Source organism: Mesoplodon bidens (assembly GCF_964165515.1).
Source record: "Mesoplodon bidens genome assembly, chromosome: 19".
NCBI classification, from domain to species: Eukaryota; Metazoa; Chordata; class Mammalia; order Artiodactyla; family Ziphiidae; genus Mesoplodon; species Mesoplodon bidens.
In genome coordinates this window covers 5,114,248-5,232,027 of record NC_138179.1, presented here as the reverse complement: position 1 = coordinate 5,232,027, position 117,780 = coordinate 5,114,248, and the positions used below count along the sequence as shown (strand labels likewise).

Sequence of the window (117,780 nt, the reverse complement as noted above, 5' to 3'; positions counted from 1 at the left end):
ATGCAGTTTGTCTGTGGCTCAATAGAGGGGGTCGGGGAGCTGAGAGAGGCTCTCTTCTCAGCACAGGAACGTGTCTGGGGAAGTGTGCACGCACCAGGCCCCAGCCAGCCAAGAGGAGGAGGGGCGGGATGGGGGTGGTTGCCTCTAGCTGCTCCACCCTCACTTTGTGTCAGCAGGTAGAGAGCGTGATTGCAGTCCCAGGGGAGGCAGTCAGAGCTAGAACACCAGTTACAAACCACAGGGCTTCCTCCTCTAGGGAGCTGATCCAGAATTGTCTTTCTGGAAGGGAAGCACTCGAATCCTCCCGAACTTTCCAAATCTATCCATGATGCAGAGACATTGCCCTCTGGGATTTTCTGTGTTCCTGGTAGTGAATTGTTGCTGATGTATTTGCTACTTTGCTTCTTTTCTCTTTCAAGATTTGATCATTTTTATATGCTGTTCGGGGAGAAAAAGGACTTTTGTTAGAAAGGAGATTTCAGAAATGGTTTTGGATCCTCTAGAAGTGTTTTTAGAGTTCTTGGGGACAGTAGCTCTAACCTTGGAGTAAGTTTCTGCCTTTGACCTGCATGGATTATTTTTTCGGGCTGCGGAATTTCTCGGCACCTAGCTGCAGTGTGGGGCACTTGGTTTGGTTGCAGAGTAAGAAGGTGGAAGAATGAGCTGTACTCGGTTAAGCAGTTGAAACCTTTTTTTTGAGCAGGATCTTTAAAAGCATAATTGAATTTGTTTCACCCCGTGGATTCCAGTGGTCCTGACAGCACAACAGGTTTGCAGATTTCTTTCGAAATTCTTTTTTTTTTTCTCCCTCTGCCTCAGCAAAAGAAAAGAATCTATATCACAGGTTCATGTTCCATTGCTTGGCTTTTCAGCATTTATTCTGAAGACTTAATAAGATTTTTTAACTTGACCTCTGAACACAGTGGGCTTTGTGGTTGAAGTGCATTTGTATTTACTTAAGGGTGCACATTTTGAAATCTTAGAATAAGACGTTGTTTGTACAAAGACCCAAATTCTCAAGTGTGCCTAGAAATAGCACAGATCTACTCTCTTCAGGTTTATTTTTACGTTTTCAGGGTTTTCTACTTAGAGCCTGTAGACTAATCACCTCCTTACTCCCCCTTTTATTCCCCACCCCCTCAAGGAATTTGAAAACGTGTTAGGAATGGTCCTCTGTTTTACTTGTGAACCTAGAAAATTACAGATTATAAGATCTGGATAATAAAGTAGTTTCCAAAAGCATCTCATGGGAAATCAAAGTGCTTGGCATTCTCAAGCAGGAGCATAAAAGCTGGAATCCCTAAGAGAGAAGGGAAAACAAAGATAGAAATATGAATGTCAACTGGGAAAAATAATTGGAAAGCCAACCTTTTCAAACATTCTTCTAATTATGAAAGTTGGAAAAGCTTGTGATGCTCAGGTTCATCCTGTGACTATGTGAAGACATATAAATTAGCACCTAGTTTACAGGCCAATCTAGGTAGAAACTCTAAAAATCATAGTATATTTAAGTTCATGAAAAGCGTTGTAAGGTCAATGGGCCTGGAACTTTGGCTACAATGAAATACAGTTTAATGTTGAAACTTTTATGAATACATGTTGTAGCATCTTTGGACATCTCTCAAGGTGTGGTCTGAAATAGTGTTTCCTCTCCTTCCCCATTTTTTAAGAAAAAATTCTCCTGTGATCTTTAGTCTTTTACCGTTGACAAATTTTGTGGCTTTAAAGGACCATCTCTTCGTTTTCTGAGCTGGAGTTTTTCACTCTCACCTTTGATGCATGGCCTTAGTCATTTACTTTGCCTTGTTTTGTTCATTAACATTGGGTTTAGTGGCTCGAGAACTTGATGCATATGGAAGACCAGCACCAAGTGATCTGACATAATTAAAATTCAGGATGTGACATTCAACCTCAAGCAAAATTGAAAATTCCATAGAGAAGCGGCGATATCTTTACTAATCATAGTGAAGATGGGAGAAAATGACATACCTGAAGCAGAAGTAGGCTGAAAATACCTTCTTCCCTACCAGGTCAGGAATACCACCTGTTCTTGGGAATATACTTTAGAGAAAGGAAGGACCAAGACTACGACTCGGCTTTCTGAAACTGAAGCATAAGTTTCTTTTCCTCCGTTGGTCTGGATCTAGGAACCTGTGTTTGGTATTAGCTAGTGCAAGCAGTATGTATGGCCGAAGTGCATTGCTGCAGCTGGTAGCATGAGTGGTGGCCACCAGCTACAGCTGGCTGCCCTCTGGCCCTGGCTGCTGATGGCTACCCTGCAGGCAGGCTTTGGACGCACAGGACTGGTACTGGCAGCAGCAGCGGAGTCTGAAAGATCAGCTGAGCAGAAAGCTATTATCAGAGTGATCCCCTTGAAAATGGACCCCACAGGAAAACTGAATCTCACTTTGGAAGGTGTGTTTGCTGGTGTTGCTGAAATAACTCCAGCAGAAGGAAAATTAATGCAGGTAAGGATGACTTTATTATTTTTCACTTTCCATCTGTTTGGAATATGCCTTTCTTCTTTTGTCTGCCAAAACAAATTCCGTACAAGGGCTCTGCTGCTTAGCTTTCTGTGTTTCATCTTGTTAAGTATATTACCTTATTGGCCTTCTAAAGCAAATTCTTATTTTATACTCGAGAAGAAACATATAAATCCTGTATTTTATAAGATCATCTGCTTATTTTTAACTCTCGTACTACACTGCATTACATAATAAGTCCTTTCTTTGCAAGTGATATATTCTGGACACTATTTTTTTATAGATGAAATATATGGGCTTGTATTTAATTAACTCGAGGATTGTACTTTACATCATGTTTAGATTTGAAGTGAGCACTGAGGAGGTTGATTTTAATGGTCAGTAGCACCCTGAAACTCTAGAATGTCCTTGGAGCAGATTTGATCAGTGTGTCACTTTTAAAATTCAGTCAAGCTTGAATGCTACGGCTGGCCTTATACCACGTGTGGCACCCTATTGCTAAGCCCAAAATGGAGAGGACTGGATTACAAAATGGACACAAGGTATAAACTTGCCTCCTGATCACTTTGGTCTTGTCTACACATAATTTTATTATTTTCAAAATTTTTAAATTTAACACCTGTTTTTTATTACACACAAAGTTTTTCAGACACAGTTTCTTAGGCTTTCAGGTTGTGGATTTCGCCTATAACTCATTCATAGCCTACTCTTTATGCGTTTAGTGTATGAACTGACTGAGGCCATGGCACTTCATAGATGACTTGCTCATTCCCCCTGGTGAAGATAGAGGCTTGAGGGCTCTACGTCTTTCAGGTGGCATTCTAGTATCTTACTCTATGAAATTATGTTGCTTATTGACTAAAATTCATTTTATAAAAGGACATTTCCTGCTGTAGCTCTTAGTCACCGGTGAAAAATGTTAAATATCATTCATCTCAGCATCTAAGCTCAGATTTTTATTTTGTAACATGAACAGAACCAACATATTGTATGAATTTAAATTTTTGTCCACTGAGACGAAAAAGATGAGAAAATTTAACAAATCATAGAACTCTCTTTGCCAAACATGGATTTTTACATATATGACTTAGTGGCTCTTCATGATCACTTCTTAGGCAATATATATATATATATATTTTTTGTTGTTGTTTAATTTTTTTAATTAGTTTCTGCTTTATAACAAAGTGAATCAGTCATACATATACATCTGTTCCCACATCCCTTCCCTCATGCATCTCCCTCCCTCCCACCCTCCCCATCCCACCCCTCCAGGCGGTCACAAAGCACCGAGCTGATCTCCCTGTGCTCTGTGGCTGCTTCCCACTATCTATATATTAGGCAATATTTTGAAGTTGGGATAAGTGAAGTGGAAGAAGAATTGGGTGAAAAGGAAGGCGCTGCTATTTAGAAAAATAAACAGGCAAAAAGAATATATCTGGAAAAAATAGTGTAAGAATTTTCGGATCAGAGTCTGTTCACTTAATTTGAACTTTAGGATAGAATTAGGAATATTTAAAAGTTGAAACCATAAATCATTTTGAATACAACAGTTGGAAAGGAAACTTCCATCCTGACCTTGCCTAGTTAATACCTTGAGGCATGAGGTATGTGCTCCATTGTAATTTTTTGCCCTAAGTAATTTTACTATAGGACCATATTCTGGAGGCTCTGAGGTCTTTGGGAACTGTACTAAGCTTTGTGTCTTATTAATGTCCTGGGGCAGCATGTTCAATGGGTTAATTATATGCTGCATAAAATAGTGTCTTTTATTTTAAATGTTTTGTCTTCTATTATCATAAAGCTCCACATAAAGTTTCTGTGTATTCATAAAGGAAAAGGTATATAAGAGATACTAGCTGGCATTCTCTGCCATTTATTACCTTGTCAGTCTGTATCCTATCTTCTCTTATTTTGCCCTTTTTCTCACTCTGGTGAGTGTTGCTTAATCCTTTTTTTTTTTTTTTTTTTTAACCTATTAACTTTGAATCTATCAGTGTACTTTAAGTATTGATTCTTTACTTTGTGAAGAGAGAATTTCATTGTATCTATTATTTAGCAAGGCCTTTCCAGGCTTTCCAATACATAGTTTGCATCATTGGCAATTTTCAGTCTTTCTTCACTTTTTCTCTCCATACCAGCTTCTTCTAGGTCATTAATAAATTTGTACACTAGCCTAGTATTAATCTCTGGAGACTTTCAGTATTGGTCCTGGTTTATTTTCTATTAATCAATTTTTAATCTACAGTAATTACTAAATTTTCTTAATAACCTCTTATGAGAGACTCTATTTAAAAAAAAACTTTTGGATGATATGCCTCAGTTCATTTTTATCCACTATTTGATTAACTCTTTCAAAGAAGTCTAGCATGTCAGGGACACATGGTTTACACTTCTAGAATCCATGCTGTTTGTTCCTTATCAGATTACACTGCAACACAGGTTTACTCAACTGTGGTTAACCAAGCCTTCCACTCAACTGAAGTTCTGTTTAAATGTCCTAGAGCTGTGCTTTGCTGCACTTTAGCTTTCTTGATGGATATCTGTCCCCTGGTGTCACAGATCTAAATGCAATCTTCTCTGTTGGCTTTGCAGAATTTTGGATAATTCTGTGTATCCTTCTACCTATGAAATATTCTAGTTGCCTGTTAAGTTTGATTATCTTCAAAGATGCAGTCAGGTCTTTGTAAAATTGGGCATGCTATGCATTGGGAGATGAGAAGTTATGAGAACAGTGATTTTAAAAAATCATAATGACCTTGTTGTGGTTTCTGGAATTTCCAGAGAGTTTCAGAAAATCTGACATTTCTTTACATTTTGTTCAACTATTTCAGGGTATGTACTTTTTCATAAGGACCAAATTAACTGGACTTTCATCTGTATTACAATTTTAATTTTCCTTAGACAAAGAGAAACATCCCATGACAATGTGCCCCCAATTTGCTTAATAATAAAATAGGCCATAGAACTGTCTCTAAAATATTTTTGCTTGTCTCAGCTTCATCTGATGGCTGTATATACAAGACCAGGCCTTGGTGAATTTTTGTCCCGATTCTTATTCCTCACTCTTTGTACTTAGGTTTCTCTTTACCAACAGTTATATCCATTGTACAAGATATGTTCAGAGTCTTAAATTATGGTATTCTCTTTAAAGTACTAGAAGAAAGTCAAAATAGAAGAGGAAATGTTGCCTCGGCTATATTCCTTTCATTTCTCAAGTCTTCTCTTTTCCATTTCAAAACTCCCCATCTTAGCCCTGACCAAATTATATTGCTTTCCTTTCTGTTTTGCCCAAGAGCTGCTTCTCTGCACCACCATATCATTTCAAATCCCTGTGCGGCTTCGCCGCTGTCTGTAAAGTGTCTGCTTCTTAGGTTTCCCCTACATTTGCCAAAATCCTGTCTCTCCCTCTCCTCTGATTTCTTTCTGCTTTTTAAATCTTTGTTTCCCATTGAATTTTTATATTTAGAATAACCTTCCACCACTATTCTGCCTCAGTATTTCCCTAACTAGCCCTCAAAAATCCATGTCCAAAACATTTTTTTTGTAATTATGAGTAATGATGGATGTTAACTAAGCTTATTGTGGTGATCATTTCACTATATATATAGTATATATATATATATATATATATATCAAATCGTGTTATACACCTAAAACTAATACAGTGTTATATGTCAATTATATCTCAATAAGAAAAAAAAGAGAGCATGTGGGAGACACACACAAAAAAATCCATGACAAGGAAACTTTCAAGGGTCTCCTCATTACTTGGCAGTGACTGATAAAGAGGACTAAATGATAGTGATTTTACTATTATTCTTACTATTTTGACTGTTCATTTGACTAATTCTTCTTCTCCTGGTTTATACCATTGTAGAAGGAAAATGAGCTGGAGCTTATGCATTGTCTCATTGTCCAGTTTTCTGGTTTGTTTACCTCTTCTCAACATTTGTTTATATTATTTCTAAGTGATATTGTTGCTACCATTTTACCGCTGTAGAAATGATTACAGTCCTATTTTCTTTCTCAATTCTTGTTCTTTATTAATAAATATTACTTAGAGGGACAACTCAAATTAATCTTCCTTCTTCTCAAAGCAAAAGAGCAAGAGGATCTTTGTGTCGCGCAGGAGAGATCACCGATTCTTTAACTATCACACTCTTCCTGCTCAGCTGGTTGTCCTGGATTTTCTTAGACTCCAGGTTAAAGTTATGATCAAGATTAGAATGTGCTGCCCTGAGGCTTCAGACCTACAATGGGAGCTGTGGTAGTGCAGCATTTGGCCAGTAGCAGTGAACACCTCCTGGACAAATTCCCCCTTGCACAATGTCTCTGCTTGCCCCTTCGTTTTACCTATTAGTCAACACATAGTTATCCCATCTTTCCATTTTCACTTTATTTGTAGTCAGGGCCTGAAGTGAATTATTTGGGGAGGAAGAGAAAACTTTATAATTAAAGTGTTAGCCAAAGCCAGAGAGACAATGCTTTATAGCAAACTGTAGTTGACAAAGTGACTAAACTGTGACTAAAGGGACTTGACTTTTAGCTTTGACTCTGCCACTAAGTAGTTGGGTGATTTGGGACAAAATAGTTTTTTACCTTTTTCTAGGCTTTAGATTTCCCATCTGTAAAACTGACCTTGTGCTATGCACTTCACATGTATTAACTCATTGAATCCTTGTAATACCTTCATGAGAGAAATACAGTACCTTTTTTTTTTTGAGATTAAGGCAGATGTTTTTTAATTGAAGTATAGTTAATGTACAATATTATATAAGTTACAGGTATACAATATAGTGATTCACAATTCTTGAAGGTTATACTCCATTTATAGTTATTATAAAATATTGGCTATATTCCCCGTGTTGTACAATATGTCCTTGTAGCTTATTTTATAATACATAGCAGTTTGTACCTCTTAATCCCCTCCCCCTATTCTGCCCCTCCCCCCTTCCCTCTCCCCACTGGTAGCCACTAGTTTGTTCTCTATATCTGTGAGTCTGCTTCTTTTTTTTTTTTGTTATATTCACTAGTTGGTTGTATTTTTTAGATTCCACATATAAGTGATATCACACAGTAGAAATACAGTACTTTTACTTTTACATATTATAGGTAAAGAAACTGAGGCTCAGAGTGGGGCTCAAAGCTATTTGCTAAGGTCTAATAGTAGGGGGCATAGCTGGAACTTGAACCCCAGAGCTCATGTTTTTCTAACTCTAAAATTCTGTACAGGGACTTCCCTGGTGGTCCAGTGGTTAAGACTTCGCCTTCCAATGCAGTTGGTGTGGGTTCGATCCCTGGTCAGGGAGCTAAGATCCCACATGCCTCATGGCCAAAGAAAACAAAACATAAGACAGAAGCAATATTGTAATAAATTCAATAAAGACTTAAAAAAAATAAAATTCTGTACATCTACGAATGCCAAAGATGAACAAAACACCAGTGTAGGCTTTGTCTAAATGATGAATTTATTTCCAGAATAGAAAGGAATGAAACTGATGAGTACTATTCTCTGCAATTGATCCAAACTATATAATATCCTACTAACTTCTAATAATCTCTGTATTTCTTCTGTTTCTCTCATTTGTGTTTCCTTTGCACATTTACAAAGATATTTACAAATCAGAATGTTTATTTACTTAGTATTTCCCTTTGAGTGGAACAACTTTCATTACCTTTCTTTTCATTTTATAACAGTCTGTGGTAAGTTATCTTATACGGGAACCTGAAATAATAAACTTTGAAATAGTATGCATCTAACTGTCATAGTATGCATCTAACTGTTAGAGTTCCTTGGAAGCAGAGATTTCAAAGATTTTGTGATTTTGCTTTGAGGCCAGCCTTTAAAAGAAGTATAGATATTCAAGGTACAGTCAACTCTTGGTTACTTATGTTAATGGCGGTGCAGAAAATTCAGTTAATTTATAATTGGCTTTGGAAAGTAGTCAGAAGTCCTCCACCATCAGATGTAAATCCTCTGTGCACCCAAGCAATCTTAGGTGCTTGCCTTCTATGATCCCAGCTCAGAGCCTTCTTGATACGGCTTTTTTGTTAGAAGCATGGCACCCAGAAGAGAGAAGGAAGCTGCAGAATATTTTTAATGATAATTTTTCAAGTTAAGGAGGTATCTCATTTATATAAAAGTACCTATCAGACAAATTTGTGTATATAATAGTTCCATACTTCATGTGGAAATCCAGCAAAATTGTTGTAAGTTCAAATTCATTAACCTCTGTGGTTAATAGGAGGTAATGAATGAGCTGTGCCCTTGGTTATTGCCCCTATCAGGCTATTTAGTGTCCTTTGAGCTGATTCTAGGGGTATGCATTTCCTTGGTTTTTGTGGTAAACTGTGTGTGTGTGTGTGTGTGTGTGTGTGTGTGTGTGGTAATTTTCTTTATCTACAAATTAGCCATAGTTAGCTTTTTATACAGTTTTAAAGATATCCCTGGGGCTCAAGGTTTTGTTTTTGTTTTTAAAAAAAGGCTTTACATTTCATTCACTGGAAAGTGTTTATTGGAACTTTCGTGTGCTTTTTTCCCCTCCTTTTACTCCCTGCAAATTACTAAGTACAGTAGAGGGAAAAAGATGTTATAAATGAGCAATGTACGATTATAAATGTTCTGTCAGGAACCAGAATTGGTAGCAGGGTATTGTCAGAGAAGTGTGTGATGATGATGTTCCATCGAATTTAGGTAGCAATTTTCTTCCAAGAAGCTTAAAATGATTCACAAATACTTGCAAACCAAATACAGGTGATACTTACTCCATTTTATAGAAAAGGAAACTTAATGGGAGAGAGAAAGCAGGTGAATTATCTTAGAAGAAAGTTGCATAGAGATGGACCCAGTGTGCTTTGCAGGAGATAGACTAGTAATCCACTTTTTAAGTTATCCAAGGATGTGGATTTCTCAGGGAAATCCTCAAAAGCTAAAATATTGTCAATGGCTGAGATACCCTCTATATGGACCGATGTTGCTCAGTTTGACAATTCAGTTTAAAAGCTATTGGTGAAGCAGTTTGCCAACTTTATGTCTCAAAAAGCCTTCTGAGCTTACTCTCTGACCTGCATTAATTGTTCTTTTGAGAATTGTTAGAGAACAAACCAGGGTCTTTACCACTGTAAAGATGGTAAAGGACCTGTAAGGCCCTTCAGGATCTGGCCTGGCACCTGCACCTTTTACCTCCTCTCCCCTCACTCTCCTCCAGTCACCCTGACCTCCTTGTTGTCCTTCAGTTAAACCAAGACTATTACCACCTCAGGGCCTTGCCACTTACTATTCTCACTTATACCCTGGGTGTTTTCTTCTCTCAGTCTCAAATGTCAACCCAGTGTCAAATACACCTTCTCAGTGAGGCCTTCCTAGACCATCCAATTCCGAAGGACTCTTCCTACTCCCCCTAGGGCTCATATTCTCCTTCCCTGCTTTATTTTTCTTTATAAACTTACTGCCATGTGACATACTTTTGTAGTTGTCTGCCTCCCCTCAGTAGACTATGAGCTCTGTGAAAGCAGGGATTTTGTCTCTTTAGTTCAGAGCTTTTGGGGACTAGGGCTTTAGTATTACTTAGATAGTGCCTTTGACACAGTAGCTACTCAGTAAATATTTACAGAATGAATATGAGGAACATTATGGTGGTGCTGAGTGGCTGTGATAGGTTGGACATAACTCTAGGATGAAGCAGATTTATTTATATCTCATCACATTTTTTAAAGTATATTGTGAAGTCAATTATTTTGAGTGTTTTGGGTTTGATAGAGCATGCTGTATTCCTTTATTTCTCTGACTTACTGACAGCATAGTGTCTCCTTGATTGTCATTTTCAAATTGTAAATATGGCTATAATCAGTATGTTTGAGGAGCTCCTTTACCCAGCACTTATTTAGTTTAATAACTAGCCCAACCCCTACTTTTTAGAAAATTCTGAAGATGTAGACGTAGAGAATGGACTTGAGGACACAGGGATGGGGAAGGGTAAGCTGGGATGAAGTGAGAGAGTGGCACGGACATAGATACACTACCAAATGTAAAACAGATAGCTAGTGGGAAGCAGCCGCATAGCACAGGGAGATCAGCTCGGTGCTTTGTGACCACCTAGAGGGGTGGGATAGGGAGGGTGGGAGGGAGACGCAAGAGGGAGGGGATATGGGGATATATGTGTACACGTATAGCTGATTCGCTTTGTTATGTAGCAGAAGCTAACACACCATTGTAAAGCAATTATACTCCAATAAAGATGTTAAAAAACCAAACAAAGAAAATTCTGATTTTCCAAGACAAATGGATTGGAGTACTGATTTAAAATCTGTGATTATAAGATATTGGCATGTATCCAAAGGACCTCACCTTCGTAGTCCTTAGGCCTGTGATTCCCAATCCTAATTTTGAGACACCCTAACACAGTGGTTTTCAGTCTTTTTTTTTTCCATTCTTTTTTCTCCTAAACTGTTTGGTGGGGCGGGGGGGTCACTGGCCCCTTTGAGAATGTGCTGAACGTTATTGACCATATGTACTTAATGTACAATTTTGCATAAAATCTCAGTGAGTTGCGAGAATCTCTGAGACACATGTAGTAATCTAAGGACTCCAGATTAAGAGCTGTTATCCTAGAATAATCCCAGTTATTTCAAGAAATGAAACCAAATTCTCAAAACTAATTTACCCTCAGTTTACTTAATTTAAAAAGTATTTGTGTACATTACTAGAAGTCAAACAGACAACAATATTACAGTGCAATTATAAGAAGGTTAGCCTGACCTAAGATGACCTTAGATATAAAAATTGGTATCTGACAAAGATCTGCTTATATATAGTGTAGTAAAGGGATTGCGCTCTCCAAATATTAGGTGAAACTGCATCAACTCAAGAAATGCTTACAGCCCTTCATCATGGTGGTTTCACTGAAAGGCCCACAAGAATAAAAGATATTTTCCTAATTTGTTTTGACATAAGTAGAACAATTGTGGCTTTATGTGTTTATATGGTTACTGAAGTCAGAGAACAGAGGCTGTAAAATGAGCAAACTTTGGTTACTTTCCATCAGTTTGTCTTCTGTCCTTTAGACTCCATTGCTTTTCCTAAGGTGTAGGAGTCCTTGGGCCCTTCAATTTCTATTTGCTATAATGGAAAACTTCGAATCTCTTTTAGAAAGTTTATTGTTTCTTGCTTGTTTGGTTTTAAATAACAGATAAGCTACTTTACATACTCTTATTTTTATCTGGGTTTTAAACATTACAGTTCATTTTGTTTTGTTTGATACTTTTTAATATATTAGAGTTTGTGTTTAAATTGCATATTCAAAAACACCAGAATAATCAAAGTGATTTAAATTAGGGTTTTTAAAATTGTAAACACAACGTATCACATTTTTCCTGGGTAATAATTAGATTATTTAGATACCCTGATCCCTAAATCTAAAGCAGTGGTCCTTGTCCAAGATGGCAGCATAACTACCTACAAGACCCCTGTTCGTTTTTTAAACATTTAGAGTACTTCTGTTATGATGGAAATCAACCATATACTACTGTAATTTTAAATGGCTTATTCAGTTATCATGTACCTGTCAATTTCGTGCATGCTGTTGTATCAAAAGGGTGCTATTGTGCGTATATAAATATATGACGATTGAGAAACACTGTTGCTATTGTTATTTCTGTAGAATAATTTGGATGAGACTGAAGGCTTTATGTTTTATGCCTACTGATCTTGCTATTTCCTAAAAAATGATTACAGATTTCCATTCTTTTTTCACCTAAACTATTGTCTACAGTCTTATGAATTATCCACTCTTAAAAAGAAATCTTTTACATGGTTCAGGTTTCATGTTCTTTCACTTTTATATCTTCTACTTAGAACCATATTGGTTATCTGACTTTAAGAATCTTGTGGCCAAGTTCTTTTTAATTTTGTGAAGGACTTTATTGGCCTTTTACTGGAATTAGGTCCTCTTCAGTTTTCCACACCTGGGGTAAAATACAGTTTTGGGTGGGAGGGCAGAGGCACAGGCTATTCCGTTTGTAAAATATAATCATCAAGTTTCCAGCTGGGAAAAACACCTAATCCAATCATTTCATTTTACAGATGAAGAAGTAAACCCAGAGAGATTAGTGGTTTGCCAGTCAAAGAACTGCCAATCTACTACCATATCTTACTGGCCAGCATTTTTAGCAAACCTTATTTATTTTAAACTTTTTTGGGTCATTGCAGGAAGATTAAAAAGAAGATGTTGGCAGAGATTTTCCCCCTGAACATTCCATTAAGAAGATATGGAGTGCCGTAGGGTCTCTTTCCTCTTTGATCCCTAGTCAACTAGAAGGCATACTTTAAAACAAAGGAACAAACAAAAAAATACCTTGCTGCAATTTAGCATTACTTTATATGGTGCATATGCATAAAGTAATTTACGCCATAGACTCACTGCACCAGGTGGCCTTTTGTCCTGGATTGTCTCCTCAAAGCAACAGAGGCTCTTTATAAAGTCTGGGCCAGGAAACTTACCGAGACTGGGGGTGCACTGGAGTCTCTCCATGTCTTATACTGTGGGTCTCCTACTGTGTACCAAACGCTGTGGCAGATCCTGTGGGAATACAGAGAACAGCACCCTAGCCTAGTCCAACTGAGGAGATATACCTTCAACAGCGGAAATCAGTATGTGATGAATGCCAAGCAAGAAGTGCAGGCATAAATGCATTAGAGTGCCAGTTTTCATTTTCTCAGGAGTCATTCAAATGACTGTGGTGATTCTGTCTCAAGATCCCCTATGACTGAATAAAAAATAAACAAAAACCGTAAAATTTTAACCCAGGCAACTTCAAGGAGCTTAAATCTAGAGGACAACTACAACCCAAACAGTCATACCTTCTAGTTTTCACTTTTATCAGTTAAGTATAGGTTATAATATTGCCTGTAAAAATATTCCTGTATGTATAATACTCATCAGTAGCATTTTCTGTAGAAGTCCAAATAACTAAACACCATGGCTTTCTTTTCAAATTGCAAACTGACTTTCTAAAATATACGAGAAGTTTCTGTTAAGTTGTAGTAAAATTAAAACAGAAAATTTAGCTTTAAACAGAATTGAACACATTGGGAGTTCTGTTTGAATTGATAATCTAACTGGCTCGTTTTAATTCTTTGTAAACTGCATAAAGGAAGAAATAAACACTAAGTCTATGTAGAAGGTGAAAAGTATTTGAATATCATCTCTATTTAGAAAACTTATTTCAGTACCAAGATTTTTATTATTACTATTGACTTTAGTCATTATTATCTATTATTCCCATTCTCTTGGGTTGGTTATAGTATAATATGAGGGCTATAGAGACCAACTCAAGAAGAATATACCTGTCTGCTATGACAAAAACATTAGATTATTACCTGCTGTGAAGTTAGTAAACTGTATGGTGTACGTCATATATTTTTATTGTCATTGGACATTATTTGAAATTTAGTTTTCTCCCTTTGGATATATGAAAAGTCCATAGGTGCCTCATGACGATTTAAAAGGTAAAAGCAAGTCACTTAACCTTTCATCTGTTGGGGTAGGGTTGGTGGGGTAAGTAAATGATCTTTAAGTTCCTTTCCAGCTGTAGACATTTAGAGGTTATACTTATTTCAGAAATAGACTTATTATACGAAAGGGACATGTAACTTGCTTATTTATTTCTTTTCCTTGAGATAAAATTGATTTGGTAGGTGGTACAAAAAATCTGACCAAATTCCTTAAAGTCACACAACAAATTAGTAGGAAAACTAAGCACCAGACTCAGTTGCACTTCTAGTCCTTTGGTCCTATACTATCTTTACATTCGGTTAACACACACAAAAAGGACTTTTTCTCTGGAGTTTTATATTTTAAAATATGTGTAGTAAATTGAGGACCCTTATTCTAAATCCTTCATCAAGGCTGACCCAGTGACCAAACCACACTGACTTCAATCACGAACCTACATCTAAGTGAATCTGAACCTTTGGAAAGGCTTGAAGAAGCCAGAGGTAACCTAGAGCTGTAGTAGTAGAAGGAGGATAATGAATCTGATCCTAAAATAATTTGTAAAGTTGAATTATTAGAAATAAGTTGAATAGTTACATTAGAAATAAGATTTCAGAAAAGCTGATAGGTGTTCATGTGTGGAGTTGAGGGTTGGCGCTTCAGTAAGTAAGCATCTGGAGGCATCTGGGAGGAGTGGAAATGGGGCCATCTGATTAGTAACTGTGCCTTGTTATTAAACCGTGACTTTCTGCATTGTGTATCCCCAGAGTTGGAAAACTTCCGCTGGCAAAAAAAAGAGAAGGGCTGCCGTGCTGTTGCTGAGGGCCATACAGTAGACACAAAAGCGCCTTCTTAGAGGCCTGCAGCAGAGGCAGCTTGTACAGGCAGGCCCATTCCTCTCAAAGACTGGGAATCAGATTCTTTCCCCAGGGGGTTTCCAACTAGTTTGCACTTCAGAAAAATCTTTTCTTTCTCCTGCTGTTCACGCCCTGCAAAGAATTTTCTTCCAACCAAAGAAATTGTTTTATAATCAAAGATCCTTGTCCTTAGTTGTTGGACATCAAAGAAAGTTTGGAGGAGACTGGGGGATTATGTGAGTGCCTAGAATTTATTTTGAATGCAAACTTGCAACATTAGCAAGTCCCCCAAAGAATACACTCATTTCAGAGCTGGGAGAGAGCCTAATATAACTAAGTCTCTATTTTTCCTTGGTTGCATATACCCCAGTAAGATACAAATGAGTTGAGCAGCTCTATCTGGACTTAACTCCTGTTATGTTTGGTTCTTGAGGTTCTTACCAAGGGAAGAGGCGCCCGTCCTCCACCTACCCTTTTAAAACCTGATATTAGCGAACATCAAAATCTATTGAAACAAACGAAAAACCTCTTTTTTAACCTTCAGTACTTCAGCTCTTGGGAACTGGGGGCTTCTCCCAGGGCAGTTGATAATATACAACCAACGTTGGGAGTCACATTCCCTGCATCCCCTGCTGTCTCCGAGGTGCTGTTGGTGTCATTTTCTCCCACAAAGGAAACCCTCAGCACCCTGAGGGCCTGAACTCAGGTCTTGGCAGGTAAATGAAGGAGGCACTTACTTCTGGGTTTCAACTGTTTGGTTGAGTCAGGTGTAAACAGGCACAACCATGTTAAGTACCAGCCTCATAGTCTCATCTCTGGGCCCTGAATAGGAAGAATTTATCAGTTAGGGAGAATTAAGACTGTGACTTTAAAAAATTATTTTCTGGGTAAGAAGAATGATTCACTTGATATTTTGGTTCTTGCATTTCGGGACATTTATAGGGCCTTGTTCTCAGATTATGGCTCCTTCTTAAATATCCTTCTCTGAATCCATGAATTTTTTCAAGTTTTTCTGGAATCCATTTATACATTATCTAACTTTCCTTCCTAGGGCAGATTAACAACAACAAGAACAAGAATTAGGAAAAGTAAAGGGTGGATAGGGCAGATTTAGGCAGAGTTATGCCCTGGGCAAAGATCATTCTTGTTATTTTGATCTTCGCTCTGTGGTTATGAACAGAAAAAGAGTATGTGCTCTAGAAGACTTCCAATCTCCTTCTATCCCTTCATAGCAACCACAAAGGAGTGGTTGGAAATACAATTCCAGGAACACCAAAAATGCTCACAGTTTCAATAGTGGCAGCTACAGTGCCCCCGCAAGGATCCTCTGAGTACTCGTCCTCGTAGGCTTCTTGTGGTGTCCTTGCGGTTAGGAGCCTACATCGTCAATCACAAAGGCTTGTCCTGAAGACAAACCTGGTAAAAATGCCAGTTCTCTGTCCTTGCCGCCAGAAACAATCCTTTGTATTTTACTGTGTTCTGAACTAACACGCTATAGTTTTTTTTTAAGAGAAATACAGTCTCTTTGATGGACTCATCAACTGATGATGCTCACAAAACTTTAAGTGCACTTGTTCATAGTGCACTAGGAAAGTAAGTCAGGACTGTGTGGGGTAGGCAGGATTTGCCAAAGTTTTTCATTCCACCCAGTAGTACTAACTTGCCTGTGCTACTCCTATGCAAATATTAGGTTGTAATTTTCAGGTTTTTTAAACATTAAGAGTATATGGAGAAAATTCACTGAAATGTAGGCGTGTCTCTTTAACTTATATACGGGAATAAATAGGGACTTGAACTATAAGGGAAGAGCACAACCCGAAACTGACCTTTCATTCTAGTCACCTCCTTTCTCCTGAGTTGGTGTATGCTTGAACCAAATTAACGTTATTATAGAAAATGCCCTAGTTTTTCAAGCAATAACAATCTTCAAGGTATGGAACAGGATTTGGCATTTTGCTTCCATTTTTATTGTTTTGTTTTCTAAAGGGAATTTTGAATTGGAGCCTGTCTGGCAGGATTCCATACTTCTACCAAACCACCTGTCCTGGCAGAGACAATGGAATCCAAAGTCAAGTTCTTTATGACTGCACCTGCCTTGTAAGTGCTGCCAGAAGTTCTGATTTTCTCCTGTTGCCAACCTCTACCCTGAAACTATAGTCGTTGGCACCCGAACAGTGGGTGAATACAACCCAAATTGGGACTTGGATGTCCCAGTTCAGTACTAGTTCAGTACTAGTACTAGTTCTCCCATTGACTTTCTTTTTCTAATTTATAAATTTATTTATTTATTTATTTTTGGCTGCCTTGGGTCTTTTTTGCTGCACGCGGGCTTTCTCTAGTTGCGGTGAGCGGGGCCTGCTCTTCGTTGCGGTGCACGGACTTCTCATTGCAGTGGCTTCTCTTGTGGCAGAGCGCAGGCTCTAGGCACACGGGCTTCAGTAGTTGTGGCATGCAGGCTCAGTAGTTGTGGCTCGCGGGCCCTAGAGCACAGGCTCACGTAGCTGTGGCACACAGGCTTAGTTGCTCTACGACATGTGAGATCTTCCCAGACCAGGGCTTGAACCCATGTCCCCTGCATTGGCAGGCAGATTCTTAACCACTGTGCCACCAGGGAAACCCTCCCATTGACTTCAAAGGTAGTCTTTTGCATTGCATTCAATGATTATTTTACTGTTTATCAAATGGAGGAGATGAAACTTTCTGGTCCACTTGGTTTTCAAGATTTTTGTGAGACTCTATTAATGATGATGAATCATTTGGTATTTTATGATTTGGAAATTGTCCTGTGCAGTTATGCACCTAGTATGCATGAAGGAGAGTATGATCTACCTAAAGGAGATCAGGAGCATATCTCTGAAGTCAGAACACCAGGCAGCGTTTCCAGGAGTGAGAAACCACCATTGTTCCTCCTTCTTTTTCCTTTTCCCAGAAATGTAAGTTACCCTATGGGCTACCAGTTGAATTCTCTCTGATTAGGCAGCTGTTGTGGAAGCAATCTAACTTCCTTGATGAGGACTTTTCTCCTTTTGAATTATCAGAGTGTTTCTTGGGTTCCCTTAGGGTAGAGTTACTTCATTATCTTCTAACTTTATATATAGCTGGAGGCCTTCTGGCCTAAGCACATAATTTTTATCACCAGTCAGGTAATTGAAGATAATATGCCCACCAAATAGTGCCCTCTGTACAGTATCCACATATGATGATATGATAATAAGGCACAAAACGCATTCTAAAATGAGTGGCAACATCCTACAGTGAAAAGAGCTCTCAGTAGTCCTGTGTTTCAGTCTTAGCTCTGATCCTTCTTAGCTGTGTGACCTTAAGGAAAATTGCTTAACCTCTTTGAGTCTGTGTCCTCATGAGTCAAATGGGGATAATAGTAATAAATAGCCTGCCTACCTGAAATGAAATAATGTAGGAGAACTGTCTTTGAAAATTGCAAATGTAAGGTAGTATTGTTATGAATAGTAATTAGACTTGAGCTCTTTCTTTTTTTTTTAAGATTTTTTTTTTGATGTGGACCACTTTTAAAGTCTTTATTGAATTTGTTACAATATTGCTTCTGTTTTATGTTTTGGTTTTTCGGCCACGAGGCATGTGGGATCTTAGCTCCCCAACTAGGGATAAAACCCGCACCCCTGCATTGGAAGGCGAAGTCTTAACCACTGGACCGCCAGGGAAGTCCCTTAAGCTCTTTCTTATTTATTTATTTGTTTGTTTGTTTGTTTGTTTATGGCTGTTTTGGGTCTTCGTTGCTGCATACGGGCTTTCTCTAGTTACAGTGAGCGGGGGCTACTCTTCGTTTCAGTGCGCCGACTTCTCACTGCGGTGGCTTCTCTTGTTGCGGAGCATGGGCTCTAGGCGCACGGGCTCAGTAGTTGTGGCTCGCTGGCTCTAGAGCCTGGGCTCAGTAGTTGTGGCACACGGGCTTAGTGGCTCTGCGGCATGTGGAATCTTCCCAGACCAGGGCTCGAACCCGTGTCCCCTCCAGTGGCAGGCAGATTCTTAACCACTGTACCACCAGGGAAGTCCTAAGCTCGCTCTTTTTCACCTAATTACTGTAAGAAATATTATTAAGTTTGAGGGTTGTTGATTTAGGCTCAGTTAACCTGTTTGAATTCAATTTGGCATTATCCTAAAATAACTAAGCAAGACTATTTGTTTTTTTATGTAACTAAGAAGACAAAGCTTTAGATTAAAAATTTTGTGGGCCAAAAAGCTGATTAAATTAACCATAATGTAATAACAGGTAGCCTTGGTGACTTAGAGAATGACTAATGGTGTAGAGGTTCTAGGGTGGGAACTTAAGTTCTGTAACTGCCTTGTTTGTGCTGTGGTGAATCACTTGCCCTCCCTGGACCTTTGCACATTGGTAAGTGCATTACCCTCCTTCCATGGTCAATGAGGTAATAATCACCGACACAATGCAGAACAGCTACTTTCTAAGCTTTTACTTCTCAGAGTCAGAGGGATCCTAGAGCCATGTTACACATCACTTTTACATTTTCATTTTTTGAAATTTTGGAGTGTTTTTTTAATGGCTGCTACCCTGAAACAATTGCTCAGAATGCTGAAGCCTCAGCTGTCCAGCTTTGTAGCAACTTTCCAAGGGCTAGAAGGGAAGGAGTTCGGGATTATCAAGGAAACTAATTCACCCAGTGCATTATACTTGTATTGTGCTGGTCTCAACATGTTGTTCTTTGAAGCTCAGCAGATGAGGTTCTGTAGCCTGCTTGGAAATTATCCCACAAGTCCCCGAGACTCCCAGTTCCCCATCTGAGAAGTATTAGATCAAAATGAGAATAAATAGTTTCAGTCATAGCACCTATCAAATATTTGTGGCCTGGGAATCATTTTCAGGTAAAGATCATCACTGAGTCGTCTCAGGGACTAATATTATGCTGTATGGAAAATCTGTATTCCATACTGTAACTTTACCAATTTGAAGCCTCCCCCCAAAACAGGTAAATAATGGGATAAAGGTAATTATGGGTTTTCTCATCTTTTCTACTTACCTGTTCCCTGTTATGATTAAACACACATAGCTTATAACTCTTTTAGAAACAAACTCAATTACCATGATTATCCTTTCAACACTTGCATGGTATTATAATCCATTTCAATCACAGTGGGACACAGTGGGAGTCAGGAGGCAAGTGCGTATGGGGGAAGATGGAGAGAGGCGAGTGTTCTCCCTTCTGTTGGTTTTGGGAAACATCCTTCTTCTCTGAAGGTGCTTCTGGGGGAAAACTGTTTTCTTCTCAAGTCCTAATACAGATTAGTGAGAGATGTCTGCAAAACATTTGAAGCTCTTTGAAATAAAGACATGGATAAACTTTCAGTATCACTGTCATGATCATTAAAAAGGAAAGCCCAGCATGTGACGTTTTGGGTCCCTGCCAGCGGTCTTGTGTGATGTTCTTGGTTCCTTTTTTGACCTTTACCTCTTGATATCTTTATACATTTATTGAGGCTGTTGGACAAAGTCTTGAGATCCTAAGCAATGTGGTCTTAAGAATGAATGACTGCTAGCCTCCATTTTTTATGGGTGGAATGACTGAAAACGTGTTTAAAATGAACAGTTGAGGTTTCTATCTTTGGATACCTGTTGTTCAAGTTTGGCAATGTTGGTGGCAAACTTAATTTAGCATCTGACCATTTGATTTTTTTTTTCCAATTCTATTCCCTACCTTGGAACCAAAGTTTTAAAGGAAATTTTTCATTAAATAGAATAAATAACCAAATTAGCTAGGATTTTTTTCTGTACTGTGCTTATGAATTAGAGATAAATTGAAAGAATGAAGCAGATATAAAGGATCTAAGAAACAAATACTGTAAGAACTTCTGGAAATAATATAAGTACTTCCTAGGGACACGATAAGTTCCAGCTTCTTGTACGTCAGAATGTAAATTATTTCATGCTAAAAATGACCATAATGATATCCTTGTAGTGTTACAAGATACCAAAGATACTAAATAAAGGCTAAATTACGTTCAGTATAATGTATTTAAGTGATAGTGTGTACCAATACATTTTACTTATTTGCACCTTGGCCTGCAGGTTCTTAGTTCATCAACCAGGGATTGAACCCGGGCCCTGGCAGTGAAAGCACCGAGTCCTAACCACTGGACCACCAGGGAATTCCCAGTACCAATATATTTTAGAAAGGGTTTCAATAGTACAGATGGAATTTAAAAGGACTTCCTTCTGGTCTTTGGAAGTCTGAATAAATCACAAAGTTTTATTTTGTGCCTTCTATATTCAAGAACTTGTGCTAATCAGAATATTCTGTCCCCTGACTGGCAGTTCTATTTGAGAATTGAGTAGAATTATCACTCTTTTTTTTTTTTTTTTTAATGCTGCTGTTCTTTTTTTTTTTTTTTTTTTTTTTGAGTTTGCGGGATTACTGTGTTGTTTTGTAAAAAAAAAAAAAAGTGGGCACATTCTTCATAACTCTAGTTAATGAATTGTTTATTTGTTTTAGATTTTAAATGCTTATCCTACAGTCAAATTTGCTCATACACACATGTATTTTTCCCCTCTAGTCTTTCAGTTGAGTTTGTTTTCTTAAGTTCCTACCCCAATTTCAGCATCTCTACATAGGCACACAGATTTTTTTATTTCTCAGCTTAGATGTCACCACATAAATGTAAAGTAGGAAAAAAAATTTACATTTTCCATCAGAACCAAAGGAACTCAACAGAAATTGAAGATGAGGGTGGTATATATCATGTTAACCATGAATAGAAAATTATTTGACATTAACATCATGTTTAGCTTTATGCAAAAGCAACTACCCTGAAACTACTATGGTAATGTATATGTTTGTATGATATACACATAAACACTTATTTTCAGTCCTTTAGGGGAAACTACTTCCTTTAAGCAAACCTTGGCTCAGTCTCTGAAAACAGCTGCCTTTGGAGACCCTTAAGCCAAATTAATTATCTGGCCTTTGAAATTTTGCCTATTGAGAGGATGGTCACATGCAAAATGGATAACTTTAGGACAGTCCCCCTCTGTACTCTCTTCCCTGAAGCTTCCTCTTCCACTTATAATTTTAGTTAATATCACTTAGCAGAAAAAAATGACTATTTGTGATCTCTTCACAAACTGTCTTTCTGTTTCAGACTTGTCTCAGATTTAGCATGTTGGAGCTGAGTTCCTTCTCTTTTCTGTTCTGCTCACTCATCTCACCTCAGTTGTGTTGGCTGTCTCTCTCTTCTTAAGAATTTTAACCTACAGGATGGTCCTTCTGTTTTCTTTCCCCCTTTTTCATTTTGGGACCACCAAAAAAATCTGTGCCCACTGTCAGATAAAATGCCTCTTCTCACTATGAAAGGTTACCACTTTTGTGTCCTCCATATTACGCTGGTCTTATTCAGTTGGGATTTTGATGACCAGGCCTGTTCCCTTCTGTGTCATGTACTGCACCAGGTTCACTGTATGCGTTCAGTGAAAGCCATCAAATAGCCATCATTTTGTTGAACAAGTTGGTGTGTTGCTGCCAGTGTTCATCTGTGTTCTGCAGGCTGCGTTAACAGGCAGCTGCGTGCCAGGTTACATGCTGACAGCTGTGTCTTCCCATCAGAAAATGATCCTTGTTCCCTGCCTATCAAACGAAAGCTTAGTTTTTAGAGAGAATTACAAAATACAGAAAATGAAAGAGAAGAACTGAAATCACAGCATCTGCGGTTTTCTCTATCCTTAATGGTAAGGCAGCTTCCTAGAGGATTTAATTGTCATATGTTGATGAAATGTTTATAGTCATCCTTTTGCAGTTTGTTTAGAAAGTAGTTTCTAAGCAGCAGTTCCTGCATCATCTAGAAAACTTTTAGCTGGAGAAATCACATTTCTTTTCTTTCTCAAGCTGCAAAACCACTCATCTTTTTTTTTTTTTTTTTTTGAGTTTAACACTTGGTCTTTATGGTGAGAGACTAAGTTACATGATCTTCCTTGCAAAAGGATGTTTCTCAGATTTTTGTGTTCTATAGCTTTCTGATTTCATTGCCATTGTCGATTTACTTATCAGGGAACTGTGACTATCTGTAGGAGTTCAAGTGTACACTGTAAAAAACTATCCCTCAAAAGGAGGAATAATTCCTTCGCTATTGCTATGGTAGTAGGTTTGGATGCATCTTACCGTGGATCCCGACCTCTGAAATCGTTGGGTCATGTGTATGTTTAAAGCTAGGGAACTTACCATCCCGTCTTGCTTCACATTGACAGTACCCTTTCCATAATCTTTGGATCGGTAGGTCATGCCATGACAGACTATTTGGTTCCCTCAGAGCCATTACTTTATATTTTTCCCCAAAGGAATTTCAGTTCCTGTTTAATATTTGCTAGTTTTCCTAGGTGCTGAGGCAGAGAGGTAGCAGTGGTATCCTCACGAAGAAGGAAACCAGTGTTTCTTATCTATTTTCCATATATTGTCAGTCTGTCCAAACAAACCACTATATGGAAACCTGATAAGGAACGTGGTTTTCCTCTTGATATACTTGCCTACTCAGCACCATGCCCCACTTTGGAGAACCCTGTGGTAGAGTTTTAGCTCTCTAGATAAGGTGGGATATCTGTAAAATAGCTGAACCATTGAGCCTCCATAGATTTTCAAAACCCTGAAGGCGAGAGGAATTGGGAAGATGAAAGGGGGCCATTTCCTCGAAGAGTCCTAAAGTTCAAAGACGCAGCTCTGGGGTTCCATGGAGCCAGTGCATCTGGAGCAGCCCAGTTACTGGAGAGGTAACTGTTGCACTGTAGCCTTCCTGTTGTTATCCTCTAAGGTATTCGTCCAGGTGGCCCTTGACCTTCCACTGTGAATCATCTCCTCAAGTCCTTCTTTCCTTCTCTTGGCTGCTTTGAACTTCTTGTGTATTAATCTCCTTTACAAAGTAAGGGCTCTAAGCAGGAGATAGTAAACACTCTAGGTAGACTTTCACCCATGCTGTGTGAGAAGGACTGTTGAACTCTCGTGTTTCTGCATATTTCAAAACTGCAAAAGAACTCTAAGTTCTTGCTCACTTGATTTCTTCTGTTTCTCTAATAACTTTGTCAGTGATTTCTCTCCATCTGTATAATGTCCAGGGCATTATTTTTCTTCATTCTAGCTGATGTCAAGTCTTTGATAACCATCAATACAGAGAGGCTAGAGACATATTTTCTTCCCTCTTGAAGCTATTTTTCTAGAAGTGTTTGGGGCTAGATTCTAAGGGATTGTCTGGAGTTTCTTCATAAAATTCACCATCAATTGAGAGGATTTACTTTGGTAGTGTTACCTCTCAAGGTTACTACTGACTCATATTCTTTATACAATTTCAGTGCAACCAAGATTTCGATTTGTATTTTAAAAGTCAAAATGAACTCTAGTCTTTCCCTAGGAGAGAAGGGTGTCCCCAGTAGGTAGGAGCAACCCAACAATATCCAACTGTGTTTCTATTCAAGGCACAGTGCCAGTAAATGCACATGGGTTGTGGTCTTGTAGAAAATGTAAAACATTACAATGAATCTCAAAAATCAAATCAGTCAGTTTCCTGACCTACACTGTAATCAAAATAGTAATGTCAAGTTTATCTCCACCTCAAGGTAGGTAGTCTGAAGAATAGTCTTTGAACATGAAGGCCTGTCCTCCACTACACAGGGTGGGTCACCCGTTGCTCCATAATAGCAACATTGCCAGCAAGTTAGGACAGGAGAAGAAAACAGCCATAGCCAACAGAAGCAGCAGAGGAATTCAAGGAAACACAATGTAATAATGATTTCATATATATATATATATATATATGTATATATATATGTGTGTATAATATTGTTATAATATTATACATGGATAAAAGAGCACGAATTGCATCCACTGTCCCCAAATTTTCTTGTGAGACCATTTTGTGATAGGTTTTATGATGTCTGTTCCCTCAGTGTCAGACCAAGTAGGAAATAAAAAACCATATAACCCCTCCTTAGATTTTGAAGACAGGTATTCCTCTTTGAGAGAGTTGTAATAATGATAATAGTTTTGGAGTGAATGGGCAGCTATCATATATTGGCTTTAGACTTCTAGGTCTTAGTTGCCATTTATTCTACTTTCAAATGTATTCAGAGGCCAACAGGAACTTAATAAAGAAACAGGGACTTCCCTGGTGGCGCAGTGGTTAAGAATCCGCCTGCCAATGCAGGGGACATGGGTTCAGGCCCTGGTCCGGGAAGATCCCACGTGCTGCGGAGCAACTAAGCCCGTGTGCCACAACTACTGAGCCTGTGCCCTAGAGCCTGCAAACCACAACTACTGAGCCCACGTGCCACAACTACTGAAGCCCGTGCGCCTAGAGCCTGTGCTCCGCAACAAGAGAAGCCACCGCAATAAGAAGCCTACGCACCTCAACGAAGAGTAGCCCCTGCTCACCGCAACTAGAGAAAGCCCTCACGCAGCAATGAAGACCCAACACAGCCATAAATAAATTAATTAATTTAAAAAAAAAGAAAGAAATAGTCAAGGGGCTTCCCTGGTGGAGCAGTGGTTAAGAATCTGCCTGCCAATGCAGGAGACACAGGTTCGAGCCCTGGTCTGGGAAGATCCCATATGCCACAGAGCAACTAAGCCCGTGCACCACAACTACTGAGCCTGTGCTCTAGAGCCAGCGAGCCACAACTACTGAGCCCACGTGCCACAACCACGGAGGCCCATGTGCCTAGAGCCTGTGCTCCGCAACAAGAGAAGCCACCGCAATGAGAAGCCCACGCACCGCAACTAGAGAAAGCCCGCACACAGCAACGAAGACCCAACGCAGCCAAAAATAAATAAATTTATTTATGACCAAAAAAAAAAGAAGTAGTCAAAACTTCCACTCTCTTCCTTTGGAGTCCATAAGTTAACATATAATAAATAATAATTAGACTCGATGTTCCCTGGTTTGACTGCTCTTTAATATATGCTGACCCTAAAAAGCTTTTCTGGCGTTATTGGTTATCATAAGCTAGCTGGTTTCCCATTGTATATCATGATTAATACTCATATTGAAACTCATACGTACTTGTGTGAAAACATTTTGATAATGTTCAAACAGACGCCAGTCTCTTGGGAGTCACCCTAATAAAGAGGGTCACCCTTAGGTCCCCCTAAGTTTATTTACTATCATTTTTGAAGTCTCTCATTCTATCTGAGTCTCTAGGTGACGTTCTTTTTCAAGTTGTACATTGCTCTCAGAAAAAAACAATATACTGTCCTCCCTCCTCTGTGTGCTACCCCATAATAATAAATCCAGCCTTACAGATCTTCTGTCTCTGAGGCTTCTGTATCGTGTGGTAGTGCAGATTTCTGCTTCATCTCAAGGCCTTGTTTCCCTACACCATTATCCTCTAGCTGTCAGCTGTACATCTCCTAAACTGCTTAGAAAAGAATCTGTTTCTCCTGGCCCCAGAGCTGACCTTGACCCTTTCCCAGTCCTGAGCACTCCTGGAAACTCAGCCCCCTCAGCACCTAATTCATGTCTGATACTCTTAACTTTCTTGCTCTGGCCTCAGGAGAGAGAGCACATTCTGAACACTCCTGCTTTTGTGTCGGCATCTCTGTGAGGTGATTTGGAAGGACTCCAACCAGGCATGGAAGGGCTCTTTGATAATATCTGATGGGTGGGTAACAAATTCGGGCACCTAGCCAAGACACACATTGCCTGTAATCGTTAACTCAGTCTGTAAACAGTTCAAACGGCACTGAGAGGCCGTCAGTTATTAAATTAGAAGAAGCCTTTCATCTCTCTTGCTTAGCAGCCAGGCGTCCAGCACTGGCCCCCACTGGGGCCACTGGAGCCACGGTGCTCTGTGCACAGCCACCGAGGCCTAAGCCACACCAGGATGGACAGTGGAACCTGCTCCAATGACTGCCTTTCAAACTTTCAGCATTGGAGCAATAACTAAATCATTCATTTCCTTTTGTTCTGCACCTGGAAGATGCTGGAAGGAAAAAAAAAAAAAAGAGAAGAAAACCCAACAAACCTTGACCAGGAATAAATAGTGGGGAAGGAATTATATCACCTGGGATCGGGAATTTCATTTTTCAGCTCAATTTTCTTACCCACATTCATGTTTTGAAAGCTTTACAACCTAACCATTCACCTTTTTGTTGTCCCTTTACTCCAAATTGATTTTAAGATTGGTCCTCAGGGTACCTCAGGCCTCCAACTAGCTTTAAAGTTATTCAGTATTACTAGACCCTAAGTGCAAGACACAATGCTGAGCCCAAAGGAACGTAAAGATTACAAACATTCCTGCCCTCAAGGTACTTACTAATTGAGACTTTTAAGATAATACCAGGCATATACTAGAGATAAGTACCACCGTGAACATTTATAAGTGCCAAACATGGTGTACACTGAGTTTCTACTGGAGTTCACAGCAGTGTGGATGAGGCTGATCAGGGAAACTCTTTTCCAATTCTGTGAGAAAACTTTTTTCAGTGACTTTTAAAAAATTGACCTCTTTTCCTTCATGTTTCTCATCCATTGTCTTTTGGCTTTTTCATTGAATTGCTAATTTTGCTAGGCACATACTGAGTGTTGTAGGTGTTTGGTGAATGAAATCAGTAAGTCTCTTTTAGAATTACCAGAAGATGGTGCAGGAAAACCAAGCACAACTTATTCCAAGCATCTTAATTGCAGAGGACCCTTTATTGATGAATATATTTTAAGTTGTTCAGATTAGTTTGAAGGCTACTATTGCTGAAGTGGTTTGTTCCACATAGCACTGGAGCAAAATTTAGATTAGGCTGTAGTTTTAAATAAACAAGTGAAATAAAATCCTATACTCACCATAATCAAGGTGAGCATCAAAGCCCCAGGTTATGCCCCTTACACCAGAATCCTAAGTATAAAGCAGCTAGATTCTTTTCCTTACAAAGCAATATCTTAACACTTGCCCCACTTCCTTCAACTGAAGGAAAATGATAGAGCCGTAAGACATTCTTCCAGGAAAAAAAAGGGGTTTTGAGGGGTGGGGGGAGCTTATATAATTAACTTGACTGGGGTCCTCATGACTTGTTAGAAAGCTCTGATCTCACGCCTCTTATTTTCTTTGTTTCATTTTCCATTTTGCTCAGCTTTCTGGGTCACCTTTTCATCCCCTTTTCATATTTTGGATTTAGGGTTTGCCTCCGTCCTACCATCCAAGTTTTCTGTGCTGATTCTGAATGTAGCTTTGGAAGAGCATGGATAAAATAAAAAAGAAGGCATGGCTTGAGGATGTGCAGGCTTGAACTCCATCCTGTGTTCTGCTTCTGACTGACCAGTCTGCTGAGGATGAACTCCAGTAAATCCTTTCTTTTACCTAGGATGACAGTACTTTCCCATACTTCATAGAAAAAAGCAGCTCAATCTTAAAGAAAGAAATGAAATCCTTTATTTATTTATTTTGGCTGTGTTGGGTCTTCGTTTCTGTGCGAGGGCTTTCTCTAGTTGTGGTGAGCGGGGGCCACTCTTCGTCGCGGTGCGCGGGCCTCTCACTGTCACGGCCTCTCTTGTTGAGGAGCACAGGCTCCAGACGCGCAGGCTCAGTCGTTGTGGCTCACGGGCCTAGTTGCTCCGCGGCATGTGGGATCCTCCCAGACCAGGGCTCGAACCCGTGTCCCCTGCATTGGCAGGCAGATTCTCCACCACTGTGCCACCAGGGAAGCCCCAAGAAATCCTTTAGAAGAAGAGAGGCACTAGAGCAAACAAAATCAAGTTGTTTTTTTTACCAATTGCTCAGCATTGTTATTTGTTCATGGTAAACATAGTGGTTATTTGAAAGGATGTGTTAAATCACATTTATACAGCAGAATTGTAGAAGTGCAGAATTTATCAGGTGCTGATGATACAAGGCAGCTTTGAGGCATGCTACCTGATCCACTCAATTCAATGCCTTGGTTCATTGTGAGGTCGTTTACAGGTTTAATATGATGGAGAATAATAGAGGAAGCCCTGCTCTTCCACCTGAATACAGCCTGTCTTTTGGGAAATGATTGGTCTTAAATTCCGGCTCCCCACCCTCATTCCTTTCCTTGTACCTGTTAGTAAGGAAGCTGCCTACCATTATTCTGGTCCCTCTAGATCAGTGGTTCACAAATGTTAATGTGTATCAGAATCAGTTCTAGAAAGCTTCCTAAGACACAGATGGCTGGGCTCTCTCCCCAGAGTTTCTGATACAGTGTGACTGAGGTGAGCCCTGAATATTTGCATTTTTAACAAATTCCCAGGTGATGTTGATGTTGCTGGGTCTTTGGGACCACATTTTGAGATCCAGTGCTTGAGGTCACTGCCTACTTTATAACCATGATGACTTTAACAGGCACCGACCATCTTCACAGGGCCAGAGCATCCAACTTGTGTTGAAGTGACTGAGGCTTTACTGTCTGAAAGTAGACAGTTAGGTACAAGAGATTTTGTCCTACTTGCAGAGATTAAGTGGCCAGAAGGCTAGGTCATCTACCTACAGGCACCTGGCAAATGGCTTACCAACTCTTTTAAGCAACAGGTAGCCGGTAGCAGGTAGCCGGTAGCAGGTGGGAGCTCGCTTTTGGAAAACCTATTAGCTGGGCTACAGAACTAATAGTATGACATAAGGAGAATAAAACCAATGCTTCTGATTAGTTTCTGTGTCATCCTCAAAGAGAAGGTTCCAAGGTTGCCTTGCCTTTAGGAATTCTCATTTTTCTTCCTTCCACTTCCCTGAACTACAGAACCCCTTAGGTTGTACATTAGATCACTTTAGAAGCTAAGTGATTCGAGTTTCACTCTAGTGTAGCAGCCTGCACAGCACCTTCCCTTCTGGATTTGTTGTAGTGGGACCTGCTCAAGTGAACCAACAGCCACAAACTCTACTTTTAATAGGATTCATTTATGCAGCCATTTTAACCTTAAGTATTTTCATTCATTAAACTTAACATTTCATGTGTTACATCAATAGTACTATATCTGAAGATATAAACAGTGTTTGGCAAATCTGTAGCTCCAGCCCTGTCTTTTGACTCAAACTCCAATTCTTATTTCAAATTGCCTATAGGGTTTACATGTTCATCTCGAATTCGGCCTTCCCAAGACTGAATTAAACTTTCCCTGCTCAAAATTAACATCTTTTTCCTATATTCCTCTTTTGGTTGATGCAACATTTCCCCCCAGTTCTCCAGGTTTAGAAACTTTAACTCCTTCATCCCTATAGTTCAATCTGTCAGCGAGTGCTTTCAACACTTCCTTCATAATTTCTGTGATTCACCCCTTTGCCTTTTGCCTCTGTTACCACCAGAGTTCACGCTCTCATCATGCCAGTAATAGGTTACTGGAGCAGCTCTCGTATTGGTTTTCCTACCCCCCAGTTTTCCTTTCATTCCACTGTAGTTTTTACTCTGATACTATATTGTTCTGCTTAGAATACTGTTTTGATCATGAGCTCCCCTTGCTTCAGAGTTTAGGATGATTCCTTTTTCACAGATGGCCAAAAAGGTCTAACTCCTATCTTGTCATTCAGTGGCCTTCACAGGTACACCCTACCTCAGCTATCCAAACTATCTCTGCAGATCTGTTTTTTAGTCATGCAAGTCATGTACCTTGAAGACTTGAGAAAAACTGTTCAAGAACCCTACTTTTCCTCTCACTTGGACCCTTGTATTTTTCTCAAGGCTGTAGCTGGGAAGTTCCCCAAATCCATTTGACAGATGCCAATGGACCAGATCCTGCTTATTTTACTTACGTAGTTATTTTTCTCCTATTCGAAGGGCTGGCTTAAGATCTGTCTCCTCCACAAAGCCCACAGGACCTATTGGCTGTACCACACCATGTGACATTTGATAACAGATCATTTTGTACCACCATTTAGTTTGTGTATATGTGTGTTTTATCCCCCCAATAAAACTGTGACTCCTGGGAAGGACCTAACACAATTTTGGGGGGGAGATAGGTGTTTACAAATACGTGCCAACTAAGAGGCCATATTTCAGGCCCATTCTGAAGTGCCCATGGGGAAAATCTCCATGAGTCCCCATCTAGCCTCCTACTCGATAGTGACATCGCGTGACTCTCTGTATCTTGACAAGGAACATTGGGGAGCTATTGCTCTTCCCTGTTATAAAGGGTTTTGGGGGAAATTGTAGCAGTTGTTATATTTTAGGGAGAAAGATGGCTCCAGAAACAGGCTTGATAATGTCCAGGCTAAGAATAAACTTAGTGACAGACAGCAACTCCGCTAGTTAGGTATTTGGCTAGGAAGGGGGTTAAGCGTCTGAAGTGTTTTGGGTAGGTGTGGGCTTAGCAATTAGATATACTGCTACTTTCTGAGGTAAGCCTACCTAAAGGCAAAAGCGTGGCCCGATGACTGGGTGCCCGATGACCCCTGCAGTGTAAGAACTCATTTATAGGCATCTGCCCAGAGGTACCCACCTGAACAGACACTAAGAAGAAGCAAAGGAAAGTGCCCAGTACCTCAGTGTAGTCACTGTGTCAACAGCAATATCAGACAAGGTGGTTTTTTTATGGGGAGGCGGTGAGGGGAAGAGCTGATGCACCTGTGGTTAGTGATTCAGAAACTTGGTGCCACATTATATGGCACCATGAAGCCACCTTATGTTCCAGCCACCCCATAGTGGCTGATGTTTTAGAATTACCTATTTACTAACTGAGCCAAGAGGAAATGGACTGGATGAAAGCCAGAGTAAGGTATAGTTATCTCTTAGCTGAGCCACATTTGAAACCTATGAAGCCAAATGGCTCTTTGGGACTCCTTTCTAAACCAGTGGAACGATTGTCATTGTCAACCTAATAGTGTTTGCTTTTTATAGGTATCACACATTTTTGCTTGCCTCTTCCAAAGACAAATGTATGTTTTCATTTAAATGTATTCAAATGAGCCCCTATGGCTCACACAGTTTGCCAAATTATGATATCTCAAGCAGGAACAGGGTCCAGACAATTCCTGTTGGCTGAACTAGGACTGAACTTAATCCTAGACTGACTCAGCTTCTCTGTTAAAGTTGTTTGGAATTCTGATATCCCGCCAGAGATTGTTTCTAAAGAGTTCTCAGTGTGAAGTATGAATCACAAATGAATGGAGTCTCGGGAGACCAAAAGCTCAAGCTCAAGTAATAATTCAATACACATTTATTGATTGCCTGTTATGTTAGGGCACTGGGTTACGTGGGATATAAAGAAACCCCTTGACCTCAGTGTAGTAGATGAGAATATAAAGCAGAAGATGAAAAGTGCCTTACAATAAATACAAACAAGTTGATTGGGACATTTCAGTTGAAGAAGAGATTCTTCATGAAAGAGGTGGCATATAAACTTGTCCTAGAAAGATAAGTAGGATGTTTTAAAGTGACAGGATAGGAGTAAGAGGCATTCCAGGAGAATGTAAGAGAATAGTGAGTAATACAATTTGGTTGGACAAGTAGTATAGTACATTTAGGAGGGTAATGGAGATAAAGCTGAAAAGGGAGAGGGGAAGAGAAAGGAATTAGTACTTTTTGAGGGCCTACTATATGCAGGAATGGCTGGTACCTTAACTGCATTTATTTCATTTAATCTGTACGGTGATTTTCTTGGGTGGGTAGTGGTACCCTCATTTTTTTTACCCATAAGGAAACCAAGACTCAAGAGGTTAGGCCACCCTTCAAAGTCACACACGTCTTGTACCTGACGGTAGTTGAAATGTGAAGAAACCAAGTTGTCTGATTCTAAAGCCCTGATTTGATAGGCTGAGTTTGAGTTTAATTCAGAAGGCAGTGGAGAGTCATTATGGTATTTGAACAGGACAGTGATATGGTCAGTGCTATCTTTAGGAGATTGTTCTTGCAGAGATATACAGAGATTTAGAACAGTGAGAGAGTGGAGACCAGTTAGAAGCCTATTGTACTTGTTCAGACTCCAGAGACATAGGGAAGGTTGGTTTCCAAATAGGAGTTTAAGTGATTGGATATGGGGAGGAGGAATCATAATGACTCTGAGATGTTCAGGCTAGATCTCTAGGAAAATGATGTCCCCATTAACAAAAATGGGTAAGGTAAGAGGGCTTATTGGTTTAGGGTAGAGTAGAGGGCGAAGATGGTCTGTAGGTTTGCAATATTTGAGTTTGAGGTACCATAAGATGACAAAGAAATAATGTCCAATAGGCCTTTCGAAGTGCAGGAGAATTTGACTTTGGAGACAAATTTGGGAATTATCATCGAAGATATTGGGGTGATAAGAATACCAGAGAGAGATAATAGAAATCAGAGAATATGTCTCTATATTTAAATGAGAGGAAGAAGAGAAGAAAAAGAAAGAGGCAACAGATGAGGGACAGTCAGAGAAGTAGCATTATGTCATGAACCGCAGGTGAGGAGGGTGTCAAGAATGGGTATTCAACAAATCAGAAGGAATTAGGAATATTTGTCTTCCTTCAGCCTCAGTCCCTTTTCTTAGGAAACAACTGGCACCATTAAGTTCAGGTATGTCCTTTTTTTTTTTTTTTTTCCTCCCTGCTTTTAACTCTGTAATGGAGGAAATCAGGAAATCAAGAGAACTGTCTATTAAAAATGTGTTTGCTAGTCACATTTTTAATTTAAGCTAGTGAAAGCTCTCAATTTTTGTGCTAGCAAAATAAAGTAAAACATTTCAAGTCTTGCGCTGAATCATTGGAGGTTTAGTTCCCAAGGAGGCTCTTGTAATTTTGGTGCTTCTGTTCTTTGACTCTGTGATTCTTCCTGTGATCCATCCAGTCTCCTTTCATTATATTTAGTACATGAAATCCACACCCAGAATTCAGGATTCCTGGTTGCAAGCCCAATATGCATTGCGTTGTTTCTTCAACCTAATTTGTGATATGGGTGGTACTAATAAAGGAGAATAAAATAGCTAATGAAGGCTTATAAAGCACTTTGCTAATATAAACTGCAACATCAAAGCTGAATAATAGTCTTAATTTAGGGTGAAGGGTTCCACTAGCAGAGTAAAAATAAAAAGGACAAAGGGTAGTGTTGCCTTGTACCTTGATAACAGTGTACAAATCAAAAGTGCTGCTACCGATTGCTCATTGCCCTGTGAACTCTCAACCCAGGAATTTGGCTCCTCTCCCTAACTCTCTTAAGTACTTCCCTCACCCACTAAGTCTGATGATGGCACCTCCCTGAATCTCCTGACAAACGCAAACAGGAACTTCTGTTCAGCAGGACTAACTTGGTAACTGAGAAGATTCCTCTTCCAGTTATCAGCACTTTGATTATCTTTTGGTATCTCTTACCATCTGTGCTTAGCAAGAAAAAGAAAGGGGTTTGGGCAATTAGGAAGTAACAAAGAACTCATAGTTCACAAAGAATAAGTCAAGGGATGTTTGGAATATTTGAGCATACAGTCATATTTGGTGTGAGGTAGCCTCCCTACATTCTGCTCAGGGCAGGGTAGTCTGGCGAGCTGATCAGGCTGCCGGGAACCTGAAACAAAAGCAAGGGGATGATGTCAAATGGCCCCTCAACTGAAGTCTTTAAATTCTGGGCTTCAAACACATCAACTTTTTTTTTTTTTTTTTTTTTTTTTTTTTTGCGGTACGCGGGCCTCTCACTGCTGTGGCCTCTCCCGTTGCGGAGCACAGGCTCCGGACGCGCAGGCTCAGCGGCCATGGCCCACGGGCCCAGCCGCTCCGCGGCATGTGGGATCTTCCCGGACCGGGGCACGAACCCGTGTGCCCTGAATCGGCAGGCGGACTCTCAACCACTGTGCCACCAGGGAAGCCCCACATCAACTTCTTAGGGTATAAAGAATGGAGAAAAGAAATATAATTCATCGCTCATTCCACTAAAGGTAAGTTAAAAGAACGCACTCAGAAAAAGCATGGAATACTGTTGGGAGTAAATCAACTCTGAATTGTTCCGTGCAGATCACTGGTCCAAGTCCTCATAACATCTTGGTAGGGACTGAAGTTCACCTGAGACACTCAGCCAACACTATGGCCTAAAGCCAGTGTGGAGCAAGACTTTCTTTGAGTCAATTCTATAGGGATGATAAATAAATAAAATTGTTTTAATAGTATCTAAATGGCTCCTGCCCTGAAGGAGCTCCCCATCAGATCTAGGAGATAGACTAAGGACCCACATTGACAAGAGAGCACTTCCAAAGCGACACAGCAAGAGTAAGTTAGTCTACCTGTTCGTTCCATGTTCTCCTAGTATGTATGTGCTGTGCTCTGTGAATTTGCACTCCCCGTGTCTTGTTTCTCAGATGGTCTTAGGACTGTTTTACATGAGAGGGTGTATGCGTGACTGTAGATCTACTGTTAGATTCTAGTCTCTTGAGAGCAGGAGCTATTCCTCTTTTTTTTTTTTTTTTGGCAGGGAAATGTGTTAAGGATTACGCTCGACTTTGCGCATTGATACCGAGGAAAGACAATAAATAAGAGTATCTGGGGATGGGTTATTAAGTAGGAAGTTCCTCCTAAAATAAGTGAGTTTTGTTCAGGGTTGTGGAGAAGATTTAGGCATCATGTAAAAGGGAAGGAAGAGACCTCTCCCTTGCTAAGAGGTCAAAATACTATAAAGCTGACTTTACAACTTATAGGGAATATACAGGTTTCTGAAGAGAAAGCAGAAATCTGAAAATATTCATATCCTGATCAAATAACAAGGCAACCACCAAACTTATTTATCTCAGATCTGTTTATTAAAACAGATAATTCAACATGCATATTTTTCTTAACATCTACCATGTACTAAGGGATGAATAATACCTAGTCCCTGACTTGAAGGAGCTCAGGATCTACTTTACAGGAAGGAGGAAAGGACTAGTGTTTTGTTGAACATCTGTTAAGAACCAGGCGTTCTCCTGAAGGAAATGGGTAAGAGAGTGGGTCACAGTGGAACACTGCAACAACTAACTGTAAAAGGTAAGTGTCATTTAAGGCTTTTGAATATATCACTTTAGGAGACTATATGGGGGAAAGCGTTTAATTTGGGGGACTGAAGCCTGGTGAGAGGATTAGCCAAGGAGCCAGTTTGGGCTGGGCTGGGAGGTCAAGGGCAAAAAGGGGTGGGGAGCTGTAGGACTTAGATCTTGGAGTCTCTGGCTCACAGGGGAAAGGGAGGTGCCACTTTTCTCTCTGTAGAGCCAAGGAGATAGGGGAAAGGTTCATAGGAAGAGAAAGTAAAAGGAATATAGCAGCGAACCAAACTAGCTTCCCATCTTATACACTTCCTGTAAAAGATTTCTTAAGAGCAAAGACAGTGTTTTTCTGGTCTCATTCTCTTTAATGCCTAGAACTCTGCCATGGGAGGCCGCTTCGATGTCTTACTTTTTAGTTCCTAGGAGCTCAAGAGTTGCTGCTATTAGGAATTACTAAAGTATTCAGAGGATGGAAATAGCAATGGCACAAATGCCAAGATATCCGGGCACCATCCATAGAGACCCAGCGAAATGCTGAGCCCAAAATGGTAGTACCTCCTAGGTTCTCACAACACTAACTCTTACTTTTTCTTTTATCCCCTGCCTAGAAGGCTGCACCATGGGTGGGAATAAAAATCTACTCTCCTGTTGCATCCAGGCAGCTGCCAGCAGTCTGTTTGCCTTGTTCTTTGCTGGCAAATCATTAAACAGCGCCCCCAAAGCAGGCCTCTTCCCCAGGGCCACCCCATGGACAGGGGTTCAGACCTGTGGTCAAAGGGCTGTCAGCAGTCAGGCTGGAGCCCTTGGGCTGTCTCCAGCACAAGCCTCCCCTGACAGTTGCCTCTTCTGAACAGAAGCCTCCTTGGCCTGATCTCAAACCCCAGTGGCTTTTGAGGAGACACTCTGGGCATCTGTGTTGGCTGCGGCTTGAATCATTTTGTCCTCCTCCTCCTGATGTAATTTCTAAGTGCAGCTATCCCTGTATTTCCTCCGTTGTTTCTGTATTGAAGCACAGGCCCATGCTCCATATTTTTTTCCATTTTGCAATGTAAATGGAATAGTATGTTACTGCCCAGGAGCTGGGGATTGTGATTAGCCAAGCAAACTCTATAGCTTCACCCCATCCCCGCTCCCAATGTGACAGTTACAACCTGGGCATTGATTTGGTTGCACTGGCCCATTTGGATACAGTATCTGCCCTCCAAGGGCTTCTAAGCCAGTCGTGGAAGACAGCAGTATGGAGCAGAATTTGCAGGGCAACTTGAAATCCCTACAACCTCTGAGCAGGAGACTAGGCCAGAAAGACCTGGAATGTGTGTGTGAAACAACCAGGTTAATGTAGCCATTTCACACTCTTGCACTGAAATCACCAAACTTAGCAATGCTTGAGTAGCTCTGCTGATAGTCCTGATACACCTCTGGCATATTTAAATGAATAATCTGATTTCCTCAAGTTTCATTTCTCTGGTCTTTTTCACAAGGACTGTCTGGTTTTAGTCTTTGGCCTTTTCAGCATTAAAATCTGAACCTAAATAATTACTTAAAAACAAACAGTCCCTGCTTCCAGCAGGTTTCTAAATTCCTACCATCTCTGGCATGAGTTTGGCTAGAACAAGAATAACAAAATAAGAAAGCAAACTGTGTCAAGGCTGTTTGCAAACAGCACATTGGGTTAAATGTGAGAGTTCAGTGAACTCTCTCACTGTGGTAAGAGTGGAGGCCATGCCTGGGAAGGGCCCTGTCCAGAGCCTCCTTAGACCCTTGCCCTGGACGTGTGAGGGGCAGGTATTAGCCCTCTCGTTGCTGCCACCTGTGTGAAGACCTCAGCCTTTCTGCAGAGGCCTCTTTGAACGAGACCCGGCTAAATGGGAGGCCTCAGAAGTGGTGCCTCCAGTAGGACGGGGGTCAGGGCGGGCGTCAGAATCTCCCACAACAGTGGTCACTAACGGAGTGCAGAACTCAACTGACATTTCAGGACCTCTTGGTAGGATTCCTAGCAGTTTGAGGCAAGGTAAATGCCTCACCTGGCGGAGGGAAAGCGTCCAAACCACATGACTGGCGTGTCTTCTAAGGTCTTGATGTTTGTGGGCCTCGGAGCCTTGGCATTCTGTTCCACAGCCTTCCTTCCAAAGTGTGCTGACGTAACTAAAATGGTATTTGACGGGCTCCTCCCTCTCCTTTGCTCCTAACTTCATGAGTAGCTTCTTGGTGCCCCTGTAAGTAGAGGTCATTCTGGACTGAGTCAGGGCGAAACCTGTTTCTATATGGGAAGCTGGTGGACAAAAGATAGTTGGGTAGTTGTCATTTATCTCCTTCTCTCTCTCTCTGGTTACTGCCAAATAAGGTTTCTTCTCTGATATCACTTTATTTCAAAAACAGCTCAGATGGTTAGCTTTCTCTTCTTTCTCCACCCTTTCTTCTTCCTGCTTGTGGCTCTGCTTATGACCCTGTGACCCACCCTTACAAAGACGCCAGGCAGAGTGTGCGGTCAGGAAAGCCCCACCACGGCCCTATCATAGGGTAAAGAGGCCCCGGTTCCATCATGGAGCCTGGACACGATCTGAGACAAGCAGAGGTGAATTTTTAACTTGAAGAATGGAGGCTCTAATGTGGGGAGCAGACAGTGAGGGAGATGGCAGTCTAGTTGAATGTCCATTATCTGGGTCTGAGCTTCTGTGACCTCTAATTTTAGGACACACCTTTCTTGTCCTAGACAAACAGGGACTATTCACTGGGAAAGCACCTCTGAGCAGTGTCTGGGTCTGGCTGCCTTGCTGTGGCTAGAAGAGATGAGCTAAGCCCTAGGGGAGAGGAAGGAAGCTGAGGATGCTGGGCAGAGAGAGCCTAGGCCCAGAGGGAGAAGGAGCAGACAGACTTGGCTCCTGTCTTGTTGCTAAGGCTGATTCAAGTTTGAAAATTCTAGAAACGTAGGCCCTCCTGAAGCCTTCTGTTCAGGCATTGTCGTACTCGGCTGATGTTTGCTGCACCACACGGAATACTTCCCGACACGTAGACCTGGAGGTGGCGTGGTGGAGTAGTCAGGGAGCTGGGATTGAATTTAGAACTCAGCTTCCTTTGCGTGCCTCCGTATGTAACCGTGGGCCGTCTGTAAGGTGAGGCTCGCATTCCTCATCTGTGTAAAGCAAGCTTTAAAGGTCCCTTTACAGGTCTGGACCAAGCCCAGCTCTTAGCAGTTCACGTCTCTTTTATAAACTGTATGACAGTTGGGTGCAAGTTGAGTCTTATCCATTCTTTCACCAAATACTAAGGGCCTACAGCACGCACAGCCCCCTGACTGGACCCTTGGTGGGCTCAGCTCCTCCACTTGGACGGTGGCCCTGCCTCCTGTTGGAAGCTGGCGGGTCCTTTCAGTTCTTCTGTTAACAGCCCTCTTGCTCACCAGTGCCCCTGCCCCCAGGAAGCTTTTCCGGATCAAGTTAGAAATCCTGGAGGCCTCCGTCATCCATCCTCTCTCTTGCGAATCCCTTTCCATCAGGGTTATGCTTCTCTCATCCCACCAACAGTATTTTCTTTTGTACCTTAAAAAAATTACACAGTTAAGCAGGAATACATTTTCCTTGTAAAAGCATTTTAACAAAATCGATAAAGGGAAACTTCTCTTGACAACCCCCCAGCCTCCCAACTTAATTGATTAAGAAACTCAGCCATCCCAAAGAGGTAGAGATGCAGGCTAAGGTATGGATGGGAATGAGGTCTAGAAGCTTCCAAATCCTAAACAATTCCAAAGCCTAAACAATTGCCATTAGGATCTAACCTGTAGATGTGAGCATCGACCTCTTTAACTAAAGGGCAAGATGGCCAAACTGGACCTCGGAGACTGTTCTGGTACTGGGAGCCAGGAGCAGCGACTCCAGGCCTGTCTGCTTTTCCCAACCCCCCAGCTACAGGAGCTTGACCTTATGAAGCTGGTGTGTCCTGCTGCCTGAGATAAAAGTCAGGTAGTTCCAAGTTCAGGTAGTGGAGGTTGCACAGGAGAGGCGGATTATAAAATCTGAAAAGAGGAAATGGGCAGAAGGTGCCTTTGATGCCTGGCCAATGTTCCTGATTACAAAAGCAAAATTGTAGCAGGCAGTAAAGTTACCTGTCCAAGGCCTGGGTGAAGGTCTGTAAGTGGAATCAGAGAAGTGAGAGATTACTGCGGCAGAGCTGGGCTGGGAAACGGGAGACAGAAACAAATTGCTTGCAAATGCGCACACCCCAAGAGCAGGAGACGCCACGGATAAAAGAAGACCAGCGTTAAGTTCGGGGCTCAGTTGAGCCCTGGAATGCCCTTTGTGAGGAGGTAGTGAGATCACATGGCCTCCCTCATGGGAAGGAGGCAGGTTGAGAACTGGAAGAGCTTGTTCAGTGGGGTTTGGAGGGCTGAGCCCAGGAGGGAAGTGACCGTGGATAATGAGCTGTCCCAGACCGTGCCTTGTGGAACACTGGCATTCAGAGGCGCTGTGACGACTGCCAAGGGAGAAGTAGTCAGAAAGGGCTTTGTCCCTTCCAGGAATAAGGAGGGATTTTACCATTGCAGATGCAATAATAAAAAACGACTACCATTTTAATGAGTATCTACTGAGTGTCGGGCTCTGGGCTAGGCGCTTATGGCCATTTATATCCAGTCTTCATGACAGTCAGGAGGCACTTTTTTATCCCATTCTGAAGATGAGGTGTATGAGGCTCAGAAAAGCTAAGTAACCACCTGCCCCAGGTCACACAGGGCATTTGATCATTTGATGGAGTCAGAAAGTGTACGTAAGGTCTGTTTGGGGAGGGAAGGGAAAAATCCGAACAGACAAGTTTCAGGAGGAGGACAGGGACCTAGAGAACAGACACGAGAGCGTGAAATACAGCACACGCCATAAAGACCTGCGCCTTTACACAGGTGTGTAAAACGTGTGTGCAAAGCAGAGTTCTCAGCCAGAGTGGCCCGGACACGATGAGCAAGTCCTCCTAACCTGCTTCTCATAGCAGCATCGGGAACGCGGTGTCGCATCTCCTGGCCTTTTAGGAATATAATCCTTACGCTCACCAACTTTCCAGGAACGCTCCCCAGCCACACCCACCCCGCATCCTGCAAGCCCATTTCTCTTGGCCCTCTCCTAGGGTCACTGAGAGCACGGGTGGCCGATGTAGAAATCATGTTTGCATCTTTGTTATTAGGGCACCTTGCATCCCAAGGAGGCAGATGCATTCAGATCTGTTTTCTTCTCAGGAGCCCTCTTTCAAGCTGAGAACTCCCTGGAGGAGGGGGCAAAGATAACCCCTGTGTTGCATCCCAGGGAGACGAACACTGCCTTGCTAGGTAATGAACGGCACCCTGGTTCAATGGCCTTTTCTTGGCTGTTGCTTTTAATCTGAGAATACGTACTTGAGAAACTCTCATTGGAAAAGAAACCATACAGAAGTGTAGTGAGCATGATTTTCATGCCACAAATATGACTATACAAGAAATACCATGGTACTTTATTATTTTTTTTGATTGAATTAAACCTGACTTCAAGGTCCTATCCCACTAGGTCAATGGAAATTTGTTTTCATGGGAACTCCCCTCATAGAGCAGCCAAACTGAAATACCTAAGGGACATCTCTGATACTTGTTCACACTGGTCCCCACAAATATGCCCATTGTCCGAGCACAATCCAGGTAGGCACAGCATCTTTGCTAGGGTCCAGCCTCCTGGGGTCCATCCCTTTTGGGGCATGGGCTGTAGCTTCCGACAACTTGGCACATCTCCAGGCTCCTCCCCCCCACCCTCAAGATTCCAGGGATTCTGACCACCTGTGCCGCTCCCCACCCCCCACCCCCAAGCTGCCTCTCCTTTCTGCCTTCAGGACACTCACATTTCCTCAATGAGTTCAGTCTTTCATGGAAGTCAGGAAGATAGGTCTTTAGCAACATTTGCTTTTGGCCAATGCCCCTGAGGCAAGGAAATAGAAGGCGAGCCTCTCCAGACGGGAGGAGGGAAAAGACAGGAACAATGTATAAATAGCTGTCATTCTTTTTTAGTCTTCCACAGCAGCACAAAATGAAACTCAAGTTAATATCTCCACATATTAGCCTATGATCAAAGTACTCAAAGCAAAACACCAAAGTCTCTTCACCATTTCCTCTGTAATTCCTCTCCCAAAGCCACGGTTGTCAGGATTTGGTGTGCACTGTGCTGCCTTTATAGGTATTTGGTTGTAGACATTCAATATTTAATTTTAAAACCTATGTAGCAGGCACTGGAGGGGCAGTGGAGGTCTGTCAAGGCTGGGGGAGAGAGGGAGGGATGTACACAGACAACTGGAACACGCTGGGGTGAGTATAGGACTGGGGAAATACAGTGTACTAAGGGTGGCCCAGATGAGGGCCTCCAACCCACCCTGACAGAGCAGCAAGCACCAAAGTGTTTGGGGACATGAAACAAGGTCTTTCTGGAGCGTGGGTTGCTGGGGGAAGAGGTATTGACAGGGGCGGTAAGCCGTGAGGTGGGCCATGAAGGCACTGGAGCAGGCAGGGTCTTTTAAGCTGTGTTTAAAAGTGCAGACTTCACTCTAAGAGCTATGAGGAACCTTTTCAGTGCTTAGAGAGGAAGAGTGACACGCCCAAATTAGCATCTTTGACCACTCTGGCTTCAGTATAGGGAACTGGGGGCAGGGGGAGGCTGGGGAGTGAGTTGACCCTAGTTAAGCGGTTATTTCACTAAATTTGGATAGCAATGACGGTGGCCTGTGTCAGAGTAGCCGTGGTGGGAATGGCAGAGAGAGGACAAATAAGAGAAATGTTTAGGAGATAGAATTGTTAGAATTTGGTGATTGGTTGTTGGTGGTCGTGGTAGGGCGTGAAGGAGATCAGAGGAGAGGAAGGAGATAACATCTGACTTGGGTAATAGGTGGATGGTGGTTCCAGTCCCTCAAACAGGGAACACTGGAGGAACAGTTTTGAGGGATAAAATGATTAGTTCAATTTTGAACATGCTGAGTTTGAGATGTCTCATTTAAGGTTCTTCAGGCAGAAACATCCAGGCCCCTCCTGGGGTCTGGAACTCAAGAGAGGTCTGGGCTGCACATATGTAATTAACCAGCTCTACATGGAAACCAAAGCCATGGGATTGGCTGGGGTCACCCGGGGGACCATGGAAAGTGAAAAGAGAAGAGGGCCTAAGACATTCCTGGAGGGTACCACCAATATTTCGGGGACTTTTGTTTGGGCCTGTATGCTTTAGGAATGTATAATTAGGAAGACAGATTTTCTTGGTTATGAATTGGGGGAAGGTATGTTTTCAAAGTCAAATGGAGATTGTTCTTAATTTTTATTTTATCCTACATCTTTCCATTTCCTCTGATCCGCTCTCAGCTCTGTAATCCTGGGCATGTTACTTAACTGTTCAGTGCCTCAGTTTCCTCTTTTTTTTTTTTTTTTTTTTTGGCGGTACGCGGGCCTCTCACTGCTGCGGCCTCTCCCGTTGCGGAGCACAGGCTCCGGACGCGCAGGCTCAGCAGCCATGGCTCACGGGCCCAGCCGCTCCGCGGCATGTGGGATCTTCCCGGGCCGGGGCACGAACCCGTGTCCCCTGCATCGGCAGGCGGACTCTCAACCACTGCGCCACCAGGGAAGCCCTCCTCTTTTTTAAAATGGAGACAATTATAGGGTTGTTATGAGGATAAAAAGAGGTAATACACAAAAGCGCTTAGAACACCCACTGGCCCACCATATTTACCCTATAAACGTACACTCGCATCGTCATCATCAGCATTAGCATGGACAGTGGTGGGTTTGCCATGTGTTTCATTTGGAGTTGCATAACTCCAGAGGGTGGAGTCAGAGCTGGGTTCTAATCTTGTGTGGCCTTACTTTCTCTGAGCCTCAAGCTTCTTCCTCTTCTTTAAGTGGGGATGAGCACACCTACCTCATAATGAGATAACATCTACAGGCTCTGGCATGCCAAAGGCATTTACTAATGGTTCATTTCCTCCTCTTCCTCTTCCATAGTAGTTAGTTCAGGACCACGGAAGTCTGTTTTTCCCCCTCTGTCTCAGCATCCTACCACGTGGCACTACAGTACAGCACACGTTGGTTCCCCCCGCGAAGGCCTGGGGGCAGCGTGGTGGTTAAGTATTTGAAAATCCTTCTCTAAAGACTACTCTTCTCCAGAGTGACTCTCCCCTGTCTCCATTGACCCTCTGGTCAGTGAGAGGCACCTTGGAGTTATCTTGAGAAAGCTGGACCACGGGTAGGGTGTGGGAGCGAGCAAAGCCGTGGACTTCTGTGGCTGCTCCTGAAGGGAGGTCTCCCATCTTTTGTTCTGCTGGAGCAGCGGACTCCTGACTTCTCACCACACCGGCCTGTCCTCTGAAGTCACCAGGGAGGTCCTTCTCAAGCACAGATCCGTGGTCCCTGCTCTTGCCGACCTTTCATGCCGGACCTAACTGCCCCTCCCAACCCTCAGCACAGGCTGCTTCCTCTGCCAGGAACGTACCCTTCCCCCTGGTTGCGGGTCCACTGGGTGAGCACATACCTATTTAGTCCCCAAGGAAGCACAGAGGTCACTCTGCCCTCCTGCATGGGATTGTTGGTCCCCCTCCTCAGGCCCTCCCCGAGGCCCTTGAATGAACCTGCATCGTAACATCACAATGCACAGTGTTTGCACGCTTGTCTTCTGAGCTTCTTTAAAGGCAAGGAGCCCGTCGTATTCATTGTTGACTCCTTGTTGCATTGAACAGTGCCTGGCGCCAAGAGGGCCGTCAGTGTTGGTAGAATGAAGAAATGGATGGGCAGACGGACAGACTCATGGAGCTTGTTGAGGTGGGGGCTACAGCTTCACTAGAGCCCCCAACCTCACGCCCCAGCCCATTTCTGGGGGTTAGGGGGATATAGAACCTTTCTCCCACACTGAACCTCGATCACCACCAGACTAATAGTCCTTAATTTCTGGGAGCAAGAATGGACACCCCTCCCATCTCATCACCCCCTGCCCAAAGATTTTTATTCACAAGGATACAACTCAAAGTGAGGTAGTGCATATGTATTGAGAACCTACTATGTTCAAGGGACTGCAGTGATACAGTGAGAGGAAATAGGCTGAAAGTGCTTTCAAAAAGTGACTGTGCTTTTAGTTATTTTATTTTTTTGGCTGCGTTGGGTCTTCGTTGCTGTGCGCGGGCTTTCTCTAGTTGCAGAGAGCGGGGGCTACTCTTCGTTGTGGTGTGCGGGCTTCTCGTTGCGGTGCGTGGGCTTCTCATTGAGGTGGCTTCTTTTGTTGCAGGGCACGGGCTCTAGGTGCGGGCTTCAGTAGTTGTGGCACGTGGGCTTCGTTGTTCCACGGCACGTGGGATCTTCCCGGACCAGGGCTCGAACCCGTGTCCCCTGCATTGGCAGGCGGATTCTTAACCACTGCGCCACCAGGGAAGCCCTGACTGTGCTTTTAAGTCCATCACTGACATTATCATGTTCATAAACATCTTCATAACTTCAAAATTCTCTCTGGTTCCTCTGATGGTTCTTTCTGGAAGTCCTTTAGTCTAACAGCAGTAGCCAGGGAATCGTGGGCAGCTCCCTAGTAGGAAGTTCCCTTTCTTGCCAGAATACACTGGGTTTCCACCATGTGGGAACCCCTGGCCCATAGGATTATCCTTTGTCACAGTACTCTAGGAAAATTAGATTCAAGGGGGTATTAGGATCACCCTGAAGGAGAAGGGTGTGTATAGAAAGGCAGTCTCATCCCTTTGATGAGGGGCCCTTTGGTCTCTGTTAGCATGTCTAAGGCCCACTTCCCCTTAGTCGTTGCTCAGCACCAGCCGGGCTAGAGGCTCACGGTTTCGGACTGGACCTGCCACACCCTCAGAGCAGGTGGGCTGAGCAGGCCGCATCATTCCTGAGGACAGGACCAACTCCTAGGAATTGTGCTATTCAAGGCTTAACTCTTAGCCAAGCCTCATCCCAAAATAGTTCTTCTCCCTATCAGCACCCTGCTTAATCCCAGGATAAGCAAAGGGGGATGCTGAGAGGAGCAAGATGGCACCAAGTGAGAAGACCCAAGCCACAGGAGAGATGGGAATCTCCGTGGCCACAGCTGCCGAGGAGACAGGAGGTTCCAGCAGCACCCAGCATTGCCCTGGGGGAGCAAGGAGGGAAGGCAGGATTCTGAAGGCACTGATACAGGCTCGCAGCCTGGGATTTGGGGAGCAGAATTAGGAGGTGAGAGAGGCTGGGGCCAGGAGAAGAGCCCTTTGCAGCTGACCAGTTTGGAAAAGCAGGGCTTGAGGATTGTTGGAGCGGCTTTGCAGCAGGCTCTTCATTTACACACCCCTTGCTCCTATCTGCCCCCACCTCCATGTGTCCTTGGCCCTGGCGCCCCTGAAATGACAGCTGGTGGCTCCTAGCTCACCATGAGGCCATCTGATAAGAAGGCCCCCTCTTTCGTGGCACCAGGAGACCCGCCAGGTACCTGTGAGACCAGTGGGGACGTGCTTGGCTCTCCCAGCTGTGCCTTCTGCTCCCTAGAGCCCCCTAACCTGTCTCTCTCTCTCTCTGCAGTCCCACCCCCTGTACCTGTGCAACGCCAGTGACGACGACAATCTGGAGCCTGGATTCATCAGCATTGTCAAGCTGGAGAGCCCCCAGCGGGCCCCCCGCCCCTGCCTGTCACTGGCCAGCAAGGTAGATTCGCACTTGACCCCCGCACACCCTGAACCTCTGCGCGCCCAGCTCTGGACTGTGAGAGGTCCTGTGCTCTTTGTCTGCTTGTTTCCTGAGAGTGATGTGTTCAATTCAGGTTTTTATAACCCATGACTGGTCTGAGAGACGTGGAAATTCAGGCCACTGTCCTCTCCCCACCAACCATGTGCCAGCAGAACGTTTTGGCTGTCATCTAGAGCACGTGCCCCATGCTAGCTCTTTCCCCATCACCTGGAAATTCCTACACCCCTTCCCCTGCCTAGCATCAGAGCAAAGAGGGAGTCAGCTGGAGGGCTTTTCCATCTTTCAGAAATGTTCACTGAGCACTGTGCCAGAAGAGTGGAAACAGAAGCCATTCAAACACTCTTCCTCCGAGATTGCGAACCGGCAGCCCCACACTTCCTCGGGGCACCTTTGGCTGGAGCTGGCAGCAACTGCCGCCTTGCCACTGTCACGGGCTTTCTGGTTTGCCGTGCTCCCCACTGGCCTCCTACCTCCTCGAGCCTGGAAACACGTGCATTCGTGACCCCCGCTTTCACGTTAGTTACTATTTTCTTTGTGCTTATCACGTGCCAGGTGGGACATGGGATAGATACTTCTTATATATTAATTCTCATTTACTTTTCACAACAGTCAGGAAGACTAGACACTGTTATTCTCTATTTGACATATAAGACACATGAGGATCAGAAACCTTAAGTAACTGGCCAGGCTGACAGAGACAGGAAGGAGCAAAGGTGAGATGTGAATGGAGCCTCGTCCACGTCTCAAACCTGAGCTTTTAACCTCTGTGCTCTGTGACCTCCCATCCTGGCCTGAAAAACTGAACATACGTGAAAAGAGTCTCGTGGTGACCCAAGCCAGAGTGTAGTTAGATTGTGGGTGGCACGGTCAGGCAGACTTGGGGGAGGGGGTCCTGCTCCCAGGGGTGGTGAGAGAGGAGGGTGACAGTCCCGCCCTACGCGCCTGCTCCTTGAACTCTGGCCCAGGGGATTCGTGATCCTCCCGAGGGCTGTTTCCTGGGCCATGAGTCTCAAGGAAACAGCCTGGGTTCTTACGTGATTCCCCAGGGGGCAGGGACTCGGGCAGGACTCGGAATGTGGTGCCCACAGATAGGGGAAGATATTCTCCCAGCCTGGTGCTGATGCAGAAGGGGCCTTGGGGAGGTGGGAGATGGCGTCCAGGACACACCTGAGGAGCTGGAGGGTGTGGTGTCTCTGCAGGACTGTAAGTGTCCTACTGGCAGCAGCATTTTGTTAGGCTGAGGCTACCCTACCTCTGACTATTTCATTTCCATTGCTTGACAAAATATGGGCAAATGTCATTCATTTATTCATTTGGTAGATGAGTGCCCAGTGTTAGGTAGGTGAGTGTGAGTTAGAGAGAGGGGAGGGAGACAGACAGATGGAGGAGGACGAGTTCTGAGAGCTCTGCTGTGCCTCTGAAGCAGCGTGTGATTTCACATGCGTGTGGGCACTTGGCAACCCGCCGGGATGTGTCCACCTAGGAGGTTTTCTTCTCGCCCCTAGAGGACCACTCTGCTGTAGGAGAAATGAGCCATGTGAACAGACACTGGGTGACAAGGAACATGTGGTCAGTGCTCTTTGAGGTACTTAATTAACCTTGTTGGGCCTTTGTTTCCACTACCATAAAATGGGACTTTTATTTCCTACCCCAGTGATCATCGTGAGGATGGAAATAGTGTACGTCAAGTGCCAAATAGTCCCTGAGCTAAATGAAACACAAAATCAAAAACCCGTTAGGAGTTCGGAAGAAGCACCTTGGCTGCTGCCCTGTGACCTTTTTTCTTTCTGAGGTCACTGCCTGAGCTTCCCGTGCCCACCCCCCGCCCCCTGCCCCACACTCACCCTGCTTCCCCTCGCCCGTCTTCCCCCCGCCATCACTCTGCGGAACTGCTCTGGCCCCAAGCTCTCCCGCGGGTCAGGTCCAAGGCATCCCTCGGCTCTCTCATCCTTTGACCTGACCAAGTAGCTCCTACCTGGGATCCCCTGGCCCAAAGGAGGTCTGGGAAGGTAGTAATGTGGATCTTTGGGCCACTTCCAATATTTTAGACTTCCCACAGGCTTAACTAAACTCTTCATTTTTTTTGCTTTTGGTTGAATTCTATCAGTTCAATGTGTGAATACAAGTTATCTCATAGGAAAATGAACTGTGCATAATAAATGCAGGTAGTTTGGTAAAACATATTTAAATATAGGGCTTGTGGGAGGCATAGGGGAAAGGTGGGTCTTTGGTGAGGAAATTCGAAAACCACTGACCTCAGTCAGCTCTGCTCTGGCAAATCAATTAGTGTCAGTGGTGCTGTCCCCATCCCCGGAACTGGGGCTCTTGAGCCAGACAGCCCCAGGTCTGGAGCCTGGCTTCTCCACGGCCCCTCAGTGTGACGTGGACATTTTAGCTCAGCTCTCTGAGCCTCTGTTTCCCCATCTGTAAAAGGGGGACAATAGCAGGGCTCATATCTTATAGTAGTTATGAGCAGTTGAGGAGACACTACAGATGCCAAGCGCACAGCAGTCACTCAATAAATGCCTGCAGCTGTCACCGCTGTCCTTGTCATTGGCATCATCGTCCTGTGCTTCCATAGTTAACAAGGTTGGCCTTTTTCTGTCATGGTTCCCTCTTTTGATCTCTGACCCTCACTGTAGTTCTTCTGGACTCTCATTCTTGTCAGCATACCTACCACCTTCCTCCCCCTACCCAGTCACCCAGATTGGTTTCTGTTTCTTTATTAGCAACTCCACAGCCATCCTTGTGATTCCCCTTAGCACCTCATGCCTGGGCTGGAGCAGTGGCCTTTTATCTGGTGGAAGGAGCTGGCTCTGGAGGCAAAAAAGTTGGGTACAAGGCCTGCCTTTCTTACCACAGAGAACACTCCCTGCTAACCAGGTACTTGGAAGGCTGAAGTCCTGGGTGGGAATTCTGCCTCCACTGCTTATCAGCTGCGTGACCCTGGGCAAGTTGTTCAGCCTCTCTGAGCCTCTGTTTTTTCCTCAATTCAAAAGTGGAGCTGATGCCTGTCTTATGGAGTTGTTGTGAGGAGTAAGTGAAATCATGTACGCAAAGCACATGGCGATAGCTGATATGATAATAACTAATGCTTAAGAGTGGCTTAATGACAGATACAAAAAAATAAATAAATACTTAAGGAATACTTACTATGTGCCAGGCGCATATTATAAGGCTTTACATGGAGTAACTTATATAGTCCTCAGAACAACCCTGTGAAGTAGGTCCTGTTATTATCCCTAGTTTACGGAAAGGAAAACTGTGGCACAGAGCCGTTCAGTGACTTGCCCAAAGTCTCACAGCTAATGGCTGATGGCAGGTTTAGCTCTCAGACCTAAACAGTCGGGGCAGAGTGGGTCTCAGTAACGGTTATACCCCCTCTACTTCCTCCTCCCCTTGCTTTCGAGCCTAGGTGAATCCTACCTCTTGTATTGAATCTTTCCTAACTGGCTCAGCCCAGCTGGGCTACTAGGAGCAGAAATCCTTCCCTCCTGGCATGCTGCCAGGGTCTCTGGCCATGCTTTTCACACCAGGTTTCATGGAGGTGCCTTGGCAGGGGCTGGGGTTGGGGGGACGCCAAGGGTCCTTCTTACCCCTAATCCCACCCTCAACCTCAGCTCACTTTTATCTGTTTTGTATTGAAGATTTGTGTCAGTCTGTGTGTGTGTGTGTGTGTGTGTGTGTGTGTGTGTGTGTGTATTGTGGGGGTCACAATGGAGGGAAGGGCTCTCTGCAGTGAAAAAAGGGTTTGGAAACGACTGGTCTGTTTCATTCATTTGTACTCTAGAATGTTGTCATCAGCATTATAATCGTACGTATATGCTTTGTCTCCACAGCTAGATTATGAGTTTTTCTGGAGGGCTTGGCCTTCCCTGGCTTGGTGCCCTGAGCACAGTGGGTGCTCAGTCAGTCTTTGATGAGGAGGAGATACACAGTGACTGTCACTGTGTCTGGAGGGGAAAATCTAAGGTGCAAGGAAGTGCAGAGTGTGGAAGTGCAGAAGTCCTGGAACGTATTGGCTTCCACTGCTAAAGGCCGTGGGCAGCCTGCTCGCTGCTCTTAGAGGGCTGGCTGAATCTCTGCAGCTCCCAAAGAGGTCTCTGGGTTGTCTTTCTAAAGCCCATTCTTCCTGTCTGGAGGGCCTGCCCGTCCTCTCTGTCTTCCAGGTTCTGGTCTGGAAGAAGTGCTTCTCTCTCTCACTCCCTCCCTCCCTCTTGCTTGGGTGCAGGCGGACTGCAGGGCGGCATGGGTGGCCCCTGAGTGGGCTGCCATCTGGCCCCAAATCTTGCTTTTTGAGTCCTAGAACTCTGGACACAGGCACCCACTGTCTGAAAGGCCTGTTTGTTTCCCCTGTTGGCCAATCCTCTCTCTTTGATCACTTTTACAACTTTGCAATTATGGGCTGTAATCGGCTGGGGTGTTTGAACGTCAGGGTCATTACTTTCCACCGTTCCTACCCCAACCCTTCAAGAAGAGAGGGCTAGGGAAGTGAGAACATCTCCAGAGAAGGAAGTCTCTGCCCTTGCCTCCTGCTCTTCCAGGCTGGGCTGGGTTCAAGGTCTCATTCTGGGGATGGGAAACATGAGGCCCTAGTAGCACTGAGCATCCAGGAGTCTCAGTTCTGTGACTACTGGGGTGACCTCCCCACCCCTTGGTTAAGTCATGGACGGTGAGATTAGCAGAACGCGTCCTTCTCCTTTTCCCCTAGGGCTGCTCCCATGCCCTGGTTTGGGGGGCTCTGAAGACTGGACAACTTCTTTTTGCCTGGGGTCGCCTCGGTCGGGGAGACTTCCTGGGAATAAGCCGGCTGGAGGAGGATGAGGGCTGTGACCTCTCCATTTCTTCAGCGGTTCCATTCTCGAGTCCTGTGAATTTCCAGTCAATTAGCCTGGCGAGCCTGGGCCTGGGCTGGGCCTGGGCTGGGCCTGGGTGCTGGTAGAGGGCCTGGCCCAGCTCCTCAGGGAAGGAGGAAGGGAAGAGGGAAGGCACCCTCCTGGCCGAAAAGGCCCCACTTGAGTGTCTCCACCACCCTCCCGGGGCCCTCCTGCCTGCAGGCTGCCTGTTCTGAGGGGCCCTCTGGCCCCTGCGGCCGCCTGGGGTGTAGGGATCAGGGAGCAGGAGCCGAGCCGCTCCCCTGGCCTGCCTGGCAGGAGACCTGCCCCAACAGGCTCTCGCAGGGAAGGGAAGAGCAGAGATCAAAGCGCTCGGGGAGTATAAGCCCCGGCACAGGCTCCTCTTCCTGACTGCGCTACTTGCAGAAGGGTTAACTCCTTCAGCGCCTGCAGGAAGGCCCGAAAGGATCAGAGGCCCCAGGGGCCTGAGGGCCCAGCCTGATGCCTTCGCAAGGTGAGCCTTTGCTCTAGGGAGGAGCGCTGGAGAGCATCGGCGACAGTGAGGCCGGAGCAGGGTCTGTCCGTCGGCCCTTTGCCCTCGTGCCTCCACCGCCGCCTCAGCTCTCATCTCCCTGGTCTTACCCCACACCCAGAGCCCCTAGATTCCTGCTTTTTGTTCTCTTTCTGTCTCTGCTCTCTGCTTTGCCTGGTTGGCTAGATCCTCTCAGAGCCTTGGCGAGCACGCATGTGCACGTGCATGTGGCACGTGCGCACACTTGCGTCCTTGTGGGAACAGCCCCTCGGGTCCCTCCCAACCCGAGTCTCTCCTGCCACCCTCAGGGAGCGGGTGAAGGGTTAAGCACCAGACAGGGACTCCAGTACGTCCTTGAACTGGAGCCAGAGAAAGAGTTGCAGACTAGAGTGTGGCCGGGAGAGAGAGCTGTGAGATGGGCTGAGCCTGGGGCTGTCATAGATGCCTCGGGTGAGAGCAGTGTCCCAGGCTCCTGGAACTTGGCCTGAGGTGGGGGACGGGCTGCTCTGCAGGCTCCTCTTGTCAGGCAGGGCTGGACCCTGGAAAGCCCAGTTCTGTTCTGAAGGAGCTGTCCACTTCTCTGTACTGGGGACTGGTCACCCCCCCCGCCCAGGCCCTGGGGGGTGCTGGTCGCTCCCTGCCCTCGGTTCTCACGCTTCTTAGTGAAGGCGGACTGGAGGCACCCTGATGGCAGGGAGGGGCTGTGTCTTATTTGTCCTTAGGCCTAGAGCCTAGTCCACCTCCTGGCACCTACCAAATCCTGTCAGGGGTTTGTTCCACTACGAAAGGAAGGACTGAATGTTGTCCTGGAAGGCAGTGGACCTGGGTGAGCTTGGGGCGGGGCAGGGGATCCTAACCCCACCGACCCCTTGCATGTGTTATATGTGGGAGTGTACAGAGGTGTGGTGTGTGCAAAATCCTAGGAAGGGACGTGAGGGGGCGAGGCCGGGACGTGGACGGGCTGTGTGTCTGACCCCTGCGGGACCTCTGCTGTGTGTCTCTGCAGGCCCGGATGGCGGGGGAGCGGGGAGCCAGCGCCGTCCTCTTTGACATCACGGAGGATCGAGCTGCTGCTGAACAGGTACCCGGGACGTGGGGTGTTTGAGGAGGGGGCTGGACGGAGGAAGAGAAATGTGCCGGGGAAGAAGTCAGGGCACAGCCACCCTTGTGGGCACTTTCCCTCCTACAGCTGCAGCAGCCCCTGGGGCTGACGTGGCCAGTGGTGTTGATCTGGGGTAATGATGCCGAGAAGCTGATGGAGTTTGTGTACAAGAACCGAAAGGCCCACGTGAGGATTGAGCTGAAGGAGCCCCCGTTGTGGGTAAGCACGCCAGGTCTCCAGCCCCGGCCCCAGCACCTGCTGTCACCCGCACTTTTTCCTGCGGTGACTCTCACCAAAAGCCCTTAGAGTCCTGGAGCTGAAGAGACCTTGGAAACCCTCTAGCGCAACTCTGTCCACCAGCTGTGCACCTCTAGGCAAGTTTCTTCCCCTCTCTGAGCTTCATCTGCAGAATGAACACATTGGGTCAGCTGAGCTCTAAAGTTGTTTTTCAGCATCGTGGTTTCATGGCACAGAGTAGCAGAGCCAGAATGAAACCCTGGTCCCCAGGCCCCCTGACGCCTGGCTGGTATTTCTCCATCGACTGGGAAGCTCGGCCAGCTGCTCACTGGGTAGCTTCCACCTTGTAGAGGGGTCCCTGTCCCCCTTTTTCCCAAGCACATGGGTCTCGAGATAGTACCTCTCACAGCTGATGTTTGGAGGAGTGCCCGTGGGCAGAGAGGGACCACCTAAGCCCACCTGCAACCTCATCCCCTCTGCTGGACGACTCAAGGGGCCCTCCAGTTCTCTGTGTGCCTCCTGGGCTCCTGTGTTTCTCCCGGCTTGGCCCCACTCCTTCCAGAAGCGTGACCCTTTCCCTCTCTGCTCGCTCCCCCAGCCAGACTATGACGTGTGGATCCTCCTGACGGTGGTGGGCACCATCTTTGTGGTCATCCTGGCCTCGGTGCTGCGCATCCGGTGCCGCCCCCGTCACAGCAGACCGGTGAGGCGGGTGGGCTCCCTGGTGGAGGTGGGCGGGTGCACGTGTGGGGGAAGGTGGGGAGCGGGAAGGGCAAAGTGAGGAAGAAGGTGCCCTTACGCCCGTGGAACCGTTGACACCTAAATCCCCCGGCAACTGACTTTGCTGATTTCCAGCAGCCTCTCTCCACGAGAGTCCTCATTTGTTCATTCATTCAACAAGTAGAGTGAGCTCCTGTTCTGTGCCAGGCACTGTTCCAGGTATTGGGGATAGTGCAGTGAACAAAAAGACAAAGGATTCCTCCCCTCGGGGAACTTTCATTCTAGTGGAAAGAGACAGACAATAAATAGGTAAAATGAATGAGTAAATACATAAGTAAAATGTAAGTAAATAAATAAGTAAAATATACAATAAGTTAGACGGTGGTATGTGCCAGGGAGAAACATAAAATAGAAAAGGGGAGGGAATGGAAAGGGGACGGGGTTAATTTTTAAAAGCAAGGCCAGGGAAGGCCTCATTGAGAGGATGACATTACAGGTAAGACCCTCCACGGGTGAGGGGGTGATCTGTGCAGATACCTGGGGAGAAAGTGATTGAGGCGAGAAAGCAGGAAGTGCCAAGGCCTTGAGGCAGAAGTGTGCCCGTTATGTCTGAGGAACAGCAAGACGGTCCTGTGGCTGGAATCCAGTGAGTGAGAGGGCAGAGCAGGAGGCGGGGACGGAGAGTTCATGGGGGCCCCGTGGTATTGGACTGTTAAGGCCGTTGTCAGGATTTTTTTTTTCACTCATGGGAGGGTTTTGAGCGGAAGGAGAGCCATGATCTGACCTCACCTGATCTGTGGTGAGAAACCAGCTCAGAGGCTGTGACAGGAATCCAGGGGACAGTAGTGGTAGCTTGGATTAGGGAGGTAGCAGTGAAAGTGGTGAGGATTCGTTAGACCCTCCAGACGCTTTGAAGGCAAAGCTGACAGGTTTCTAATGGACCGATCATGGAGTGCAAGAGAAGGGTCAAGAATGGCAACAAGATTTCTGGCCTGAGCAATTAAAAGACTGGCATTGCCTTTATTGAGGTGGGGAAGGCTGTGGGAGGACAGGTGTGCGGTGGGGCGGTTCATGGGATTAGCAGTTCAGCATGGGGCCTGTCAACTTGGACGTGCCTGTTAGATATCCAAGTTGAGATGTCAAGCAGGCAGTTGGATAAAAAGTTGCTCTCATGGGTCATCGAGGGAAGGCAAATCAATAGTATGAGTGGGGAATGGGGTCAATAGTACGAGTGGGGAATGGGGTCAATAGTATGAGTGGGGAATGGGATCAATAGTATGAGTGGGGAATGGGGTCAATAGTATGAGTGGGGAATGGGATGGGAGGGCTTCGCCTGCTTGGCAGAGCCATGTATGAACTCCGAGGATACAAACGCCTCGGAGTGGTCAAGTGGTCACGGGCTCTAACTGGGTGGCTGGGAACCTAGTACAAGCTGGAGTCCAGGGCTGAGGGAAGAGGAGCCCTTGCCCCATTCTGGCCCCACCCCTCTTCCCAGGATCCCCTTCAGCAGCGAACAGCCTGGGCCATCAGCCAGCTGGCCACCAAGAGGTACCAGCCCGGCTGCAGGAGGGCCCGGGCCGAGTGGCCAGACTCAGGTAGCAGCTGCAGTTCAGCCCCTGTGTGCGCCATCTGCCTGGAGGAGTTCTCGGAGGGCCAGGTAAGGCAGGGCCGTGGTTCACCTCCACGACCAGGCTGGGGAGGGAGGCTGGAGCTTGTGGGGAGGAAGCACTTAAGGCTGGTGTGAGTGCTCGAGCTGCATCTCTGTCCTCTGTATCCTGCACAGACAGCCCTGAGGTTTGGTTATTTTCCTGGCTTTCCAGGGAAAGAGAACTACTGTTTGTTGAGTGTGTACCACGTGGCAGGCTCTGCAGTGGGTGCTTTAGAGGCATCGTCTCGTTTCAGCCTCGTGACAGTGAGGGGTGGGGGCAGATTAGTTTTTTAGCCTCATTTTACAGCAGAAAACTGTCTGTTAAGAAACTTGACCAAGGTCATGCAGCTAAGTGGCAAAAGCCAGGTCTACCTGATATCAAAGCCCGTACCGTTTCTGTCCTACCGTGAGGTCTTTGAAAGCAGATGGCGGCAGTACGCAGAGGCCAGAGGGAGTCGGGAATGCCCTGCTTCCTGGCCACGGCTGTAGCTACAGACAGCTCTGGTTCAGACCCCTTGTTTTCTCCAGGAGCTACGGGTCATTTCCTGCCTCCATGAGTTCCATCGCACCTGTGTGGACCCCTGGCTGCATCAGCATCGCACGTGCCCCCTCTGCATGTTCAACATCGTAGGTAGGAGGTGGGCCGAGGACTCCCCTGTGTGCAGGCAGATGGGTCTAGAAGGGGCTTCCCTCTGGGCAAGTGTTTTGCCTTGAAGCTGAGGAGAAGGCAGGACTGCCTCAGGTGCTCTTTAAGCTGTGCCCTGCTCGAAGGGGCCTCATCTGAGGGGGCAGCCATTCCATTGCAGGCGTCTTTATGACGTATTTTCATGACAATTTTGTTGATTTTAAATCTGACTGATTTGTTTGTTTATTTATTTATTTATTTTTGGCTGCGTTGGGTCTCTGTTGCTGTGCGCGGGCTTTTCTGTAGTTGTGGTGAGCGGGGGCTACTCTTCATTGCGGTGCGCGGGCTTCTCTTGTTGCAGAGCACAGGCTCTAGGTGCACGGGCTTCAGCAGTTGTGGCACGTGGGCTCAGTAGTTGTGGCTCCCGGGCTTAGTTGCTCCGCGGTATGTGGGATCTTCCCAGACCAGGGCTCAAACCCGTGTCCCCTGCATTGTCAGGCGGATTCTTAACCACTGTGCCACCTGGGAAGTCCAAGATTTGTATATTTATTATTCCACTTTTCTGGCAATAAAGTATCCTGTTCGAATAAAACCTGGATATTATGACAATCTTCTAAAAGGTGAAAGTGAAGTATCTTCAGGAAAGAGAGCCTTTTTCTAATTCACCCAAAGGTACAATGTGGGCTAGCAGTGGCCCTGGGTGCAAGTCCCCAAAGGGCTGATGGGAGGAGCAGGGCTTGCCATGCACAGTGGAACCCCCAAGGAGACAACTGACTGGAGGGAGCAAGGGCATCCCCGGGCACAGGCAGGTTAGGAGCATCCTTGGTCATCCAAACTCTGATGGAGCTTGGGGGCGATACAGGCTCAATAAGTACGCTACAGCCACGCTTTTCTGAATGTACCCTCCTTCCGTTTGTGGAGTCAAACACTTGTGCTCTTGGTTCTCTCTTGCAGAGGGAGATTCGCTTTCTCAGTCCCTGGGACCGTCTAGATCTTACCAAGAACCAGGCCGAAGACTCCACCTCATTCGCCAGCATCCTGGCCATGCCCACTACCACCTGCCTGCTGCCTACCTGTCGGGCCCTTCCCGGAGTGCAGCGGCTCGGCCCACACGGCCTGGTCCCTTCCTACCATCCCAGGAGCCAGGCGTGGGCCCTCGGCACCACCGCCTCCCCAGAGGCGCACATCCCCGGGCTCCAGGTGAACCGCAGCGCCTGGCCGTGGCCCAGAGCCCCTCCGCGCAGGGCTGGGGGCTGAGCCACCTGCGGTGCACTTTGCAGCACCCTGCCACCTGCCCCATGCCCCCACGCCGGGCCAGGCCTCACGACAGCAGCGGGTCTGGAGAAAGCTACTGCACAGAACGCAGCGGCTACCTGGCAGACGGGCCAGCCAGCGACTCCAGTTCAGGGCCCTGTCACGGCTCTTCAAGTGACTCAGTGGTCAACTGCACAGACGTCAGCCTGCAGGGCATCCACGGCAGCAGTTCCACCTTCCGAAGCTCCCTGAGCAGTGACTTTGACCCCCTGGTATACTGCAGCCCTGAGGGGGAGCGCCGGCGGGAGGAGGCTCAGCCCAGCATGACCTCTCGGCCCCGTTCTTTGGACTCAGTGGTGCCCACAGGGGAAACCCAGGTTTCCAGCCATGTCCACTACCACCGCCACCGGCACCACCACTACAAAAAGCGTTTCCAGTGGCACGGCAGGAAGTCTGGCCCAGAAACTGGAGTCCCGCAGTCCAGGCCTGCCATTCCTCGGACACAACTCCAGCCAGAGTTGCCTTCACCCGATCCGCAAGCAGCCAGATCCAACCCAGCAACCCCGTCAGGACAGCTCCCCGGCCCACAACGGCCCAGGGCGCTCACCGAGCCAGCCCCTGGGCCAGCGGATGCCTCCAGCCCCAGCCCCGGTCCCAGCAGCCTCTTCCACTTGCAGAAATCCAGCCTCCCCGTCCGACACACACAGAGGAAACGGCGGGGGAGTGCCTCAGAGCCCTCCCCAGCCTCTCGACCCCAGGACTTGGCCGCACACCGAGTGTGCCAGAATTTTCCCCATTATGGCCCCAGCTTGGCATACCCTTGGTCCCCAGAGGCCCACCCATTGATCTTCGGACCTCCGGGCCTGGACAGGAGGCTGCTACCAGAAACCCCAGGCCCTACTTACCCAAGTTCACAGCCGGTGTGGTTGTGTCTGACTACACGCCAGCCCCTAGGACCATACCCATCTGGGGAGGGGCCTTCCGAATGGAGTTCTGACACCCCAGGGGGTAGGCCGTGCCCTTACCCACACTGCCAGGTGCTGCCAGCCCAGCCTGGTGAGTTTCCAGGGGAAATGGGTCTGGCAGGGACAGGAGACTAGAGCTGGATATGGCAGAACGGGTGAAGTCATCCAAAGGGTTGATGGAAGCTGAGAAGGTTCCAGCAGGGGTGACATTCAAAATAGCGGACAGCTGGCATAGCGTAGGATGCTGGCTCTGCCAGGTGTTAACCCTTTAGTTGCCAGCTCCTAGGGAGGTCTCAGGTGAGGTACCAGTGTGGCTGAGATAGCAGACAGTACTGGGGGCGGCAGCTCCATCATGAGTGTTTCCATACTTTAAAACTCGGTACAGCTGAGCATATAGCTCAGTATTAGCTGTAAATACAAAGAAGGCCAAGAACTGTTCCCTGCTCTTGAGGAGAGCAATGGACAAATAGTTACTGAAAACCATAATCCCAGGCCATATGAGATCTTATAGGAGAAATAACTACAGATAACCATAATTCTGGGCTATATGAGAAGAGCTATGTGAATGATACAAAAAAAAAAAAAAAAAAAAAAAGGAGAGACATCACAGGTGGTTCATAGCAGCCCTGTGGTTTTCTCCTTTCCCCTGGGTAAAAGAACTACTAGGGCTTTCCCTTCTATGCATCTTTGTTAAAAAGACTGACTTCATTTTCTTGGGGACTCAGTGCATCCCTATTACTGTATTGCAGCCAATGGTGATAATGTAAATCCTTGACTTTAACTGGGTATTTATTTGCTCAAATCCTCCTCTTCCTCTTCCGGATCCCCCAACCCCTACTCTTCCCCATCTTTTCCCATTGTGTGGATGACACAGCTCTTTGCCTACAGCCATCACTAGGAGGACCCCTCTGCCCTCAAAGGTCCTGAAATATAAGACTTTGGGGTCTAGGAATCCTACAGGCAGGACCTGAGAGCTGCTACCATCCATCCATTCATTTCTTCCTTCCATTTTTCTTTCTGCATTGTATGCTTGCTATGTGCTAGGTTCCAGGCTCTGGGGACATGGAACTTGTCAACCAGGAGACCCAAGTCTGTGGAGAGATAGGCATGCAAGCTGTTATAGTATAGAAAACAATTGCTTCCGTAGGGCCATGTAATGCAGGTTTGGCCATGTGTTTGGTGGTTCCTTTTGAATCCTGTCATGTGTATACTTTCAGTGCTGCCAGTGCCAGACCACTACCTCCCCTCTCTCTCTCAAACTCGTAACTGGTTTCAGTGCCTTCCTTTCCCCTGCTCTTCAGATCTAATCCACGCCAGGTTCTGTTAACCATGTCTCTGCTAGCTTTACCATATTCTCCTCCAGTACTGCTGGCCCCTGTCCATGTCTTAGGTGCAGCCTAAAGATCGGGGCGGGAGCCCCCTGGCTCCTCCCTTCCCTCTCACAGGGCCGTGAAGGCGGGCCCTGCACAGCAGTGTCGTGTCCTGTAAGGCCACGCAACACTGATCCTGCTCACCTACCCTCCATTCTGCTGCCGGGGTCATCCTCCTCAAACAAACTCTCTAGAAATCTTCACATGTTCTGTTTTGTTCAGAGCAAAGAAAAACCCCACCTGGCTTGGCCTTCAAGGCCCTCGTACCAGCCAGTCCCCATCTTCCTTCCCAGCCTTATTCTCCACTCTTCCTCTTCCCTTCCCCTGCTCCAAGCTTTAGCCAAACTAGGTAAACACTTCCTGCAGTTTCTACAGCCCAGAATATTCTGTTGCCTTCCTGTTCCCATAAATCTAATTCTTCCCTATTCCTGCAGGACCAGCTCATTTATCCCCACTTTCAGGAAGCCCTTCTTTTTTTTTTTTTTTTTTTTTTGCGGTACGCGGGCCTGTCACCGGAGCATAGGCTCCGGACGCGCAGGCTCAGCGGCCATGGCTCACGGGCACAGCCGCTCTGCGGCATGTGGGATCTTCCCGGACCGGGGCACGAACCCGCGTCCCCTGCATCAGCAGGCGGACTCTCAACCACTGCGCCACCAGGGAAGCCCAGGAAGCCCTTCCTGATGCTCCATTTGGACATGATCTTTCTCCTTCCGTGATTCATCTCTTATGACCCCAGTCCTGCCCCCATTGGCATAATTGCCACTTACGTGCACACCTTTTCTCCTACAAGGTTGTCAGGTCCCTGCTTAGTCTTTTTGGTCTTCTGTTTGGCACGTGGTAGCAAGCCAGATCCACAAGTGCTTAATAAATATTTACTGGGCGAATGAATGAATAGTAAGTATTGGTAACACACTGGTTGCTACCTACGTATCTCTTTCTCTAGATTCGGTTTTCTCTCCCCGGTGTCCCAACGGGGGCCCCTCTCAGCTTTCAATCTGATCACCCTTCTGGACCCATTCCCTGCTCCTGCCTCTCTCTAGTTCCCTCCCAGCCATACTCTCTTGCCGGTGGAACAAGCAGAAGACTGGCCTGAGCCTCAGTGACCTCTTTCCTCCTCTCTCTCTAAATGCAGGCTCAGAAGAGGAGCTCGAGGAGCTGTGTGAACAGGCCGTGTGAGATGTTCAGGCCGAGCTCCAACCAAGGGTGCTCGCCAGATGACTCAGGGCCCTACCTGGCACAGAGTCCTGCTCCTGAGAAAAGAAAGGACCTCAGAAAACACCCCTCTGCTTTGCCATACCTCCTGGAACCACTGGCAGAGGAGTGTGATGGTGGGCGGCAGGAGGTGTTGTCTCCCGCTCCCAGCTCCAGACCTTGTCTGCGGAAGCATCTGCAGCGCAGCAAGTCTGTGTCCAGCCAGGCAACCAGCTACCACTTGTGTGGGTTGGCTCCCCTGCAGGCTGGGACTTTTTGAGAGCAGGAAGCTAGGTATAGGTAGATAGGTGTTATAAAGGTGGTGCTCCTTCCCCAGCCCCAGCAGGTCTCCCTCATTCCAAGCCTCATGTTCATACCAGCAAACGGGTCCAGCTGAATGCATGACCCTTCTCACCTCCTTCCTTGGGAAGAGTCCTGCACACCGGCTTTGGCTCCTCCTTGGTAAGGCTGCTGCATCAGCGGCAACCCTGGTTCTTATCATTTTCCTTCTTTGCAAAAAGATCAGGAGCATAGGTGAGCCCTGAGCCCTAAAAAGGGGGTGCTTTGCAGCTTCACCAGGCAGGGCCTCCCCTGGTGCACAAGGGACGATGTTTTCCCCTCCTTGTCCGTACTTGTCAGATCCACTATATTAAGTCAGAGGGGAAGCCAGGGTGTGCAGTTCTGTCCCTGATGTGGTACAGCACCTCGAAGAAACTGGGTCGAAGCCTCGGATCGTCAAACTCCCTTGTCACTCCAGCAGCCTCAGTTCCTCTGGGGGTAGGGGTGAGGGTAGTGGGAAGGGAATAGCTCTTCCTTGGGGACCTCCTATCTCAAAGTCCCAAAGTAGGCGGAAAGAAGAGGATTTCTGCTGGACTTTATTTAGGAAGAGGAAGGAAGGAAGGTAGAAAAGACAAAATTACAGCTGAACAAGGAAGTTTTCTCTGGGCGTTTTCTCTCAGACCAGGGATAGGGAACGGGAGAACAAAGGAGAGGTAATATGGGGCCCTTGGGATTAGATGGCCCAGAGGCCCGGCTTCCCAGTATAAGCCATGCAGGCCAGAGACACACAGGAAGGAGTGGAGTTGGAGCAGGAAGCCTGGCCTGGGCAGCTGGTATCGAGTGGGCAAGGGCTGAGGGGCCTCCTCAGGGTGCCATGCACCCCAGGGCACTTGGACCATTGCTGGCCCCTCAGGCATTATCCCATTTGGAATGTGAATGTGGGAGCAAAGTGGGCACAGGACCCCACCTGGGAATCTTCTTCCCTCTACGTCGGTGGGGAACTAGCACCTAGGCACCCACGTGGGTATTTATATCTGAACAGACAGAAAGACGCTTGAATCAGGCACTATGTTGAGAAATGTATTTATTTGCTAATATATTTATCCATAAATTCCATCTGGTCTCATCGTTTTCTTCTGTCATGACTGTCACTCAGGGTAACAACTTTGTTTTCTACATGGGCAAAGATAAATTATTCCTGATATCAGAGGCTAGGCTCTGATTTATGCAAGGACAGAGCAGAGTGGTGGGCTTGGCTTGTAAGCCCCTAAAAGCGTGGTTTACTGAGACCAGGGAGAGAGAAAGTATGACTGGATTCTCATTGTGGTTCAGTGCGTTACCTGTACTATTATTGTACTGTTTACTTCACACTCTATAATGCTTCAGTGACTTTCTTTGTGACCCTGGGCAAATACTCAGATATATCTGAGTATACTCACATACCCTGGTGCCTTTTTCCACCCGTGAGATGGGCCCACTTCACGGAGTTGTTGGAGAGCTCCGTGAGACAAGAGAGTGAACTGTGTTCCAAGGTAGAAAGTATGCAGTGATAGAGAACATCCTAACCCCAGTCACAGAGCCCATCTGAGCACGACACGGGACGGGCACCAGCAGCAGACCGGTCTTGAAGAAGCTCAGTTTCCATTTAGGAGGCCTGGTGGGGCAGATAGAGCAGCAGGGCCTGAAACTATTTATATCCCAAGCTCCAGTTCAGATAAACACAAACGACTGTCCTCTGCCTACACACGGGACTATTGTGAGGAATCCACAGAGCTGGTGCTATTGGAGGTATGAAGAATTGCACAGGGCCTGGAGAGCCTTCGCTCTCCTCCTCACAAAGCACATCTTCCCTTTCTGTTTCTCCAGGAAAGGTATGTTAGAGGCGGTCGTTGTCTGGTGCGCAGTTCTGAACCAGCGAGAAAGGCATTTAGCAGCCCATAGGGTGAAATTAAAAAAAAAAAAAGAAAAAAAAAAGGACACAATCTCCTACAGATGATCTGAAGTACAGGAACTGTGTCTAAATGCTAAAAGCTGCACAAAGCGTAAATTATCAGCTGGAACGTGGAAACGTACATAAAGAGCTTTTAGAAATAATTAAATACGCATTTTTTCGGCCGTCTGCTCACCGGCCAGCGTTCCTGTGGACGCAAATGGAAACCCAATCACGCTCCCTCCCTGTTAGGAATGGGGGGGGCGCCCCCTGGATTTCTTCTCGTCTCTGCAGAGATAATCCACAGGGAGGCAGTGGACTCGCTGGCTCTGCGCTTTTAAGACGGGAAGACAAAAAAGAATCTCCGCTGTCATCCAGGATCCTCCAGGGGACCGGAGGCCCGGGGCCAGGGGCCTAGATCAAACGGTCCGCGCGCCGGGATTCCGCCCGGGTCGCGACGCGCGCGCAGGCGCCCACCGCGCCGCACCTCCCCCACGGGCCCCGCCCACAGGCCCAACGGCCGCCCGGCCTCGCCCTCGCGCCGGCCCAGGTGGCGGGGGTGCGCGCCGGCACAGGTGACTCCCGGCCGGCCCAGGTGACTCCCGGCCGGCCCCGCCTCCTGGCGGGAGAAACCATTTCCTAAGGCGGGTGGAGGGGCGGGGCCGGCGGCCTCCCAAGCCGGAAGAGGAAGTCTGGGACACCGGAAGTGCGGGCATTATGGGTAATTTGCTATTTACTTCCTGCGAGAGGAGGTTGGGGCTCCTTCCTTCGTTGTTCTTCCGTGGGAGAAGATGGCCCTGGAGACGGTGCCGAAAGACCTGCGGCATCTGCGGGCTTGTTTGCTGTGTTCGCTGGTCAAGGTGTCTGTGGGGAACCTGGTTGAACGGGCGATGGGGGACCAAGCTGGGGGAAAGTGGGTGGAACAGGGCTACAGGAACAGTGAAGAGAGAAGTCAGGTCCAGGATCCAGGGGGTGGCAGGGGGACGTGGGAAGCAGCAGGAGGCCATCGTTTAAGTCGGTAGGAACGCAGGTAAATCTTGCAGCCGTGGGCATGGGCGTTCTCACATGCCTTCGCAACTTCAGCTCTCAGCACAGGCCTGACCCTTGACAGACGTTCAGTGAACTTCTGTTATAGCCGAAGGACATTAGGAATTGGAGGAGGGTGGGGATCTGCAGCTGAGGGAGTAGTCGGAGAAGGTGCCTGACCCCACGGAGATTTAGGGGAAGGAATAGGTAAAACGCAATTGGAAACAAGAGAAGAAGGATTGTGAGAGTGGAACTTAGGAAAGGGGCTGTAGGAATGGTGGGTGGGGGACCTGATGAGACGGAACCAACATAGGGAGCCTTGTACTTGACCAGGTAAAAGTATGGGGAAAGCTGTTTTTTCTCTTCGCCTTGTTCATGCTCACCTCTCTCCTTTCTTTCCCCTCCCAGACTATAGACCAGTTTGAATATGATGGCTGTGACAATTGTGATGCATACCTTCAGATGAAGGGTAACCGAGAGATGGTATATGACTGCACCAGCTCTTCCTTTGATGGGTAAGCCCTTTAGATTGCTGCATTCCTTCTTTTACATTACCCGTATCCCACCAAGTAAATGTGGACAGACTCTTGAGACCCTAATCCTAGTTGGTCTCAAAGTTATTTTGAGACACACTAGTCCTGTGCTGTCCAGTACAGTAGCCACTAGCCATGTGTGGCAGGGAGTACCTGAAATGTGGCTAGTCCAAGTTCAGATATGCTTTACCTGTAATGTGTACAGTGGATTTCAAAGACTCAGCACAAGGAAAAAGAATGTAAAATATCTTGATCTTTCTTGTTTTAATCACATGCCAGAATAATAATACTTTGAATATGTTGGGTTAAATGAAATATATTATTGAAGTTAATTTCACCTCTTGTCTTTACTCCTTTAACATGGCTACAGAACATTTTAAAAATGACTTGCGTGGCTTTCATTATATTTGCACTGGACAGGTCTTCACGAGACTATTAGCTCATTGCTGATAGGGACTGTTTATGTCATGCACCATGACCTGGCATAGGGCCTGGAGGGTGACGGATACTTAATACACATTTGTTGAATGTATGAAGATCCTTTTTGAAAATGAAGGGTAAATTTTGGCCCCAAAGCTGATGCTTTTAGATATCTCTAAGAGGCCCTAAGAGAAAAGTTTTCCCTTGGTGAGATTGCCCAGTGGCGGGAAGGGGAATGAGAGAAGTGTGAGTGGCTAGGTCTCAATTTTCCTTCCCCAAGGGAGGAGCCAGAGGGCAGTATTCTTTGGGGGTTAAGTTTCTTTTGGTTTCTAGGCCAATTAAGGGTCTACATGCAAACTGGGCCCAAACCAGTGCATGCTAAAGTTCCTTCAAGGTGGGCCAACTTCATTCCTCCTTTGTTTGCCTTTAAGGAAGAGTAAAGGATTGAGCAAAACAGATGTTGTCGTGGAACCTTTGCTTCGTACATATGTACACGTGCATGTGCACGCTCAGATACTCCGGGTCTTCATTCGTTAGCGCTGTTACCATCCAGTGCTAACAAATGAATGGGCTCCCATCTGTGGCTGCTGTGAGAGATGGCAAGAGTTACACAATGAGATACTTACAAGTGAGAGAGACGCAGTGTAAAGTTTTGCATGTTAGGGTTTTGTTTTTCTTTGTTTAAAATCTGGTAAAATACATATAAATTTTTTTTTGCCATTTTTAAGTGTAGAATTCATTCAGCGGCATTAAATATATTCATATTTTTGTGCAACTATTACCACCTTCTATCTCCAGAACTTTTTTTTTTTTTTTTTTTTTTTTTTTGGCCACACGGCATGTGGGATCTTAGTTCCCCCACTAGGGATCAAACTCGCGCCCCCTGCATTGGAAGCGTGGAGTGTTAACCACTGGACCGCCAGGGGAGTCCCTCCAGAACTTTTTTCATCTTCTCATTTCCTCCTCCCCGCAGCCCCTGGCAACCAACATTTTGCTTTCCCTGTGAATTTGATTAGTCTAGGTACTTCCTGTAAGTGGAATCTTACCATATTTGTCCTTTTGTGATTGGTTCATTTCACGTATAATGTCTTCAAGGTTTATCCATATTGTCGCATGTGTCAGAATTTCCTTTCTAAGCTTAATAATATCCCATTTTATGTATATACCAAATTTTATATATCTGTGCATCTGTTGATGGACACGTGGATTGCTTCTACCTTTTGGCTGTTAGGAATAATGCTACCATGAACATGGCTTTACAAATACCTGTTCAGGTCCCTGTTTTCACTTCTTTGGGGTATATATACAGAAGTGGAGTTGCTGGATTATTCTGTGTTTAACATTTTGAGGAACTGCGATACTGTTTTCTATAGCAGCAGCATTTTACATTCCCACCAGCAGAGTACAAGGGTTCCAGTTTCGCCACATCCTTGTCAGCACTTGTTACTTTCTGTTTTTTGTTTTGTTTTTGATAATAGCTGCTCTGTTGGGTGTGAAGTGCTATCTTATGGTTTTGATTTGCATTTCCTTAATGATTAGTGATGTTGAGCATCTTTTCATGTGCTTATTGGCCATTTGTATATCTTCTCTGGAGAAAAGTCTCTTCAAATATAATTCAGTTATAAAAACTTGGAAATAACTACAGCTTCTAAGCAAGAAGTCTCTGAGGACTCCCATCTTTGGGCCACGGTTCTGGGTTTTACATTAAGTAACAACTCTGATACTGTCAGTGTCTTACTAAAAGATTGTCAAGAGAGTTCTGAAGCATGCTATGTTCAATTGAAAAACAAAAGGTTATGACCATTTACCAGAGTCTGGGCATAACAGCTGCACGTGTCCAGGTTAAGCTGTCATTGTTTTCGAGTTCCTTAAGAGTTGAGTTGATGATGAGAACTGAGCAAGTAGAGTGTTTTGCCCATTTTTGAATGAGGTTTTTGGTTTTTTGTTGTTGAGTTGTAGGAGTTATTTATGTATTCTGGTGCGTGTTAGGATTTGAAGAGTGAGGATATCAAAGGCTAAAGGAGATCAGAGGAGGGCTTGATGAACTCAGCCCGAAGTGGAGGAGATAGAATGTGAGCCAGGCTCTTCATTAAGGAAAGACGCACAGGATTTTTCAGGAGGTTGACATGAGAGAAACGTAGGAAAAGCATTCTAAACAAAGGGGCTGACCCGAGCAAAGGCATGGGGTGGGAAAACCAGGGTATGTTTGCAGAATGGTGGGAATTCTGTTCAGGTTAAATCATAAGGTTGGGTAACAGACACTGTAAGGCTGGAAGGATAGATTGTGAAGGACAGAGGAGAATATACTTGTGGTCAGAAGAACAGCCTGCATACGTGCCTACCCGAGACTGGTCTGCCGGGCCAGGGCAAGTATTACCCTACCTGCCACCCCTGGAGGTGGGGTCAGTTCCACTCAAAGCATATAGCTGAGAATGTAGGATTTGGATGGGGAGGGAGGCTTCCCAAATAAGAGTCCAGGATTGCTGCCAAGAGAAGGGGGAATGGATACTGAGGAGGCAGTCAACAAATACCAGTGCCTGGTACAGATCTGTCACAGGAGGCGATCAGTAAGTATTTGATCGAATGGGGGAATGACAGAAGTGACCTCTGTAGCTTCTGAAAGCACCTGAAGCTTACCTGTCCTGCTCGGAAGCAGGCTTCTGGCCCTTGCGTAGCCTCTGTTGCCTGTGCTCTGGGATTAGAGCTACCCCCCCCCCCTCCGAGAAGAATGATTAGCATAATGAAGCAGAGCTCGTGTTTACTTAGCACCTACTCTGTGCTAGGGCTTTTCATGTGTTAGCTCAACCTTCTCGTTTCATCTTACTGATGAAATTCTGAGGGAGGTCTCCATACGTGTGTCAGGCTGTACAGCTCATTAAAGGCAGAGCTTGCTTAAGTCTAACTTGTTTCTAGTAAGAGGACCCATTGTTTTGACTCACCCTCCCCTTTGCACCAGGCTCCAGGCCTCAGTGGTTGTGTTGGTTGTAATCAGTAATGCCATCTACCTCAAAAGCTGTCCCATTTCCCAGGGAATCGGTAGGCCAAGGATGCTTTTGAGCATGGCGAGATAGTCTTTGGGGGTTGATGACTGACCTGTGACTGGTGGGCCAGGGACGTAAGTGCAAAGGACCTTTGTCAGTACTAGCTCTGAGTCAGTCCCTTCCCAGCACTAGAACTTAGTTTCCCCTGCTTTCTGGTAGAAACTCAATACTTGGCTTTTTCCTAGGTTTCCTCTCCCAGAACTTTTGTGCTGGCTGGGAACAGAGTAAAGGGGCAGGGTTGGGGTGGGGGGCGGGCAGTTCCCTTGGTCTCTCTGTTCTCTAGTAGAGGCAACTCAGGCTGACTGTCTATTTCTTTCCCCTTTCTAGAATCATTGCGATGATGAGTCCAGAGGACAGCTGGGTCTCCAAGTGGCAGCGAGTCAGTAAGTGTCTCCCTTTCTCTTTATCCTGGCCGGGTTGTGTTGTCAGGGCCAGGGTGCGTGTGGGGGAGTCTTCAATCAGTGGGTAGGTGGCCCCAGAGTGAGAACGATGAGGTTGGAGGAAAGCCAAGGAAAGTGTCCTGTGTCCTGTCATTTAACACTTAGAGCCCAAAGAAGTGATGCTCTTTGCTGGCAGTTGGCGGCATTTCTTTCATTTTTAGCTTAAGCTTCCATTTGGTCTTTAGTTGTAATTCACTCTCTTTTTTTTTTTTTTTTGCGGTACGCGGGCCTCTCACTGCTGTGGCCTCTCCCGTCGCGGAGCACAGGCTCCGGACGCGCAGGCTCAGCGGCCACGGCTCACGGGCCCAGCCGCTCCGCGGCATATGGGATCCTCCCGGACCGGGGCACGAACCCGTGTCCCCTGCATCGGCAGGCGGACCCCCAACCACTGCGCCACCTGGGAAGCCCTGTAACTCACTCTTAAACTGCAGTCTCTTTTCTTCTCTTTCAGGTAACTTTAAGCCAGGTGTATATGCAGTGTCAGTCACTGGTCGCCTGCCCCAAGGTAATAATAATCATAGTAACGGCCAATGTTCATTTACTGTGCCAAGCTCTATGGAAGTTTCTTATGTGAATTAATGCCAGTCCTCACAACTCTATGAGGGAAAGCAAATCTCAGAGAGGCTAAATAACTTGTCCAAGGTCACCCAGCTAGTAAGTAACGGGCCAGAATTTGGGGACCCGGGCATCCTGGCTCCAGAACCCTTGCTTTTGACGACTACAATGTGTCTCTCTTTTTCTTCTCATTCTTACCAAGTCATTGCCAAGCACCTGCCTGGATCTTCAAGGGTGACAAGCCGACCACGCAGCTCGGTTGATGAGCCGTCCAGGAACTCCAGTTTGCTTAGAGCACGCCACCCCTTCCCCTCACCAAGTGGTCCCCGAGGGACCTTTCTTCTCTTCTGGAGTCTTCTTCCCTCACAGAGCTGTTTCTTTTCCTGCTGCAGGAATCGTGCGGGAGCTGAAGAGTCGAGGCGTGGCCTACAAGTCCAGAGACACAGCCATCAAGACCTAGCGAGATGCACGGCCGCCAGCGTCTTTGCTCCTTGTCTCTGCCTCTGCTTATTTTTTGTCGTGAAACTAAATGGGCAGAACTTCAAATACGTGCCGCCCTCCGAGTCTGAGGTTCAGCAGACTGTTGAGAGAGCAGCGCAGTGTGTCCCTGGGCCATTTTACCTTCTCTGGGCTGCTGTGGGGTGGGAGTGGTTTGGGTTGGGGGATTAGCGGAGACTGACTTCAGTGGGGAGTAGGATGCGGGCCTTCCTACGCACAGCCCGGGGCTGCGCCCTTGCGCATGGGCAGGACTCTGGGTCAGATGCCAGCAAACACGAACCCCTAGGAATGCTCTTAAGCCCCTAACAGATGCCTTGCCTCCCTCTTCCTTTGTCTTAACTGGGCACAGTGAGCACTCGTCGCCCAGGAGGCATCTTCCCAGAGCAGCAGAGGCCCTTCTGCTCTTCGTCATCTGTCTCTGAGCCTCCAGGATTGTAGCCTTTCTAGTGAGCTTGCCTGGGTCTCAGAGGTCTGCTGTCCTGAGTCTCGGCAACTCCGTCAGCCTGGTAGTCCTGGTGTCTGGTGGTCGCAAGCCTTCTGCCCGCTAGACCTGGCACAGCAGGTGTCCCTTGAAGAAATCCTGAGGCTTCCTCGTATTACTTGCCCTTGACCCTGTTTAAAACCTTTTTTCCCTTCTTTGTTTTCTTCTTTTTTCTGTTCTTCCTATACCTTAGGCCCACCAGTGACGCCCGTGACCCCCCCTCCCCTACTTTCCTGCGTTCCCCTAACTGGAGGCCCTCAGGTTGCTGCTGGGTCTTGGTCTGGCTAGTTCGTGCCTCTCCTTTTCTCTCTGGCCTAGTAAGAGGGCCTTGAGTGATGTCACGGTATTGGCCGAGGTGAGTTATTTGTTTTGGAATTAGTTACCATAAATTCTCATTTACTTAAATTTCCACAGAAAATCCTGTTAAGTGTCCTCATTTTTATTTCCCTAAGTTTCTTGTTCCCATCTGCAAAACGAAAGTGATTACATCCTATTTACCTCAGGATTTTTGTGATTCTAAAAATAAAGCAATGTGAAAATTCTGTAGCTTAAGTTTTATAAAAGGTAAAACTCATTTGCTCTCCTTTATTCGTCGTTCTTCAGTGTATGCAGCATGTACACGATCCACCAGAATAGTGGGGGAAGTGCCTGGAACGGGCGCGCGGGCAGAGCTCTGACTCGGGCCGGGGCGCCTGCGCTGGGGCTTGGCGTCTTAGCCGCCTGGTGTTGCTAGTGAGTCAGTGTCTCCTGTTACCTGTGACCTGGACCGTGTGCGAAGGAGGGAGAGATGCTGCTTCTCCGGTGACCCTCCCAGGCCCAGGGGAGGAAGCTGGGACTGGCCCAGGCGCTCATGTCACCACTCACGGGTCCTGTCAAACCAGAACCGTTCTCTGATGCCTTCAAGCTCCGGGAGCGGCCTGTTAACCCCAATCCCAACTGAGCTTTTCCAGGACTTTCCCAGCCCAGCACGCTGAGCTCCAGGGGCGGCGGTTCCCGTCGTTCAGTTTCAACCTGAAAGAAGCCTTGGGAAACAGCCCCACCAGGCTAGAGTTTACGTCCCGGAGGGAAGACGTGGGTGTTAGCAAGAGTGCCGGGGCCACGCAGCCGACACCCAACTTTCACTGGCTTTCTCAGAAAGTCCCTTGGAAACCCCCAGCCGCCGTCCCGCGTGTCTGACCCGGACGTGGCTGCTCCGCGAGAATGGAAACAGTTGCGGGGGGCGGGGCGGGGGCAAGAGGAGCTGCGCGCAGATAACCACACTCCCGCCGCCGCGGCCCCACACCCGGCGGCGCCCCAACTGTCAGCCTCGCCGGAAGCGAGAGACGGGCGCTGGCGGCCGTGGGGGAGGGCGGCCGGCCGCAGCGCCCGGATCTCAGTCTCCGTGCGCCCCGCCGCTGCTGCGGGGGGCTGCGTCTGACTTGGCTCTCGTGCTTTCTCTCGGTGGTCCAGACGGGCGCCGAGGTGCCGGAGTCCTGTCCTCTGTTGGGAACCCAAAGAAGCTGAAGCACGGGCCGGTGGCTCACTCCCCGCGAGTGAGCAGTGCTGGGGGCGAGGGGAGGTTTCGGGCGCCGGCATCCCCGTGCGTGAGGGCTGCGCCCCGCCTGGGAGCCCGTCCCGTCGAAGTCTCAGCCCCATTCTGACCGCTGAGGTCCCACATCTGCCCGAAGCTCTCAGTCTCTTGCTTAGTAGTCTGGCTTCTCTCCTTGAGCAAGGCAAGCGTCCTCCCCAGTTCAACGAGGACGGACTCAAGTCAGAAACAGTGGTGGCCCGGCTGCCTTCCCCTTGCCTGCCTGCTCCTCATCCTTCACCGTGGGGTCAGGGTCTCCCCCAAATGGAGGGGCTAACCGGCAGTGCGGGCAGCCTCCAGCCCAAAGCAGGGGTTGGTAGCTGATGGAACAAGGGTCCGAACACTCCGGTCTTGGAGGGAGCGATTTTCCCAAGGGTAATGGGACGGGCTGGCGAGGGCCTAACCTTCAGGTTTAGGGACTGAGGTCTCACTCCTCTGGCATGGCCGTTACCTTCATAGTGCCAGCCTGTCTATAACCTCCTATTAATTCTCGAGTCCCCTCCCTGACACCTGGGGTGTGTGTGTGTGTGTAAAGGCGACAGGTAGTAAATGTTTAAGAACAGACTAATAACATCTCAGTCTGTCTGGAAGTCTGGTTCATGTTTGGTATCCGTAAAGCCTTTCATTTAAATAGCATTTTACAAGTCGACAAGGGGGCTTTCACAACCATTATCTTATTTGATCCCCCAAAACCCCTGTGCCAAAGTTAACATCCTTAGGTAATGATGCACAGGCTGAGGCTCAAAGAGTTAAAGTGACTTGGTCATGATCAAGTAGTGGAGGCTTAGCTCAAGAAATGCCTGGTTTAGGGCTGCGTTCTCACGTAGTTCTCCCCAGACGCAGCAGCTTTGCTCCCTTCATGATTTTTCCACAGAACCAGCAAGCTGCATGTGCCTGCACGCTGAGCTGCCCTAACCCCCCTACCCCCACCACCTACAATCGCTAGGTCTTCAAGTCCAAAACTAGCCAGAGAGGGGGGAGACAGTGTGGGGAAATGGCCAGAGAGGAGATACTCGGGATTTACTCAAGGATCCCTGTGCAGAGCATGGGGAAACTGGTCCAGTCCTCCAGTTCCTGCCTGGCTGCATCTTCTGTTCCAATCCATCAGCTCTCGGGTATCTGCTGGCCTGTGCCAGGTCTCTCCAACCTCTCCCGCTATTTTCTACTCACCACCTTCCTCCACCTGCAGCCCAGTTATGGCCCCTTCACGCTCCCCTGGAACTAGGGGCAGTGTCCCTGCCTCTCAGCCCTGCTGCTTCCACCACCCACTAGCCCTGACTTTTCTAAGTCACTTTACTTCTCTAAAAGAAGCTTCCTCTTCAAAAAAATGCAGTTGACAAAACTCTGGTGTTAGTTGACAGGATAGTGGTTCCTTGTGAAAGGTGGGGTGGAGCAGGTCATGAGGGGCCCCTGGTTATGGTCTGCTTTTGATCTGGATGCGAGTTACATAGGTCGATTCATTTTCTGGAGATTTACTGAGTTATACACTCATGATTTGTTCCCTTTTCTGTTTGTCCATTATACCTGAAATAAAAAGTTCGCTTAAAAAGGCAGTTGGCAGCACTTGTCTTAGGATAGTTTTGAGAATCAAATACAGTCATTTAGGTAAAAGCAATTTGAGAGCTGTAAACTACTAAGTCTACCTAAGAGATTGTCATTCCAAGTTGTCCCCCTCTAGATAAGTTCTAGCTAAGAACGTCATCACTCTAGCCTTCTTGGGCAATAGATGTTCAAATGTATCTATCCGCAAATATATCAAAACTGAAACATTTTTCTTCAAGCACCGTGGCTTTTTATCTTAATCTCTGTCTCTTTCTGTTCTTTCATTTTTATGACCTAAGTTTTGTTTATTTTTTTCATATATACTTCCTTTCTGTTTGGCTATGAGATTGTGAATGTGATTTAACCTCTACTTGGCTTAAAGTCACTGCTATAAAACCTCCATTTGTGTATCATGTGGTGAAATGGTTCTGGGACGAAGTGTTTCTCTACCTCTCAGATTCATGTCAGCCTGTCACTTCTGCGGCTCATGTGTGGCTGTCCCCCCTCCAGTCTTGTCTGAACCAGGAGATTAGCCATGCCGGTAAAAACTGCTGTTGGGTGAGCCAGTAAGTCTTGGACTGAGGAAGAAAGCACATGGCTGTCTGCCTGCGCCTTGGGGCTCAGAGGCCTTCACCATTGGGAGGGGGAGGTCTGGAGTGTCGGGGTGGACGAAAGAGTGGAGGCAGACCCTGCAGAGAATTCCAGGGCTGGGGGATTCGGGGCTTAGGCCAGCCCCTCACCTGACGAGTGAGAAAACTGAGCCCCAGAGTCAAGGGTCAGCCTGCCCTCAAGAGGGGGTCACTGCTACTTTGTATGTCCTCCACTGCCTGGCTCAGCACCTTTTGCCTACAGATGCGTGTGTTTCTCTCGCTTTTAGGCCCCAGGAAGCAGGAACTGAGTGCAGAGAAAACTCTGCCCTGGGCTGTTGGCTCCTAGATGCCAGATCCTCTGAGAATATGATAGAAAACGTCTCCCCTCTAGACCTCGACATTCCTAGTCTCAACACTCGCCCCGAAGTGGAGGGCAGGCATTATGGGGTCACGGACAGAGGACTTGAGGCCCAGGGGTCCGTCCCACAGCAGAGGGAGGCTTGTGCCTCTTAGAAGTCAGGGAGCCGGAAGGCCCCGTTTCGAGACCCTGTGCTGCTTCTTGCCTGTGCTCTCTCCTTCCTGCACACTGAGTCTCGTGCTCCAGAGAAAACTTGGGCGAAGATAAGGAACAGCTTCAGACGCCAGGGTGGGGAGACCCCAGCTTCCATCCAAAATGGAGCCCTCCTTCTCTCTTCCCCAAACCCGGCAACTGCCACCCTTTCAACCCCTCCCCCAAGCCCGGAAAATACCTGGAAGGAAGTGAGCGCTCTGGGCCACTAGCCGGAAGAGGGGGTTTAACTGTCACCTGGTCCCTGGGGGCTTGAGTGGCAGAGGGCAGAGGGGAAAATGCAAATCCATACACGGAGAGGAAGAGGGTGGCAGCCAAGGCCCAGCAGGCGCTGGGGAGGCCTGAGCCAAGGGAGTGATCACAGGCCCTGGGAGAAGCCAGCAGCTGTCCCCCCCACCCCCGCCCCGTGCAGGCAGCTGCCCGTCGGGGCACTGGCACTTTCTCTGGGCAGCCGAGTAGACTCACTTCCTCAGCCCTGCACCTCCGGGGAGCAGGGAGATGGGGGCGGGGTCTGGAGCTCCGTGGAGCCAGGCGGGAAGATGAGGAGATGGGGGAGGTCGAGGTGGGCGCTTTGCGTCACATTTCCGTGACTGAGTCTGAGGAAAGCGTGTCTGTTGCTTTTGCAGCAGGAGGGACTAAGCTTAGACTGGAAGGACCCCTCTGGCCTCCGCACCGCTCCTCCCCCTACCAGAGGCCAGAACTGGGAACCACGTGGTGTCCCTGCAAAGGGGTCTTTCACAGCCCCTGGGAGGCAAGAGTAGAGTGAGAAGCAGCCCTTGGGCTGGTGCTTCCACAAGAATAGTTTGTTATACCAGTATGACAACTACCAGGTTCAAAAACTGGCCCCTCCATTACTGCATTTGATTCTCAGTGCCATCCCGTGGGGCATTATTTCCCTTTCACAGATGAGAAAACTGAGTTTCAGTTACATCATTTGCCCAAGGTCAGCGGCCAGGCAAGTCTGGACTGGTGTTTCGGCCCAGCCGTCCCTTACGGCGTCCCTTCGGTTCCACTGTGGCAGCTGGGGATCCAGGGCCCATAACTGGGGCAGGGGTGAGGGCTAGTTCTTCCTTTTTCCCCCTTGACCCCCACCTGCAGGTGGGGCTCTTGGGGGTCGGGTCTGCCATGTGCAGCGCTAAGGTCTTTGGGGATGAAGGCCTCAGCAACTCCTCGTGCTCACTCACCCTTGGACCCTTCCTGGAGGACCTGGGCCTCTGGCCCCGTCCCCTCTCCCGTTTTGCCCCCGGACTCTCACCAGCACCAACCCCCCCCCCCCCACCAGCCGCAGCCCCAGGACGCAGCTGCCCACGCCCCATTGGCCGGCCCGGGAGCATTTGCCCTTATTTGGCCAGGCCGCTCCAGGCCGCCTCCACCCCCAGCCCAGCCCAGGCAGGCTTGTCTCTCTCACTTCGTCTTTTTGAGGTTTGACTATGGGGCCCTGGCGGGCGTCGCTTCAAACGCACTTTCTGGTTGAGTCACTTTTTAACGGCTCCAGTGCTGGGAGCTGCTGCGGCTGCTGCTGCACAAGTGGCCCCCAGCCTTCGTGGCCCCCAGCCTTCGTGGCCCCAGCTCTCGTGGTCCCCTGCTTTTGTGGTCCCCCAGCTTTCGTGGCCCCAGCCCTCGTGGTCCCCAGCTTTCGTGGCCCCCAGCCTTCGTGGCCCCAGCCTTCGTGGCCACCTCCCCCACCTGACTGCCTTAATGGGCTCTGAGGGAAGGAGCTGGTGTGGCTCTTCACTGCTGGGTTCTGCAGACCACTTGGTTACCCATTTAGACCCCTCTGCTGCCCCCACCCACAAGCCTGGGGCCTGGGAAGTCTGCCCCGAGCTCCTCCCGTTGCTTTTTCCAACCCCCTTCTCCACCTGGGCTTGTGAGCAGACAAGGCTGCGTCTCCACTGTCTGTTGAGTATCCACAATGAGGTCTGCCAGGCCTGGTCCTCTGGGGGACTTTGGACTGAGTCCCGTAGGGAAACAGAAATGGGTTGCAGGCTGTTGGCTGATTTTCAGGAGGGTGAAACTTAACCTCACTGAGTTTCCGTTTCCTCGTCTCTGAGATGGGGACACCATCGTTTACATCACTGGGTCAGCATGATGATCGAATGAGGTTCCATCAAGTCCTCTAGACGCCCTGGCTTCTGTCCTTCCCCACCCCACCCCACCCCACCCCACCCCAGCTCCGCGTGTAGAACGTGGCGGTGAATAAAGAAACGGCTCACAGAGCAGTCCTCACGGTGCCCTCTGTTCTTTCCAGCCCTCACCTTCTGCTTTTCCAGCTGCCCCTGGGATGTGAGGACTGCCGTGGAAGGCGGGATGCAGCAGGATGCTGGCAGATAGACAGAGGCGTCCCCCAGCCCTTTGTCCCTGTTCCCAGCCAAGATGAGGGGCAGATTCTACTCGAGATCTCTTCCCAGCCACCTGCCTTCTCTGAGCTATGGGAGGTCTGCCCTTGAGCCCGCTGGGGAAATCCATGGGAAGGTCTTGGAACATAGGCCTCGCTGCTTCCTCCTCCAAGGTCCTTGGGGCCCCTTGCTCTTGGGGACTTCCTGACTACAAACAGGTCCTTTGGTCAACCTCCTCTTCAGTTTTATGGATGAAGTAAGGGCTGGGGGCTGGGGAAGCAGATCCACAGTTACCCCGTAAATAGCCGAAGGGCGGGGACTGGACGCCTGGTCTCCCACCTCCTAGTTTCGCCCTCTGTTTCATGGTCCTGATGTTGGGGGTAGGTAGTTAGGCTGATGAGAGATCATAGTGGGTTCCAGGCAGGGATGACCTGACCTGGCCCCACTCTTGGGAGACACACACACACACACACACACACACACACAGAGTTTATTTGTAGCCGTTAAAACTGGAGCAGGTGCAGCTCTGCAACTTAAACCAGGCAAATTTGTACCTTTGTGTGGAAGGAGCCAAGAGGGAGTTTTCTCTCATTTCCTTCCTGTGTCCCTAGGAGATCCCAGTGGAGGACGCCTCTGGTTTCATGGCCACGCCCCCAGCAGTGGTCGCGGTGTTCTTCTTCCTCACGCTCACACCCCCTTTCCTGCCCAGCCCACCCTGCCTCTTTCTAGCTGCTGTGGACAAAACCCTGAACCTGGCCCTGACCTGCTGTGTGACCTCAGGCTGCCTGATGCCTCTCTCTGGTCTTGCAGCTCAGCTTCCCGACTCAGGTCAGTTTGCTGCCTGATCTTGCTGCTTAAAAGGCCTTGGATACTGTGATCCAGGGAGCTGAGCCAGAGCCCCTCCCAGGGCAGAGCTGGCCTCCCAGGGTGCACTGCAGCCGCCTCTTGCCGGGGTAGCACAGGAGAGCCTGAGGTTCAACTTGGAGCGTGTCTGGGCAGTGCAGGCAGGGCTGGGGGCAGAGCATGCCCACCCTCCGTGTCTGGAGGCCTCGCAGCACTCCTGGGGCCCACCCCACAGCCAGCCCCAGGCTCCGGGATGAGGCAGGGGCCTTCCTCGGTGCCAACATGACCTCTGCCAGGGACACGGGCTGTCTTAGGTTCTTGAGGCGCTTCCGTTTCTCAGCACCTGCTTCCCTCGGGGGCCCCCCCTCCCAGGGAGGGAGGCCAAAGGTCCTAACGTTTGGGGCTATCGACTCGCATTGTCCTTAGCCCCGTTGTGCAGTGCTGGGGGCTCAACGTCCCTCCTTTGTGGCCAGGCCCGGCCCCCAGCCTTGCTCGCTGCAGGGCGGGCACTTCCTGTTTGTGCGCGGTGGGCCCTGCGGCTTCTCTCTTGTTGTCTCCACACCCCGCAGGTTATCTGGGCTGCCATCTTCGCCTGCCTGCCGAGTGCGGGCCCCAGGCCTGTGCAGCTGGAGGGGAGGCTTCGTTTTCTTCTCCACCTTCCTGTGCAGACGAGACCCCCGCCGTTCTCCCACCCTCTGGGCCTGCTCTCCCTTGCAGGTGTTAGGCCTTCAAAAGACCATTTGCTCCCCGTTTCTCCTCCTTGCCCGGTCAGCTTCTGCCCTCTTTATCTCCTCTCCTTCCAGACCCTCTTCCATCCGTACTCCAGGAAGCCCCCTCTGGTGGGCCCCTGTGACTCTGAGGCCGCCACTGCAGCATCTGTTAGTCTAGCCCCATAGGCCCCTCAACCCCACCCAGGACTACTATGCTCTTATTGCTGCAGTTTTGTGAGCTGTCAGTACGCGTGGAGGCGTAGGCACGTGTTCTGCATCACCTGTCTGATTCAGGGCTCGCTCAAGTAAGAACCCCCGTCCCCATTAGGCCTGAAGCCTTGCACCTGCTTTAGGTACGCGCTGCTCACTCACACCAACCGACGAAGCTCCCAGGCCCTGCACATGTATCTGTGTCTTGCCTACCAGACTGGGGGGCCCTGAAGACAGGGCTGTGCCCTTTTCTCCTCAGGTTCACCTTTACCTGCCCACAGCCCCAGCTTGGCACACAAAGGTGGCTGTCCCCAAGGTCACTGAGGTGGGGTGGGGCTGGGGATTAGGAGCCCGGAGCCCTCCGGGAGGCCAAGCCCAGGCCAGCAGCCTCAGGCCCCTGCTCTGGTCCCGCTTTGTTTCTGATGCCAACTGCCCCACCGCTACTCCTTCTTAGCGTGGCCCCTACCCCTCCTCCCCTTTGGCTATCTCTGAGCAGGTACGAGGAGCGCCAGAACTGGAAAGGACCACGGAGGACACGTTCTAGCAGAGTCCAAGTGAGCCCAGGCTGCCCACTGAGTGCCTGGCTGAGCCCAGACCTGCCACCAAGGGGCAGAGTTTGAAGAATAGACGTGAACTCCTCTCTCCTCCACAGAGAGGCCTCCTGTCTCAGGCACCTCCTCGCTCAGTGACTGGCCATCATCAAGGTTTAGTTTCTCTCATCCTGGGCACCTCTGGAAGCAGGAGTGGGAGCCGTGTCTCTCCCAGAGGCGCCTGTGTTCCGAATCCACGCCCACCTCCCCCCAGTCACCTCCCAAGCTCGGGCCTCAGATTCCCAAGTGAGCCTTCCTGGGCATTTCCGGGGAAGAGGCAGGGGTGTCCAGGAGTTTGCAGCGGGCCTCCCCCAAAGCGCATCTGTAGGCCTGAGCTGGGACGTCACCCCCAGTGTGTGTGTGTGGTTCTGGGCCTGCTGTGCCTCTCTAGAATGGGGACTGTGGGTCCTCTTGGCTCCTCAAGCTGTGTGTGTATGTGTGTGTGTGTGTATGCGTATCTGTGTGTATGTATGTGTGTGTGTCTGTGTGTACGCACGTGTGTGTGTGTGTGTGGGCATGCCCGCACACAGGCATCCACTGCTCGTCCCTCAGGTTCCTGTTGCTCAGTCACTCAGGCCACACCTATGGGTCACGCAGCCCCGAGCAGGGCTTCTAGTCCAGGGCTCCTGTTCCCCTCACCTGGTGGTTCTTACTGTCTCTGTGTCCTTATCTCAGACCTTGCCCCTTCCCCGTCCTTGATTTTGTTTCTGGTGTCCCTGTTCTCTTGGTTTGAGGCCCACCAGGGCTGGGGGAGAACTCCAGGGTATGGAGGCCCTGACCCGCCCCCCTCCCACCCAGCCCCCGACCCCCGGTCCCCGCCCCAGTTCCACCCTTCCTCAGCCCCAGCGTCAGGGTGGAACGAGCGAAAGCCCCAGCCCTTGCAGAAACCGCCTGACCCTGGGAGCTCTGTGGATGGGGAGGCTGGGCCTTACTCTCTCTCCTGGGTGGGGGGGTGGTGGTGGAATCAGTGTCGGTCTTGGCCTAGGGCACTGAGGAAAAACAGAGGAAATGCAGCCTCTGATGTCAGGCGGGAGCAGGCCTCATGGACGGCCCCACCCTGCTCAGGACAGGAGAGAGGCCCGCTTGGGGCTGGGGACTGCTGAGGGACAAGTGTGTCTCTCGGAAGGAAGCTCAGGTCTGACTTGACGCAGGTCACAAGCCGAGGGAGCCTGTGGCAGAGCTGGGCCCCCAAACCAGGCCCCCTGGCTCCCAGCCTGTGACTCTTGTTTGCTGGGACAAAACACGTCTGCGGTGATGACTCTAGGGGTGCTTTAGACAGAAGGTCGGGGTGGGGAGGGCGGGCAAGATGCTCGCGGAGGAGGGGCCCTGAAGGGTGAGGGTCCAGGAGCCCAGGTTACTGCACGGCTTTGATGTCCTCCTCCTCTTATCGCCTAGGGCAGCCACTTCCCCTGCACCCAGGGTCTGGAGCAGTGGTCTGTTAAAGGAGCACGGTCCCATTTCCGGCCAGCTCGCCTTCCTCACCACTGGCTCTTCAGACCCTGCAGGCGGAGGACCCTGTTCCCCGTTCTCTGTCCCATTTAGGGGCCGGGAGATGGATAACGATTTTCCAGGTTGAGGGCTGCTGGCCGTGAAGGAAGGGGTGCAGGGCGGTTTCCTCCCTGCTGCTTGCCCCCGGGTGCCAGTCCTCGTCTGGGCCTCTGGATCTGAGAGGTCCCACAGTCTCTGTGGGCCTGACAGGGAATGGGGGACCCAGAGGAGATGCCCGTGGCCTTCTGGGAAGGAGCCACTGGGTGATTCTCGTCCACTCCTCGCCGCTTCCCCGCCTCCTTACCCCTGGCTCAATCCATCCGTCTTGACTCCAGAGCCAAGCCCACCGAGGGGCTTGGAGAGCCTTGGGGAAAATGTGTGACCCGGACCCAGTTCACCCCAGCCCCCCACCCAGTCCCACACCCTGTGGGGCCCCGGGATGGGCAGCTTCCTGCCTTCCCCATGGGGAAAGCGGGGGCGGCATGCAGGTGGGCGGGCCCCGTGCCCACATCCGGTAGCTGCTTAGAACCCCTCCTCGGAGCCTCCTTCCCTCCAGTCCTCCAAGCCCCATGGCGCCCAGACCCTGCCCGAGACCCTAGATCTCACCACTGCTCTGCCCTGCCCTACGGGCCCTGGGGGAAGCATGGACACCGAGTCTGGTGCCTACAGGCTCACCGGGCCCAAGTGTGACCCCCCTGACTGTGCTGAGAGCTCAGGCCTGGTCTCCTGCGGGTGGTGCTGGGCGGAGGGGTGGCTTTGCGGGGTGCTGAGGACAACCGACTGCCTGGAGGGTACAGTGATGTGGTGGCCCAGAGCCCGTCAAACACCTGCACCTCTGTGGCCTCTCTGGGCAGCACATTTAGAGGAGCCACGGCCCGGTCTGAATGCCACTGCTGTCCCGAAGGGAAGGGAGTCTTCTGGGCTGGGGTCAGCGGGGCAGGGCTCCGAGAGAGGGTTCTTTTCTTGTGCTGGAATTCAAGCCTCTGTCTTGGGTCCTCTCCGAAGGGCCTGGCAGGGAGCCCTGACCTCCTGGGGTCACCCCTGTGGCTGTCCCAGACTCCTAACCTCTCCCCGGAGCTGGTGCCATGGGGGGAGGGCAGGCCTGGGGTCCCGGAAGCCACCTGCCCAGGGTGTGTGCGATGTCTCTTCAGCCCCCCTCCCGCCAATTCCCAGCCTCGGCTCTGGTTTCCTGTCGGTCTGTCCTCCCCAGGGAGGGGAGGGGCGGCTCATCGGCCCCGCGGTGTGGAGGCGGGCTCCAGGGCCGTTGGGCGCCCTGAGATCTGACCCACGTGGCCTCGGGGTTATAAGCCCTGCCCGCCCTGAAGGGGACCCCACTTGGGAGCCTGCGGCACAGGGCTTGCTCCCTTCAGCCCGGCGGCGTCAGGTAAGGATCCGAAGCGTCACTTCAGCCCCAGCCGGGGCTCCTTGACTCTGGGCCTCAAGGGCCGGTGAGGGGCCGGGGCCGCAGGCCCTGGGCGGAGACGTGCTCGGCAGGGGCTTCGGAAGCTTGGTGCCAAGGCGTACGAGCAGGGCTCTCGGCCAAGGGGTGCAGGAGCCCTCGCCTCCATGGCTTCCGTGGTGGGCCAGGCCCTCGGGATGCCGGGCCTTGACTTCCCTCTAGACAAGGAGGGTACAAGGGCTCCGGGCCCCCAGTGAAGAAAGAGGGCTCCAAGGTTTCAAGGGACAAGGGCCGGAGAGTAGGGTGGGCATGGCGGAGGGCGGCCAGAGGCTGACAAGTGGGACTCGCTGTCAGTGAGCGGTGCTAAGCGCCCCGCTCCCCTCAGCGTGGTCTCCATCTCTGTCTGGAGAGCCTTGGGCTCCTGGCTGGGGAGCCCCCGGGGTGGCGGGTGAGGGAGTCCGGCCCTGGGCTGCGGAGGAGGCTGCGGCCCCAGGCCCGGGGTCTGACTCGGGAGCGCAGGGAGGGTATGGCTGGAGGGGGTCGCCCAGGGGCTCAGAACTGGGCACTAGGGTGAGGCCTCCAGAAGAGCCGTGGTCTCCACCTGGTCGTCCCCGAGAGTGGGGCGGTGGGGTGGAGCCCGGGGTGGGGGGGAGGGGAGGGGAGAGGGAACCGAAGAGGAAGTTGGGGGAGGGAGGGAGACGAGGCCGGGGCTGGCGCCATGCTGAGTCACCGCCCACAGGGCCCCGGGCGGGCCCTCGGGGCCCCGGGCCGCGCCGGGGTCTCAGGGAGCCACGGGGAGGGCGGGGGGCCCTCGAAGCAGGAGTCCGGAGGAGGAGGAGCGGGCGGCCTGAAGAGTACCTGCCGACGGACAGACAGACAGTGCAGTCACCCATAAAGTAGAAAGCACTACTAACAGCACTGGAGGGTGTAGTGTTTCCTACTTTATGGATGAGTGTACTGTGGGCTTCAGAGACCGCGCCGCCGCCGCCCGCCACCGAATTCCTCCGCGTTCGGGACCGCGTGTGACAGGTGAGCCCCTCAGGTGCCCTCCCCACCCCGCCCAGACCCCTGAAAGGTCGCCACTGCCCCCCATGGCCTGCCCCTCCTGGGTCCGGCCAACCCGGGAAATGCCGCGTCAGCTCCTCGGCTGCCCCGAGGGCCGGCAGGGTGGACGCCTGGACCTGATGCAGCTGGGGAGAGGCCCCAGTGCAGGCCCAGCCACCAGAGGACAGATGCCAGGATGAGGAAGAGGCGGGAAGGCGGGGGAGATGGAGGGGAGTCGGGGGGCGCGCCTGGGACCCCAACACTAATAAAGAATGGACTCTGCTGCTGTTGTGTCTGAGACTCTGTTGAATGGGCTTAGCAGGCAGGCACATGGATGCGGTGCGCACACAGAAGGGCTGGGGCGGGGGGGGGACCACTCTCTCTCCTGACAGAAATGGGTTTGCCTCTGCCTGTGAGACCAGAAGAGGGCTCTGGGCCTGGTCGGGCCTCACCCCGAGGAGGGAGGGCATGCCTGGGCCGAGGACCTCCCTGCAAACTGAGGGAAGTGGGCAGGACTTCAAGGGGCACGGCTGCGAGGGGCCCCCCCGCCTTTTGGCCTAGCTCTGGCTCCGCCCTGCCCTCCCCCTGCTTTTCACACCCCCATACTGAAGGCTGCCTACCTCTAAGTTCTCATCTTAGAAAGTCTAGGGGGTCCTGTTTATTTATTTATTTATTTTTAATTTTTTTATTTATGGCTGCATTGGGTCTCCGTTGCTGCATGCAGACTCTCTCTAGCTGCGGCAAGCGGGGGCCACTCTTCACTGTGGTGCGCAGGCTTCGCATTGCGGTGGCTTCTCTTGTTGCGGAGCACGGGCTCCAGGCACGGGGCCCTCAGTAGTTGTGGCACGTGGGCTCAGTAGTTGTGCCTTGTGGGCTCTAGAGCGCAGGCTCAGTAGTTATGGCGCACGGGCCCGGTTGCTCCACGGCATGTGGGATATTCCCGGACCAGGGCTCGAACCCGTGTCCCCTGCATTGGCAGGCGGACTCCCAACCACTGGGCCACCAGGGAAGTCCTGTTTTTTTTTGTTTTTTTTTGTTTTTTTTAACATCTTTACTGGAGTGTAATTGCTTTACAACGGTGTGTTAGTTTCTGCTGTATAACAAAGTGAATCAGCTATACATATACATACATCCCCACATCTCCTCCCTCCTGTCTCCTGTCCACCCTCCCTATCCCTAGGGGGTCCTGTTAGTATACGAATTGGGCGCAAACTCACCGTGGCTCGTACAAAAAGCATCGTATATGTAGACAAGGGCACAGATGCTAATACGCAAAGCGTACACCAGCACATGAGTGCATTTACACAGAGGGCCCCATACACATAAGCTATCGACACATGTATAGGGAATTCCCTGGCGGTCCGTTGGTTAGGACTCTGCGCTTTCACTGCCGGGGGCCCGGGCTCGATCCCCAGTCGGAGAACTAAGATCCCACAGGCTGCGTGGTGCGGCCAAGAGAAGACACACACACACACACACACACACACACACATTTACAGTGGTATATATACATGTGACATGGCCGGCATGTCACACAATGACAACCAGGATATACCCACACTCAGGGCACATACATCTTCAGTAGTACACACACATGCAGTGATATAAACACATATGATGTGTGTCACAGATAAAAGAGCATACGAATACACACATGGTGACATTCACATAATAAACACATTGGTTCTGTACACATATGCATATAGTGACATGTTCATACACGGTAAATATACAACAGAGACATGGTTATATATATCTAGATATATAGATATCAGTAAAACCATGTCACTTATGTCATTACATATTCTCATGACTGTATGAGAGTGTGCCATTATATATTGTGTAATGTCATCCATATACATTTATCATGACATACGTGTTGTAATTTTTACACTCACACAATCATAGCCTCACATATACATCCCAGCGCATGACACTGTGGCAAGGAGATATATACACAATGGCACATACACAGAAACATGCATACCTATGTACCCAGTGAGACCATAGACACATAATAGCACACATGCATACATACATATATCTGTGTGAGTATGTATATAAAATAATACAGTGTCCCCCCACATATATAGAGACAAATTTATGTCTATCCTGTATAGTGTACTATACACACACACGCACCCTGACATAAACATCAGCGACATACATCGTGCACTGGTGCACATACTGATCCGTACACTGATTTAGGGAAGTGAGGAGGTCACCTCTTTCTCATGCCCCGCCCCACTGCCCCGCCAACAGTTCCATCAGCTCTGGCCTGGGTGGAGCCCACCGTCAGCGGCTCTGTGGCTCAGTGCGGCTGGTGCTATTCCACAGGGGCACCACACGGGGGCCCCCGACCTTAGGCAAGACTGGCTTGAGTCTCAGGTTCAGGTGGACTGAGTCTCAGGTTCAGAGGCCTCTCTGAGGCCCTTGCCGACATCCGTGTCTCTGGGGACTCCACCTAGGCCTCTGGCCCCATATAAAGGCTGGCTTATGGGTCTGGGAGTTCCACATCCTTGTTCCCAAATGCCATTTTCCCATAGCAAAAAGGCCCAAGACTAGACGGAAGATGAGCTTCCTGACAGTCTGGGGCTAAGCCAGCCCAACAGGCCGCGTGGCCTTCCCTGCTGGCCCGAGATGGCCAGGTTGCCCCCCAAACGCAACCTGCCAGGAGCAAGCGAAAGCAATTCCCTCAGCCTATTTCCACCTCTGTCTCTTTGCTTCTATCTTCTTGTTGTCATTACCTTGATTTCCCTGTCTCTCTCTTTGTTTCGTCTCAAATCCCATCTTTTCTATTCCTGCCATTCTCCATGGCTGGATCCCTTGTCTATCTGTCATGCCAACTCCTGTCTCTCTCTCTACCTGGCTTGGGCTGGGACTGATGTGGGGAGAACTGTCTGCAGCCCCCCTGTCTCTGTACCCTGGAAAATGGGGGGGTGTGTGTGGGAGGGGTGGGAGGTCACATGTTGGGGGCACTGGGCCGAGATCCTGTAAGGAACCTGCTCTTCCCTCTGTCCCGACACTGCCTGCCGGTCCAGCCCACCAGTCCAGCGCCATCACCATGGAAACCAGCAGCCGACTTCCTATTGGTGGGTAGGAGGGGAGGGGGGAGGGGAGAGCTGGCTCTCCCTCACTCACCCCCTTATTCTGAGGCTCAGCCCTCCTCGGCGCCCACCATTTCAGGGCTCCGGGACTGTAGGGGACCCTTCCAGTCCCCAGAGCCGAGGCCAGCAGGGACAGAGACTATGAGGCAAGCAGCCCACCGACCCAGGCCTCCTTAAGACCAGCCCAGCCTCCTAGTAAGCTGGCGAGCAGCAGCGGAGAGAGAAGCAGGAGATAAAGGACCACAGCAGACCTTTGGGGATCACCCCAGCAGCTCCTGTGGACCCTAGCCAGGCTGAGGGATCGTGATGGATGGTCAGACTCACAGACGCTGACGGACACACCATGACAGCGATGCACACAGCAGCACAGCACTGAGACACTCAGACACCAACGGCGACAGCGTCACACACTGCCACAGCCCTGCAATACAGAGAGCCACACACAGAGACACAGCCGGCAACTCTGAAACAGGCACGGACAGTGACACACAGAACCACTGCCCCGTGGCCCGCACAAGTGGGGGCACCCATCCTCCAAACACACACAGCAGCGCTGACCGGCACAGGCAGACCTGGAGACACGCGCACACCCTCACCCTCACCCGGGCACGGCTGTCGGTGGCCTCTGCACATCCTCCCCACCCCCACGGGGACACCCGTGCTCCTCCACACACTTGCGCGCACACACAGCCACGAACAGACACAGCTCGCGTACCCCCGGCTCAGCTCTGGCAGCCCCGACCCCTGCAGCCTCCTTTGTGGGTGAGGAAGAACCCAGTCAACCTTGGATGGAGCTTCGGTGAAGCCAAGAGCTCAGAGAGGAAAGGGTCTGGCCTGGCGTGACCCTCACCAGCCCCTCCACCTGGCTGGGTGATGTCCCCCCGCCCGGGTCCTGGGGACACTTGGCAGAACCATGGAGCAACTGACACCCCTCCCCCGGCCGGGGGACCCCGGAAACATGGAGTCATGGGCACTGCCCGCCTGGCAGAGCTGGACTCCAGGCCAGGGGGGCGAACCTGGAGGTGCATCCCCAAGCATTGCCGATACTCCGGCAGCTCTGCGTGTTGGAGAACTGAGGCCTGAGGAGAGCTCCGAGCCCGAGGGAGCCCGAAGCCCCAGGTCTGTGGGGGGCATCCAGCCTGAAAGAACAGAAACTGGGCTGCCCAGCCCCGGGCCGGGAGCATTGAGCTCTGGACTCAGCTGCCAGAGGCTGGAGGGCAAGGAGGTGGAGGCTTTCTCTAAGGTAAGGGTGCTGTGGACGGTTGGGGTCTGCGAGGTCGGGGATCTCACCATGCCCTCCAGCCTGGCATGACACGCAACTTCACCGCCCACCTCTCTTCTCCGGGCCCATCTCTGTCTGTGGGTTCGTCTCTGTGACTGTCTGTCCTCCCTCCTTTGGTCAGGAATCTCACTGGCTCCGTTTTTTGCCATCTGTCTGTCCTTCTGACTCTGCCTTCTCTGTCTACCCCTGGCCCTCCCCCTTCCCCCTCCCTCTGTGAGTCTCTCTCTGACTGTCTGTCTATGTCTGTGTGTCTCCTCTGCAAGTCTCTGTCCTTGGGGGCTGGAGGATACTGGGGGCGTGTGGAGGTGTGTGATGGAATCAGAGTCCAGAGGAAGCAGATTCAGGGGAGGGGGCTCAGTGCTGGGCTGAGCCAGGGAGGACAAGTTTTGGGGTCGGCACGAGCAGTCTCCTGTAGAAGATGGAGGGACCAGGACTTTGGGGGACTCAGGGGCCCTGAGGAACCTGGAGGAGTGCGGATGGGAGCTCGAGCTGGCATTTCCCAAGAGGGGAAGATGGGCAGGGATGGGAAGAATCGAGGACTAGCAGACAGGGTGCCAGGGTTGGGGGACGCTAGTGTCGGCAGGCTGGACTGAACAACCCCTTCTCCTGGGTCTCCTGTGCTCCCCCCGAAGGCCTGAACTGTGTGGGAGAACCTTCTCGTCTCCATGTCTCCTTGGACTGTGGAGGGGGAATGCTTCCCTATGGAGGGCTCTGGTTTCCACAGGTAGGGTGGGTTCCTGAGTCGCTGTGCCCTGTCCTTTCCCATGTCAGGGCAAGCTGAAAATGGGCTTTGGGGACAGGCCCAATCTGGAGCTGCTGAGGGCCGTGGGGGAGCTGCAGCAGCGCTGTGCCATCCTTAAGGAGGAGAACCAGATGCTGGTGAGGCTTGGAAAGCGAGTCCTGGGTCCTGGTTGGCGCTGGGGGGAGGCAGACTCAGACACCCCGGGCCTCTGCCTCGGCGTCCTCCTCATCCCATGAGCATCGCTCCAAGTGGGAGCTCCATGGAGCTGACATGACCCCAAGACCCGGAGAGGGTGAACCCCTACCTAGAGTTGCCAAGAACCCCACTGTGAGCCCAGGACTCTAGCCCAAGGCCCGAGCTGTCTAGGATTGGGTCTGGGGGGTGCTCCCCACATGCCCCAATTCTGGCTGACCCCTTGTCAGAGGAAGAGCAGCTTCCCCGAGACGGAGGAGAAGGTGCGGAGACTGAAGCGGAAGAACGCGGAGCTGGCGGTCATTGCCAAGCGCCTGGAGGAGAGAGCCCAGAAGCTGCAGGAGACTAACCTGCGGGTGGTGAGGCTGGGAAGCCACTGGATGGAGGCTGGGCGACCAGGGAAGAGGGGCGCCAGGGCTGGGCCGGAGAACCAGAACATGACCCCAAGACCCGGAGAGGGTGAACCCCTACCTAGAGTTGCCAAGGACCCCACTGTGAGGCTTGGGAGTCACGGACCCTTAGCACCTAGGAGAGCAGGAACCCAGGGGCTGAGGTGTAGGAAGGGCAAATGCCAGCCAGGCTAGGAGGCTGAGGGTTTCTGGAGCTACAGGAGGGAGGGGAGGGCTGGGCGGGGAGTTCCTGAGCAGGCGGGGAGCAGGATTCTGGATCACCACGTGCTGGTGCTGGCTGCAGCGTCCGCTGAGCTCATCTCTGGGTGCAGATCTGCTGGGGGCAGGGATGAAGACCCATCACAGGGGCAGCCCTCAATTAGCAGCATCCTTTGGGCCTAAACTAGGATGTGCAGTTAACCCTTTCACTCCCGCTTGAGGATGGCAGGGATTGGGTCAAAGGGAGGCTGTTGGTCTCCTGAGGGTAGATGCAGAGCCAGGGTAGAAGCAGGAGGCCACACTTGCAGGTTTTCATCCCAACCCCTCCTGTGAGAGGAGCTGAGGAGTGGGAGGACCGCCCCAGCCCTCAGATGACGTGGGCCTTACCCCTCCTCTGGCCAGGTGAGTGCTCCCATGCCCAGTCCAGGGGCCAGCTTGGAGTTGTGCCGGAAGGCCCTGGCCCGCCAGCGAGCCCGGGACCTCAGTGAGACAGCCAGTGCCCTGCTGGCCAAGGACAAGCAGATCGCTGCCTTGCAGCGGGAGTGCAGGGAGCTGCAGGCCAGGCTCACCCTGGCTGGCAAGGTGCGAGGAGGCCCTGGTCACCCCTTCCAGCTCAGCCCTACACGGGGCCGCCTGCTCGGCAGTGTGGCATGCGGACTGAGATGTTAATGAGATGTAAATAAAGCGAGAAGGTGGAGGCTGCTGGGGAGTAGGTTCCCCTGGCAACGGCCCAGGTGGCAGCGGGGAGAGAAGGAGCCTGAACCGAAGTGGGTGGAGCCATGAGTCCCAGACCTGGGAATTTCTGTGCTCCAGGCTTCAGGCTGCATGCCAGTGGGTCTGACTGTATGAATCCACACATACCTCACACTAGTGTGAAGAGATGTTCTCAAGGCATTTAGCACAGTGCCGGGTACGCCGTGCGTGCCCAGTAAACGAGTTCCTGGGAATATTTGCACACGGGCCAGCGGAAGCATGTGGCTCTGTAAGCATGCATCTATGACCAGGCATGTATGCGTGGGAGGATGTGTACCTTCCCCCGCCCCGGAGCCCCTCCAGTCAGGCGGAGGGCGGGCTCTGCTGGGCATGGCGTGGGGCTGGGCAGGGCTTAGGCCCGACTCCCTTCCTTGTCCCGCGACTCCAGGAGGGCCCCCAGTGGCTCCACGTGCGGGACTTCGACCGGCTGCTGCGGGAGTCCCAGCGGGAGGTGCTGCGGCTGCAGAGGCAGATCGCCCTGCGCAACCAGAGGGAGCCGCCCCCGCCGCCTCGGCCCCCAGGCCGGGCCGCCCCGGCCGGAGCAGGGGCGCCCGCCCCCGGGGCCCCGGGAGAGGTGAGCGCCGGCGCATGGGCAGGTGTGTGGGTGTGCGGAGATGGGGGTGGGAGCGGCTCGGGGCCGCTCAGGGCCCCGACGACGCGGTGGTGGCGTGCGCACTGCAAGGGCTTGGGGGACTGTCCCCAGCAGGGAGCAGGGTCCTCTGCCCGGCCCCCGGGGCTCGTACCTGCGCCGCGCCCGCCCCCAGGGGCTCGAGGTCCGCCCTCCGCAGGCCTGAGGCCCGCGGCCCGCCCCGCCGCCCCTGCCGTGCCGCCAGTGGTACGGCCCGGCTGCAAATCCCCGGTTGCCCTGGCAGCCACCCGGGGCCCAGCCCGCGCCGCCGCCTCCCGCCGCAGCCGCCGCAGCGCGGGGACGCCCCCTTCAGCGCCCGCCTGGTCCGTCAGGCCCGGCCCGGCTACTCGGGGGCGGCAGTGTGTCCGCCCCCAGCTCCAGGTACGGGCGACCCTCACTGGGCGCCGGGCTGAGGTGGCCCCTGGTCCGAGGGCTAGGGACCCCGCTCCGGACCCCCAGGACCTAGACGTCTGGCTCCTCTCCATCCTCTGTACTGGGCAGCACTTAGGTCCGCCTCCTTCCGGGAAGAGGGGAGGGAGAAGGGACCTCCTGGCGACCAAGGCCTCAGGGTGTGGGATGCTTCTTGCTCAGATTTTGCCCCTCTGCCTGGCCCAGAGAGGGAGATGCATCGCCCATCAAGACCTGTCCTCCTCCGGAGTTTGCCCCGATAACTGGGACGTGCAATAGTGTGGGCTTGGTGGAAGCTGGGAGGAGGGTCTGGCCAGGTCTGCAGGCTCTGGGCCGAGCCCAGATTCTATGGATCCATAACCCTTAGCTCTGGGGACACCACATCCCTGGGGGCCCAGGCAGCCTCCTAGTTCTCTGCCAGTCGCCGAAGGACACCGAGGACAGCTATTGAGCGCAGAGCAGGGCTGGAAGCTAAAAAGGGAAAGCTTTGGCCTGGATAAGGGACCCATCTCCCAGGGCACGCGTGGGTCTCAGGATCTCAAAGCACTGTGTCTGGAGGACACGGGGGTGCGGCCTCTGCTCTTCCACATCAGCTGGAGATGAGGGGGTACGGTGGGGGGCAGACGGCACCCCTACTTCCCGGGCAGGGATCTCTTTGCTGACCGTGAGATGGGGTGGGACCCTCCCTCAGACAGGTGGGGCTGGGGGTAGGCTGCCCTGAGGCCCTCTTCTCAGGTGCCAGCTCTCTGCCCCTGGCCATTTCCAGGCCACGCCCCAGGAGGATGTGGACAACCCACCCGTGGTCCTAGGGGAGCCAGAGACACAGCAGAGGGTGCAGCAGCTGGTAAGTCCCAGGTCGAGGGCTGGAGGAGACCCATTCTGGGTGGATCTGCCTTCCCAGCTGAGGAGCTCCATTCTGACCTCGCAGGAATCAGAGCTCAGCAAGAAGCGGAAGAAATGCGAGAGCCTGGAGCAGGAAGCCCGGAAAAAGCAGAGGCGATGTGAGGAGCTGGTGAGCGCCCAGCCTGGAGGGCCTCCCGGGGGGCCAGCTCCACCCTTCCCTCAGGCCAGCCCGGTGGTGGGCTCCCCTCAGCTCTGCTTTGCTTCCCTCCTGCCCAGGGAGTGCGCTTGTCCTCCCGTTCTGCGGGGCTCCCCTTTCCTGGCTGATGCGGGTTCCAGGTCGGGGAGGGCAGTGTCCTCTGTGTGGGGAGAGGAGGAAGGTGGGCGCTGGGACCCTCCCCAGAGGTCCTCTGGTCTCGCAGGAACTGCAGCTGAGGGAAGCCCAGAGTGAGAATGCCCGCCTCGTGGAGGAGAACTCCCGGCTCAGTGGGAGAGCCACGGAGAAGGAGCAGGTAGCGGCTCTGCCCAGGTCCTGCTAGGCCCCTGGTCCTCCACCCACCACCCCGGACTGGGCTAGAGTATGACGCATCCTCTTACCCCTGGCGAGGATGCTGGGGGTTGAGGCTCACACCCTGCACTCCCTGGCGCTGCCCGCTCTCCAGGTGGAATGGGAGAACGTGGAGCTGAGGGGCCAGCTCCTGGGAGTGACGCAGGAGAGGGACTCGGCCCTTCTCAAGAGCCGGGGCCTGCAGAGCAAGCTGGAGAGCCTGGAGCAGGTGCTGAAGGTGAGGGGCCTGTGTGTGGGGGGGGCGGGGGGCATCGGTCCCTGGCACAGGGAGAAAGTGGGACGGTGGCCCTCTGTGGGGCACTGGGGTGTAGGCCGAGTCCTGGTGCCGCTGGCCCTTCCCTTCTCTAGCCTCAGTTTCCTTTTCGACAGAGAGTATCTGGAACACACGGTGTCTGAGGCACCCTCACCTTCGATCTTCTATAGGAACAGTAGAGCAGGGCTTGGGCCTTGACGCGGGCTCTTGCGTTTCAGCACATGCGGGAGGTGGCCCAGCGGAGGCGGCAGCTGGAGGCGGAGCACGCGCAGGCTCGGCTTAGCTTGCAGGAGAAGCAGGAGGAGGTCCGGAGCCTGCAGCGGGTGGGTGCAGGGTTGGGGGGGCCGAGCGGGGAAGGGTGGTAGGTTGCCGGACCCCGGCTTTACCGTCACTCGGCCAGTGGGTATTTCCTGAGAACCCACTGTGTGCCAGGCACCGTGCCGGGCACTGGAGGGACCGGGAGGGGGCCAAGGTCAGGTCCCTGACCGATCAGCAAGTAAACAGATCCAGGAGTGAGACGATCCCAGTCACGGACAAGCGCAGTGGGGGAAGTGACCAGGGTGATGTGACACAGAGTGGCTGGGATGGGGTGAGCGGCCTCTTTAGAGAGCTCGGCAAGGAAGGCCTCTAATACCTCAGGGGCCAGAAGGAGCCAGCTGATGAGCACTCCAGGGAAGGGGAATAGATGTGCCAATGCCCTGCGGCAGGAAGGAGCTTGGGGGTGCAGACCAGTGCGGCTAGAACGTGGTAGGATGGAGGCAACAGCCGGAGTGGGCAAGAGCCAGATCACATCAGGCCTCAGAGGTCACGGGAAGGGTTTGGATATTTTGCTCTCTGAGTAGTTAGAAGCTGTTGAAAGGTCCTGAGCAGGGGAGTGGCATGATCTGATTCATCATTTTAGAGGATCGCGCTGGCAGCACGGCGGAGGATGGACGGGGCAGTGGGCACGGAAACAGGGCCGTCAGCTGCCGGGTGGCTGCAGGGGTCCAGGCGGGAGATGGTGGCTGTCTGGATTAGGGTGTAGCAACACAGATGGAAGGAAGTGGATAGATGTGGAATATTATTTTGGGCACAGAACTGACAGGATTCACCATGGGATTCCAGTTGAGTGCCCGTTCTTTCACCCATGTGCTGACTAAGTGGAGGGTGAGGCCTTTCACTCTCCAGGAGTGAGGGATGAAGGCCCTCAGATGTGAGAGGCAGGGAATCCTGAGTTCTGTTTTGGCCAACTTCGGGCTGTGTGTTAAACACTCAAGTGGAGATGTCCGTAGACAGCTGGGTTTATGAGTCTCGGGTCCTGGGGACGCTGGTCTTGGAGACAGGTTTTGGAGTATTCAGTGTGTCTAGTCGGGTGACTCGAGGGGACCCTTTGGGAGAGAGTAAAAGCAGGCCCAGCACTGTGCCCTGCGGCGCCCTAACGCTCCAGAGGGGTAGAAGATGAACCGGCAGCAGAGGCTGAGGAAGAGCGTCGAGAGGAGGGAAACCCTGGGGCAGGAGGTCCCGGGAAGAGAGAAGCAGCCTGAGGCCCCTCTCGACCCTGTTGCGCTCTGACTCCATTCCGGGTGGGGGTCAGTGGGAGGAGGCCTCGGCCCCTTCCCAGCCCCCTTCCCTCTTTCTCCCCCGTCCTCTCCCCTCCTCCCCTTTCTCTCTCCCTTCGCCCTCCCTACCCTCCCCCATTCCATCACACTCTATCCCACCCCCATTCCTCATCCTTCTCCTCTAGCGTTTTGCCTCCTCCCACCTGTAGGCCCAGGCGGAAGCCCAGAGGGAACACGAAGGGGCCGTGCAGCTGCTGGAGGTGGGTCCCTGGGGGTGGCCATTAGCTCTGCCCGCTTCGGGGAGGCTGGAGAGGTTCAGAGAGCGCTGGAATGGGTGGCGTGGGTGTGTGGGGAGTGGGCTCCCAGGAAGGGCCCCTAAGTGCTCTGGGGCCTGGGGGGGATCCCCTCCCCCTTTGGCCCTGCAATATCCTTCCTTCCCTTTAGCAATTGCTTAGTCAGTCTAGGGAGCTGACTGGGCGGGGTCCGCTTGGGTCCCTCCTTCCTTCCCTCCCTCTCCGGGCAATGACCTCCAGGGTAAGGCTTCTAACCTTCCTCTGTGCTTTCCTCCCCTGCCACAGTCTACCCTGGATTCCATGCAGGTACGTCCTCCTGATTCCCCACCTCCCTGCGGGGGGGCCTCCCCAACACCTCTCCAGGCTGGCCGAGCTGCGTCTCCTCCCTTAGGTCTAAGGGGTTCCAACCCTCATGTCCAACGACGGGGGTGCGACTGGTAGCAGACCTGAGACTCCGTAGATGGGCTGGGATTCTCACAGGACATGTGGGCCACCGCCTCGTCCCAGATCTGCCACTGTGCTTGGCACACACAGGCCCTGCCCTCCTCTAAAACCTAGCCGCTGAGACCTCGAGGAAGTCCCTCGCCCGTCTAACCCATGATCTCCTTGACGGGGACTCTCCTGATCCCTGAGAAAAATTCCTGGGAATTGGTTCATTCCTGTCACAAAGATATCCCTGGCCCCCGTGTGGGATCTCTCCGGGGACTTCTCTGAGGGCAGGGATTTGGGTCACTGACTGTGGCAGGGTGACAAGCCACGGAGCTGAGAAAACTGCTGAAGTGATACTGTGGTGGTGGTGGGGGTAGGGCGACCCCTTTGGGCCAAGAAAGCAGCCACAAGCAGGAAGTGCCGCTGCCTGGGGCACGAGGCCTTGCTGCGAGAGTCAGGGCTGGGAGTGAGGCTGGCCCACAGCTCCCGGTCTTTACCCTCAGCTGCCCACTATTCGGGGCAGTGGGGCAGCCAGGCTGAGGGTTGGTGCCCAGGCCTAGGGGCTGGGCAGATGTGATCTGAAGCCTAGTGCGGGGCTGTGTGGAGATGGCACAGCTTGGATCTGGCAGCTTTGGTGGGTCTTGTGGCTTATTGTGGGTCTTGGCCCAGGTCCGGGTTCGAGAGCTGGAGGAGCAGTGCCGCAGCCAGACCGAGCGCTTCAGCCTCCTGGCGCAGGAGCTCCAGGCCTTCCGCCTGCACCCGGGCCCCTTGGATCTGCTCACCTCCGCCCTGGGCTACAGTACCCTTGGGGACCGCCCGCCAGCCCCCTGCTGCTGCTCCACCCCCCAGCCCTGCCGGGGGTCTGGCCCCAAAGGTAAGGTAGACCCCAGTGACATTAGCCTGGAATCCCCAGGTCTGGGGTTTTTTGTAGAGAGCAGAACTCAGGGTCAGAGAAGGTTAGCAACTCACCCACAATCACACAGCAAGTTAGAGCCAGGTGTGGCTTGAGCCAGGCTCCACTGGGGAGAAAACAAGCCCGCGGGGAGCACCTCGGCCCGCTGCTCCTCCCCTTCAACAGGGTCTCTGTGGCCGTGGCTGGGAGGTGGGCACTAGGAGTCAGTAGCAGGCAGTATGGGCTGGTGAAGAGCCAGCTGGGCTTCAGTCGGATCTCGTGGTCCCAGCTCCACTCACATAACAGTTCTTGATGCTGCTAACGCTCTGTGGGCCGCGTGTTCTGAGCTGTAAGACAGGAGCATCCAATGCACCTCATCAAGCTGCTCTGAGGAGCCCATGAATTAATATATGTAAATCACCTCCACCTCCACTTCGTAAGTTCCCCCCCCCCACACCCAGTATTTCCCTTCTTGTAAGGAAACTTGGCCGTGGAGGGCCTGAGCCCTAGATCCAAGAGGACCCTTGGTCCCTGGTCGCTCCTCAGGCCACAGACCCCAAGGCTACGTGTCATCTTTTCTTTAGACCTTGACCTCCCGCCAGGCTCCCCAGGGCGCTGCACCCCAAAGTCTTCCGAGCCTGCCCCTGCCACCCTTGCTGGGGGCCCCCGAAGGACGGCCAAGAAGGCAGAGTCTCTCTCCAACTCCTCTCGCTCCGAGTCCATCCACAACAGCCCCAAGTCATGCCCTACGCCCGAGGTCAGTGCTGGGGCGGGGCCTGGGGTCTGGCTCTGCTGTGGGGAAGGGGGGTGGGGAGGTGACCCAGGAGTTGGGTGGCCGCTGGCCCGTGTGGGGTCCCAGGTGGAGCCAGGCCCCGGGAGAGAGGGGCCCGTGGATTCCTCCCGGTGGGCGGGGAGCTCAGGTGGGGCCCATCCCACCCTCCTGCAAGCCCTCCCTTGGGGCCGCCCAGCCCCACCCCTCTGGGGCCCAGAGAGGCCCTAGAGTCCTGGGCTGGATGGAGGCAGGCACTTTGGCGCCAGGATGCACCTAATGAGGCTGGTCCTGAGTGCCTGTGGCAGAAGCAGGCGGTCCTTTGAGAAGGAGCACAGGTTCCGGGGTTCAGGTCCCAGCTTTGTCCCAGGCAAGTCGCTGCCTCTTTCTGGGCTTCGGTTCCCTTGTCTGCATTTGGAACTAATAACCCCGCCCCGTGAGGCTGCTGTGAGGATTACGTGAAAAAATACAAGGGTGGTACCTCCCTCGGTGCCGGGCACACCGTAGACGCTTAACGTGTGGCAGCTGTTACCACTACCGACTTCTCTGGTGTCGCTCACAACCCCTCTGATCACCTCATCCCTCTCTCTACCTTCCAAACCCCGGGAAGTGGGTGGGCCGGGAGGGCGGTCAGGAGCAGCCCTGCCGTCGCGGGTGGTTTCGGGGGCTAGAACCCGGCCGCGGCCTCTACTGCCCCCTCGTGGGATGGAGCGGTGGTGCTGGCTTTGGATGCCCCGGTTTCCGCTCCCGGTACCCTCGTCACGGGGCCTTCTCGGCCCCTTCTGCCCCCTGGCCTCCAGCTCTCCACCATCCGAGTGCTTGGCGGCGTGTTTACCTTAAAGAGACAGACTGTCGTGGGACACCCTCCCCAGCCCCTCCGCCACCGGTGTGGCTGGCCCCCTCTCCGATGGGGAAAGTGGTCTTATTTACTGGGCTGGTGCAGAAAAGAGGCCGGGGCTCAGGGAGGGATCTAGTGTACCCCGCCCCACCCTCCGTCCCTTGAGCCAGGGCACCTGGGCTCCGCCAGGCCCTGCCGGCTCAGGTGCTGAGTTAGAAAACATCGGGCCCATCGCTGCCGGCCTTGCCCAGCATCTGCTCAGTTTCTCTTCTCAAAACGGTGGGTCCTCCTCTGCCTGCTTTGCCTTTGGCCCCTGGGTCCTGGAGGGGACTGGCCCTTTCTGCGTGTCCGCAGGTGGACACAGCCAGCGAGGTGGAGGAGCTGGAGGCAGACAGCGTCTCCCTGCCGCCAGCAGCCCCGGAGGGCAGCCGGGGAGGAGCCAGGATCCAGGTCTTCCTCGCTCGCTACAGGTGGGCCCTCACCCCTGCTCCCCATTTCCCCAGCACTTGGGCTGTAAGGGAGGGGGGGCCGGTGAAGAGCGCGGCCTCTGGAGACGGCGGGGGTGGGGCAGGGACCCCAGCGGGACATGCCCTCTTAGCCTCGTTGGGCTGGGGTGGGCGCAGTGGGTGCTCCACGTGGTTAAAGGGGGACAACCAAGTCTCCGCAGAGGCCGAGTGCACTGGCGGGGAGGACACGGGACACGGAGACAGAACGTCAGTCGCTGTCCTCCTCCTCCTCCTCTCCACCTCCCCCAACAGCTACAACCCCTTCGAGGGCCCCAATGAGAACCCAGAGGCAGAACTTCCGCTCACGGCTGGCGAGTACATCTACATCTATGGCAACATGGACGAGGATGGCTTCTTTGAAGGTAGGAAGGCGGGGGGGTCGTTCCGTCCATCCGCCTGCTTTGAAGCTCCTCTTCCCGAAGACCTCCACCCATCTGTATGCTCTCAGCCCACTGTAACTTCTCAGGCTCAGTGGAAAGGCATCCAGAGACCCGGCAGCCCGCGGGGAAAGGGAACGGAAGGGCTGTGGGAGCAGCTGGTCTGACTCCAGACCTGCCCAGAGCAAGACAGGGCCTACGACGGTCCAGGTGGCGGACAGCATGCCACAGGGAATGTCGGCTAAGTTCACTCTTGTGCTGGCAGACAGGGCATGGCAGCGCTTAGCACGAGTGACCTCGAGGTCAGGCATGTGGCATAGATCTGATGCTGGACCCCAATCAGGGTGGGGAGGAGGAATCAGGGTCCAGAGCCCAGGAAAGGGTGTTAACAAGTGGTTAGCGGTTGTCAGGGCCCAGGCAGGGCGTGAGCTTCAGGGCAGTTCTACAGCGCCCATGGGATGGGGCAACCGCGGCAGATGCCCCATTACTGAGACTGGGCAACAGGGCGGGGCCTGCAGAAGAAATGGCCTGGGAGACTCCACACGGTGGCCCTGGCCAGGCACCAGGCTGCATCCTTCCACAGTAGGGAGGATGGCACCGTACGGAGACTGGGATGCGGGCTGGACAGGGCAGGGTGAGGGCTGCAGCCGTGGGTGGGGATTTAGGAAAGCGGTTAGGTCTGGGCCTGTAACACGCAAAGCTTTCAGAGCCTGCTCAGTCTCTCCTCCTTGGGCCCCGCGCCTGCTGTTTGAGTAGGTGCTGGGAATGATGGTGAACAGCTCAATTCTCCATAAGGATGGATAATGGAGAGCAAGATTAAATAGCTCCTGGGAAAATGCTTTTTTTAATTAAAAAAATAATAATAAAAACACCAACACCTTTTTTTGGAGGGGGGCAGCTAAAACATAAATATTAACTAATTACTAGAATTTGAACTATGCAATTTGGGTTAGATTGAAAGGCATGTAGACAACTGGGTGTAGGATGCCCTATTCCTCCTTCTCATACTTCAGCTAAGTGACTGCTTCATCTGTGTCTGGTCCCCCCTGGGCTGCTCTCAGTGGCTCAAGCTTCAGGGGCACGAGACTGACTCTGGCCCAGGCTCCAGCACCAGCCTTTCAGGGCTGTGGATCTGCTTAGTGTGATGGTTCTTACCGTTAACCTCACACCCCATAGTGTTAGTGCTTATGTTAATTTCCTAGGGTTTCTGTAACAAATTTCCACCAACTGGGTGGCTTAAAACAACCGAAATGTGTTCTCTCACAGTTCTGGAGGCCAGAAGTGTGAAATCAAGTTGTTGGCAGGGCCACACTCCCCCCCTGGAGGCTCTAGGGGAGAGTCTGTTCCTTGCCTCTTTCAGTTTCTGGTGGGTCCAGGTGTTCCTTGCTTGTGACCACATCGCTCCAGTCTCTGCATCTGTGGGCACATTTCCTCCTCTTCTCTCAGTGTCTCTCCCTATGTGTCTCTTCTAGGGACACTTGTCATTGGATTTAGGGCCCACCCAGATAGTCTGGGATGATTTCATCTCAAGCTCCTTAACTTAATTGCATTTGCAAAGACACTTTTCCCAAATATGGTCACATTCATAGGATCCAGGGTTTAGGATGTGGACATATTTGGGGGAGGCCACCTTTCAACCCACTACGGTGCTCACGTTATCTAATTTATTGAAAGTCCCTTTTGTTTCTTCTTCAAGTTTCCTTACTTTTTGTTTTTCCCTCCTAGCATAAGTAGAGAGAGAGGGTGTTGGGGAACTTACGCGCCTTCCTGCAGCTCAGGCCTGCCTACACCCCCCAAACCCTGGCCCTCGCTCCTCCTTTCCCCCAGTAAGGCACACCAGCCGCCAGCTCATCTGTGCCCCGGGAATCTTTCTCCTTCTCCCAAATGGGCTGTGGCGTGACAGGCTGTGTGTCCAATTTCCTGTCTTTCTGAGGTCTCACAAACAAAGAACAAACGCTTTATAATACTTTATTGCCAAGTGTTGCGGGCAACTGGCACAGGGTAACAGAACTTACCTTCAGTCGCTGTCTGAACTGACTGCCAGTCATGCTCCTGGACCCAGGCCTGCTGTGGGTCTCAACCCCTTCTAGAACCCACAGGGGATTCCTTTCTAAACTGGCAGGTATGTCTTCTGTGTCTAAAGATTCCTTCCTAGACTCTGACCAGATGGGCGTCCCTCTCCCTTTGAGGATGTCTGTTTTCCACACAGGGAAGTTGAGGGGCACCCCCTCCCTCACTCCTCAGGCCTGTGTAAAATGACAGTTTTCGAACATACGGAAAAACTAAATAGTACGATGAATACCTAGGTACTCACCACCTAGATTCAACAGTTGTTAACATTTTGTCATAATTGCCTTTTCTGTATGTAGGTTAAAAAGATGATTGAAAAGCAAGTTGTAGACAGATGGTATTTTACCCAGACATACTTCAACATGCATCTCCTTCTAAGGACATTCTTCTGCATCCTTGCAGCATCACCTGGGAGCTCGTGAGAAATGCAAAATCTCAGCCCCACCCAGACCGAGCTGAGTTAGAATCTATATTTTAACAAATCTCCAGGTGATTCATATGCACATTAAAATGTAAGGTGCCTGTCCTATATAACTACAATACTGTTATCACACAAATGAGAATTAACAGTAACTCCCTAATCCAGATCTTGACTGCTCCTGTCTTTTAAAAAGCGCTGACAGGTAAATGTTGATCTGAACCAGACGCTTAAGGTCACCCACTAACCACTGCTAAAATGCATTTATTGGACTGCTTTTTCTCTACCTCCTCTCTGTCTTCCCCTCCCCTGCCCTCCCGCCACCAGGGGAGCTCATGGATGGCCGAAGGGGCCTGGTCCCTTCCAATTTTGTAGAGCGTGTGTCCGACGACGACCTCGTGGCCTCCCTGCCTCCAGAGCTGGCTGATCTGTCCCACAGTTCAGGCCCTGAACTCAGTTTCCTGAGTGGCGGCGCGGACGGCAGCAGCAGCGGGGGCCAGAGCAGCGGGGGACGCGGCCAGCCCAGGGCAGAGGAAGAGGCTGCGGGGGCCGAGCTCAGGCTGAGCCCCTCGCCTGAGCGCCTGGGTGAGCCCCCTGCCGCGCCTCACCCCCGCTGTCTGGCTGTCCTCGAGCAGCTGGCCCACAGCGTGGTGCTGGCCTGGGAGCCGCCTCCTGAATGCGTGGAGCTGCGTGGCTACCACGTCTGTGTGAATGGGGAGCTGCGGCAGGCCCTGGGGCCCGGGGCGCCCCCCACGGCTGTGCTTGAGAATCTGGACCTGCAGACTGGGCCCCTCCGTGTCTCTGTTCAGGCCCTGACCAGCTGGGGCGGCTCTGACCCTCTGCGCTGTTGCTTGGTGCTAGGGGCCCGGGCCGGGGTGGCACCTAGCCAGCTGCGGGTCCATCGACTGACAGCCACGTCCGCTGAGATCACCTGGGCGCCCGGCAATAGCAGCTTGGCCCATGCCGTCTACCTCAATGGGGAGGAGTGCCCGTCCGCCCGCCCTGGCACCTACTGGGCCACTTTCTGCCACCTGCGGCCTGGTACGCTCTATCAGGCCCGAGTGGAGGCTCAGCTCCCACCTCGAGGGACCTGGGAACCAGGCTTGGAGAGGCCAGAGCAACGGGCTGCCACCCTGCAGTTCACCACACTCCCAGCAGGTAGGTGGGCCTGGGCACCTGGTGTCTTTAACACCTGGGAGGTCAGGCCACGGGTGGTGGCCGAAGGGGAGACTGGTGCTACCTGCGTTTTTAGAGAAACGGCAAAGTGGGCTGTTAACGTCCGGCAGGGAGTGTGCTGCGTTATTGGGTCTTGTGCCCCCCTCCCCCCAGGCCCACCTGATGCCCCCCTGGACGTGCAGATTGAGCCAGGGCCCTCGCCTGGAGTCCTCATCGTCAGCTGGCTCCCGGTGACAATCGATGCTGCTGGTACCTCCAACGGCGTCCGGGTCACAGGCTACGCCATTTATGCTGATGGGCAGAAGGTATGCCCTGGGGACTGCCCACCTGGACCCTGGGATCGAGATGTGGGTCTCTCCTCGCCATGCTCAGAGGCCTAGTCTCCCCAACCTGGCACAGAGGCTGCCTGGCCCTGGCATTTGGGCACTAAGTAGCAGATTGGTTAAGAGCATGGGCTCTGGTAGCAGGTGACTGGGATTCCACCACTGAAACCACGTGGCCAGGAGGCTTAGATGAGACGTGGCACGCCAAGGGCGCCGTGCCTGGCATGATGCTAGTCACGGTGGTTGGTGGTCACGGAGTCCTCACACCTGGCCACCTCAGCCTCCCTTTCCTGTGCTGTGCTCCTTCCACCCTGCAGATCATGGAGGTGGCCTCCCCCACGGCAGGCAGCGTGCTGGTGGAGTTGTCGCAGCTGCAGCTGCTGCAGGCGTGCCGCGCGGTGGCCGTGCGCACCATGTCGCCCCACGGCGAGTCGGCCGACTCCATCCCGGCTCCCGTCGCCCCCGCCCTGGCTGAGGCCTCCTCGCCAGCCAGGGTCTCCTGCCCCTCCCCACGACTGGGCTCGGAGGCCAGACTGCCCCTTGCTCCAGCCTCCCCAGGGCCTGGAGACCCCAGCTCTCCCCTCCGGTGCCCCAACCCCTGTGGAACTCGAGAGCCCCCCGGGGGCTCCCCAGCAAGCTCTCCCGGAGAGACGCCAAAAGGATCCTCAGAGGAGCCCCCAGTGCCTGGCTCTCAGGTACCCTGCTCGGGAGAGAAGGGGGGCAGGTAGAGACTGGGAGAAGGATCTGGCGCTTGGGCCCTTCCTCAGTGCCTGCCATTCCAGGAGGAGGCTGGGGCAGCTGTGCTGGGTGCCCCAGGGGACAGGAAGGCCAGTGAGGCAACCTTGGGAGAGCGAGTTCCTGGCCCTGCAGCTTCCCCCCTGGCCGAGGAGGAGGCTGAGTGGACCGCAGGAGAGGCCTGCCCGGCCCCTGGCTCCACCCAGGGAGCGCTGGCCCAGAGGCTGCCCTGTGCTGAGGCCTGCCGTGCAGGAGACACGGGGCCTGGGCTGAGGCCCAGGGCTGAGGTACGGGGCTGGGGACACTGGGCCACCTCAAGGAATCGAGGCCCCCCTCCCTGCCCTCTGCCAGCCCAGGTCTGGCTGTCCTCTCTGCTTGTCCTCTGCTCTGGTCCGTGCTCTATGTCTGGCCAGCTCTCTGTCACTTTGTCTTCCAGGTTTCTTTCCATTTTGGCTGCCATCCTCCTCCTTCCCCACCCCCTGCTCTGCGTCCCCCCCCCCCCGTTTGGGGCAGGACCCTGTCTCCCTCTGCCAAGGGACCCCGTTCATTCTGGCTGGGGCTGACGCTGCCAAAGCGCCCTCCCTCACCTCCCCGTTCTTCTCCTTTGGCCTCTTGCAGAGAGAGGACACGGCCGAGCTTGGGGTCCGTCTGGGGAACTCCCTTGTGGACCATGGCCGCAACTCAGACCTGTCAGACATCCAAGAGGAGGAGGAGGCGGAGGCCGAGGAGCTGGGTGTCAGGACTTGCTCCTTCCAGAAGCAGGTTGCTGGCAACAGCCTCAGGGACACTGGGGCCAAGGTAACGGGGTGAGGAGGGACTGGTGGGCCCTAGACCTCGGGTTCTGGGGGCCTCTGCCCTACGTGTCCGCAGCGGCTCCACTGCCACCGAGTGCCGGCAACATTCTAGGTGTGTGGCCTGGGCCCTGTCCTGAGCAGCAGATAGGAAGTGGCTCAGGCTTGGCCTCCGCCCTCCTGGAAAGAAAGGAGAGAATGAGGCGCTCTCTTCTGTAACGTCTCCCCATCAAACCCACCAGACGCAGCGCCCTGGCCATCCGAGAGCTCGTGCTGGGAGCTTCCTAGGAGGGGGTGGGAGGCCTCCCTGCTGTTACAGGCATGGCCTGTTCCCTGACGCTTATACCCCTCGGGATCCCAGCAGCTGGGCAGCCCGCTCTTGAGTGTGCCCCCTAATTCTTCCTCTGGCTCTGCCCCGGACATGCTGTGTGGCTTTGGGCCAGCCTCTCGCTCTGGTCTTTCCTCTCGGAGGAAGCTGAGAGAGGGCTATGGGTTACCTGAAACCCCTGGCCTCATTTGAGGGCAAAGGTCACAGCTCTGTCCTTTTCCCACGGACCTCTCTTCCCTGCCGCCCTCCCCGCCTCCCCCCAGCCCCAGCCCCAGCCCGACCCCTTCTGTGAGACTGACAGCGACGAGGAGGTCTTGGAGCAGATCCTGGAGCTGCCTCTCCGGCAGTTCTGCAGCAAGAAGCTCTTTAGCATCCCTGAGGAGGAGGAGGGAGAGGACGAGGAGGACGAGAGGATGCGGGGGACAGGCTCTTCTTCCCGAGGCCCTGGCCCGCCTGAGCCTGCACTCCTGGGGCTGGGCTGTGACAGTGGTCGGCCCCGAGGGCCTGGCCTATGTCCTTTGTCTCCCGAGCCCTCCAGGGCTGGGGACCGCCTGGAGGACATGCCTGGACTAGTTGGTGGGAGCAGCTGGAGAAAAGGAAGTGGCTCCCCCGAGAAGCCCCCCAACCGCAGGCGGTCCCCAGATCCCCGTGAACACTGCAGCCGGCTTCTCAGCAACGGCGGGTCCCAGGCCTCTGGACGACCAGGCCCCGCCCGGGAGAGGGGCGGCCCCCCCGTGGGCGAGGGCACCAGGGCTGGACCGGAGGCTGGTGGGAGAGGGCGGCCGGCCCCTTCGAGGAGGTGCCCCCGTGGCCCAGCCCCAGAATCGGGCCTGGCCAGCTGCCTCTCCCCCAAGTGCTTGGAAATCAGCATCGAATATGATTCTGAGGATGAGCGAGAGACGGGCGGCGGGGGCATCAGCGCCACCAGCTCCCGCTACCTCGGAGATGGGGAGGCGTGGGGTGCAGCACCCGCGGGGAGGCCCAGGGGGCCTCCGAAGGCCGATTCAGGCCCCAGCCCCTACCCACGCCTCCCGGCCTGGGAGAAAGGGGAGCCAGAGCGGAGAGGCCGCAGTGCAGCTGGCAGAGCCACGGAGTCGCCCTCCCGGGTCCGTGCCCTCTCCCCACGCCGGGCAGCCCCCCGCCTGCTGCCGCCTGGTGGCCCTGCTTGCTGCCCACCGGCCGCTCCCATTCCACGCTGCCGCCTCCATCAGCAGAGGTGGGGCTGGGCCTCCGGGTTCCCTCACCTGCCTCTTCCCACCCACATTCCACTGCTTTGCTGCTTCTGCCAGTCGGAACTGGGACGCACAATATTCTGTGGCCATAAGTCGCCAATTGCCGCCAGCCAGCCCCTTGCCTTTGGGCCGGGGGGCCCTCTCCTCTGCTTAGCTAGTTACGTCTCCAGGACACTGACTGTGATGGCCCGCATCACCCGGCCCCGACACCGAGAAGAGGCGCTCCTCTCCCACGCTCCGCGGCCAGCTCTCAGACCTAACCTTAGTCCCTCTACTGCACTCATCTGCTAAGGTGGCCCTCCTGCCCTTCCTCCCCACGTGGGGGCGTCTGATGCCTCCAGTGAGGTTGGGCCACGGCTCCAGGAGAGGAACGTGTGTCCCTGCTCTGCTGTGCCGCTTTCGCTGACCGGGCTGAGCTGGGGGAGCGCTTGCGGGGTCCTGCCCCTGCTGCGGTGCCCGCCAGAGGGCGGTGTGTCACTTCTGCCGTCTGTTGCCCTCTCTTTGCAGGCAGCAGAGACGGGGGAGCCCAGAGGGCAGGACGGCTCTGGGCGGAGGGGCCCCCAGCGGAGAGGGGGCCGGGCCCCCAGGCCAGGCTCCGTGGAGCTGGGTGAGCACCTGTGGGGGCGCTGGGCCAGGCTGAGGGGGCTTTCCTGTCCCCTTGGCCAGAGCTTACTGCCACTGCTCTCCCCGACAGCCCCTCCGAGGAGCCCTCCAGGAGAAGCACTGGCTTGCCAGGACCTACCTGTCCGGGTCTTTGTGGCTCTGTTCGACTATGACCCCGTGTCGATGTCTCCCAACCCTGATGCCGGGGAAGAGGAGCTCCCGTTCCAGGAGGGCCAGATCCTGAAGGTGACCGACTCACTCTCTGGTCCCCCTTCCTCCCTCCTTTCCTGCGCTGGGGGTACGATAGCCACGCGTGGGTGAGAACACGGCTTCTAGAGCCAGGTGATGGGGGGCTGGGTCCTGATTCTGCCACATCTAGCTGTGAAACGTTGAGGAGATTAGCTAACGCCTCTGGGCCACATTGGTAAAATGGGGATAATATTAAGTGTCTCCCTCACAGGGCTGTTTGAGGATGAAATGATTCAGTACCCACAGAGCCCTGAAGCTGCCTGGCGCATAGCACAACGTGATAACGGCTGCTGTTAGCATTGTAACTTTTATTGTGCCTCCAAGTATTTATTGAAGGCTTTCGGCTATGGCTCTGAGGTCAGGGGGATCTAGTCTGGGCCGGACTGGGGGGGACGGATGTGCAGATAGTGGGTGACGACCACACGGAAAGGGCTGTTTTCTGTCGTCCCTCTGATCCCTATTCTTGGCTATTTCCCCCATCTCCTGTTCCACAACAGGTACAGCACCCTTCTGCAGTCCCGAGTGTGGTGCTGTGAGCTCGGGGCCTCGGGTGCAGGGAGCAAGCTGAACTGGCCTCCTGACACAACGGGTCTTCTTCGCGTCCAGGTGTTTGGGGACAAGGATGCCGATGGCTTCTATCGGGGTGAAGGCGGGGGCCGGATGGGCTACATCCCCTGCAACATGGTGTCCGAGGTGACTGCGGACAGTCCTGCAGGGAGACGGCAGCTGCTCCAGCGGGGCCGTTTGTCCCCAGATGTTCTCGTCGAGGGTTCAGGTATGACCTGCTCCTGCCCCCGCCCCCCCACTTCCTGCCACCACAGTGCCAACCCCAACACCGCCCCCGCCCAGAGCAGTTTGTATGTCTGGAGTGGCCGAGGTGCCTGCTTGGTCCAGAGTCTGGCAGAGCCACTGGGGCCCTCAGAGACTGAGGCCAGTGTGGCTGCAGCAGTGAGCTTGCTGCCTGGAATGGGGGTTCACTGCCTAGGCGACGGGCCCTGTATTTTGGATCCGGGAGGTGGGGCATGAGAGAGGAATGCCCTTCGACGCTCTAGTGCAGGAGCCTTGGTACAGCCCCGAGAGAAGACTGAAGTCACTGTCCGTCTCCCTCCCTCGCCTGGGTTTCTCTCTGACATCTGCTTGCCTTCCTGGACCAGGGAACGGTCCCTTTGTCTACTCCGCAGCTCGCACAGCTGGGCCTCCCCCCAAGCCCCGCCGCTCCAAGAAAGGTGGGTGAGACCCCCTTCTCCCTCGGGGGCCTGTGAGGATGGGAGGGTGGGGACACTACGTGGCTCCCTGGGGAGACACAGGGGAGGTCTTGAGCAGGTTCAGGGAATCGGGCCAGACCTTCATCCCCAGCCACCCCTACAGTGGGCAGCTTCATTCTAAGGGAGATGGGCAGTGGTTTGCTGGGACCTCTGTTCCAGAAAGCACCCGACTGTAAAGTCTCTGCCAGCTGGAGCGAGTCACTTACCCCTTCTGGGCCTTAGTTCACTGCGAGAACCAAAGGGCTGGGCTGATGTGTGAGCGTCCTCCTCCTGCATCCCTTGTGTGAGGCTGATCATCCTGCCCGCCCTGCACCAGCACCCCCCCTCCCCCGCCCCCAAAGAAGAGGGATGTGAGGGGCGGGGCTCACAGTCATATTCTCTCCACAGCTGAGTCGGAAGGCCCTGCCCAGCCCTGTGCAGGTGAGGGGCCTCCCTGTGCAGCGGAGACTGGGGAGAGAGACGGGGCGGGGCAGCCCCTCCGACCTCTCCCCAGGGGCTACGACTAGCGGGCAGGTGGTGAATAGGGGTCGGCAGGCCTCCAGTGCCAAGGATAGTCGGGGGTGGGGGAGGCTCTAGAGAGAGTCCTGAGTCTTCTCCCCCTCCCCCTCCAGGCGCCCCCCAGCTGGTCTCCTCTCCTGGCCTGAAAGCTCACCGCTCCATGGTGGCTGCATTTGACTACAACCCCCGAGAGAGCTCCCCCAACATGGATGTGGAGGTGAGGACCCTCGGATAGAGCCCAGCCACGCTGGGTGGTGGCAGAGCCTCCCCGGGCCTGACACGTGCCTCTTGGTCTCTCCGTAGGCAGAGTTGCCCTTCCGGGCAGGGGACGTGATCACTGTGTTCGGGGGCATGGACGATGATGGTTTCTACTATGTGAGAACATGGGGGTGGGGGGGGGGGTGCCCAAGAGGGCTCTCCCAGAGCCAGGGAGGGGGATGAGCAAGGGTTCCTGACGGAAGCCCGGAGGAGTGGACCAGGTAGCCTCCCATGAGAGTGACGTTGACCCCAGGCCGTCCCCCGGGGGCTCCAGGGTCAAGGGGGTGGGGGCGAGGCCTCTCCTGGTCTTAGTCTCAGCATCTCCTCCCCAGGGGGAACTGAATGGACAACGGGGCCTGGTTCCATCCAACTTCTTGGAGGGCCCTGGGCCTGAGGCAGGCGGTGCAGACAGGGAGCCCGGGACACCCCAGGCCGAGGGGCAGGTGAGGACCGGGGCTCCCGGCTCAGCAGTTGGGTCTCTATGCTGCTGGTGTGGTTGGAGGGGGGCAGGGGTGGGCAGGGCGGCGGCGTGCGAGGAGTGCAGCCGGGCAGTGGTCCAGGTGCGCACTGCGCCCAGGGCGGGGCTGCGAGCTACCGCCAGAGGGAGCCCAGCCCGGGTGGCTCCCTCCCAGCGTGTGCCCCTCTGTGCAGTGGGGTGAGGCCGAGACCTTGATCCCCAGCTGCCCACACCCCCGGCCAGTGCAGGTGAGGGGCCCTGCGGAAAAGGACCCTCAAGCCTCCCACACCTCTAGCCGTCATAGCCCCTGGTACAGGGACCCTCCCCACCCCACTGCTGCATCTCTCTGTCTCCCAGGTACCTTTTGAAGCCAGATGCCCAGCAAGGCCCAGCTTCCTGGGTGGGTGGAGTACAATTAAGCTCCAGGTTCACGGGGCAGGGAGAGGGTGAGGAGGCCAGGCGCCAAACGGAAAGCCCTGGGTCTCCATGTGCGATCGTTCCAAAGGCAGGGGCTATGCAAAGCAGCACCTGCCCCTAAGGCCTGGTGACCTGGGCGACCTGGTGACCGGGTGGAGAGCGTATGGTCTGGCCGTAACCCATCTCCTCTCTTTGTTCCCTGTTCTTCAGAGAACGAGGAGGAGGCGAGTCCAGTGCTAGATGGAGATAGATATATGCAGAGAAAGCGACATGTAAGTGGGGACCGACCCCCTATGTCCACGTCACCCTACTCCTCGTGTCACCATAATCAGACGGCGCTCCTTTGTCTCAGACAGCGGAGCTGAGCTGGCTTTTCCACCTTCTTCCAGGCAACAGGGGACGGAGCTCTTGCCGTGAGCCAGATTTGGGCCTAGGATCAGCCCCTCCCCTTGCTTTACTCTGGGCAATGCCAGCTGCCACAGGAATACATGTCATCCTAAGATATAATGTCCCATATTAGCTGAGTCCTCATATTCTATAGCCCATGCGGCTTATAGAATATTATGTGACATTCATATGGCTCATCAGTATATTATGATACTATACGACTGTGGTATTATAATATTGTGATTATTATTGGTGACAGATGGATGACACTAACGCCACCAGTAATAACCGTCTCCCCCACCACAGTCTCCTCTGTATCATGACCTGTTAGGGAATCAGATGCATGATTTTATGTCCAACTCTCCATTTTCTCCGCTGGGGGGCATAAACGGGGAGGCTTAAACAGTTGGAGTCCGTAGATAACCCCAGACCATTCATCTCTGGGGCTCAGAGTCTCCCTCCATTTGCTTCCCCAGCAACCCCTCCCTCCTGGGAGCCCTGGGAGGGGGTGGGAAGGGCCTACGCCCGCTCCGCCCCACCCCGGCCAGCCATCAGCCCTGGCTGGTTGGCAAGAAACTCTTGGACCTCTGGGTGCTGGCAGAGCTCTTTGTGGGCGGCCCTGCCACATCACCAGGGTCTTAGGTGAGGGCGGGCCCCAGGCTGGGCACCCAGCACCTGCCAGCAGACTGCCAGGCTCTGGTGGGAGCGGGGGTTTGAGGAAGGGAGTGGGGGGCAGGGGATGGAGAACACACAGGCTGGCAGGAGCGGACGGGGCTGTACCAGGCACAGGAGGTCGCAGAGTGGATGTGGGAATTTGGCGGGTAGCGGGGAGGCTTGCTCGTGGCTCTCGTTTGCCCAGCTGCTGTTCTTAGGCCACTAACCGCACAGTCTGGGTGGGCCTGTGGCAGAGGGAGCCACTCACGGTGGCAAACCGAGCGAGGAGGAGATTCTGCAAGGGAGCCGTGGTAAGGGAGGGGCTACAGCCTCCAGAGCTGTGGTGGGCGCGGAGCGCCGCCCGACCGTGAGGCCCCTCTGGCCCCGGGCTCCCTGCAGCCCTCTCGGGGGCCATTCAGGGAAGAGTCTCCATCTCCTCCCCGTGGGGTGGGCACTCCGCCACTCCCTGAAGGCCCTCGGACGCCGCGTCTGCTGGCCTGTGCGGGCCTGCTCCTCCGTCTGTGCGCTGTGCAGGAACCACCGTTCCTGGAGGGTGGCGCCCTCCTGCGTCCCCGTCCCTGCTCTCCCTTCGGTTGGGAGGGGATGCCGTGGGGGCTTTGGAGCACCCAACCCGAGGGCCGAGTCCAAGGACTCCTGAGCCCAGCATCCTACAGAGAAACCCAGAGAAGGGGAGGGGCTTGCCCAGGTCCAAGTGAACAGAGCAGAAATGAGACCCCACGTCCGTCCCCTCCGACTCCCAGCTCAGTGCTCCCTCAGCATCATCGCGCCCGTTTGCCTCTCCGCGCTCTGTGGGGGCCAGTAGCCAGGCGGTGGGTTTTGGTTTGCGACCGTGGTTCCGTGACCTGGGGTCTGCAGGCCCCTGAGGTTGTGGCGGAACGGAGGCGGGTTGGGTTGGCTGTCAGGCCCTGACCTTGCCCCTTTTCTCTCCCATTCTAGCACTGGGCCAGCTCAACACAAGGGCCCCCAGCGCCCCCAGGCTGGCCCTGTGCTCCTGGCCCTGGCCGCTTCGCCGGAATTGAATGGGGGGGGGGCGCCACAGGGCCCGGGCAAGAAGGTGTGGGGTCTCCTCTCCAAGGGGAAGCAGCTCCTCAGGAAACTGGGCTCTGGGAAGAAGGAGTGACGCTGCATCCCGTCCTGCAGGCCCGAGGCCCCGGTGCACTGTCCTGGCTGCTTGGGGAAGGCCCTGGACTCTCATTCTCCCGAGCCAGCGCTCTGGCACTCGGGTGGGAATTATACTCGGTGAAGGTCAGAGCTAGATGAGCCCTTGCGGATGAGTCCTCTGGATGGGCATCTTCCTCTGACAGGAGGGCAGCCTGAGCCGCAGCGTGCGGAAGCGAGTCGGCCACAGGGGCTGAGCGCCTGGGTCACAGAGCCAGGCCTGGCTGTGGACTCGTGACTCCTGGTTCTCCCACCTCCGCCTGGTGTCCAGCATGCGATGCTAGTCCCTTCTTGGCCTCCACACGCCTGGCCCGGGGACCCTGTTCCCTCCGACGGCGCTGGCCATCCTCACCAAGACTTCCCTCCCTGAAGGAGAGTTTGCGCTGGATTCTGCCGAGCCCCCCACCCCCGGGCGGGCAGGGGCGTGGAGCCGTGTATATATGTACATACTCAGTGCCTCAGCCCAGCTTCCTCCGTCTCCCTTCCACTGCGCAGGCCCGGGAAGGACAAAGGCCAAGCCAAAGCGGGCCTGACCCCGCCCCGTAGCGCTCCCCTCCCGCCAGCCGCCCTCCTGGCCTGAGCCCCGGGCCAGCCGGCAGAAAGCAGGAGTTGGGTTTGCCTTACTTTGCTCATCAGATTCAACTTCTCTTTTGCATCGTTTTCCTCTGGCCTGTGTTGGAGTCGGGGGCCTGGGGAAGAGGACAGATTTATGCAGCTATTTTCATACATTCCCTGTTCAGACTGGGGTGGGGGGGCTCTCCCCCCTTACCCTAGCCACCTCCCCCCACTCCCCCTCCGGCTGGGTGAGTGTCTCTGCATGTTTCCTTTGCTGTGGTGGGAGACTGACTGTTGGACTGAATGCCCCCTCCCCACCTTGGTCTTCAGGGGTGTGGAATGGTGGGGGCGTTTGTTTAAAGAGACATTTTATTATAATAAAGTCTATTTTCACAAAACCCATGCTGGGCTCTACCTGGGATGAAGGACTCCTGAGGGGCGGGTCATGGTGGGCTTCGGACTCCACTTTAGAACCGAGAAGTTAACATCTGAAGGTGACTGGGATAAAACTAATGAACACCAAGAAGACCAAGCAGCCCTGGAATTCTCTTCCTAGGAAGGTTTGGCAGCTTCCTGAGTTCCTGGTTGCAGGGCCAGGTGTTCGGAGTTGGGTCAGGGTCCTGGAGGAAGAAAGTGACCTGGGAAGCGGGTGGGGAGACAGGAAGAGAGAAGGCACCTGTTTCAAGGTGGTGGACTGAACTGATTACATGCTGCAATCTTGATTCTCCTGGACCAAATTCATAGGAATAGTAGAGGTAAAAAAACCCAGCCAAACATGCAGATAAACAACATACATAGTTCCATTTGAGGAAGGAGGACACCCAATAGACTAGAAACAGCAGGATTTCAGAAAGGACCGAAAACAGATGGGAGATCACACTCAGAAACCTCCAAGCAGGGCACCTGTGGGAGAATTCTGCACAGAGCTCCAAGCCTAGAGGTGGCACAAACAGCAGAAGGACCACAGGGGCAGTGACAGCGTGATTAGTTGGGGTTCTATGTGGGGAGCCACCAGGCCGATGGTTGCACATTCTCCTTTTCTCCATGGGCCAAGGGGCAAAGGTGAGGATGGCTGCCCTTAGGTGAGAATAGTGGGAGTGGCAGCTTGGATCAGAGCATGTGGGATCTTCCCGGGCCAGGGCTCGAACCCATGTCCCCTGTGCTGGCAGGCGGATTCTTAACCACTGCGCCACCAGGGAAGCCCCAGAAACACAACTGTTTTTTGTATTTTGGCCTTGTATGCTGCAGCCTTACTAAACTCACTTATTAGTTCTAGTAACCTTTTTATGGATTCCCTAGAATTCTCTACATATGTGATCATATTGTATATGAACAAAGACAGTTTTACTTCTTCCTTTCAAATTTTGATGTCTTTAATTTCTTTTTCTTGCCTCACTGCACCAATAGAACTTCCAGTACAATGCTTAATAGAAATAACAGGAAAGGACACACTTGCTTTGTTCCTGGTCTTAGGGAGAAACCATTCGGTCTTTCTCTCTTATGATGTCAGTGATAGGGGTTTTTTTTGTAGATGCCCTTTGCTGGGTTTGAGGCAGTTCTCTTCTATCCCTCGTTTGCAGAGAGGGTTTTTTTTGCTTTTTTTGTTTTTGTTTTTGTTTTTGTTTTTTTAAAGAGAATCAGCATTAAATCAAAACTACAATAAAGTATCAAAAAGTCTGCAAATAATAAATGCTGCAGAGGGTGTGGAGAAAAGGGAACCTTCCTACACTGTTGGTGGGAATGTAAATTGGTGCAGCCACTATGGAGAACAGTATGGAGGTTCCTTAAAAAACTAAAATAGAATTACCATATGATCCAGCAATCCCACTCCTGGGTACATCCAGAGAAAATCATAATTCAAAAAGAGTCATGCACCCCAATGTTCATAGCAGCACTATTTACAGTAGCCAAGACAATGGAAGCAACCTAAATGTCCATCGACAGATGAATGGATAAAGAAGATGTGGTATACATACACAATGGAATATTAGTCATAAAAAAGAATGAAATAATGCCATTTGCAGCAACATGGATAGACCTAGAGATTATTATACTAAGCCTGAAGTAAGTCAGACAAAGACAAATATCATATGGTATCACTTATATGCTGAATCTAAAGTCTGATACAAATGACTTTATTTGCAAAACAGAAATAGACTCACAGACGTAGAAAACAAACTTACAGGGACTTCCCTGGTGGTCCAGTGGTTAAGAATCCACCTGCCAATGCAGGGGACACGGGTTCGAGCCCTGGTCTGGGAAGATTCCCACATGTCGCGGAGCAACGAAGCCCATGCGCCACAACTACTGAGCCTGCGCTCTAGAGCCCACGAGCTACAACTACTGAAGCCAGCATGCCTAGAGCCTGCGCTCCGCGACAAGAGAAGCCACTGCAATGAGAAGACTGAGCACCACAATGAAGAGTAGCCCCCGCTCTTCGCAGCTAGAGAAAGCCCGCGCGCAGCAACAAAGACCCAATGCAGCCATAAATAAATAAATAAATAAATAAATAAATAAATAAATAAATTTAAAAAAAAAAAAGAAAGAAAGAAAACCTACTTATGGTTACCAAAGGAGAAAGGGGAGGGAGGGATAAATTAGGAGTTTGGGATTAACTTATACATACTACTATACGTAAAATAGATAATCAACTACGACCTACTGTATAGCACAGGGAATTGTACTCAATATTTTGTAATAACCTGTAAGGGAAAAGAATCTGAAAAAAATAGATATATATGTATGTATAACTGAATCACTTTGCTGTACACCTGAAACGAATACAACATTGTAAAATAACTATACTTCAATAAAAATAAATAAATTTTTAAAAAGAATCAGCATTAATTAATTTATTTATTTATTTATTTATTTTGCGGTACGCGGGCCTCTCACTGCTGTGGCCTCTCCTGTTGCGGAGCACAGGCTCCGGACGCGCAGGCCCAGTGGCCATGGCTCACGGGCCCAGCCGCTCCGCGGCATGTGGGATCCTCCCGGACCGGGGCACCAACCCGCGTCGCCTGCATTGGCAGGTGGACTCTCAACCACTGTGCCACCGGGGAAGCCCCTAATTTATTTTTAATTGAAGTATAGTTGATATACAATGTTGTAATAGTTTCTGGTGTACAGCAAAGTGATTCAGTTACATATATATACATATATATACACACATATATATATATTCGTTTTTGGATTCTTTTCCATTATGGTTTATTACAAGATACTGAATATAGTTCCCTGTGCTATACAGTAAGACCTTGTTGGTTATCTATTTTATATATAGTAGTGTGTATAGGTTAATCCCAAACTCCTAATTTATCCCTCTCTTCCCTTTCCCTTTTGGTAACCATAAGTTTGTTTTCTATGTCTGTGGGTCTGTTTCTGTTTTGCAAATAAATTCATTTGTATCAGATTTTAAATTCAGCATATAATGATATCATATGATATTTGTCTTTGTCTGACTTCCTTCAGGCTTAGTATGATAATCCCTAGGTGTATCCATGTTGCTGCAAATGACATTATTTCATTCTTTTTTATGACTAATATTCCATTGTGTATGTATACCACATCTTCTTTATCCATTCATCTATCGATGGACATTTAGGTTGCTTCCATGTCTTGTCTATTGTAAATAGTGCTGCAATGAACACTGGGGTGCATGTATCTTTTTGAATTATGGTTTTCTCTGGATGTATGCCCAGGATTGGGATTGCTGGATCATGTAGTAACTCTATTTTTAGTTGCTGTTGTTGTTTTTGGCTGCACTTCGAGGCTTGCGGGGTCTTAGTTCCCCGACCCAGGATTGAAGGGGGCTCCGGCAGTGAAAGTGCCGAGTCCTAACCACTGGACTGCCAGGGAATTCCCTATTTTTCATTTTTTAAGGACCCTCCATACTGTTTTCCGTAGTGGCTGCACCAGTTTACATCCCCCCGACCCCCAACAGTGTTGGAGGGTTCCCTTTTCTCCACATTTTTTAAAAAAATAATCAATCAGTAATGGAGGTTGGATTTTGTCCGATGATCTTTCTGCATGTAATGAGAGATCATACCATTTTTCTTAGTTATGGCAAATTTCATTGATTGATTGTGGAGTATTAAATCAACTTTACTTTCCTGGGATAAATTCTACTTGGTCATGACCTGGGAGGAGGATGAAAGCCTGTTCCCCAGGATGTGCCCCTTTTGTTGAGTTAAGGAGTGTGTACAGGGCAAAGATAAGGGGGCAGCGGGGATGGTGGGAGACTCATACCTTAGCGTAGAGAGACTCCAGTGTTAAAATCTAGACTCATCCATTCTCTGTTTCCTACCTACCTTCAACCGTGGGTCCTTTCCCATTAGGGAGTCTCTATGTTCCTCTGTCAAGGCAAGAACTTCCCCTTAGGTCATAGTACTCTGGTCCTCAGGGCTTTCCTCTGCCCTGTTGTTTCCACTCTCGAACCTGGCCAGGGTCCAGCACCACTCACAAACTTCTGTTGGCCTTGACAGCCTGTTTTCCTTCCTGCAGTCCCTTGCAGAGAGGACGGCATAACTAGAAAGTTCTCCCTAGCCCCACCCCCTGCTGGAGATACCTGGCCCTCATCCCCTCTTAGTCTGTCTTTCTGTCACCAGGTCCCAGGCTCCTTCTGGCTCCCTGGGGGTTTCCCCCAACTCTTGTTATTTTCTGCTCTCCAACAATTTCACTTCTATGTCTCACTTCTGTGACATCTTCACCGTCAAGTTTGGCCGATGGATCCTGTAGCCCACGTTAACTCTGCTTTGCCTGAAACCAGGATTAACGTCGTATTGCAGGAGATGGAAGTCTACTTGTAACAGAGAATTTAACTCTAATACTAGATGCATAAAAATAATAGAGCAATATCTTCCAAGTGCCGAAAAGAAAGAAATTTGGACTTGAATTCTATATTTAGCCAAATTATCAATCACACTACTGAAGTCTCCCACGGGGGAAGCACTTAATCCTGAATGCCAGGTGTGTCAAGGTCATCATTTCAATCTTTGGTAATGTTCGACCTCATATTAAGAAATCGAAGTAAAAGTAATCCAAAACCATGGATTATGTAAAACAAATCAAAGTTTGCTACTTTGCGGGGGGGTTGAGGTGGAGAGAGAGATTATTAATTCTTTTGTGAAAAAATTATTATATTTTCCTGGTAAAACTCTCAAACAGAGGGGCATTGATTTTAAAGTAAAGCCTCCACCTCCTCAGCCTTTTCCGTTCCATTCCCCAAAGGTAACCACTGTTAATAGGCTTCTGCGTCTGCTTCTAGAATGTTCTACGTATAGTTAAAATACGTGTGTGCGTGTGCGTGGCGTGTGTGTGTATGTGTGCTTTGCGTGAATTGCATTATGCCGTATATAATGTTTTGTAACTAGCCCTTTTCCTTCAGCTACGTATTTGTCTTTATTGCTACATATAGACCTCCCTTCTTAGTCTTAAAGCCTGCATAAAACACCATTATGTGGATGTACCACAGTATGGCAAAAATTTTTTGATGGACATTTGGCTTGTTTCTACTCTTTTGGTTGTTGCAAATGAGGCTGAAATGAAGACCCCTGTGCTTTCTGTTTTCCTAAGAATGCATCTGAAGGATAAATTCCTTCCTGGAAGCAGAACTGCTGAGTCAGAGCAAGTGTACATTTTGGATTTTAACTGACATTGCCAAATTGCCATCCCATGGCATGGAGCCAATCTACACGTATCTTTTCACATGCTGACTGGCACTGGCTTTATCAGCCCTTTTAAATTTTAACTAGTCTGTCCGATGGATAAAGATGCTGTTGAATTCTTTTACTTTGAGTTTCATTGCTTCTTATTTTTAGTGTTATTTTGTAGAACTTTGACTCATGGAAGCTTACCTCCCATCCCACCCCCACCACCAATAACCACAGGTATAAAGGGGGTTAACTGAATAACCATTAAACATTTGCATAGTCATGTAACTTAACTGTCTTTACCTTTACGATACTACCCTAAACAAATTTGGGAACCATTATTTGAAACTAACAAAAGCTTGAATGTTCACTCTTTCAAATGTTTTAATCTTGTTCAGTAAATAGAATGTGCAACCTCTCTAGAATGGAGGGTTAAAAATGTCCAGCGCTTTTCTGCTCTATGAATTTACCTTCTAAAGAGGACCAAAAGAAGCATACTAAATTTTTTTCTTTAAAAATGCTTACCTTGGGACTTCCCTGGTGGCGCAGTGG

General features: G+C 50.8%; 3 protein-coding genes across 4 annotated transcripts; all 3 read left to right on the top strand.

The window, feature by feature from the left end:
* Positions 1-2,216: 2,216 nt before the first annotated feature.
* RNF43 (ring finger protein 43) lies at positions 2,217-61,708 on the top strand (the record flags this gene model as incomplete). Its single annotated transcript, XM_081219179.1, has 9 exons — positions 2,217-2,468; positions 46,226-46,348; positions 52,764-52,838; positions 52,947-53,078; positions 53,695-53,799; positions 55,312-55,473; positions 55,993-56,095; positions 57,044-58,399; positions 60,811-61,708. 9 exons carry the CDS (start codon positions 2,217-2,219, stop codon positions 60,852-60,854), a joined length of 2,352 nt encoding a protein of 783 aa, XP_081075305.1. The 3' UTR covers positions 60,855-61,708.
* A 2,120-nt stretch (positions 61,709-63,828) lies between these two features.
* On the top strand, positions 63,829-70,646 carry SUPT4H1 (SPT4 homolog, DSIF elongation factor subunit). Of its 2 annotated transcripts, XM_081219219.1 has the most exons (5): positions 63,829-63,938; positions 64,513-64,619; positions 68,426-68,481; positions 68,990-69,043; positions 69,486-70,646. In XM_081219219.1, the coding sequence occupies exons 1-5, from the start codon at positions 63,870-63,872 to the stop codon at positions 69,551-69,553; spliced, it is 354 nt and encodes a 117-aa protein (XP_081075345.1). In that variant the 5' UTR covers positions 63,829-63,869; the 3' UTR covers positions 69,554-70,646. The 2 variants fall into 2 exon arrangements, with proteins under 2 accessions (XP_081075345.1, XP_081075344.1); XM_081219218.1 differs by lacking the exon at positions 69,486-70,646 and having other exon boundaries at positions 68,990-69,472.
* A 16,333-nt stretch (positions 70,647-86,979) lies between these two features.
* Positions 86,980-111,935, top strand: TSPOAP1 (TSPO associated protein 1; the record flags this gene model as incomplete). Its single annotated transcript, XM_081220404.1, has 32 exons — positions 86,980-87,309; positions 88,120-88,227; positions 88,513-88,641; positions 89,293-89,472; positions 90,032-90,217; positions 91,446-91,523; positions 91,608-91,691; positions 91,942-92,031; positions 92,182-92,304; positions 92,559-92,663; positions 94,088-94,138; positions 94,457-94,477; positions 95,270-95,474; positions 96,077-96,249; positions 97,454-97,569; positions 97,858-97,967; positions 100,798-101,628; positions 101,800-101,951; positions 102,287-102,664; positions 102,752-102,991; positions 103,323-103,502; positions 104,093-104,933; positions 105,567-105,662; positions 105,750-105,904; positions 106,514-106,682; positions 107,062-107,133; positions 107,560-107,592; positions 107,784-107,887; positions 107,974-108,045; positions 108,261-108,371; positions 109,013-109,074; positions 111,518-111,935. 31 exons carry the CDS (start codon positions 86,980-86,982, stop codon positions 109,040-109,042), a joined length of 5,553 nt encoding a protein of 1,850 aa, XP_081076530.1. The 3' UTR covers positions 109,043-109,074; positions 111,518-111,935.
* Positions 111,936-117,780: the final 5,845 nt, after the last annotated feature.

What these genes read in the sequence shown, in the direction of transcription:
- SUPT4H1 (XM_081219218.1), top strand. Translation starts at nt 63,870, where the DNA reads ATGGCCCTGGAGACGGTGCCGAAAGACCTGCGGCATCTGCGGGCTTGT. An exon ending in TGCTGTGTTCGCTGGTCAAG is followed by an intron (nt 63,939 to 64,512) that starts GTGTCTGTGGGG and finishes TTCCCCTCCCAG; the next exon opens with ACTATAGACCAGTTTGAATA. An exon ending in CTCCAAGTGGCAGCGAGTCA is followed by an intron (nt 68,482 to 68,989) that starts GTAAGTGTCTCC and finishes CTTCTCTTTCAG; the next exon opens with GTAACTTTAAGCCAGGTGTA.